Source organism: Camellia sinensis, chromosome 5, assembly GCF_055761805.1.
Source record: "Camellia sinensis isolate YWXY chromosome 5, ASM5576180v1, whole genome shotgun sequence".
Lineage (NCBI taxonomy): Eukaryota > Viridiplantae > Streptophyta > Magnoliopsida > Ericales > Theaceae > Camellia > Camellia sinensis.
The window spans coordinates 210578268-210722446 of NC_138965.1; the positions used below are offsets into that span (position 1 = coordinate 210578268).

Below are 144179 nucleotides of genomic sequence, written 5' to 3' on the forward strand. Positions count from 1 at the left end.
TGCCGCTAAATAGAGGTGGCCTATTAGATGCTTGTCCCTCGGGTAAGGAATAACTAGGGGTTGCCATGATCTACTCTAAGACGGTTAAGTCACAAAAACTAGAGTCTAGGCTCTGATACCAATTGTTATCCCAGATAGGCAACCCAAGAGGGGGGGTGAATTGGGTTATTAAAAATTTCACAATATTAAAAATAATACAATATTCAGAATTTTAATAAATAAATAAAAACATAATAATAATTATCAATATAAAAGTAGAAGAGATAGAGAGAGAAAATCAAACACTGCGATTTATAGTGGTTCGGCACGCCAGGCCTACGTCCACTCCCCAAGGAACCTCCTTGAGAATTTCTTTACTATCAATTGAATAAATACACCACCAAGCTTGTGGATTTGGCACAGGACATACTCTTATCTATTGAGCCTCACTCAACAATAAATGCCTTACCCTTACAAAATCTCTCACAAAAATAAGGAATAAGAATAAGTGGTAATTGAACCCACTTTTACAATAATTCTCTCACAAAGAGTAGATATGAAAGTGTAAGAACAAAAGCTAGACTTAGATCTGAAAGTGAAAGAGCAGAATACTCAGAATTTTGGAGCTCACAGAAATATTTTCTCTTCAAGTTCTTGATAATATTCTCCACACACAACACTTCTATTTATACACAAAATTATACCCGTTGGACGCTTCTTGCTGACGTCATGGCTTACATAAGCACGCTCCTGACGTCATGGCTTACATAAGCACGCTCCTGATGTCATGGCTTACATAAGCACACTCTTGATGTCATCGCTTACATAAGCACACTCCTTGATTTTGAATAGTCAGCAAAAGATAAAAAATAAGACTGATTTTTTCTTTTTGTTATTTCAAACATGGAGCCACCATTTTTGTAGACAATTTAATACAAAGTTCACAACTTTCAAACAAACAAATAATTTTCTCCATCTAGTTTATAATATATATATATACACACACATATATATATATATAACTCCATCTTTTTCTTCTTGTTTAATTATAATATGATATAATCAATGTAGTGTAGTGTGATATGATATAATCAATGTAATGTAAAAAATTTAATAGCGCACGTGATGTATTCTGCATATAATGTTATATAAGTTCTGATCAAAATTTTGCATACAGAAAAATCTCTATAAATTATATTTATGATGGATCTGAAAATATATGTCCTCTTTAAAATATTGTATATATTGTAGAGATTTTAAACTAAATATATTTTACCACTCCATATTTATTTTGTCAAAAAAACACAACCCATAAATATCAAATTTGTCAAAATAATACAACCAATCAATCATTTTTGTCAAAATAATATAATTAATCGATTTGTCAAAAGATGAATAGTAATTAACCCTATTTTTCAAAATAATATAATTAATCGATTTGTCAAAAGATGAATAGTAATTAACCCTATTTTTCAAAAAGTGAATAGTAAAGTTTTTGAAAATATTTAAAATAATATTTAACATAGATATTTTAAAAAGATAATATTATTTTATTTAAATAATATTTAACAAATATATATATTTTAAAAACATAATAATTTGTGTCAAATAATATGTATATTAACTAATATATTTTAGACATCATCAAAATTAAATAATATGATTAACAAGGAGTCTCGCTCGAGCGTGGCTTTCTACGCTCGAGCGGAAATACAGACAAAGGAGCTCCGCTCGAGCGTGACTTTCCTCGCTCGAGCGGACTGCAAAAGTACTGGATGCAAGAAATTCGCGCTCGACGGGCGCTCGACCCCCGCTCGAGTGTGAGACACAAGTCCTCGCTTGAGCGGACTGTAAACACACGCAAAGTGCTGGATACACACATTTCACGCTCGAGCGTCACTTTACTCGCTCGAGTGGACTACATGAACTCAAAGTGTACGCTCGAGCGTGAAGTTCTTCGCTCGAGCGTGGGTCCAAATTTTGGAATTTTCAGATTGAACCTCCAAGCTCAAATCAACATTTAAAGCATCAAATTCAATTCTTTGGGGCTAATTTTCTAGAAAACACTTCTAAACTCATAATATGACATGTTTCAAAGATCAATTTGCAAAATCAAAGCCCAAAGGTAGTTCAATTGAACCCAATTTCAAAGAAGTTTTCATGAACATGAAGAACATATGACATACATGAATTCTAGTGAATTCTAATGCCTCAAAACATGATCCAAAGCAAGATTAAACTCAAAACCATGATGAACTTATGGACTAGAACAAGAATGTAAACTTACATGCAAGATTTCATGAAAATCAACTTCAAAATGCAAGAATATGTACATGCATGCATGATTCAAGCTTCAATTCAACAATTTAAGCCATAACTTGGCTCTAAACTCCAACAATCCTCTAAACCATGCAAGAACCAACCCAAAATATGAACAAGAAGGTAAATTCTCTACCTTAAGTCTCCAATTTCAAATGTAGAAGCTCAATATGCAAGGAATCCTTCAATCTCCTAAGCCTCCAAGCCAATTTGGTTGAAATCAATCTATCTCCTATCTCTCTCTCTCTAGTCGGTTTGATATAAGGAAAAAGGCTGAGAATAAAGTGTCAAAAGCTCCTAATCAAGTCCCAAATATTGATGTAGAGAAAGGCCACTCAATGGCAACTAGGTAAATAAAGCCAACTTATGTAATTTAACATTATTAAATCTAATTTAATCATACCAAATCACCTTTCAATTAAATATACCATAAAATCACATAAATTCTAACAAGCATAAAACATTACTCGATTTCAGATTCGGCCACCGATAAGGCCTTCAATTTACAGTTTAAAGGGCAAAACATGAACAGATCATTCAACAATCAACAAATAGAAATGCACTTAAGCTATACACTTAATCAATCAGTTCAGGATTTCAGTCAATCAGTCATTTAACATGCTTTAATCATAGATTAGAACTAATTAGTGGTGAGGGTTGTCACACTCTAGGTAAGAGCTTTAGTCTTTGGCCTTGTAATCTAGTTGAATAATGTATGAAAACAAGTGAATTAGATGAATTCATATAAGGATTGAGTTAGAATTGAAGAAAGATAAGTCATTCCATACATGCATGCATATTTATAGCATTTTGAAGTTGTTTTCAAAGATTTTCTCCATGCATGTTGTAATTCTAGCATAAGTTGAAGAATTCATAACATTTCTCATCAATGGATCACATTTGAGCATGTTTTAGAAGCCATAAACTCAAGTGAACACATGCATGTCATGTTCATACCATGTTTTTACATTTCAAGTTGAATTGTTGCATGTTTGACATACTTTTGGGCCTTGATTTCATGAAATGATCTTTAAACTATGATATTTTACAAGTTCCTAGATGTTCTCCAGAATTTTGGCCCAAGAAGATGAGTTTTGGGGTGTAGAATTTGAGCCTGGAGCTGGGGAGTGCAATCTGAAAATTCTAAATTTTGCACTTCTGCTCGAGCGTCAAATTCTATGCTCGAGTGGCAACTCTATAATCTTGCACTTCCGCTCGAGTAACCAAAAGTACGCTCGAGTATGAAATGAATGCTCCTAGAAGTTCATATGTTTTTACAGATCGCTCAAGTGACGAAAGTCACGCTCGAGCGAAAGTCTGAGTCTCATGCTCGAACGAGGATCGAGCGTCCGTCGAGCGTGAAAATCAAACAACTAGTACTTTTTCAAAATTTGCAGACCGCTCGAGCGAAGGAAGTTACGCTCGAGCAGACTCTCACATTTTGCATGTCCGCTCGAGCGTGAACTCTGTTTTCAGCAAATTTTGAAAAATATTTTCAAATACATTTTAGCATCCTCATTCCATCTTAGGCATTCTTAGGCCAAGATTAAAATATTATAATGAGGATAAGGGTTAGAAACACACTAAGGACAAATGAAATAAGTCACGTATAATCTGAGCGTGTGCTTAAATGTATGTATCTGTCATGTTATGTCGGTCACGCACCTCAAGTTAAATGAATTGCCAGCTCCACTCGTCTATTCGGAGCAACCGATTATCAGTGAGTAATGACTTAGTAAAGCTATGTTCAAGTTAAATTATTTTCTGTATATGGAATAAGATTTGTCCTATGAATGCTATATTTATGCACTATGAATGATTGTTCATCTCTGATATATATATATATATGACGTTAATGTTATGATTCAAGTATGCTATCTGTACCCGGACCGGAGGTTCCTTAATGAAACTGACACGTTGTCTGTACCTGGCTGGAGGTTCCTTTATGAAACTGGCAAGTTATTCATACCCAGTCTGGAGGTTCCTTTATGGAACTGGAAAGTTATTCGTACCCGGCCAAAGGTTCCTCTATGGAACTGACAAGTATGATCTATGATGTTCTATATATGATCTGTTAGCGCTAACAGATGAACTATGAATGATCAAGCATGATTCCTGAATTATATATATGTATATATATATATATATGCATTGAATGAGATCACGAATACGAATTGGATCTATGCACAGACTTAATTACGGGACATCATTTATTTAACCCTTTACTCTGTTATTATTTACTAGGCTCTTGCTCACTATTTATTTTATATATGTAGGTGATTAGGCACGTGAACAGGCTCAGAGTTGAGGACCTGCCGACTCAATTTTTGGTCAGCCAGCCTTTGTGCCTCCCGAGGAGGTTCCCAGTCAAGTCATGTTTAGAGGCTTTTTTTTTTTTTGTGTGTGGATTTATAAGACTTAATTTCATTTGACTTACAAAATGGTCTTCTGTTGTATGTACATGAAATGGCATATACATACTGCATTTTAGTTTTAAGGTTTAAAATTATTTATCCCATGTACGTTTTCACAATTCAATGGACAATGTATATTTTAGATATTTGCTTCCGCAGCCCCTAACTATATGTTATTCTGTTAAGAGGCCTTTGGTAATCCAAGGATTACTAGCCGGTTATGACGCTAAACCTATAGGAGCGGGCTTGGATCGTGACACTGGTCATGTGCCTGATCACCTACATATATAATATAAATAGTGAACGGGAGCCTAGTGAATAATAACAGAGTAAAGGGTTAAATGAATGATGTCCCATGACTAAGCTAGTTCACATTCGTAGTCTTTTTCAAATCATATACAGAATTCAGAATTCAAGCTTGATCATACATAGTTTATCCGTTAGCGCTAATTGATCATATATAGAGCATCAGAGATTATACTTGTCATTTCCATAAAGGAACATCCGGTCGAGTACGGATAACTTGTCAGTTCCATAAAGGAACCTTCGAACTGGGAACGGATAACTTGTCAGTTCCATAAAGGAACCTCTAGCCGGGTACAGATAACTTGTCAATTCCATAAGGAACCTCTAGTCCGGGAACAAATACATACTTGTCATAAAATACTTATCGAAAATTGGACAATCATTCACAACATTGCATAAAACAGATCTTATTCATAGACAAAAAATAATTTAAATTGAACATAGCTTTACTGAGTTATTACTCACAGATAACCAGTGGCCCCAAATAGACAAGTAGAGTAGGTAATTCACTTAACTTGAGGTGCGTGACCCACGTAACATGACAGATACATACATTGAAATACACGTTTGGTTTGTACACAACTTATTTCATTTGTTCTTAGTGTGTTTCTAGCCTTTATCCTCATCATAGTGTCTTGATCTTGGCCTAGGAATGCCTAGAATGGAATGAGGATGCAAAAATTGTACTTGAAAATATTTTTCAAAACTTGCTGAAAATAGGGTCCACGCTCGAGCGTGGCTTTCCTCGCTCGAGTGGATATGCAAAATGTGAGGGTCTGCTTGAGTGCAACTTTCTTTACTTGAGCGGTCTGCAAACTTTGAAAAAGTACTGGTTGCTTGTTTTTCCCGTTCGATGCTCACTCGACACTCGCTTGAGCTTGAGAGACATGCCATCGTTCGAGCGCAACTATTGTCGCTCGAGCGTGCTGCAAAACGGAAGAACTTCTGAGAGCATGCATTCCACACTCGAGACAGCCCTTGGTCGCTCGAGCAGAAGTGTGAGACACAGAGTGGTCGCTCGAGCGTGGAATCCGTCGCCCGAGCATAGAAGCAGAATTCTAGAATTTCCATAATTGCTTCTAAGCTTCAAAACTCAATCTTAAAGCATCAAAGCTCAATTTTTCTGGGCCAAAACTTGAGGGAACATTTAGAAACTCATAAAACATCATGAATTAAGTATCATTTCAAGAAATCATGGCCTAATAGCTTGCCAATTGTGCAAAAATTCAACTTAAAATTTATGAATGTTCCATGAACATGATATGCATGAATTTCTTTGAACTTAATCTTCTCAAAACATAATCAAATACTACAAAACAACATGAACTTGATGATTTCCCAAAATCAAAACGAATTCAAGACATGCATGAGAGAATTCTTGGAAATTAAACTGAAAATATCAGAAAATATGCATGCATGCATGGTATGGCTTAATACTCTTCATTTCTAACCCAATTCTTACATTAATCAACTCAAATCTCTAGAGTTCATGTCTTACACTTCATAGTTGTTCAAACAAAGGGTTGGATTTTTACCTAAACTTGTCAAGATGAGAGGTAGAAGTTTGATCCTTAAGTTTCTACGTCCAAATTCACAAGTTCTCTAGCAATCTCAATAATTTAAGCTCAACTTCTCTTCTTTCTCTCTCTCTCATGTTGGTTGTGTGTGTGTGAGCTCAAAATGTGTTGACATGAGGGAAAAGAGTGAATAAGAGTACACAAGAAGCCTTACATAGGCTTGTCTAATGGTAGATAATTAAGACTAATTAAATGAATCATTAAATTAATCTAATTTAATCGTTCCGAACCGAATTCCAATTGGACCTACCATAAAATTCTAAAAATTCTAAATAACATGCAAATCAAGTCAACTTCTGAATCAGATGCCGATAAGGCCTCTAATTCGCAAACTGAATAAAAACATGACAGATTTTTCTACGTTAAACAGATATAAACACAAATATAGCAACACATGGTGCAAATTTTCACGTTAATTTCTTGTTAGGCATAATTAAGTATGGATTAATGTTAATCATGGGTCGGGGTTATTACAATTTGGCTGGAGAGGACTTGAACTCTCAAATCGGTGGTAATGGTAAACGCACCTCCACATATCTGCTTCTCTCTCTCTCTCTCTATATATATATATATATATACATATGTGTATATCTATAGTCGGAGCCCGGCGACAATCGCCGTCGTAGCCTTCGCGTAAAGCTCGCAAATTAATCTTTTCGCCTTCATCAAATCAACTTTGCACTTCTTCGCTTGACAATGCGGCGGCGATAACAACTCTCATCTACTACCACTACAAATGGTCCCCTTGTTCCCAAAACCATCATCGAAACCAAAGGAGTTCGACGGCAATCCAAGCTCGACGTCGCGATTGGCATTCCAGATTTGAGAAGACTGAAAAAGTAAGAGAGAGAGAGAAGAGATGAGGCTATGAGTCAATTAGACATACACGCACCACAGCCGCACCGTAACTGTATTGTCGACCTTCAGCGTCTACCTTCACCCCTACGATGACTCCGACAAGTAACCGATTGATCTACAGTACCATTCTTTTTTGGTTCTGGCTGGAGATGAAACTGATAAGAGAAAAACAAACAAACAAAGGGGGGCTAAGGTTAGATGAGAGAGAGAGAGAGTGAGAGAATTAAACTGGGTATCTATAGACGCGCCCCGAGGGCCTCATGCTACAGTTCGGACTCAAATGTCACGGTTCTGAATCTAATCTCGCAAAGTGCAATGCAAGACCGATAAATCACCAAGGAGTCAAAATCCGACAAATCGTTTTGGAAAACTGATTTTTAAGAAAGAAGTGCCAAACATGGACTACTTTTCCAGATACAGAGTCGCCACCTAAATATTTTATTTTGGGGGAATTTAGGAAACCCTGACTCGTTGCCTAAGGCCACGTGTCCGTCATCACCAAAGTTGCCTCGGCTCGGGAACTTGGGTACGATTGAGGAAGGTCATCTATGAGCACCTCCGCTCGCCCGATCAAAGATCGGCCTATATTAAGCATGATATCTTGTTTTTGAAAACATATGCGTTCTTATTTCGGTTATTAGCTAGAATTTACTATGTGATGCGCACAACACGCAAGTATAAACTAAATCTCCTAATTTGGAACAAAGCATTGCATTTTCATTTGTTTCAAAATGGTTTGAAGTTTGCTACTCGTGAGTAGGCTAAAATGCGGACTTCAATGAATTGTCCCAATTCAAGTAATCCAACCTTCACCCACAGGCATTCAGGCAGTTAATCACGTAAGCAAATAGCCTCATAGCAAGCATGCTGTTATGGCAACATTAATACACATGCAGTATGCTAAAGCGTAAACACTTACCTAGTACTTCGAGCCAAAACAATAGTTAATTAGTAATCAATGCATGATCCTAGCTATGTTAAGATGTCTAATGCAACACATGCAAAATGCAACCAGAATAGGCTCATCTATCTAAGAATGGCATGTGAAATGCGACAACTTGATACACGTATTCAAGTTGGAATTGAAATGCTACGCGGTTAGTATGATACGCCGAGCCCGGTGCATGCAATACAAATGAATGATGCATACATGCGAGCATAATGATGCTAATTAAAACATGACCTAAAACTAACCATTGAAAGCAGGTAAGTAAAAGAGAGAAAGACGTGGGGTTGGAAGACATTCACACACTCACGCACACTTATTACAAAATTGGCCCTCTCGACGGAGGGTCCGAATAAATAATACAAACCTAATAAATAATCAACTACCCTAGCTAATTGAACATTACAAACCCCTAATAATCAACTACCCTGTTTTGTAATTGAACATTACAAAACCCTTAACTAGTTCAACAAATTAATTAAGCTATGAAACTAAAGAGGCCGCCGCAGCTCCGCCTTGAAATGATTGAATGATGCATGCTTGATCGCTTCGCTCGGAAACCCATTGCCATGCCACATGTTGCCTCTGTTTGCACTGTTCTGCACCTCTGAAAACTGCACAAGTCCCAAAGATGCTTCCGAACCACTCCCTGAACACTGTGAGATGTCATCGGCCAAGATATAGGAACACCAGCCATGTGGAATTGGTCACCGACCATTTGTGAGGATCTCGGCCAACAATGTTTAGTCGATCCACACTGAAGATGGTCGGCCGGCCATATCTTCCTGCAAAATGCTGTTTTGCTGCAGCAGAGGACAAACAGAGCATGGCAATGCATTTTCAAAGCAATATGTGCACAAACACCCCTTATCATGTTTAAGGCTCAAAGGAGTGTAATGCTCGACCCTCGGGCCACCAATCACGCATTCCAATGCATGATGACCAAAAGAGCCAAGTGTGCAAATCAATATGGAATGAATGCACCAAAACACACATATGACTCACACTCTATTATGTTGGATCAAGAGTGCCAGCGACCGAGGATTAAAGCACATTTCGTCACTTCGAGTACGAAACGTCCCTTGTTCCTCGTGTTTGGTTTGACACCCCAAACCAAACACAATGCAATGCATGCAAGTATGCCAAATACAATGTAATGCATGCAAACAATGTAATGCAACATGAGCATACCAACTCAATGTAATGCAATGCAAACTAAGCATGCAAGCTAAGCTAATGTAACATGAGCATGCCAAGTATGCAACAATGTTTTGTAATGCAACTAGCTAAACATCATGCAATATACCAAATATGCAAACATGACACAATACAAGCATGCAAATATCATGAAAGCAAACATGCTCAAATGGACTTAAACCAAAACAGCAGGCCTCAGCCATGCCCAAATCAATGGCCAAAATGATGAAATGATGGCTTAAAAAGTAAGGAAATGCATGCTCAATGCATTGATCCATGGCTTAAGCATAATAGTACAACTCTCAAACATGATGAAGAAGTGACAAATGTGAGAGTGTAACAATGAAGAAAGCTCTGAAATTTCATTCCAAAGGATGCTAAATCATGCACATATGATAAGCAAAGCATGCTAGTGGGCTCAAAGCTCAAAGCTAGACAAGGGACTTCCACCATGGCCATATCAAGGAAGCCCCAAAGAGCCAAGATGACTGAAAACAGTCCCAAGGCAGGTCAAAATAAGGCCAAAACATGCATGGAATGAAGCCAAAACAAGCCAGTATGGTGAGCACAAAACATGGCACATACAAGGCCAATGAGGAGGATTACACTACACTTACCAAAACCAAGCATGAGATGACTATACCAACAAAAATCAGAGTTATGACATGTTAAATAATAACAAAAAACATGCTGGAATGGAGTCAACACATGCTAGAAAGATGAGCCAAAACCTTAGCATACAAGACTAGTTTGCAAGGATTACACTACAAGTACTAAGCATGCAAGAGACAATCAAACCAACCCAAAACAGAGTTATACCATGTTATAATAAGGCCCTAAACATGCTAAGATAGAGCCAAAACATGCTAGAAAGACATGCTCCTTTGCAAAGCTATAAGTAGAATTATACTACAAGTACAAGAAGCATGCAAGGAGTGACCAAGACAGCCAAAAACAGAGTTATGGCAGGTCTAGAAAGTCACAAAAATGAGCCTAAACAAAGCCTCCAAGAAGTAGAAACACATGCTCTTTGGGTTGGCCATCAACACATTCTAGCAAGACAAGAGGAAAGGGGGCCACCCTCTCCTATTTGGGCCCTCAAAACAGGGTTTTTACCACTGAAAATCCTCTGGATTTCAGTGGTTTTAAAGCCAAAAAGAATTTTCTTGAAAAGCTTGAAAGTTAGCTTACAAGGCCTTGCAAGCCAAGGAGTAAAAGGGAGGACAACCCCCTAGCCAACCAAGGCACAAACCAAGACTTTTAGGACTGAAAAACAGAGGACAAATAGAGGTTTTTGTATTTCAACACCACCCCAAAAAATAGCCCCAAAGTAGTTGAAAACTATGGCAAAGCTAGTATGCAAAACAAGCTGAAAAGGGTGAGTGATTACCTTTGGAGCACAACAGCAAAACAACCACTTTTTTGAGCCAAACAACCTTCAATCAGCCCAAAAATAGGTTCCAAGGGACCTCAAGCCAATGGTGATCAACTTTGATGAAGGATGCTTAGGCAAACTAGAAGTATTTCTTTACTTCCAAGCACTTCTATGCACAAAATGGGCAAGTGAGTGGAATATAGAGAGAGAGGCAGAGATTCAGCTCTGGAAGTTGTAGAGAGAGAGAGACTTTTTAGAGTGAGAAGCTCTCCAAGCTTGTCCAAGAAGGTTCTCCCCTTTGAAAATGAGAGATATAGCCTCATATATAGCAAAAATGAGCTCAAGGTCGAAAATATCTGATTATAGGACAGCTGGAGCTTGTTGGAAACAGTTGGAAGAGAAATATCTGTCAAAAACCTGAGTTTTGGACACTTCTGACCGACCGGCCATCTTTAGTGCTGACCGGCCACCATTTGTGGCCGATAAGGCTCACTTTTGGCCGACATATAGCTACTGAGGTCAAATTGTGGCCGATGGACCTCCATAGAGGTCGATGGAAAAAATTAGCCCTAGTCCCTGACTTGAAGCAAGCCTAATTCCTTCATATGGACTCCTTTTTAGGTCATTCTTGAGCCTAAACTGTAGCCCCAGAAGTCTTATTTCCAAATTTGGCAGCCTCACCTCAAAATTCCATGTGTGCTAAGAGATATCCCTCTTTTAGTGAAGGTTGCTTAGTTTCAGTCCAACCGGAATGATGCCCAACTTCAGCCAATCATATCTCCCCCGTCCGAACTTGGCTTTAGGAGATTCTCAAGTGAAAAATGAAGCCCCGGAAGTAAGATTTCCAACAGTAGTGGCCTCATAGCTGAAATCCAAGTATTCAAAAGGATATGCCTGATTTAGCGAGGGTTGCTCGACTCTCTCTTGGCGATTCATACCCAACTTCTTCCTCAACTTGGTTTCTTCCCTCTTCTCCTCTTTTCTTCAACCCAAACCCCTAAACAAGGTGTTTTGAAAGATTTTTCAAATATTTCATCTCTCTTTCATTCATTTCCACTTTGTCCTCGCTTGGTTTACCGAAAAGCGCAACATTTAACGAAATTCGAGCCTCGGAACATCGTAGGAACTTTATTTCAAAGATATTTTGAAAGAGAGGATTTTAAAGTCTAAAAACCATTCAAAATAGCTTTGGTCCAAAATGGGGTGTGAGGTTTGGATTTGACTCTCCTCTCGCCGAAGAAATCGAATCATTTGCCCTGCACATCTTTCATCACCAAGTAAACCATCAGTAGCGCCCAAGTCTTAAAGACGGTCAAAAATGGGGTGTTTACAGTATCCGATATATATGTAGGGATATTTTGGACATCTTGCACTAGCATGTCTTTATGGATAAAGGCTTTTTGCGTTTGGATCTTTAGAAGAAAAAAAAGTTTGATTTTGGCTCTTTGAACCGAAAGCCCAAAAAACAAAACACGTTAAACTTTTAGGCTCTGTTTGGTTGTGAATTCAAATCAATTTTCAACACGTGAGCTTGCGCATGACGTTTGGATACGACGTTCAAAAGTTGATTCCGCCTGTTAATTCAAATTACAATTTGAAAATCCATTTGGCATCTCGTAGTTCAGTTCTCCGCTTTCAACGTGTCTGTCTTCTTCCTCTTTTCCTCTTAATCTGGTAAATAAATTCTTCATCTATCATGTGCAAATGATTTCAAACGAATCGAAATCAGTTCTCAAATCTTTTGTGAGAAGTGTAGCCGACTATTTTTTTTGTTTCAGATGTTTTTCGATTTTCCCGAACTGTTTCAACCTTTTCCCCACTAATCTGGTAAAATCAATCTTCATCTGCTATGTATAAATGATTTCAGAGAAGTTGAAATCAGTTCCCAAATGATTTCTGAGAATTTGTAGACAAGTTTTTTTCATTTAAGATTTGTTGGTATTTTAAACTCTGAACTGTTCGAACCTTTGCAGGAAGAGAACCTGAGGCGCAGTACCTGGGACACCCGGCCGGTCGTCCCCCGGGTCATCCGGCCGGTCGTCCCCCAGGTCATCCCACCGGTCATCCCTTCTTGCCAACTTCTCTACTTTGAACTGTTTGATATTATGCACGTAGAGAACTGTTTGAACCTTTATTTTAAAATGGAAAAATTATTTGGAAAAAACAATTATTCAAAAAAATTACTAAAAAAAATTAATTGACAAAAAAATCAATTTTTAATTTCAGTATTTTAAAAATAGTTTGGTTATTATTGTTGATAAAAAAAATATGGATATCGATATATGAGTTGTGTGTTTGATGATAAATTATTGGTTGAATTAAGTTTTGAAAACTATTTTCAAAACACATCACCAAACAAATTTTCACCTTTCACATGTCACATCAAACTTTCAAACTTAATTCAAAATACATCTTCAAAACACAATTCAACATTGTATTTAAAAACTATAACCAAACAAATTTTCTACACTCAAATCATAATTCTACAACCCACAAACTCAAAATACAACTCATACTCTCAAATCACATTTACAAAACACAACCTTAGTTTTGAAAAGTGTGAAGTTAAGGCTAGTCCTATTTTTGGAGACTAAGGCAAAATAAAATAAAATAAAAAAAAGGCCTATATTCACAAATAAATAAATAACTTTGTTTGGTATTACTATCACTAATTGCTATTAAAATAAATATCAAAATGTATTCATTTTAAAGTACCAAAAAAAAAAAAAACGTTACCAAAAGGTATATTCAAATCAACAAAACAAACTAATTAATCAACAAAATCTAATTAATGAAATGTTCTAGCAATGTAAGCAAACATAAATGATTTCACATTGTGTTAAATTGAAGAGTGGAATAATAATTTTGCTTAACCAGTAGTGTGAAGCAAACATAAATGAAAAGGAAACATAACTATGAAATTAATTTTCCACACAATTCACTCACCATCTTCACTATCTGATATATGATAGCAAAGAAATTATAGAATACAATTTAATGAAACAAAATTAGGGTACAATTATTTATTCCATTAAAATCTGATAGTTTATGAGAGAGAAAAATTAGGACAAAATTACTGATTCCATTATTTGGGCCAACCATACTTGCATATGTTTTAATTCTTTTTTTTTTTTTTTTTTAATTTTGCCCAATCACATTTGTGATTAATTTTTTTTTTAATTGGACATAACAGAATTTTTTGTAACCTTTTAAACTGGCCCTAAATCAACAAAAACACATTAGGTCTATTTAAATTTTAAATATACTATTAATGAATTTGAAGAACCTATTTTAGACTAACTTTTAAGACCTAAGGCACAATCTTAGTGGCCTTATCCCAAGGCCGGCCCTTGTGTGAAGATGTGGTTCATGGCTAAACGAACCGAACCAACCACGGTCCACTCATTCAAAGCCCAAGTGAAGAAGGTGTCGTAAACCTTACTCTACACGTTTGGTGTAGGAGTAAATCTCGCATTCACGTTCCCATAGCTCATGGGCCACGCCAAGTAAACCTCTAACTCTTTTTGGGTTGGACCTAAATCTTAGGGCCAATGCATAGTTTTAAGGGGGTTTTTTTTTTAAAGTCCTTAGTATTAAGATTTTATAGTATAAAGGACACTCAATATTATCATAATGTTTAAGGCCCCTCAACATCGATCCAGAGAAAATTTAATCCAGAGAATTTCTCTGGACACATCACAGAGAAAATTTCAAATTTCTCTAGACATATCACATAGAAAATTCTAGAGAAAATTTTAAATTTCTCTGGACATATCACATAAAAAAATTCCAAATTTCTCTGGATAGTGCTTTGCTTCTTGAAGCAGTGGTTCCACTATAAAACGAATTGATTTTGCGGTGCTACTCCAGATCCAGATCAACTGTGGCACAAGTCTTTAAGTAGGAATGCTTCCATATATTAAAACTATGAAGCTTTTTATCAGATACCAAATCAAATTCACAGTCAACTAAAGCCTCAACTAACATCTCTTGCCAAATTACACAATAAAGTCAGGGGCAAAATTGTTCGATCCATCAACATTAACAATGCTAGAAAACCAAAGAATCAATTCATTCTTCTTCGCTTCCCTCGCCATAGCATCAGCGGCCTCTATTCCGCCACAATTTTTGGAATTTCTACTTTTTTTTGTCACCAACAACCTTCTAAGTCCATTGAACATGGATGACAAATGCCCCATATTAGGCCCTCTATCTTATTTCTTGGCAAGTTTGGTTGGAAAAGTGAGGTAATACTATGCGGGAAACTAAGAAGATAACTGGAAAATGGATGCTATGAACCATACAATGACTAAACTCTGATGAATCAAGCTGAGATTTCGAGGAATCGAAGTTACAGATCGATCACAATCCATTGTTTGGTGTTTGGGTCAGATTTTTCTCTAATTTGATATACGGGTGTGTTTAGGGACCTTAGACATCAATAAAAAATATTGTGGATCTCTTCCATTACTAAGAATATGAGAGGGATCTTAGACCAATTTTCCCTAGTTTTAATTTCCAAAAAATATTTTTCAAAAAATTCCAATTTTTTAGTTTTTGTATTTTTTGTTTTCAACAATTTTTTAATGTTTTAAGCAATTTTTTTAATATTTAGACACACCTAATATAAATACACTTAAAAAGTATAATATTTGTGAAAAAAGTCTTTAAAAAATTCACTAAATACCAAAACTATAAAAAAAAAATTATGAAAATTCAGTATAGTTTTTTGTATTTTTATGTATTTATTAATTTTTTAAAATATTTTTTTTACAAATATTTTTTCTATTTAGGTACATTTAAGTAAGTTGCATCTTAAAAAGTACAAAAATTGCTTATAATTTTAAAATTATTCACTAAAAAAAATGAAAAATAAAAAACTCAATTTTAAAAAAACTGAATTTAGAAAACTGAAACCAAACACACCATTTACTTTTTAGTTATTATTATTTTTTTATTTTCAATTTGGATCCTAATAGTTCAAGGTTGCAAAACGTAAGCTGAGGGGCTAGAGTGAAACTGAGTAATAATTTCAGGGGTAAAGTGTAGTTTAAAATTGTATTTTCATGATACAAGTCTGAATTGGAAAATATATGTATATATATATATATATTTTTGTACATGAAGGGGTTAAATGAAACATGACAATAATTAGGGGAAGCAAAATGGAGTTTATCTTTAAAAAACAAGCTAAGTCCTATGTATAAATTATCTAAAAAGATTATGTTCGTCTTAATTTTTTCTTTTTTAGATATAATTTAATGCATGAGAAAATCAAGAATTGAATGATGAATAAAGAGACAAAAGACTTGGTTTTATAATTAGTCAGTTGGTTGCATATTTTTAATTCTGAAGAAAAAAATAAAATATTTATCGTGGAGGGATAAAATATTGGCCCAAACCCAAATCTAGTTAAGCATAATGGCCCAATGAGAAAAGCCTAGATAACCAAAAGGCTCATCAAATAAGAAGACAATATCACGTGACCAAAGCTTCAGTAAAATTACCTTCTAGAAAAAGATCTATAGAATGTAGGAAAGCCCTTAAATCTATTCATAATCAATGGGGAGGACAATAATTGTTAGAGATAAGGACGTAGGCCCAACCTACCCAAACGACACAACCATCCGATGATCTTAATTGGACAGACGAAGCGTTTGGCAAGTTAGCCACTAACATCCGACATAACCTAAGCCGCCCACAGCAAGATGATCTAACGACAAAGGATTAAGACAACTTGACCACTTGCCCAACCAACATCCAAGGACAAGCAGAGCCTTTAGATCAAAATATTAATCCGGCAGTCGAGACCCAAGATAATAATACTATAAAATGAGAAATAAAAAAGAGCAAAGTAGGCAGAAGAGGAAAGGTAACTAAAACTCTCTCATTAACAAAATACTACATGGTTGATCAGATTTTTGATTTGATTGTTAGAGGGTCCTCCCGACTATCTTTGGTCGGGAATAATTACTGGCGAATTGGTTTCTCTTTGCAGAGTGAAGGAGAGGTATTTCATTTCGTTTTCTCTGTGAAGAAGATTTTTACCTTTCACATTTGTAATTACTAGTTCTTTTAAGTTGAGTAGATGATGTGTTATACAAGTTGTAATTTTTATCAAATTTTAATAAAAATTTTATGGATATATAATGAATTATATATTAAGTTATCAATTACTCAAAATGAAATATGAGACTCATATTCATATAGATGTGGGGCTCACTAATTAATTTTATTTTTTTTTGTATTTTTTTTTTAAATAATTTTATATGTCATGTAATAATAATAATAATAATAATAATAATAATAATAATAATAATAATAATAATAATAAATTGTTAATAATTGCAGTTGAGTCACTTTTTATTAAAATAAAATATTTTTCACTAAATTAAAAATTTTTATTTTTAAACGTTTTAAACTCAAATCTTAATATTAAACGATAGTTCATAAACACTCATACTAGCCTCTCAATAATAAAATTTAAAATTTTTTATTTTAATATAAATACTACTCAATTTTGTTTACCAATGAAATTTTGAGGGCAATGGCTACATTTGTTTTGTTCCATAGGATGGAGGGGACTAAGCCTACGTTTGGTAACTTGAGTTGTGTTAGGTTTGGGATTATTTTAGTCATAAAAAAATAAAATAGGCTTTTTAGCCTAATAAGATAAAACATCACATCCAACCTATAATCATTACATTCTTTTTCTAATAAAAAGTCAAAAACATCAAAAAATCTATTCCAAACGAGACTTTTTTGCCCCAAGTTAAAATAGCCAAAAAGCCTACTCACTTCCCAAATGAACTCTAAATTTACAGTAAGATTGAGTAAGAAAATTATTAGTGTAATGGTATTATGTTGGAGATATATGATAAAAAATAATTGTATGTATGTCACAGGATTAGTAATACTATATATAGTATTAACAAAAAATTAATATATATATTTTATTTTTAGTATTTTTTAAATATTATAATTTTTTTATACTTTTTAAATCCACTTAATTTAGAGACACTTAAAAAATATAAATTTTGATTAAAAATCATTGGAAAATTCATTAAATATAAAAATAATATCGATTATGAGCTCTAATCAGAGCTTTAATGATATGGCAACTCCAAAAAAAAAAAAAAAAGGCCAAAAAAATATATATTTTCTCGTAGTTATTAATTTTTTAAATATTTCTTTCACAAATAAATTATTTGAAACAAAAATAATATTAAAAATATTTTAATCCATTTTATTTAATAAACTAACCAATGCAATTTTTGAAAAAAAAAATTATATAAAATTTCAATAATACACTTTTTATATCCAAGAGATATAATGATCTTTCAACTATTGATCTATTCACTCAATTGTTAATGCCAAGCCATCTAGACTTTGTTAGTCTATCAATAAGGAATTACTGGACAAAAATAAATAAATAAAATAATAATTTCGCACTTATATTTCTAACCAAATACTTTTTAAATAAATCAGATGATTGTTAGTCCAATTTCTCCAAGAAAAAAAAAAAAAAAAAAAACAACAACAACAACAAACAAACAAACAAACTTGAGTTCACATGAAGGCCCATTTGTTTTGGGGTATAATGGATGGGAGGAGATTATGATGGAGGTGGAGTTATTTTAGGTGCCGTTTAGTAACACTTACGTTCACTGTGTTTGGTAACGTTTACGTTTTCAGTTTATATTTACAAAAATTTTATAAACTGGTTTTTGTTTATTTTTTGTTTATTTTTAGAAAAACATAAACTACAAACGCGTTTGGTAATTGACAAAATGTTTAAAAAAAATTTAAAAATATAAAAAAAAGTGAGAAATGGCAAGTGGTGGCAAGTAGCGGCGGAAGACGGTGGTGGGAAGTGGTGACGGTGGGTGGTGGGTAGCTGGTGGTGATGGGTGGTGGCGAGTGGGTGGTGGTGGTGGGTGGGTGGGTGACGGTGGCAGGTGGTGGGTGGTAGTGAGTGGGAGGTGGTGGTGGCTGGTGGTGGCTGGTGGTGGCAGGTGGGTGGCGGATAGCAGGTGGTGGTGGGTGGCAGGTGGCGAGTGGTGGGTGGTGAGTGGCCGATGGCGGGTGGTGGTGGATGGCGGGTAAGTGGCGGGTGGTGGTGGTGGTGGGTGGGTGGGTGACGGTGGTGGGTGGTGGTGGTGGTGGTGGCGGGTGGGTGGCGGATGGCGAGTGGTAGTGGGTGATGGCAGGTGGTAGTGGGTGGTAGTGGGTGGGTGGGTGACGGTAGCGGGTGATGGGTGGTGGTGGCGGTGGTGGTGGTGGTGGTGGTGGCGGGTGGTGGGTGGTGGTAGCAAGTGGGTGGCGGATGGCGGGTGGTAGGTGGTAGCGAGTAAGTAGTGATGGTGGTGGTGGGTGGTGGTGGCAGGTGGGTGGCGGGTGGAGGTGGTGGTGGTGGTGGATGGGTAGGTGACGGTGGCGGGTGGTAAGTGGTAGCGAGTGGGTGGTGGTGGTGGTGGTGAGTGATGGGTGGTGGTGGCAGGTGGGTGGCAGGGGGTGGTGGGTGATGGTGCTGGTGGTGGTGGTGGTGGGTGGTGGTGCTGGTGGTGGGTGGTGGTGGCGGGTGAGTGGCAGGTGGCTGGTGGTAGTGGGTGGCTGGTGGTGGCAGGTGGTGAATGGTGGTGGCAAATGGGTGGTGAGTGGTGGTGACAAGTAAGTGGCGGGTGGTGGTGGCGGGCAGTGAATGGTAATGGCAGGTGGTGGGTGGATGGATGACAGGTGGGTAGTGGTGGTGGTGGTGGTGGTGGCGGCGGCGAGGGGTGGGTGGTAGTGGCAAGTGGGCGGCAGGTGGCTGGTGGCTGGTGGTGGCAGGTGGGTGGTGAGTGGTGATGGCAGGTGGTGGTGGAGGGTGGGTGGTGGTGGCGGAAGACAGTGGTGGAAAATGGTGGCGGGTGGTGGCTAATGTTGGGTGATAAAAAAAAAACTAAAAACTCAAAATGGAAACACATTTTTTGTGTTTTCATTTTTTGGCCAAATTTATAAAGTGAGACCACTGATTTATAAATCAAAAATGTTATCAAACAAGTTTTTATTTGAGTTTTTAAAATTTTTGTAAATATAAATAGAAAACTGAAAACGTAAGTGTTACCAAACGGCACCTTACGTTTTTAGTTTTCTATTTATATTTACAAAAATTTTAAAAACTCAAATAAAAACTTTGGTAAAATTTTTGATTTATAAATCAGTGGTCTTAGTTTATAAATTTGGCAAAAAAATGAAAATACAGAAAATTTGTTTTCATTTTGAGTTTTCAGTTTTTTTTTTTTACCATCCAACACTAACTACCACCCGCCACCATTTTCCACTACCGTCTTCCGTCACCACCACCCACTCCCACCACCACCACTTGTCACCACCACTCACCACCCGCCTGCCACCACCACCCACCACCTACCTACCACCTACCCGCCGCCACCACCCACCCCTCGCCGCCGCCACCACCATCTCCACCACCTGCCACCACCAACCACCCACCACCACCATCACCAACCACCCACCCCCCACCTACCACCCAACTGCCACCACTACCTACCACCACCACCACCCACACGCTACTACCTACCACTCGCCATCGTCATCCACCCACCCACCCACCACCACCGCTGCCGCTACCACCCGCCATCCGCTACCCACCTGCCACCGCCATCCACCACCCGCTGCCACCACTACCACCACCACTCACTCGCTACCACCCACCACTGTCACCCATCACCCACCCGTCACGACCCACCACCACCCGCCACCCACCTACTACCGCCACCTACCACCCGCCGCCACCACCACTCACTCGCTATCACCGACCACCCGCCACCGTCACCCACCCACCCATGCACCACCACCACCCGTCACCTACCCGCTACCACCTACCACCACCCGCCACCACCTGCCACCACCACCACCCACCACCCGCCACCACCACCACCACCACCCACTCGCTACCACCCACCACCCGCCACCCGCCACCGTCACCCACCTACCCACCACCAGCCACCGTCACCACTTTCCACCACCGTCTTCCGCTGCCACTTGCCACTATTGCCATTTCTCACTTTTTTTTTTTATATTTTTAATTCTTTTAAATATTTTGTCAACTACTAAATGCGTTTGTAGTTTATGTTTTTTCAAAAATAAACAAAAACCAATTTATAAAATTTTTGTAAATATAAACTGAAAACGTAAACGTTACCAAACACACAGTGTTGTTTTTTTTTGTAGAGTTTGGGAAGAGATTATGATGGAGGAGAGGATATAGATAGAGGTTGGAAGGAGGATTGAGATGGAAGAGGTAGAGGTGATATTTGAAAAATAGTGAGGAGATTAGGCCTGTGTTTGGCTGTATTTTGTAAATGTGATTTGAGAGTATGAGTTTTATTTTGAGTTTGTGTGTTGTAGAATTATGATTTGAGTGTAGAAAATTTATTTGGTAAAGAGTTTTGAAAATAGTTTTGGAAAAAATGTTTGATTTGAGTGGGGAATTGTTGATGTGACATTTGATATGTGATACAAAAATTTACAACTCATAACTAAACATACAACTCAAAATTATTTTAAAACACATAAAAAATTTTAAAAAATTCAGAAAATATTTTTCCCGAGTATGTAAATCAATTGCCAAAAAAAAAAAAAAAAAAAAAATCTGGAATTCAGAGGACATCCGGGTGGACGTCCCCAAGGACATCCGGGTGGTCTTCCGGGTGGACTTCCTCAGGCAAAATTTTGACAAAAATGCGGCCTGTGCATCAGAGTTCTCTGCAGAGAGTGAAAAATTGATTTCAAAACCATAACCAAACATCATACTCAAATACACGTGTAGAAAATTGATTACAAATCACAACCAAACAGAGCCTAGAATTTTATTTATTTTTTATATATTGAAATTTTTTTTAGAATATTAATGTTTAATTTTTTATATTTTTTTATTTACTTTATATAAAAATAATTTAACAATTCCTACACTAATAACTATTATCAAAATAAATATAATCTTACTTAATTTTCTGACTGTTACCCTCAGTTAGGAATGGCAACGGGGCGGGGCGGGGCCGGGGATCACACTCCCCGTCCCCGATCCCCGAAGGTACGAATTTCCCCGGCCCCGGCCCCGATCCCCGACGGGGAGTCTCTTATCGCCCCCACCCCCGTCCCCTAACGGGGATCGGGTTTCCCCGACCCCGAAAATTCACCGATCAAAAAAAAAAAAAAAAAAAAAAACAACACATTCAATAACAGATTTTTCATCATATATCAACATATATATCGACAACAACAAGAATCAGGGAGAGATCTAAGCTATATTCAACATATATATCAACATATATATCGCTATATTCAACAGATCTAAGCCCAAATACATATTCAACACTAGATTTAACATATATACCACAGATCGAAACAGATCTGAGCTCAAAAAAAAAAAAAAAATTAACACATTCAGAGAGAGAGACGACTGTAATCGGCGACGATGGAGAGATGGCGGTGATGGAGAGGAGGGACAACGGCTATGGGGGAAGGACAGCGACGATCGGCGGTGATGAGAGGAGCTCGCTCGTCGCCGATGCCGTGAGACCACCTGCGTAGAGAGAGAGGGAGAGAGGCTGAGGTTGAGCCTCGTGAGACCAGTGACCACCTGTGTAGAGAGAGAGAAAGGGCTGAGGTTGAGACTCAGAGATGACATAAAATGAATTGAGAGAGTGAGAGAGGGCATCAGACTATAATATAATATAACATATATGTGATATTATAAATATAATATAATATTATATATCCTAAACAGCCACCAAACACACATATAATAATATTATATACATAGATATAATATAATATAGACATATGCACATACGGGGAAATTTCGGGGAAGTTGCGGGGCGGGGCTGGGCCGGGGCCGGGGAAGGGAAATTTATCACCGTCCCCGGCCCGAAATTAATCGGGGATTTAATTTTGAATACCATCCCCGTCCCCACGGGGGTATTTTTCGGGGAAAAACCATTCTAATCGGGGTCGGGGGTCGGGTCCCCGTCGGGCCGGGTTCAAATTGCCATCCCTACCCTCAGTATTCTACTTCCGAAAAGAAACGGAGGCGAAAAGTGTATCTTGTGCATCAAACCACGATCAGGTGTGAAGCTACAGGTCTGATGAGACATGTTGACACGTGTCAAAGGCAGAAAGGCATTATTTGTAGGTGCTGGCAAGTCGCAGCACGAGGAACAAGCGAAAAACATTATAATCTTAAATAATTTATTAAATTTTTTATATAAATATAAGGTTTACACAAAAAAATATATATATATATATTTATATAAATCTCACATTTATATAAAATTTTGATAAAAAATTTAATAAATAATTGAGGGTTTTAAGCATAATTCGGAACAAGCATCACAGCCTTCATATGCCGCACGCATCCCGGGCATCTGAAATCATCATATAATTTTTAACGGTAAAGAGAGCCTCCACGTGTACCCATTTTACATAAGTATGAAACTTACATTGTATAAAAAATATGTAAAAATATAAAAAATAATATGATTAAAAATAAATTAAAAATTATGAAATGACTTTTAACTAGGGGTATTAGCAAATCGATTTTGTGCGGTTTGCGGTTCGGTTTTGACCCGCCCGCATCTATGTGATTTGAGAAAAAGTCAATCCGCAACCGCCCGCAGTGCGGTTTGCGGTTTGTGAGGACGGTTGCAGGCAGTTTGCGGTTTACACTTTTTTCTTTAAAACTTAATCGAATTTAGACATTAGATTCATTTTGTATATTTGTGATCATTTGATAACAATTTTCTGATGAGTTTACAAATAAAAATTGAATATCAATCCATTAAATGAAAGTACCCAAAACAAAGAGACCCTACACTAGGGGTGAGCATGGTCCGGATTGGATTGGATTGGGGTAAAACCAGGACCAATCCGTTATCTACGGTTCCTAAAAAATTGGAACCAATCCAATCCGTTTAAATCATTGAACCAATCCGAACTAATCCATCTAAATACGGATTTGATCGGCTTAAGACCGCAGATTCACATAATTAAATAACAAATATATATATATATATAACACTTTAATTTCATAAAAATATAAACATAGCGCTATATTAGTTCCACAATAGCAATATGTTTTTCTATAATAGCGACATACTATTTTAGAATTTAAACAATTATAAAAAAACTGGTTTCACCATATTTAGACCATTACAAATTAAAACTAAAAACTAACAAACAAAAGTAATAAAAGAAGATATTATACGGTTTTAGGTTTGAGTTTATATTTTATATAGAATAAGAAAAGATATTATGGGGGATGATGTATAATAAAAATATAGACTATTTGTATACGGTCCGGATCGGTTTCAATCCGGAACCGTGGGGTTCAATCCGAAACCAATCCGTGGACTACAGATTTTTAATTCTTCAATCCGGAATCGAACCGCGGATTCAAAAAACAAATCCAAACCTATCGGATTGGACTAGACTGGATCGGATTACGAATTTCATGGGTTCCTTACTCAGCCCTACCCTGCACTAGCATTTTTGCCATGAAAAAAATATATATCAATGCATTAAAGGTTGTACTCAATTAGAATTGCCAGTTCAGTAATCAATAATCAAACTAGAAGCTTCATCGACAACCAGAAGGAAAATTTTATTAGGAAAAAGTAGATGAGTCATCAATGAAAATCATATATGAAACCAAGTTTAGAGCTTGATAATTCTACGACATTAAGAAAGTTGAGAAACACTTAAAAATAAGGATCCTAGTGTCATAGAGAACAAAATGATGCTCCTATTAAAGTTACAAAGTTAGTATATAAATAATAATAATAATAATAATAATAATAATAATAATAATTAAAGTGCGGGCGATTTTTACGGGTTGCGGGTTTAACTCGCGACCCGCCTGCAACCTGCAAATTCGTCATATTGCAAATCGTATCCACCCGCATTATGTTTGTGAAACCGTCCATTTATATGCGGGTTGAGCGGGTTGGGCGGTTTGGATAAACCGTTGCCCATCCCTTTTTAACTCATTTTTTAAAGAAGACCTTAGTCTAACTCGCTAGTAAATAAATAAATAAAATATAACAAATTAAAAAATATATATTTTTGTAAGAATCTAAATTTTATATTTATTAATTTTATTAAAATTTACATATAATTAAATTTATTTAATTTTTTAAAAATTTACAAACAAATTTTTTAAATTTATAATGATATTAATAAATTTATTTAAAAAATATAATTTATGATCAAATTTAATTATTGAATATTTTTTATAAAATAATATATAACTCAATAAATAAATTTAAGATTTTTAATTATCTTTCAATTAAAATTTGAACAAATATAGAGGTGCAACATTAAATAAACAAAATTTCTAATGTGGGGTCGGCCAGACAGACTTAGGCTTATTTTGGGAAGATAGTAAAAAGTGATTTTTTGACTTTTAATCAAATTTTTGATTTTTTAGACAAATAATTTGAAAAGTTGGTAAAAAGTGACTTTTGACTTTTTTCATTAATATTTGTTTATAATGTCAAATCATAATGAAATGACCAAAGTATCCCTAACCAATTGAAAAATTACACATTTTTACCCTTTCATTTTCCATCTATGGAGAGTAATTTCGTAATTTTTCTTTTGACTTATAACCAACATCCCAAATCAATTTATAACCCAAACAAAATCACTTTTGAAAAATGTTTGAGGGCCACAAAAACAGTGGCTCAAATGGCTCAAAATTGCCAAAACGACGTCGTTTTGACAGGTTTTAATTCTAAAACGACGTCGTTTTAACAGTTTTGAACCATTTGAACCACTATTTTTGTAACCCTATACCATTGCTCATCACTTTTTGCGTTTTAAAACGCTACTTATAACCAACATCTCAAATTGAGCCTGAGGCTATAATTAGAGCAACCCTTATGTAGAACCCCGTTTTCCGCAACGTGACAAAACTGCCCCTCAACGTACTCCCGTACATATACGACACGTTCAATCTAATGATGAGCGGCCCCCGATTACGAGCAATTATTCAGGGTTTGGGCAACATAGTAAAAAATTAATTTTTTAATTTTTTAAAATTATATTATCTTCCAATTTTTTTTATATAAAAAAATTATAAAATTATAAAAAAAAAAATTAAAGAGTTAATTTTTTTACCAATTTTTCAAAATAACACTCAATGTCCAAAGTATTTACGTGGGGATGCCACAAATCAATGGAATTAGAGATGCTGTTAATTTAAATCTTTTATATTATAAGATTTGCTGTGTGGGTTTCTCAGTAATTATACTGTGTTTGGTTTCATTTTTTTAAATTTAATTTTTTAAAAATTGAGTTTTTTATTTTTCGTATTTTTTTGTTTTAGTGAATATTTTTTAAATTTTAAGTAATTTTTTATTTTTTTAGATGCACTTTACTTAGATATATCTAAATAGTAAAATATTTGTGAAAAAATATTTTAAAAAATTAATAAATACACAAAAATATGAAAATGTACTAAATTTTTTGTTTTTTTTTTATATTTTTGATATTTAGTGCATTTTTTTTAAAAAAGATTTCACAAATATTATACTTTTTAAGTGTGGTTATGCTAGGTGTGTCAAAAAAAAAAATTGCTTAAAAATTAAAAAATTCATTGAAAACATTAAAATACAAAAAATAAAAAAAGTAAAACTTTCTGAAAACTATTTTATGAAAACTTGAACCAAACAAGCTTTATATATTTGTGTGTTTTTTTTTTCATTACAAAGTGTGCATAGCTTTATTTTTAGGAGATGTACCACTATTGTTGTTGATTAGGTCATTCATATAAAATATTAAATTAATTAAACATCTGTAATTACGTAATAAGAGAACATTAATTTTTTTAAAAAAATAGTTAACTTTATCTTTATAATATTTTTAAAATAATTAGTATTTAATCATGAAGTTATAGATTTTTGATTAATTTAATTTTTTATATGAATAATATATTCAATAAATCTTACAATATTAACAGTTTAGATTATCAAAAAAACTCAAAAAAAGCTTCCACTGGAGCACCACAGGAGATTGTTGTGATTTGCTCACAGTAGTATCCGTAATTTCCAAATCAATCTCAGTCATTCATTGGTGTGGGTCCCACGGCGGGTTTCACACCAATGAATGATTGAAATTAATTTGTAGCATTACCACATGGAACATGGAATAATTTTTCTTGAGAAATTATTGGTTTGTTTTGGGTTACCGCCAAGTGATGCCAAATGGTGTTATGACTAGGGAAGGAAGTGGGGTGTATGATTTTGTATAGATGATTGGAAAATAAGAGAGGGCATGATAGATTGTGATTGGTGAAGGACATCGTCATGCGGTGTCTTAGAAGCAGTAAATTTTTCTCGATTACAATAAACACTGGTGCCGTTTGGTAACACTTACGGTTTCAGTTTTCTGTTTATATTTACAAAAATTTAAAAAACTCAAATAAAAACTTGTTTGGTAAATTTTTTGATTTGTAAATCAGTGGTCTCAGTTTATAAATTTGGCCAAAAAATGTAAACTCAAAAAATGTGTTTCCGTTTTCAGTTTTCAGTTTTTTTTTTTTTACCACCCAACACTAACCATCACCTGCCACTATTTTCCACCACCGTCTTCCGCCACCACCACCCATCCGCCACCACCACCTGCCACCACCACCTGCCACCACCACTCACCACCCACCACCTACCACCCGCCGCCACCAGCCACCAGTCGCCACCACCATCCACCACCCACCTGCCACCCACTCGCCACCACCACCACCACCCACCCCTTGCTACCACCCACCTGGCATCCACCCGCCACTACCATCCACCGCCCGCCACCTACGTACCACCACCACTCACCACCCACTTGCCACCACCATCCACCACCAGCCACCTACCATCACTAGCCAGCCATCCATTACCACCACCACCACCACCACTGCCCACTACCCGCTACCACCCATCACCCGCCACCGTCACCCACCCACCCACCACCACCACCAGCCATCCACCACCCACCCACCTGCTACCACCACTGACCACCCGCCACCGCCACCACCACCACCACCACCACCACCACCCACTCCCTACCACCCACCACCCGCCACTGTCACCCACCTACCCACCATCACCACCCGCCTCCTACCCGCCACCACCCACCACCACCTGCCATCCGCCACCAACCTGCCACCACCACCCACCACCCGCTACCACCATTCACTCGCTACCATCCACTAACCACCACCGTCACCCACTCACCCACCATCACCACCTGCCACCACCACCCACCCCCCCACCATTCGCCACCACCACCCACCACCACCACCACCACTCACACATTACCATCCACTACCCGCCACCGTCACCCACCCACCAACCACCACCACCACCACCCTCCACCTACCCGCCACCACCCGCCGCCACCACCACCCACCCGCCACCACCCGCTACCCACCACCTACCGTCATCACTTTCCACCATCGTCTTCCGCCGCCACTTGCCATTTCTCACTCTTTTTTATATTTTTAATTTTTTTAAGCATTTTGTCAATTACTAAACGCGTTTGTAGTTTATGTTTTTCTAAAAATAAACATAAACCAGTTTATAAAATTTTTGTAAATATAAACTCAAAACGTAAACGTTACCAAACAGACCGATGATTTGAGAATTGATTATTTTAATTACTAATTTTTATATTTTTGATAAAAAAAAAATATATATATAGAAAAATAATGTGATAATTTATAGTACTTTTTTTTTTAATTATTATTTTCCCCTCAAACAATAAATAGATTTTAGTATATAAATAATAAATACCTATTTTTAGTTTATATATATTTTTGACTAAGATTTGAATTCATTAATCACCAGGGATAAGATAGGATAGGATAGATAATCATTTGTTAGATATAGAAAAAAAAAAAAATATATATATATATATATATATATATATATATAAATACTATATATGGTTTAAATTCTTTATTTAGCATCTCATAGATAAACGTATTTATTTGGGTCATATCAACTCTTTATTTTTTTGTACATCTTTTTATAAAAAATTAAAAAGTATACTTGATTAAATCATTTCAAATAACTCCTAAATAATGTGAGTTTTATCATACAAATAATTAAATCTGGACCCATACTATTTTTCTTGATATTTTTTTAACATTGCTTGTCTTTTATTTGTGTGATAAATAAAAGAAAAGAGTCAATCTTTTTATTTTATTTTATTTATTTATTTTTCGTTTACAAGGGGTAAGAGAAAAATATGGGAACCTACACTAAAGTTACAACTATAAAGATCAAATCTATAAAAAAAAATTTCATTGTAGTTTGGTTTGTTTATTAATTATTTTTTAATAAGCTTTTTTTTTTTATAAAAAAATAAATAAAAATTGAGTCAATATTTTTTACCTTTTAGGTTTGTCTATACTAGACGACTTTAACATTTAATATTGAAAAAAATACATTAAAACCAAAAATTCTAAATAAAAAAAGAAAAAAATAATTTAGAGTTGTGAGTTCGAATCCAAACTCTTAAATTTACAGATAATAATGTGAATTATTCCTTGCAATGGGTGACAAAATAATTGTTTTAAGGGTTATGATAATGACTGTGCTAAGAGTTGTTAATAAATCACAAAATTTTACAAAAAATATAATTTTAACTCAAATTTTACATATTCCATAATATTTCTACATTACTCTAATGCATTTTTTACATTTTTTTTAACACTATGGTACTATCATTAGCATTTTCTTTTGAGTAATGTCAGAGAGCTTAGAAAATTTATTAAAATTTTATCAAATATATAAATGTTTAATAGAAATTTTGATAAATTTTGTGAGATCTTAACATTTCATTTTCTTTCCTTTTTTGCTTTTCTAATTTTAGGAGAATCCTATTATACACATCTAATACCCCATATATATATATATATATTTAATTAATTCATTTTCTTTCTTAGTTATGATATAATTATAAAATTTTGCTTATAAATTTTTTGTATTTGATTATGATTTTTTAAAATTAAAATTCAAAATATATAAAATTATATTATTTTTTCAGATAATTATAAAATATATATATGATACACACTTTTACCATAGTCTTCCCCCTAATTCTAACAGTGAAGTACTCCCTCCGTGGGATCTATCTTTGCCTGTAAGTAGTAGAAACCTTTTCCAAACACTTCTCTCTCCGTCTCCAACAACGCCACGGCTTCTCCGAACCCACACAAGAAAAAAACCCTCCTTTGTTATCTCCAAATACCTTTCACTGTTCGGTGGCCTAAAACCAAAACTGTCTTTTTGGAATGGTCATGTTCGACACTTGTCTTCGTCGTCGTCATCATCATTAGCAATGGACTTGAAGAAACTCGCTTTTTCAGATCAGTTTCCGTACTGTTCATCGCCTGGAAGAAGGAAGATCGTTTCTGGGTTTGGTTTAGGGGTTGTGGTCTCTCTCATTGTTCTCAGTCTTGTACTCTTCAATGTCTCTGTTCATGCCCCTTTCTTCCCCCCAGTGTTTCAAGTCTCTTGGCCTTTCTCTTTTTCATCCACTGCAAGTTCTAGTTCTGCTTCTGGGGGATTGCAGAGCTCTGTGGATGATTTGAAACAGAGAGTTGGAGGGGGAAGGGTTGTAGATAAAACCCATGAAGCAAATTCATCTGTGATTACTGAAAATGGAAGTTTTGTGGGCTCCAATGGGGAAAGTGTAGGTTTGGAGGAGACCCATGTGTCTTCTTCTTCTGAAAGATTGCAGAATTCTGTGGATTTGAAACGAAGTGTTGGAGAAGGAAGGGTTGGAGATCAAACCCATCAAGCAGATGTGTCGGTGATTACACAAAATGGAAATAATGCGAGTTTGGAGAAGACCCATGTGGGGAATTTCTCTGAGAAGGTAAAAAATGGAAGCTTCAATGGAGATTTGGTTGCAGGGAAGAGTGTTATTGGAGAGAATGTAGGTTTTACAGATAATTCCAGTACTGGAAAGTTGATGTCATCTGAGAAAACTAATAGTATCAATGTCACTGGCTCTGTTTCTCAATCTATGGAAGGGCACAGTGGTTTTAAAGGAAAATGTGATTTGTTTGATGGAAGATGGGTGAGAGATGATGCAAAGCCATATTATCCTGGGGGTTCTTGCCCTTACATTGATAGGGATTTTGATTGTCATCTTAATAGGAGGCCTGATGATGGGTTTTTGAAATGGAAATGGCAACCATATGGTTGTGACATCCCAAGGTCAGATCTGTTTAAATGCTTTGGGTGGCTTTGTTGTATATGCATGTATGTTTAGTTATATAGAATTTTGAATTTCATTTGGATAAATTGAAAATTGAGTGTGATAGTATGGTTGGATGATCTTTTAACAACCATTTTGAGTTTCGCCTTGGCACAATGGTAAGGTTGCTTCATTGCGATTTGGACATCATGGGTTCAATCAAACCATGAATCAACCATTCCGCAAGTGTGATAAGGCTGCGTACATCTAATTATTCCTAACCCCGATGCTAGCGAGAGGCCCTAAATAGAATAGTTGAAGTGATTGTATATAGGGGACCTTTGTGGAGGTGTTATAGAAATTTAATTATATATCCTGCATGCTGAACTTGGTGAGGGAAAACTGACCATGCTTGTCCTCCTATAGGAAGTCAACCAAACCAAACCAAACCAAACCAAACCAAATTAACTCGTGTCCCAATTAAGTGGGTTGGGTTTTAAATTAAATAAATTCATATCTTTTTTACTCATCCATATCAGTTTAGGTCTTGTCCTCCCCCAAGCATTTTTATTTGTGGTAATCATATCACTCTTCTCACCATTGCATTTATAGATCAAATAGGAAGTCAATGTAACAACTAAAATTCTATATAAAGGTTATGCTCTAGAGGAACAGGAAAAAGACAAAATAAGTGTAGAATCCAACACACTTCATTAGTTTGATTGATAACATTTTTCACTCATTTTAAAACACTTTTTAACTTTTTCATCATTTCCAAAACACTTTTTACACTAATCTCAATATTAAACAATGCATAGGAGAACTTGTTAGCATTTGCCTTTATCTATTAGCTTTCCTCAATCACCACCATTGTTTAAAAATGAACTCTCCCTCTCTCTCTCTCTAAATAGGTGAGTATTAAAAAAAATTTCAACAAAAGTTTGGGTGGGTGGGTGGGTGGGTGGGTGGGTGGGGTGGGGGGTCATACCCAACTACAAGACACAATCTTAGATGAACAAAAAAACAAAGGATATTCCCTGAAAACAGAACACAAACAAAATTCATCCTCAAACAGAATTCCTACAGTTTACAAAACCTGGGACTACTTATGTGGCTAGCTTCCACTGGATTCATAAACCTCCAATTTCTGCTTGTGACATTGTTAGCATTGGAATTTGTCATGGCTTTGTTGACATGAATAGTATTTTCCACTTAATTGCCAGCCTTTGTGTGGATTTTTCTGAAGGTTTGAATTACCCAATGAGGATTTTTTTAATATTCCGTTGATGAACGATGTTATCCTCAGTTTGAACGCGACTGATTTTCTGGAAAGACTCAGAGGGAAGAAGCTGGTTTTTGTGGGCGATTCGCTTAATAGGAACATGTGGGAGTCTCTTGTTTGCATCCTCCGTCAGAGTATCCGTAACAAGAAGAGAGTTTACGAGATATCTGGAAGGCAAGACTTCAAAAAGAAGGGTTTCTATGCATTCAGATTCGAGGCAAGCTTCCCAAACTTGTTTTGACAATCATGTGAAAACATCTATTTTATATGTTCTCCAACTAAATACATTGCTTTTTCTGTATTTGTAGGATTATAACTGTACTGTGGATTTTGTTAGCGCTCCATTTCTTGTCAGAGAATCATCTTTTAATGGTAGAAATGGTTCTATTGAGACGCTACGATTGGATTTGATGGACAAGACAACTTTGATGTATCATGATGCTGATATTGTAGTCTTCAATACGGGCCATTGGTGGACTCATGAGAAAACCTCCAGAGGGTAATTTTTGTCATTTTGCTTAGTGAATACTTTTGTTTAGGGCTCTATAGGTCTTAGTCTTCGTTTGGTAAATATTTTGGGACTAAAAAAGCACAAAAAGACAAAATAGGTTGTATAAGCCAACAAGACAAAATGTCACATCCAAACCATAATCATTACACTTTTTCTCTCACAAAAGTCAAAAAAGCCCAAAAACAAAAACCAAACGAGGCTAAAAAAGTCTCAACACAAAAAAGTTAGCTACCGTAGCCAATGTCAAATGAAGCTTTAAGCCCTTGTGTTTTCTTAACTTGAATTCATTTATCTGTCACTATCTCATAACCTAATAGGGAAGTGAAAGAAAAAGAAGAAAGGAAACAAAATATAAGTTGGAAAAGAAACAGCTGTCCACTTGGTTCAAAAGTTTTAAATCTATTTGTTTTAAATTTTGTGCATCGGTGTTTTTACAGAGAAGATTATTACCAGGAAGGTAACCATATATACCCAAGACTCAAGGTCCTAGAAGCATACAAGAGGGCAATCACCACTTGGGCCAGATGGGTTGATAAGAATATAGACGGAAGCAGAACTCAGGTTATCTTTAGAGGATATTCCGTCACGCATTTCAGGTATAGCATTTATGTTTTGGCCTCTTGTTTTGCGTTTAGATGCTCTGCATATTCGTCTGTTCGTCATTCTTGAATCTCATGCTGTCTATGGAAATTTGGAGTATTTAATATATAAATATGTTGTGTTAAGATAGGCTGATTGAGTATACTTCCTTCAACTTTTATATTTCAAATCAAGTACCGCCTTTTTTCTAGTCATTCATTTCTGGTCAATGCAAGAAAAATCGTTGAAGTTATTCTAAGTGAACATATGTGAAATACAATAGTCAAACCTTCATAGTTTAAATTTTAAAGCCTGGCAGTATTCTAAATCAATTTTGCCTTATAAAACTGAAGAGAATTGTCATTCCAGCTACATCGACTCCACAGCACTAACTGATAAAAATCCAAAAACTGGGTCAGATTGTGAGAACCATGCCACTTAGAGAAACACACTATTGGGCTGTTTTTTGAGCCCATGCAATAGAGATCACCATCTAGAATTTTTGGCTGGTTCCCTGGTTAATTTTAAAGAACATTGACAATGTTTGTACACTAGTTTGTAGTTTTGACTTTAGTAGAATAAAAAATTAAATTGATTCCACTCTAAAATCCCAACAAAAGTAGAAAAATGAATATAATTGAAAAATGCCAATAGAACAACTCAAAATTTATTGAAGAAGAAAATAAAAAGGCTGATCCAAACAGGGAAATTAATTTTTGCAAAACGTTCATTAGATCATTTCAGTACGAATATCCCAAACAGAGTTTTTGATCTGTCATTGATGATATAAATGCTCTCAGATATATAATCTGTGTCTAGATTTTTTTATTCTCTTGGCACTCCTCCTCTGTCCCTTTTCTTGGATGCTCCATTATAGTTTCCCCTTGGATTTGTAATTTGGAAAGCTATTTGTTCTTTATAACATGAATCACAATTTGGAAAAATAGAAAGAGAGGCGTTTTGAAAGTGTTTTGATGTGGTTGCAGTGGAGGACAGTGGAACTCAGGAGGGCAGTGCCACAAAGAAACCGAGCCAATCTTCAACGAAACATACCTAGCGAAATACCCATCAAAGATGAGAGCTTTAGAGTATGTGATTCAAGAAATGAAAACTCCTGTAATATATCTCAACATAAGTAGGCTTACCGATTACAGAAAAGACGGCCACCCTTCAATTTACAGAAAAGAATACAAGACAGTTGAAGAACAGATTGCTGCTGCTCAGTCTCAAGATTGCAGCCATTGGTGTTTACCGGGAGTACCGGACACTTGGAATGAGTTGCTTTATGCTTCTCTCTTGCAAGCTGGTAAACGTTCTTGGAGAAGATGATTTGAAAATTCACAAAAAATCAAATGTGACAAAATAATAAGCTCTTTATTTTCATGTTCAAATTCCTTGTCTTTTTCTTCTGTCAGATGTGAGGTTGCACAAACGCAAGGGTAGTTGGTTGAGTTCTAGCTTATACAAATTCAGAATTTGTAGAGTCATGACATTGATGTGTATATTTTTACATTTTTGGTTGTTGTGGATGGAATAAGATTGAGTTAATTTACTAAAGCATGACAAAAATAAATAATTGTTTTAACTTCTAGATTGACAATGGTGGTGCGGCTGTCTGTGAACGCATACTAAAATCCTCCTTCACAATTCTTTGTTGAAGAAAATTGTATTTGATTTTAAGACACAAACTGGTTTGCCCCATGCATCAAAGGAATTGATTGGAATGGGTCCTATCATGTTTATTTCATCTCTCTTATGATTTTGCATTCGATAGGCTATCCGATAGTAAAGAGTGGGCAGCATAGGTGGTACTGACTTGGGCACCAATTTGGAGTTGGAGTTTATGGGCTCTAATTGGACTGACTTACTAATGAAACTGAGACACACACCTTTGGCTATGCTATCTACATTATTGTATCCACTCATAAGAGTATCTGGGTGAGAATAATTATTCATAGCTGTGAAATTTGCTACACGATTCATCTCTGAAATCAGAAACAAAAAAGGTATAGAACTAAATATTGCACGATTGGCAAGGCCCATTTGTCACAGAGGTGATTTGGTCAGTAGCAGTAACATAATAGGCATTGACATTGCTAATAACTCTCGAGCTTACCATACTAAGTGGGTAAATGTGTGAAACTTGCATAACATACCTAGTCGCCGCTTTGTGCAAGAAGGAACTTTTTCAAGACATACCTAACAATTGCCAATATTGCACGACACACAATAAATTAAGATTATAGAAACAAAAATTCAGAAATAAAATCACCTTTTAAGGACAAAATATTTTAGTTGCCAAAAATGACATTATTATATTTTTAACAATAAAATTTGACATTTAGTGACGAATTCTTAGACCAAAATTTTGGTCTCAAAAGGTAAATTTCTTTGACACTAAACTATTTTGTCCCTAAATATGCATTTATTAGCAATATTTTTAAATGTACATAATGTCAAAAAGAGGTGCATCATATGCCCAATTATAACATTTTTAAATGTATATAACTGTTTTTCTTATAAAACTTTAATTTAGAAAACATGCATCAAGATGTTAAATACCAACAGGTATATAACCACTAATAAGTGCACCAAGCATTCATTATCCAAATAGAATGTGAATTATCTTCCATTCTTATCATTATCATTATTATAGAACAACGACATATAAACAGAATTTTAATATAAATTGTTGTGGTTGTTTGTGATCCTTTTGCTTCTTATCAAAACACCCATCATTATAACATTTAATTTTATAATTGTCATTATCACATCATTTTAAATAAATTTGTTGTACAAAAATTATGTGTATAACTACTTTTTCTTTATGGGTTAATTAACTTTTTAGCCTCCAAATTGATCACCACTAAAGCAAGTGCCTGGCTGGTTGAACATAAATAACGCATAATAGCAAACATCCTTAGATTAATTTAAGAGGGCTACTATTAGCACATTCTTTTCTTCTTTGGACTCCCCCACTTCTTTGAACCCCCAACCAGCTAAATGAGGCCCTTCTATTTTCATTTTGAACCCCCACCTTAATTCCAACTATACCCTCACTCTAACCCACATTCCCAATCCAACCATTGCTAGCTCCAGCCACAACTTCCACTGTTGGCGCCACTCTCCGGTTAACTCCAAACCAAAGCCACTTTTTGGTCAACTTCATCATGACCCCCACAGTCGACCACTCCTAGCAGCTTCAGACAACCTCAATCTAGAGCCATCACCGTGAGCCATCGTCACGAGCCCTCTCTCACTCTCTCTCGCCACTATTGCCTTGCCATTATCGTCGGTCGCTGCTCATCCTAACTCAAATCGCGACGGCAACGAAGGCGACTAGGGTTTGAGGCCATAGATCGAGACGACAGCTAGGGTTTAAGGTCACAAATCGCGATGGCAGCTAGGGTTGAGATCTCAGATCGCGACGACAATAGAGGTAGCTAGGGTTTGAGGTCACAGATCATCGTCCCTGTCACCATCACGCCTCCAAACCCTATCTACCCAACCAAGCGCAGAGAGAGAGAGAGAGAGAGAGAGAGAGAGAGAGAGAGATTGCAATGGCGGTGGGGTTCGCGATTGGTAGGGGTGGAGATCGCGATTGCAGTGGAGATCGCAATTTCAAAAGAATAAGAAAAGGGAGACGGAGGTGGTGACTGGCGATGAGGGGCTAGCCGGTGGAGGTGGTAGCTGGAGTTGAGAGGGATTAGGGTTAGGGTTAGGGTTAGGGTTTGAAAAATTAGGATTAGAAGATGAGGGATGAGGGTAAAAGTGAAATTTTATGTTGGGATAAAATTGAAAATAAAAAAAAATGGCAGAAATGGGGGTCCAAAGGAAAAAGGTAAGTGCTCATAGCAGTGCTCTGATTTGACTTTTCAAAACAAACAACACAAAACACATTTATACCTTATTTAATAGAGCTAGTTTGGCATACGAGTTTTTAGGGTTTTTTTTTTATTAAAATAGTTACAAAATGCAAAATAAGTTAAAAAGTCAATAAGATAAAATTTTACATCTAAATCATAATTATTTTATTTTATTTTCTAAAGTCATCAAAGTCAAAAAGTCTATTCTAAACGAGACTTTTTAGTCACAAACTAAAATAACTAAAAAATTAAAAAATCAACTCACATCCCAAACGAAGCCTGATATTATCCATCTCATTATTTAAGCATATCTTAATTGGGTTGGGTCAAAAGATAATGGGAGAGGAATGTTGTTGCTCAACTAAATTAATAAGATAACAATTATATTATAATCAACACACCCTCCAAGTTGATTTCACTTTCCATTTTTGTCTCAAGAAAAAAATATTCTTTCTCCAAAATTGGCTATACAATTTCGTTTTGTGGGTCATTCTCAGTTGCATATAAAAATATACCTTAATACTAATTACAAGATTCTTTATATAATTGAGTACACTCCACTTAACTGGAAAATGGTTATAATTTTGAGTAAAATACAAAAGCTTTACTTCAAATTTGATAAAAATATTTTAAAAATCAGATGACTTAAAAAAAAAAACTAAAAATCACTTTAGGATTCGAGGTCAAATTACAATAAATCATAAATCATTAAAAAACCATCAAGATTAAGGACGGTTAATTTGACGTTAACAAATGCCAAACAAAAACCAATATATTTTTGTAAAAGAAAAATTGCATTTCAGTTGGACACACGAGAATGCTGCAGCTTACAGTAGTCACAGAACACAGTATCCTTTCTTGCAGAATGGGAAAAAGATAGTGACAAACCAATTCTATCTCGAGAAGGAGCAAAAATTAATGCTAAACAGTCTCCGGTAGCCGGTGGTAACATAGCAGAACGACAACTCTCCACACCTCACCCATCTTGGCTCTAAGCCTCAATTGTCTTGGCTCTTAAATTAGGGTCACCACAATCAACCCCCCCTAAAAGGCCACATGTCCCGATGTAAGACCTACTCAAGTGCGTCAAGCTCTTCAACCTTGTCCCCTGTGGAACCCACCTGCGCAGGCCAAACTGCCATGCTGGCTAGGACATGGGAATGCCACGCTACCTAGGCCGCTCGCAAGCTAGGCTGCTATGTTGCCAAGGCTACGGGCCTGACATGCTGCTAAGGCCGCACGCAAGCCAGGCAACCATGCTGGCTAGGCTGCGGGCATTCTATGTTGCCCAGGCCGCATGCAAGACATGCTGGCATGCTGCAGAGTGATCTTATTTTTATGATAGTGTAACTGTTTTTTGTGTGTCACGCTTCCACCAAAAAAAAATCCTACCTATAATGCAATTATTTTAGGACTGTCCAATTTATTAACAATTTCTATTTTTTTTCTCTTTTTATTTATTTTTTGTATGTACAACAAATGCCACAACTAATAAAACTATGGCATAAAACTACATTGAGTGCTCCTTTGCCTAACAATTTGAGACTAAACAAGTACAAAAAGACAAAATAAACTATGTAAGTCAATAAGACAAAATATCACTTTTTATCTATAATCATTATATTTTTTCTCTCACAAAAGTCAAAAAAAGTCCCAAAATAAAAATCAAAAGAGGCTAAAAAAGTCTCAGACTAAAAAAATTAACTATATTAACCAATACCAAACGACTTCGAATTGTGTATTAGACTAAACAAATTTTGTATAAATAGTAATGCGAAGGTATTTTAATTTGATGAATTTATTTTAGACTAGAATAATCAGCGTATCAATAATCTTGACCCTTTTGACTTATTGTAGATCTTTGTCAACTGAAGTCATCCAATTAGACTCTGCCACATAGTCCAATTTCATTCTCTTTTGGCTGCTTAAAGCCGAAGCCAGTAAACAAGCACTAGACTAGCATTTTTCTTTTTTTTTAAAAGAACATGATTAGCATTTTTCGTATTGTTCTTCTTTACTATGATTAGCATTTTTCTTATTGTTCTTCTTTACTAGGCACGTAATTATTTCTCCACAAATAAGAAATATAAGAAAGTCATGGACTCGAATCTGTAAGGACAAATAATTAAATTTCATTTATCACTCTCTTTGATTAGTGTATATATATAAAGGCATTGTTCGGGAAGTGGGTTTGGGGTTAAAATAACCATAAAAAATAAAATAGGCTTTTTAATTTTAACAAGACAAAATATCACATTCAACTCATAATCATTACATTCTTTTTTCTCACAAAAAAGTCAAAAAAGTCAAAAACTCTTCTCAAACCAGACTTTTTAATCCCAGACTAAAATAACTAAAAAAATTAAAAAGTCAAAAAACCAATCCACTTCCCAAACCAAGCCATAATGAGATATTAAGTACTCAAAGAATTAGTTGATGCAAAATTCTAAACATAATAATAATATTACATATAGTAGGTGTTTGGAAAGTTGTTATTTTAGTAGGCTATGCTAGTTTTTGGCTATTTTAGGAGGGTAAATTTTTTGTGTTTGGGAAGAAAATTGAATTTTTTTGTAGTTAGGTGTGATATTTGTGAGAGAAAAAATGAAATGATTATAAGTTTGATGTGACATTTTGTCTTATTAATTATTTTAGTCTATTTTATCTTTTAATACTATTTTTAGTCAAATTTTTGGCTTAGACAATTGCACCACATTCATTAGAAACATCTCCTCCTTATATTGACAACTACATATATGAAAGTTCAAGATACATATAACAAGGGTATTTTCTAAAAACAAATAATTAATGTGCATATTTCTAATAGTCTTTTTGAGACATCACACCAATCTCATTGAAATTTAAAACCATCCCAATAATTGATTGACATACATATTGTAATTGATTTCTATATTAGTAGATTTATTCACTTTTTCATACACAATATTATATTGAACAATAATATTATAAAGTTAGACTTGACTATTTATAAATTATTTAAAATTATCATCTTATAATCGATATTTATTTTATACATGAACTCTACACTTTCAGGATAATTTCGAAGAAGTTAAGGATAACTACCTAGAATTATTCAATACTAAACACACAATCCAATCACCACATGACATGTCAAATTATCATTGAGTTTTGTTACAAACTCTTTTTAATTGGAGTGTCAATTTCTTGAAGGGGGATTAACTCTTATCATCTTATCTGCATACAATTCAACTAGTAAATATTAAAATTTGTATAAAATGTGTTTCGAAAATGGTAGCAATTCAATATAATTTTTCTGTTGAGTTTTATGTATAAATTTTTTGGTAATAAAACATTTTCTTTTGACAATAGAGAAAAAAAATGTTGCAAATGCAACAAATGCAAAATTATATAAAATGTGTTTTGAAAATAGTAAAAAAAATTAATATCAATTAAAAGTGTTTTAAAATTAGTGAAAAGTTATTTATTTATTTCAAGTTTTGTTCTTTGCTTGTGTCGGAGATTCAAAAAATTTTAGAGTAATGATACAAAAATAAAAAATTTATACATAATTTTCACACATAATAATATATCTCATTATAAACCATTCACTTCAAAACAGAACAGCATTAAAGATACATTTACTTATAATAATAACATTGACATGCTATTCTTGTTAAGTATTTTTGTATAAATTTACGAATATAATTTTTTATCTAATAATACAAACATATTTTGTATACAAAATTTTTAATATAAAATGACATAATAATTTTTGTGATCTTTTCACTTTTAGCCAATTCATAATTCCAACCATATCATTTCTACATTGACATATATCTATAGCAATGATATAAAGCAATGATATATATCCATACTTTCATATCCACAATGGTATGCTAAGAAAAGATGGGTTCCAAGTATAACAAATCAAAAATCCATATATAAATTGGAAAATTTTATTTGTAAATACTTTTAGTTGCTTAAAAACATCACATAATTAGTGTCATTTTGGGAATATGGTAAAAAGCCACGTTTTTTGACAAAATGTCCAAAAACGTGGCTTCCAAAAATGCCAAAAAAGTCATTTGGCAAGTGCTAAAAACGCAGCCCTAAAATTACAAATTAGGGCTTATGAAAAATAAATAAAAAAATAACTCTCTTATGTTGGGTAAGGGTATTTTGGTCATTTTAATTTGATTTGACACCATAAATAAATATTAAACTAAAAAACAAAAAGCTAACTTTTTACCAACTTCCCAAATCACTTCTAAAAAAGCCAAAAAGCTTGGTAAAAAGCCAAAAATCAACTTTTTACCAACTTCTCAAAACAATGCTTGTATCTCTCCATGTATCTCTCCATGTGCATTCATACTTCTTTTGTAAGTCTAAATTCGAATTCATATAATTAATTCGAACGATTTATTTGTAAGTCCCATAATAAAGGTCATTCATGTAAAAAAATTAATTTTATCGAACATTTATAAATCATAAACTTAATTAATTCATTTTATAAAATAAAACTTGATTTATTTTTATATTTATAATTGTTTAATAAATTAATTTTTTTTTGTATAAATAACTTTTATTGTAAAATTTATAAAATAAATAATTTAAATTATCAAAATAAATTCAAATTGAGCTCATAATAAAAATATAAATAAATATGAAAAGATAAAATATGGAGGAGAACTTACCCGAATGTGAAGAACACAACTAGTAAGGGAAGAAGGAGGGGTGCCTTCAGCATCTCCTTATTTGTGCGCTGAAAACAATCTCGCATTTCCACTCCAATTCCTACTGCTGCTCTTCTGTCTCTCCTTACTCCACTTCAGTTCCAACCTAATCTCTCTCTCTCTCTCTCGATATATATATATATATATATATGTATATATTTGTAACTGTAATACAACTAACACAGATTGCAGTTGTTTGAGTCGGAGAATTTCCCGTAATTCTGTTGGATCTTTGTAGAAGAAGATACTGTCATCATGGACGAAATGTACGGTCTCAATCCGACGACGAATGACTTCGCGGACAAGGCCTTAATGTCGCCGGAGAATCTGTTGATCATACCGGCGGAGTATCAGCCTTTCCTCTCCTCCGGCGCCGATCACCACCGGATGATTCCGATGATGTTCGGATCGGACGAGTTGATCTCGGTGGCCTCAGCGATATCTGAAACCGCCTCGATCACGCCTGGATTCGGACGAAGCCATGATGATATGTCGAGCGCGATGATTAAGGCCAAAATCGCTTCTCATCCTTGTTATCCCAAGTTACTCCAAGCTTACATCGATTGCCAGAAGGTTGCTTTGAAATTCAAAGTCCTTTAATCGATCGCTTTGAAACTTTTAAGTGCTTTTAGTATTGTGTAGTGATTGAAGTGTTACTCGTGATTTTTATTTTTTTTTGTGGTGATTTATGCTTTGAATTCTGATGAAAACTAAGGTTTTGTTTTTGAAAATTTTGAGTTGCCTGTCAATATTTTGATTTTCCGGGAAATTGTTATAAGAGTTTCTATTTAAGTCACTTTTCCCAAGAAAATTTAGCTGTTTAAATACTGTAGATGTTTATTGGATTCTTTTTTCTCAGGTCGGAGCTCCTCCGGAGATAGCGTGGCTGTTAGACGAAATCCGGCTACAAAACGACTTTTCTCAGCGAAATTCAGTTTCCACGTGCTTAGCGGCTGATCCTGAGCTCGACGAGTTCATGGTCTGTGTGTGTGTGTGTGTGTGTCTACTTATATGAATTCCTTTGAATTCGTATGTTTTTTTTCTGACTCTCTTCGATCTTTCTCAGGAAACCTTCTGTGATATATTGGTGAAGTACAAGTCCGATCTCTCAAGGCCTTTTGATGAAGCAACTACTTTTTTGAACAAGATTGAAACGCAACTGAGCAATCTTTGCACAGGTCCGTTAATCTCTCTCTCTCTCTCTCTCTCTCTCTCTGATCATATGAATTATGCCGTTGTAGAATCAAAAAAAAATTTCTAATTTTTACATTCTGAAGATCATTATATGTCCTCTGCAAAACTGCATGGTAATGGATCCAGGAAATCTTTGTATATGGATCATGGTGCACGATAGCATAAATTGTGGCTCACGTTAGCATAAGAAAAATAATCATCGCTCTCTAGTCCTAGCATAGCAGTGTATGGTCGTGTCTCTTTTCTGTTTCTGAAAAGAAACCACTTATTGTAAACATCAACTACAGTAAGAATAATCAGAACTAGATCAAGAAGGGAAAATGAAAAGAGTTGTGGCGATAATAATAAAATAAAACATATTGAGAGCAAGCAACTGCAAAAACCCTAGAAATGAAAGGGACCTTTGTAGATAGCATTGTTGACCATTAACTCATAGCTTAAGTTGTTAGTGAGAAGAACAATTTTATTATATTATCAACACGACCCTTTAAATGTGGTTGGTGAGATTTGAGCACCATTTATTGCTTACTTTGATATCGTATTGAATTGTTGATCATCAATTCATATAAAAGTTCAACTTATTATAGTGAGGGTTAACTTTATTATTTATGTTATATTTTTAGCACCACAATTTTTTTGACACCCTAAAACTTACCATCAAAATGGGCCCTTATCTTATAAAATTTCTAAAAAATTCAACTCTTGAAAATAAGAATTTTTGATGTTTTTTTTATCGGTATACTTTTAGCTACTTAGAGATAAGTTAAGTGACTTAATGGTTAAGCGATCTTTGATTATAAGTGACTGGTTCCTCACTAACATTGTCTTTGGCTTGAGTTTGTAAATCTGCAAATATTGTGTATTTTGATGGTGTATGTATATATTTAATCCCTCTTCCTTATTTGTTCAAGAACCTGTAGAACCTTAAAAAGTAAAGGGGGCTGCAGTCATGGACCTTTCAACCGTTCTAAACGTTTATTTCTTTTCTTTTCTTTTCTTTTTTATGTTGTTTCCCTCCTCTTTTTTGTTGTGTTTGTTTCCTTTATTTTCATTTTCTTTCCTGTGTGTAGAGAAAATTGATACTTGAAAGTGATTCTGATTTTGACATTTCAGAGAGTTCAGATGACGTGAAATTGTACTTTCAAGGAAGTGGTTTTTATTTATTTATATTTTTTGAGTGATGGTATTGGCACCATATTTTTGACTTCTCAAACTCCATTTTTTTAACTTCTCAAATTTGTGAATTATTTTCCCATAAAACCCCTGCTAATACAGAAACCTAGTTAAAGCTTCTCAGAGTGTACGTCCTTGAACATTCCAGCTGATTATGCGTTGAGAAAATTTGATCAACACGCTGGGGAGAGTATGAAAAAGGCTGTGGATATAGAAATTCTTCTTTGATCTTTGCCAGGATCACCATCTTAACACCCTCTGTCGTGTGTTTTGATTGAATGAACTATTTGTTAGATCGGTACTACAATATTTTCGAACTGGCATTCGAAATTCTAGATGCCTCTCTATCCATCTAAGTTTTGAGTTTTAGATTATAAGGGGTACAATATATATCGTTAGGAGTATTTTACCAGATAGCTTCACCTTCTATCTGGCTGCCGAAGTGACATGGTTAGTCTCATTATTTTTTCCATCATCACATAATGAGAGAAATAGGGAAAACTAAATTGGGTTGCCAAAAACAAGTGTTAGTTAATGCTTTCTTGAATTCTGACTTCACTTAGAGGACTTGCCTATTGTCTTGCAATGTCATCTAGCATTCCAGTTTAGATGAATTTGATTTAAAAACTAACATGAAATTAAATGCTATATAGAGCGAACATGGCATTGGCTTGATATCATATTGTATAAAGTGAACGTGTGCCTGACTAATTGTTTAAATGCAATGGCAATGGACACTAATGGTTTGTAATGATGCCTAATTACTTTGAAGAGCTTCAAGTTCCAATAGAGCATGTATATGTATGCATGGGAATTTAAAACAGACATTGGGAAATGTCTGAGGGCTGACTGACTGGTCTGCATTTAAAGCAGTGCCTTCTCTCAAAGAAAAATTATTTTGAAAGATGTTTATGTAATTTCATAAAGAATGTACAATTATTTTAAATTTAATAACAAGTTCCCTAAACAAAATCTTTTCCAAATAAAAATGAGCCTCAACTGGAAAATACGGTTGAATTTTATCCTCAGGTCTCCTTGCCTAATAAAGCCTCAGCTGTAATTTTATTTTTATTTTTGTAAAATTTGTTAATTTGTATAGCATTTTCTTATCTGTATCTCACCACTGATCTCGCATCTGCTGCTATTTTGCTTAATTGACATTCATCAATGTCTACTTTTGCTGAATTCTGATAGGCTGTCATTGTCTACATTGTTCAACAATTTGCACTTGTTAATTCTGTTACTTTGTTCACTTTATTCCTTTTCAATCTACATATCTACAAATTCACTATAAAGCTGAGTCATCTTAAGCATCTCTATTGAATGGAAAAGCTGTTGTTGTCTCCATTGGTTTAGTAGCCTTAGATGTTCAAAGTTGCTGAATAAAATAATTTATTAATCGAAAAGTTTATTGATCATAGTTATCAGGTTTGGTTATGGCTGGCAACTATTGTTGTTTTTTTGCTTGGAAGTACAGGTTAACTTTTCTTTGATCTTACTATCATCTGTAGTTTTGCCCTTGTCTGTTCCCTTTGCTTTCTTTTATGATTATGCTAGTTCTTTCTAATCTCTTTTTCCCAGAACTTAGATTCTTTCGGTCACAGATGCATATGTCCACATAAACATAATATTAGCATAAATTCACGTGCTTGGATCATGTTAAGTTGCTTACATGTTTAATTGAATACTCTTCTCAGTTAGCTTTTTCTCTACTTCGTGGTATGTTGATGTTAAAAATATGTTAAAAAATGTATTTGTTGAGTCTTGTTGCTCTCTACATTAAAAAATGTATCTGTTACGAGTCTTGTTGCTCTCTATTTTTTTTACTGATAAAAAAAATGTTCAAAATATATTTAAAAAAAAAAAAAACAAGCTCATACAAAGAGATGTGATTGGCTAATTTGCAATTATAAACTATGGTGATGAGTTTTAGTGAGACACATAATTCTGTTTGACTTTTTAAATATAAACTACGTTTGTAAAGCATTGCCCTATTCAGAATGCCCATTTTGTCCTTTGCTTCTAGATCAGACTCTATGGGATATATAGTTTTAGATCAGCCTCAATGAGATTTTATTGTACATTTACGTCTACAATGATTTTATCTACTGCATGCATTGTTAGGAGGATTAGTGAAATTGTTATGTCTTGGGAGCATTTATGTAAATGATCTGTATGAGAAGCAAGCCTTGATATCTACAATATTTTGTCTTACATTTCATGCATAATGGAACTTCATGCCTTGTCTCTACATTTTCTAGTAGCAAACCTAATGTAAACTCATCTTTGTTTGTCTTCTACTTGGGGCAATAACTAATCTGTGTTATGAGAAAGTTTGGCCACACTTTCATAGATTTTGTTCAATGAATTCTATCACCTGCCTACCTACCTACCATGAAAAAAAGAAAAGAGAAACTTTGTATGTAGGGTATGTTAGTTAGACAAGGGTTTTTGGGGTACTGACAACGTGTAATGCTTTGTTTGTGATCAAAATCGAGTGGCTATGTGATGGTTTTGAATCAGGGAGAGAGAAACCAGAGTAGGAGAGAGAGAGAGGGAGGGAGAAATGTATGAAGAACATTATGGGTGGGTTTGGGGGGATAAAAGTGGGGTCCTGAAACCTTTTTTGGAAAGCCCGGGTCGAGCGGGTGGTCGGAGTTCACATGGACTCCCGCGGTTTTCGCTGCCTGTCCAAAGCAGCTTTTCATGCCTTCAATTCATCTCTCTCTCTCTCTCTCTCTCTCTCTAAGCGCACACTCTTCTGCTTCTCTGTTTAGTGCTTGTCATTTTCTCACCCAAATTATTCAGTGTTTTTTAGGTCTATTTTGAGAAGTCACTTTTTAATTAAAGAGTAAAAAAATTATTAAAAAAATTGTTATTTTTTACATTATTATTTTTTTAAATTTTAAAAATTATTAAAAAAATCAATTGATAAAACAATGCTTACATTTATATTAGGTTAAGAAAAATATAAATGCTTGTAGAAATTGTGTAAAATTTATAATAAGAATAATGTGACAGTGGCATTAATGCAAATACTAGTCATTTTGATTGACTTTTTATTTTAAATAAAATGATTTGTAGAAAAAAAAAAAGTATACAAAAATTTATTCTGAATGATATATCAATATGATCGTGGTCGAATCACATTGCGTAACTATGGGAATGATGGTGGATATAAACTTATCCCTGAAAATTATATTTGTGTGTCACTATCCTCGTTTTAAAGTAATAAAATTTGAATTTATCTTTTATTCTATATTAATTTTGTAATTATATAACACTATTCTTAATCTAAATAATAAGGTCTAACATGACAATTAATAAAGCAAGTATGGGTCCAAAAACACTTTAAAAAAATAAAAAAAAATTCGTATTTAGTTTTTTGTTTTTTTTAAGTTGTCCATTGTCCATGGGTTTTTGTGCCTCTATTTAACACGTGTCTATCTTCTAAGTGAGGGTTTTGGGCTGCAGTGCCCCCATAAGAGCACCTTCAAAGATAATATTTTTTTATTCAAAAAATAAATATAGAAGAGGTTGCTATTCATTTAAACTCTAACCATAAATCTTTATTTCCTTCATTCAAACTCTAATTAAAAAGTAATTTTTGTTTATTAATAAATATTTAATTTTAAAATTTTTGTAAAATATATTTAATATTATATTCATTTTAAAAGTATAATTTCATACTTTTTATTGATGTCAATTTTTTAAAAATTAAATTTACACTTTAAAAGTTATTCCGAATATAATAAGAAATATAGAGTGAATAATATTTTAGAGTCTCCTTCATTTTATTCATCCTCCCTTCATATTTAAAGGATCAATCTATCTTCCTTCATTTGGGAGGAAGAAATGAAGGATGGGTTAGAGTTTAAAATTAGGAAAAATTCTTCATATTTGAAGTTTTGAAGGATGGGTTGGAGATACTCTAAATCAAATTGCTCGAAACTTTCTTCACCCTACCCATTTTGATTTGGGGTATGCTTAGGCATGTCTTCTTAGCAGTGCGTTTGTTTGAAGGGATTATTAGAGAGGAATGGCTCGTGGGATTATCACTTCTTTCGGATTATCTTTTATTTATTATTTAATAGTCAATTTTTAAATTTAATTTTATCCAATATTTATTTCACTCCAACTAAAGAATCACATGGTTTGCGAAAATATTAATGGTGAGAATTTTTATTTAGAGAAAAGTTAGGGATCATAATTTTTTTTTCATGAAAATGATTATGAAAGACTTATGATTTTTAAATTATCTTGATTATTGTATGGTGCATTATTCTAAGTGTAATTCAAGGGTCACAAAGTTTTCATAATTATTTTCATAAAATGTTTTTCATGATACTTAACATTGCTGTTTTATTTACTTTCATGATTTGTCTTGGGAGAATGACATGTGACCCAAGGAATTTTATTATTGATTCACAGGAGTCTTTTAGAAAGTTGGTAAAAAGTTAATTTTCAGCTTTTTATGCATTTTGAGTCACATCACCTCTCACATAACTTACTCACAAAAAGACAAAAAATAAGCTTTTTATCAACTTCTCAAAACATTTCACAATAAATGTGAGCATGAAAAATTTATCAAAAAATAAAATAAAATAAATGTGAGTATGAACATATATTATCCGGTATTGTTATATGTATCAATTGATATACTAATATATGTTATGATATTATTATTTTAAAATTATCATCTCATCCATTATACTAATTATAAATATTTAAAATTTCTAAAATTATATCATATTATCTGTTAGTATATTAATTAATATATGCATTTGTGTATATGACATTATTATATATGGCCCAACATGGCCATCCGGTATCATGTTCATATATAATTTATTATTTTATTTATCATTATTATATTGATTGAATAAATTTTATTATTAATGTCTGTTATTATGTTATTAATACAATAATAATGTATTATATGATAAATTTAAATTTAATATATAATTGTTGTTATAAGATTAGAAGTCTAAATATATAGGGGTGATTTTTGCAACCAGACCTTAATAGCTAAAGCACTCGAGATAACACTTAAGTGGTGCAACATGACAGAGACATATGCAGTGTTAAGTCATGAATTAGCATAGCGGTAGGGATTTAAAATTAGGAGTGGTTTGGAATGATTTAAATAAGTGTATTTTTTAATTTTTTATAAAATATGGGTTGGGTATGAATTGGGTTTGAAATGATATGTTAGAGAGGTGATGTGATTTAAATAAAATGATATAATTTAAATAAGATAATAATTTTTTAATTTTTTTAAATCATTCCAAGCAAGGCCTTATTCTTGAGATTGGGTACGTTTTATCTTTGTGTGTTATTGCTTGCGGAGTTTGAACGTGGGTTGAAAGTTAAATTAGTTAATAAAGATAAAATTATTTTAATTAATAAAATAAAATATTATATATAAATTATAATTATTTTATTTTTTTCTTATAATTATCAAATTAATTATAAAAAAATAAAATTCAATCATCATTTCGATCATAATTTTTTTTTAATTAAATTAAAAAAATTAAAAAATTAAAAAATCAAACTAAAAAAAATCATCGCAAAGGAAAGGCTTAATCGTTTGACTACGCCAATTTTAGACTTGCTAGTATATGGGTGCGTGCGTTAAGGAGAATCTCTCTCTGATCATCTGCCATTTGATTTGATGGCATCAGACACACTCGCTGACTGAGAAACGACTATACGGGAATACTCGTGGATGCTTTATTGAAAATTGAATTTATTCCTTCAGATACTTCCACTTCCACACATTTGTAAATGTGTAAATAAAGCATGAAATTTTGGGTTAATTTTGAAACTTGCCTAAATGGTGGAAGCCAGTTTTTAACCAATTTTAAGCTTGGGTTTTTTTTTTTTTTTTTTTTAGATAGGTAAGGATTGGTTTGGCATGAATTATATAATCTATCTTTTTATTTTTTTTTTATCATATCATCTCTCTACTTTTCTGCACATCTTTTCATAAAAAGACAAAAAGTACATTTTTTTAGGACACCCCAAATCAACTCTAAGTCATATTATAATAAAAAAAGAAAGATATATGTTAGTAGGTATTTTAATATTATAATGTGTTATAAGTTGGTTTTTCTTTTCTTTCTCTCCAAGTCTCTTCGAGTCTTCATCAAGTCCATCAATTCTTATCCTCTCCAAGACTTCCAAGGTAAGTTTCCAAAGTCTTGATCTTGGTCCATCAAGACTTATCCTTTTCAAGTCCACCATGCTTATCTATCCAAGTCCTCATCCGTTTCATATCCACCAAGGCACCTCCAAGCCTTATCTCCTATATATTTAAGCTAATGTCCTATCTTGGTGCAAGAGTGAAGAAGTTTTGGTTGTGTTGTTATGTCTTGAGTGAGATTATCAGGTAAAAAAAAGGGCGTGTGTGATGAAGCTTTGAGTTTAACTAATTGTGTAGTATTGGTGAACCATACGACTTAGTCGGGCTGTTGTATCCTGGAGGGGACAAGTCAAGGTTTTTTTGCCGCACCGGTGTGAGGCTTTGCCTAACCGCAGAGGGCTTGAATCTCCTTAAAGAGAGCGATTTTTCCGCGCCTCAGCCCTTATATTAGTCATTGTAGTTTTTTTTTTTTTTTTTTGTAATTTCCGGTGTTTATTTGTAATTATCACCAACAATTTTAAGGAGATTCAAATAGCAAAAGTTCATGGAGCCAGTACTAGAGAAGCCCAACGAGAATACCGGCGATCTCAACAAGCCCTTCCGGATCAAGGGAGGTCATTTCAAGAGATGGAAAGGCAAGGTGCTTTTCTACCTCAGTCTCCTCAAGGTGGCGTATATCCTGACCGAGAAAAATCCGAACAAAGTCCCCACTGAAGAGATGACCGACGAAGAGTATGTTGCTCATCTTGAAAAAATCGAAAAATACAACACAGATGAGTATAAATGTCGATAATATCTTTTGAATTGTCTTTCAGATCAATTTTATGATTATTATGATACTACTTACACCACTGTCAAGAAAATTTGGAAAGCCTTGCAGAACAAATATGACACTGAAGAGGCAGGCACTAAAAAATATGCTGCAAGCCGTTTTTTCCGTTATCAGATAATAGATGGAAAATCAGTGATGGAGTAAGTTCAAGATTTTCAGATGTTAGTAGCTGAAGTTAGATCTGAAGGCATCAAAATTGGAGACAATCTTGTTGTAGCAGGTATTGTTGACAAACTGCCATCGTCTTGGAGGGAGTTCCAGAAGTCGATGCGTCATAAGCAAAAAGAGACGTCCTTGGAGACTCTAATCGCACGGATTCGGTGGAGGAAGAAGCACGAGGACAAGATGCGCTTATGACACAAGAGCATTCCATTGCAAAGGTAAATTTAACTTCTGGAAATACTTTACCTAAAGGTCGATTTCATAAAAATAGTCACTTGAAACCAGTTAAGAAAATTTGGAGAAATACTGGAAGGCTACAAAATAAAAATTATCCGAGGCAAAAGAAATGGAACCAAGAACCTCCTTCACAAGATCTGACAAATGTGACATGTTTTATGTGTGGCAAAAGTGGGCATATTGCTCGAACTTGCAAATTTCGGAAACAACAGTCTCAACCACAGGCTAATGTTACCGAGGAACTATTTGTGGCTATGATTACAGATATTTTTATAGTTCAATCTGTAGAAGGGTGGTGGGCAGACTCTGGTGCCAATAGGCATGTCTGCTATGATAAAGATTGGTTCAAAGATTTCACTCCTTTTAATGAGGAGAGAACTATTATGCTTGGTGATTCCAGTTTAACCAAGGTATTCGGGTATGGGGATGTTGAGCTGAATTTTACCTCTAGACGTGTGCATGTTTTAAAAGATGTATTATACACACCGTCCATGAGGAAAAATTTGATGTCAAGTTATTTGCTCAACAAAGCTGGTTGCAAGCAGACTATTGAATCTGACCAATATGTAATCACTAAAAAAAACATATTTGTGGGGAAAGGGTATGCCTGTGATGGAATGTTTAAATTAAATGTTGAGAATAAGAAAGCACATGTTTCTGTTTACATGCTGTCTTTTATGAATTTTTGGCATGCTCGTCTATGTCATATTAATAGCCGATATGTGGGAGTCATGAGTAGTTTATGATTAATTCCCAGACTAACAAATAAGTTTGAGAAATGTGAAGTTTGTAGTCAAGCAAAAATAACTAAAAGGCCTCATAAAAGTGTGGTGAGAAATACTGAATTGTTAGAATTAATTCACACTGATTTATGTGAATTTGAAGGAATTTTAACACGTGGTGGAAATAGATATTTTATCACTTTTATTGATAATTTTTCAAAATACACTTATGTATACTTGTTGAAAAATAAAAGTGATGCTTTTAAAAAATTTAAAGAATTCTTTCTTGAAGTTGAAAATCAATTCGGTAAAAAGATTAAAAGATATAGAAATGGTAGAGGCCGGGAGTATAAATCTTTTGGATTCATCTCGTTTACTCAGTCTTTGGGAATAATCCATGAAACTACTCCGCCATATTCACCTGCATCTAATGGTGTAACAGAAAGGAAAAATAGAACTTTAACTAGAACTTTAACTGATTTAACAAATGCTATGCTAATTGAAGCAAGTGCTCCTTCAAATTTGTGGGGAGAAGCAATCTTAATTGCATGTTATGTTATGAATAGAGTGCCACATAAAAAAAAAAAAAACAAAAGTTATACCTTTTGAGTTGTGGAAAGGGCATAAGCCCAATTTGAGATATTTGAGGGTTTGGGGTTGTCTAGCTTTGTTAGACTTGTGGACCCTAAAAGACCTAAATTAGGTGTGAAAGCTGCCACTTGTGCTTTTCTTGGATATGCAACAAATAGTACAGCCTATAGATTTTTTGATATTGAAAACAAAATAATTTTTAAATCAGGTAATGCAATTTTTCATGAAGAAAAATTTTCTTTTAAATCTAAAAACGGTGGGGGTCAAAATTATCAAGAAAATATTTTATTTGAAACCTTTTCCTCTACTCCTCTTTTACAAAACCAAGATATTGTAGTGTTTAAACCAAGAAGGAGTAAAAGCGCCAGATTAGAAAAAGATTTTGGCCCTAATTATCATGTTTTTAATGTGGAGGAAACTCCATTAACTTTACAAGAAGCTCTGGCATCTCCTGACTTTGTTTTTTGCAACGAGGCTGTAAATGATGAGATGTAATTATTATTATCCAATAAAACTTTGGTATTAGTAGATTTACCACCAGGTTGTAAAACTATTGGCTGTAAATGGGTTTTGAGAAAAAAATTTAAACCGGATGGAACTATTGATAAATATAAAGTAAGGCTTGTCGCAAAAGGTTTTAAACAATAAGCAGATCTGGACTTTTTTGATACATTTTTTCCGGTTACTAGAGTTACATCCATTAGATTATTAATTGCAGTGGCTGCAATTTATGATCTAAAAATTCATCAAATGGATGTTAAAACAGTTTTTTTAAATAGAGACCTGAGTGAAGAAATCTATATGGATCAAGTTGAGGGTTTTGTGGAACTCGGTCAAGAAAGCAAAGTGTGTAAGCTAGTTAAATCCCTATATGGCTTAAACAGGCCCCCTAAACAGTGGCATGAGAAATTTGATTCCTGCATAATTGAGAATGACTATAAAACGAATGAATGTGATAAATGCATTTATTATAAATCTGAAGAGAATAACCATGTCATTATTAGCCTCTATGTGGATGATCTACTTATATTTGGCTCTAATTTGCATATCATCGTGGAAACTAAAAATATGCTTAGTAGCCATTTTGATATGAAAGATCTTGGTGAGGCTAATTATATTTTGGGAATGAAAATTACCAAAACCTTTGGTGGTATATTTCTTGATCAGTCGTATTATGTTGAGAAAATTTTGAGAAAATATAATTTTTATAACTGCAAGCATGTTCTTACTCCTTTTGATCCTCATGTGTGTTTATTTTCTATTAAAAATGATGAGGATGTAATTAATCAAAAGGAATATGCTAGTATGATTGGTAGCTTGCGTTATGCGACTGACTGTACTAGACCTGACATTGCATATGTAGTTGGAGTACTTAGCAGGTTTACTAGCAAGCTTGGCAGTGATCACTGGCTAGCCATTGAGCGGATTATGAAATATTTATCTGGTACCACAAAATATGGCTTGTTTTATAATAAGTATCCTGCAGTACTTGAAGGTTACAGTGATGCCAATTGGAATACCTTGTCAGGTGATTCATTATCAACCACTGGTTACTTATTTACATTGGGAGGTGGTGCTATAAGTTGGAAATCGAAAAAACAAATTATTATTGCTAATTCAACAATAGAGGCTGAGCTTATTGCTTTAGCTACAGCTAGTGAAGAAGCAAATTGGTTAAGAGATTTGTTAAATGAAATCTCTTGTAGGGAAAAACCGATTCCACCTATATTGATTCATTGTGATAGCACCGCAGCAATTGGTCGAGTTAATAACCGTTATTATAACGGTAAATCCAGACCTATCAGAAGAAAACACAGTACTGTGAGATCTTATATGAATAATGACATTATAAATGTGGATTATATTAAATCTGGTGATAATTTTGCAGATCCATTAACTAAGGCCTTAGTAAGAGATAGAGTCTGGAATACATCGAGGGGGATGGGGTTGAAGCCCATTGAATATAGCAGGAGTCATGTATGAGGATACTCAACCCAGGGACCAGAGATCCTGTAACTGGGTTCAATGAGAAAAACGATCATATGATGGCTGTGAGAAATGCACTAAATTATCTTTTACCCATCCTTATGATGTAAGTGCATTTATCCTGTAACGTTGTAGAGGTTGAGTTATTAAAAAACTCTTAATGAATTTCTGTAGCTCTTATTGAGTGGGGTGTCATAGTTATAGGAGCACCCTTGACAGAATTCACCTATGTGAGTGTGGTAGTGGGGCCGCTACCTGTGAGATTTGGGCTAATTCTCAAACACACTCATGAATCCTGAGATCGCACAAGGCTGTAATGTGCTAGCTTTTAAAGCTTTTGTGAACACCTGGAATATTATGTGTGTGCAATAATTATTTATTTCCTTTAAGTAGTCATAGTTCAACGCTGAGCATACTATTGGTTCTGGAGTAGATATTATTGTTTCACTAATGGAGGTTCAATGCAGAGCACACCTACCATGATGCATAATATCTTTATTTGCCTAATAATCTCAGTTTTGTTACCTATAATATTAAAATAGGTGGGAGAATGTTAGCAGGTATTTTAATATTATAATGTGTTATAGGTTGGTTTTTCTTTTCTTTCTCTCCAAGTCTCTTCGAGTCTTCATCAAGTTCACCAATTCTTATCCGCTCCAAGACTTCCAAGGTAAGTTTCCAAAGTCTTGGTCTTGGTCCACCAAGACTTATCCTTTTCAAGTCCACCATGCTTATCCATCCAAGTCCTCATCTGTTTCATATCCACCAAGGCACTTCCAAGCCTTATCTCCTATATATTTGAGCTAATGTCCTATCTTGGTGCAAGGGTGAAGAAGTTTTGGTTGTGTTGTTATGTCTTGAGTGAGATTATCAGGCAAATAAAAAGGATGTGTTTGATAAAGCTTTGAGTTCAACTAATTGTGCAGTATTGGTGAATCATACGACTTAGTCGGGCTGTTGTATCTTGGAGGGGACAAGTCAAGGTTTTTCTGCTGCACCGGTGTGAGGCTTTGCCTAATCGCAGAGGGCTTAAATCTCTTTAAAGAGAGCGATTTTCCCGCACCTCAGCCCTTATATTAGTCATTGTAAATTTTATTTTTTGTAATTTCTGGTGTTTATTTGTAATTATCACCAACAATATATAATGGAGTTTAATACACATCTTTTGTAGGGAGAATAAACATAAACAAAAACAAACTACTCCCCTCAAAAGAAACAAACTAAGCCTATAGATGACAAATACAACATATACAACAAATGATTCAAAATTTCCCTCTAGCACTCTTTAAGTAATGAAGTTTCGCTTTGAGTTTTCTTCTATTATCTTCCTTTGTAGTCTCCCCATTAATGGGATCACTTGGAGATGGACTCCCTTTACTTTTTAGGCTCTTCGTTTGACATAGCAACTCTTGATTTAATTCTCCATTCCCCAACTCTCTTGATTTTAAGTTTGGGTTGAAATGCTTTAAATAAGTGTATTTTTTAATTTTTTATAAAAAAATATGTAGAAAAGTAGAAAAAATTGATAGAAAAGTAGAGATGAGATGCTGATTGATATGATGCAAATAAGTGTATATATACAAAAAAAATATTTTTTTAGTGCATGTCAAACATCTACTAAGTCAGATGACTTCTCTATTTTTTTTATACATATTTTTTTTATAAAAAAAAATCAAATTTTAACTAATTCCTCAAAACAACCCCAGTGAAGTACTTCAAAACAGTTAATCCTCTATTTTAATCTAGTTATAAACTCCACTACTTTACATGAATTTGTATTTCATTTATTATGCTCTGCCAATATAATGAAATTCTTTATTGTCATCTCCATCAGTAGTCCCAGCTCATATTCCCCTAACCCTCCACTGAAATTCTTTGTTTGCTAATTTATCCATAGTCAAATAGTTATAAATATTTTGAGATAAAAGAGAAAATGGGTTTTAAAAATAGAAGATCGGTAGAACACATAAAATTATTCATACAAAAATGAGACAATGGAGTGTTATTATTATTCGTTATAGCGGATAATGCAGGGATTAGTGTTTCTTTTTCGATGAATGCTATAAAAATAAAAATAGAAACATATTTAGGATTAGTGTGGATTATCTATGAACATGAATTTGGATATCTTATGGCAATAATGAATTTTTATCTGTGCCCAGATGATGGTGGTACTGTATCATCAGATGAGGAATTTAGTGGGGAGATGGAAGCACGAGAGGCACAAACGTGGAGCGAAGATCAAGAACTCAAAGATAGGCTCTTTCGTAAATATGGTAGTCATGTTAGCAGCTTGAAGCTGGAATTTTCAAAGAAGAAGAAGAAAGGAAAGCTGCCGAAAGAGGCTAGGCAAATGTTACTCCAGTGGTGGAATTTGCACTATAAATGGCCTTACCCAACTGTAAGTTTGCTTTCCACCAGGTAGTAGTCTATTATTAATTCATATATATAGAAAAAAAGGAAAAAGATATGCATGTTATTATTATTATTATTTTTTTTGATGTTTTGACTTTTGGCAACTTGGGCCAAGATTCTTGTGTTTTTGATGTTTTGACTTTTGGCAACCTAGGCCAAGATTCTTGTGTTTTTGATGTTTTGACTTTTGGCAAGCTGGGCATGCTATTATTTTAAAAGGAAAAGAAGTGAAAAAATTAAAATAGAACAAACACACAAATATAACAATTTTACAAGATTTGACTATAAATCTATCTGTACTAAACGGGTGAATAAGGATTAAAGAGTTTCACTATGAATGTAAAGAATGTTGAGTAGTGTGGATCGTGACTAGTATTGAAGACTAAAAATTTGAAGTACGGATATTTTTTATATTTATAGTTGAAGTAGCATATCTCTATATTGTATTGTAATTTTTTTTTGGAATCATAGTGATGAGTGTTGTCATATTATGACAGCATTTGTCTCCCATTGCATTGCCTATCAAATGACCAAATAAAAACTGAGAAAAAGTATACAATAATATCAATACGAAAGAACAAGAAATTCAAGAACGGGAAGGAAAATACTATAAATTGTGTTTTTATTTTTTGTTTACATAATCATATGGGTTTCACCTCTCAAACAAAATCAATTAGTTATATATTGATATTTGTGATTTTATATGTATATATAATTTAATTTTGTTGACATTTATTTCACTTAATTCATTATGCATGTATTTTTATATAGAATTTTATATTGTATTAATAAAGTGAAACTTATGAATCGTGATTTACAATCTTAAATAAACTGATATGCAATTTGATAATAATGATATTAGCTACTCATCGGTGGTTACCTTTTGCTGTCTACATGATTTTTTAACATGTGCTTTTATGGTTTTTGTGTTTTGATTAAATTTACAGTAATTGCATTGTTCCTCTTGTAACATCTGTATGTATCATTCGTTTTTTCTTCTAAATTTTTTTTTTCCGGTTCTCATAATCATCCAGGAAGCCGATAAAATTTTGCTAGCAGAATCAACTGGGCTCGATCAAAAGCAAATTAACAATTGGTTTATAAATCAACGAAAGCGGCATTGGAAACCGTCAGAAGACATGCAATTCGCCTTCATGGATAATCTTTCAGGACGATTCTTTACAGATATGACTGGTGATGGTGTGCGCGAATAATGTATTCTCAAATGTATTCCTAACTTGTTTATTGTGTTTGGTTTATGTATATTCTGACATGTTATTGTTGACGTTGATATATTTATATTCTCAATTAAAAAAAAATCCAGAAAAAAAAGAAAGACTTACATTTTAAATTACTCAATTCTCAGAGTTCCTAGGGTGGTTATTTCTTTGTTTTTCTCCTCGTCGGTTTGACTTCTACATTTCCATGGACGCTTTTACAATTCAAATGCATTCAAAATAATGTCATTTGAATAATAATATATGTATCAATTAATGTACTAATTAGTATACTAATTGATGATGTGGCGTAATTTAAGAGATTTTTGATATTTGTAATTTATTTAATGAATGAGTCAATAATAATATCATAATTAGTATTGGTACACTAATTAGTATTGGTACACTAATTAGTACATTAATTAATGCATATAACATCACCGATGTCATTTTTCTTATTGAATGCATGACTATCTCTGTTGATCAACGATTTTCTTTTCCCAAATCGGTATTATGAGAATGTCGAAGTAAATGAATGTTAATGTAAGATCCAATAATTTATGTTTTTTTTTTTTTTTTTTGGGTGAAAACTTATTCTGAAAACAAAAGAAATGATTTTTTGTTTTCAAAAGTTTTGAATATTTTGGAATTGATATCTAATTTTATTTATTAAAAAAAAATTAAGCAAAAATAGAAACAAAAATGATAAATCCTGTTTATTTTATTTATTTATTATTTTTTAGTATTTTGTGAGGACTTGTAATTGATTTTTTTGTCAGAAAACCAATTGCCCTTTTTCGGTATACATACCCGAGGAAGCTTCAAGAAGATTGGGTTGTTTTTAGGTATTGTTTATAAATTGACGTGTTTTTTAGTTTTATTATTATTATTATAAAATGATGTGTAAAAATATATAGGTAATATGATTCAAATAAATATATATATATATATATATATTTTAGATGTTTTCAGCCTTAAAACAATATATCTATGGACCCCCAGTTTGAACTTCAATCCCGGCCCAAACCAACAGTCCGTGATAAAAATCACCAGGGACATATCGGTCTGAGTCAGTACTAGCCCTTTAAGTAAAATTTATGGGGCCCCATTGGGCCTTAGACCAAGTAGACTGGGTTACAGCCCAAATCAATCTCGGCCCAATCGAAGAGAGAGTCATAAAATCATCATCTTCTGGATATTAGATCGAGAGAGAGAGAGAGAGCTGATACGATAATGGCTGCTTCGAGTCACCTCTGTATTCGCTCGTCACCAGGAATGAACCGTCCGATCTTCCGGTCTAGTCGGCGGCCGGTTCAGTGCTCTGTGGAACGCCAGGCGCTCTTTAACCGCATTGCTCCTGTCTACGATAACGTACGCCTCTTCTTTGCTCATCTACTTGTCTCAACTGCTTAGAGCCCCTCGTACTAGAAAAAAGTTCTATGAATTATGTGTGTTTATATGCGATTTTTCGATTTTGTTTTCTGTATTCTGAATTTGGGTTTTGTTTTGAAAAAAAAAAAAAAAAAAAGTTGAATGATTTGTTGAGCTTGGGGCAGCATCGAATTTGGAAACGTATGGCTGTATCGTGGAGTGGGTTAGTTCAATTCTTCTACATCATTCATTACTCTCTCTCTTTCTCTCTTTGTCTAAAGTTTTGAGTGATTTGATGAATGAGGAAAATGGAATGAATTTGAAAAGAGATTAGTAGTTAATTAGTAGATGTGGAGTTTTAAATTAATCAAACTAACAACCATGTGTGTGTGTGTGGAATGTTGAAGTTTATATTTGGTTTGCATAGGGCGAAAGAGGGAGACAATGTGTTAGATTTGTGTTGTGGAAGCGGGGATTTGGCGTTTCTTTTGTCTGAGAAAGTTGGTCCCAATGGCAAGGTTTGCTCTTCTTCCTATTCCTTATTTCATTTCATTTTTTTAATTTATTTTATGAATTTGTTCTAATGTCTGTTAAACAAGTTGGATGTAAATTATAGGGTGTTTTGTTTGTTTCAACAAATGTCATTGTTATATATGTATGTATTATCTATATGCGTATGCGGGGAACATGTAAAATTGCTTGCTTTTGTTGATTTATCAATAATTTGGATGTTTGAATATCACATTGGATACTGTATTTACCATTTCAAGCAATATGGAAAAAACTAATTCATTAGAAAGTGTTAGCTAAAAGGGAAGCTTGGCCCAACAAAGGCTTTCCGTTAGCATCCCTGGTGGCATGGGTTTGAGTCACATGAATGGGGAATAGGTTGCATACATCTTGTCTCCCTAGACTGTCTTTTAGTGAATCTCGTACATTGGGTCACTCTTTTTTATTAAAGAGGGTTAGATTCACTGTTGTCTACAACCGAGTTTGCAGTAGGTAGTTTGTTCGTTCCAGAGGTCTCTTGTATGCCTCGTTCAAGCCCTCTTCTCTAATCTATTCATTTTGACTATTGCCCTGATAAACTGATTTTAACTAAATTTTCAAGAATCATATCCAATTTACTCTCAAGTCTCTTAAATTTTCAAGAGCTCTGCACAGTGCTAGTTAAATTTCAGATTGACATGAATTGTGTCTCAGAAGGAACTGCCTACTGGCATCCCTATGTACAATTTTGTGGAAAAAACCTCCAAAATATTTAATTTCTATATTACACCTATATACTAGGTCCTTTTTTGGTCACATTTGCAGGTGATTGGTCTTGATTTCTCCAAGGAACAATTATCAGTTGCTTCATCTCGACAATATTTATGCTCAAAGGCCTGCTACGACAATATTAAGTGAGCATTGGTGAAACTAGCCACTGAGGAACCCCCCCACAGACGGACACAAAAAAAAAAAAACCACAAAAGTTCATTTTTATTTTTATTTTTTATTACAATGTAATCATAAAGCCTTAACAAAAATGATATTATGAATTGTATTAAGCTATTTATTATGTGCATCACTAACGGAAAATGCCATGGCGTTAATATTATTACATGATGAATCATAGGTGGGTTGAAGGAAATGCTCTTGATTTACCATTTTCTGGTTGTTACTTTGATGCTATCATCGTTGGGTATGGGTTACGTAATTTGGTTGATTTACATAAAGCTATGGAGGAGATGCATCGAGTTCTGAAACCAGGTTCAAATGCATCTATCCTTGACTTCAATAAAAGCGCCGACACATTTAGTGCCTCAATTCAGGTATCGTGACTAGATAAATTGTTGCATTCTTTGGTTCGACATTCAAATGCTATTTAATAAATGGTTTCTAAAAGAATTTGGTAATTTTTTAGTAGCTTTTTTATTTTTGTTTTTATTTTTTATCATTGACACTGGAATTGTATTTCTAGTAATGTGATTTCTATTCCCTCCACTTGAATCCTGCCATGCGAACATAGCCTAATGGTTGTGGCAGTGTTGTAATTTATCAACGATGTACTTTTGTTCACTACCTCAACTTGACAGTGCTATTATCGTTTCACAAATATGATATTTGAATGTAACTTTTGCAAATGAACAACAAAAAATTTAACTCCCATGAGCATTGTTTTTGCAAGGAATGGATGATTGATAATGTTGTTGTTCCGGTGGCAACTGGTTATGGTCTTGCAGAGGAGTACAAATATTTGAAAAGCTCAATTCAGGAATTTTTAACAGGTTTTCCCTTCTCATTAACCAATTCTATGTCTTTGTCTTTCATACATGACTTTCTGCCTTTTGTAGAATAACTGGTCCTCAAACCCAACCTGCTGCGTTGTTAAACCACTCGACTAATCATTTTGCTTTCATTGTTAAACACTGTATAAGGTTTCTATAGTAATGTGATTAGAAGTTAAAGCCATGGCTGTTAAGTTGACCTTCAGATTTCTGATTCATGTGGCTATTTTATTTTAAATTGCGTATTGTTTCTCTAACATTTTCTCTTTCTGTTTAAGCAATTTATTGTTTATTCCATTGCAGGGAAAGAGTTAGAGAAACTTGCTTTAGATGTGGGATTTGCAAATGCTGTGCATTACGAGATTGGTGGAGGACTCATGGGAAACTTAGTTGCCACGCGGTAGACCCATGTCCCTGTTTTGCGTTTGGAAGTTTCTGAAATTTATGTCACGAGGGAGCGACCCATGAAAGGACACAAAATTTTCACTCAGAATATGTATTTCAAGTTCCAAACTAACATTGCGCCTTCTTTTTTAAAAAAGGTGTGATAATTTTTTTTCTGAAGTATTGAAACTCATTAATATTATCATAAGATTCATAAAAACAGAGCAAAATTTACTGTTGATGAATCAAAATTTCCAATATGTTTGGTGTTGCATACCATATGAGATTTGAATATAACTGAAAGTGATCTAACTCTACTAGTACGCTCACTCTTTTACGAACTTCATTCCTTTGCCTTGATCTCTTTCTCTGCTCAAATTCAGTCACCAATAGCTGGAGATACAATCCGTAATTTTCCTTCTAAAATCTGAAATCCCCTGGTGCACACCAGCTGTAATGTTGCCAAAATCGTGCAGGTCAATCAAACCCTCACTGATCAAAGGTTTCTAAGCATTTCTTCCATGAAACGTCCCATTTGAGCCCACCTAGGTGTTACCTGGGGTGGAAAGAACTATGGGAGAGGTTGGCAATTGAGGCAGAATTGTCAACATTGAGGGGGTAAGTTTGGTTCTCCCTTGTGTCATTAAGTTCCATGGTCTTCTCGTCTATAAAAGGTGGATTAGTGGGAGGAGGGAGGTTTTCATCCTTGTTTGCCAGCATCCGTAATGCCGTAGACATCGATGGTCGTAACGACGGAGCCTCTTGGGTGCACAGAAGTCCTATATGCACCACTCTTAAAGCCTCATTTTTGATGTTGCTGTTATGGTTGTAGTTATGCAACATCAGGTTTGGGTCAAAAAGTTCCTCCACTGCTCCTTGCTGGAAATGCTCCCATGCCTGTTTCAGGAAAATGATATACATCACCAGATGAATTTCAAACCCCCCTCCCTGTTTTTTCCACATGCCTGCGTGAATTTATACAACAATTGACATGGGTACTACTTGGTGCTCATCGGATTTGAACTTACAATTGTGATTAAGCTGTCCGAGTATTCTGTGGTTTTGCTCCTGTTGTTTTGCCTTCCGGTAACTATTTCTAACAAAAGAACGCCAAAACTATAGACATCTGCCTTCTCTGTTAACTGGCCATGGGCTAGGTACTCTGGAGCCATATATCCTCTGCAAATAAGCAACAATAAAAGGATTGGTAATTCAAACAAATTTTAATATCCATGTTAATATTTGGGTTTTCACCCAACAGATCATTACTCAAAGAAGAAGATACTCACAGTGTTCCTGCAATGGCGGTGCTGATATGACTCTTATCGTCTTGGAAGGACCTGGCCAACCCAAAATCAGCAATTCTAGCGCGCAGCCTTGAATCCAACAAAATGTTACTTGCTTTTATATCTCTGTGAATGATTCGGGTGTTGGGATTTTCATGAAGATAGACCAAACCATCTGCTGTCCCAGTAATTATTTGGTATCTCTTCTCCCAGTTTAGTGTTTTACCTCTGTTTGAATCTGTCAAGCATTGATTACAGTCACCTTGATACAGATTCAGAATACTTCTACAATTCAAACTCTGAAGTAACCATTCTATTACTCACCAAAAATGAAGCGATCGAGGCTCTTATTAGGTAGATACTCGTAGACAAGAAGGCTTTCTGGTCCTGAACAACTGCAACCTAGCAATCTGACTAGATTTCTGTGCTCCACACTGCTGATTATGTTGACTTCATTGTAGAAGTCTCCGGCTCTGTGTCTGTTGTTGAAGAAAAGCCTCTTGACTGCAATCTCTCTTCCGTCAGGCAAAACTCCCTGCAATGGAATTAATTTGTAAAGCATTACAAACTCTAAAACAAAAATGTTGTCGATTTGGGTGCACTTGATATACTACCTTGTAAACCGTTCCGAATCCTCCTTGACCGAGCTTGTTTGCTTCATTGAAGGATCCTGTTGCTTTCTCGAGCGTGGAGTATTTGAAATTCAAGCTACTGTCATAAAGGGTCCTTACCAATTTTTCTGCATCATTTGATCCTGTGGAGGGGAGAAGGATGATAAGGAAAATTTAGAAATTTTATGACTCACCAATCTATATAAAAATTTAGTAAAATCTACTGACAATTATTAGCTTTTGTGAACTTGTTTGCTTGTAATTCAAATGTTTGTTCTATGTAGGATCAAACAAATTTTGCATTTTTTCATTAAAAGTGAACAATTGTTGTATGTTTGATAGGGCCAATTTTTTATGTACCTCTTCTTTTCTTCTGAATTTCTCTGCGCTTCCAGAAATAAACACCAATAATTCCCCCAACCACCAAAACCACAACTGAACTGACAACAGAAACTGCTATCACTATTATGGTTCCTGCAAAAATTGTCAACGAAAACCCCATAGATATGTTATTTTTTTCAGCCAACAATTGTACTAATTTTATTTGACAGATTTTCCATGTTACCAAACAAAGGAAGAAGGAAATAGTATTATGTTACCTCTTGAACTTCCATTTCCCTGCTCCGGGTTGAGGAAATTTGTATCGGAGTACCTCATGAAGCATCCAGTGTTCAATGCCCGCCCCTCGGACCAAGGCAAGCATCCCAACATTTCCTGAGACGCGTTCACCAAACAAGCCTTGCAATCGCTCACGCTCAAAGTTCTCCAACAATCAGCCAGGACATAAGCTGATTCATTTTTCGTCCCCGATACTGCCACCTCAGTGCGCGCATACCCATTATTATTTGGTGCACCTGCAACAGCTTCCGTCACGGCCTGCCTCGCTGACACTTCAAATGTTGAGTTCTTTCGTGTCGTGTTCCCACACAAGGCCTTGTCACCCGGCCCCATATACTCATGAAAGAAGCTGTAATTCTGAACTCTCATGAAGCATCCATCGAGGTAAATCCGACCCCCATTGAAGGGAAAACACCGGGGAAGAACAGTACGTGCCTCAGCGTAGCATAGAAAACAGTCGAGTAAAGGGAGATCGCCGTAGCATTGGGCTAGGCCGTAGCTAGTGTCGAGTCCTGAGCCTGTGACAGCTACTCCGAATCCAGATGTTCTCATCTGTACACTGATGTTTTCCATCGCTGAAACGAAGTTTGGGACGTAGATTTTGGGGTTGTGCTCGCGTTGGTTCCCACACTGGGTTTGAACCGTCTGGGCTCGCGGCTCGGCCATTGATGGATTAGGAAATAGGAGAGTGATTGTGAGAATGTAAAGAACAGATGGGATTGGTTTCTTCATTCTTGGGATGAACTGAGACTTGGTTTTAGTGGTTCTGATCTACAACTTCAGGCTGTGTAATACTGAAATTTAACAGAAAGGACATGTTAGAATTCAAATCACAAGAAATTTAGATTGAGAAACAAAAAGAAGTCGAGCATTGCCAAGTAATCAGAACTGAATCTTGGCTATGCTATGCTATGCAACTGGCACTCTGAAACAATATTATGTTTGGATCTTGAATTTGTAAAAACTTACTGTGTTTTTTGTTTGGTAGAGTTAGGAAAATGAGAAGAAAGTGAATAGATAAATATTTTCTTGATAAATACAAAATTTTAATAGCCTGAATGTTATGACCACGGTCATTGAATAAATGCTATGCCTTTTAGGTTGGTTTCTAGAAATCATCAGCCCAAAAAAGTAGTATTATTGACCTTTTAATAGAATTGCAGTAGCTGAAGAAACAGGACATTTTTTATTTAATTCTGGCTGAACTATAAAAATTTTATTGACCTGTTTCTTTGAACATTCTTGACTAGAGAAGCAAAATTGAAGATGAAGACAGTCATTTAATTGAATGCACAGCAGTACCCTATCTGAATAGAACATGGGGTGCAAAAGCTTTGACAGCCTTTGCTTCTTTGGCACTGTGCTTGAAATCGTTCATAATTCATATCCAGCAATACAAGTAAAAAGAAAAAAGAAAAAAGAAAAAAGAAAAAAAAAATCTCTGTTTTTTTTTTATTTTTTTTTATTTTCTAATACATTTGTAACCATTGAGATTTTCACATCTCAAACATGATCAAACGGTTGAGAGTGAACTCTGAAGAATATTATTTTGGAATTCAGGTGATGGAACCCACAGGCTTGGTGATTGATCAAACATCAGACAATTGCTAAAGCAACTCTTGCCGGATTTTTCTCTCAATGTGGGTCCGCGTCCGCCCACACAAATTGATTCTTCACCAAAAAATCTAGGAGACCCAATTACTCTTCAATGGGTCCAACTCAGAATTCATGAACCATGTCCTAATGTGTGTTATCCACATAACACGGTCGGCATTCAATGAATGCCTCCTCTCTTGAACTGTTCATAATCTACGGATTAGTTCGATTGATCAGAACATTTATAAATTTTGCATTTTATTAAGAGGTTAGAGATTCAAATGTCATAAATTACATGTGAATTTTATTTTTCATATATTTATTGAATTTCTTTATCTTATTTTGAATTTTTTTGTATTAATTTATGTGATATATTTAATTATTATTATTATTGCAATTTATTGAGTTTTTTTGTAATATTATATGCTAATAAATAAATAAATATCATCTGTTTGTTGTTGAGATTAGAACTAATTCAACTGTATAGTGTTCGTAACAGCAGTGGAAATTTTTTTATTAATTAATGATATTATCAAATGATATCATCAATATACATAGGGTTGGTTTGGCAGAGGCTCATTGGGCTTTTTTGGCTCAATGAGACATAAAAGACAGAATAGACTCATGAGCCACAACAGATAAAACATCCCATCCAACCCCATATCATTACACTCTTCTCTCACAAAAAAATCAAAAAAGTCAAAAAGTCAAAAGTCCTTCCCAAACTAAGCTTTTGAGCCCAGGCTCATATACTCAAAAAAGTCAAAAAATTAAAAAGTCAACCCACTTTTCAAACGGAGGAATAATATTTATTACAAAAATTCACATCGACTATGAAAGAAAACGAAATAAAAGAATCCAATAAAACAAAATAAATAAATAAATAAATAAAGAGAACAGAGCACAAGAAGAATATAGGCAATGGATAACAATACAAAAGTTGGTTGCATTGGGTCCCTGTTATGTCACGCCTTCAAGTGAGAAATTTTTTAGTGCATCATATGTGGTATCCGTAACCAACCACAACTCAACAACTGTAATTAAATAGTGTCAGACATTTACCACATCAGAAAAATACTGATCAAAATTAACGGTACTTACATTTTCTCTCTCTACTTGAATTTGCAGGACTTTTCTCTCTCCCCACATGGGTCCTCTGCCTATCTCCGATTTAACCCCTGTAAATAATAATTTTGCAATTGTTTCAAACTTCAGTTGCCATAAAAAAATCACCCATTGGTGACTTGTTTTGGCAGCTCAGTTAAAATTATTTTTTTAATTTTTTAATTTTTTATCACATTATCTTTTATATATATTGTGGGGTTATATTTTCTGAAATACCAACACGTGGTATGGTGACGCCGACGTGTCAGTCGAGATGCCACGTGTCCTGATAGTTATGCCGAGGTTACCTAGGCAAGGCCGAGGTGATCTCTGAAGATATCGGAATCCGAAATAAACGGATAAGGGACAAGAGTCCTAGAGAAAAGAGAAGACTTTGCTAAGATAAGGATAAAACTCTTAGGGAGTTTGTCTTTATCTCTTGAAGAGTCCAAAGTTGACATTGAATTGGAGTCCATAAAAGTCAGACTTCTAATGGGACTTGGATTTAGTAAACTATAAAAGAGAGGCACCCCGTAGGTCTAAAGTACGCAGTTTTATACTCAAGCTTATGAATTTAACACTTGATTATCTTTGAGAGATATACTGACTTGATCGTCGGAGTGCCCCCGGGTGGAAGAGCTACCGCCGGAGCCTTTTCTTTTTGTTACAGGTCTGTTGAAGCCATCTATTCTGCCGGTGCTCTCCAGTTGGTTACTAAGCGGGCAGTGTGGTCAGAAAATTACCCACACAATTTGACGTCGTCTGTGGGAATCTTAGAAGAATAGATGGCTAGTGACGGACAAAGGGAAAACATTGGGGGCGACACTCCTGCTAGGAATGGCAGACCAATTGATCTTAACGTTGAAGGAGACAATCACAGTGCAGAAAATCATGACCAGGGTCACGGAGAGAAAGACGTCGGCCAGGAGGGCGGTACTTCGAAGCGAACAGACCAAAGCATGTATTATAACGAAGATAACCTTCAGGTATGGAGGGATAGGTGCTTACGGAGAGATGAGGAAGTAAAAGACTTGGCAAACAAGTTGGCAGACCTACAGTCAGTGGTCAACTTCATGATGCAAAACAATGTTATGCAGCCACCATACCCGCTGCAAGATACGCCGATGCCAGCAATTAACACCCAGAAGGGAGGAAGGAAAGCAATCCCCGAAGCCCCTCAGCACACCAGGAGTGGAAGACACTCACACCGACCTTCCAGGGAAGTCGGACGAGAGGAGCCGAGGCAAGAAGAGTCCCGAATGACACATCGAATGAAGGATCCTGGGCCCAAAGAACATCGGCATGTTCAAGGGCAGGCACTCTGCTTTGACACAACCCATGGAGAAAGATCGAAACGGGCCCACCACGAGGCCGAAAGTAATGTGCCAAAAAGATTGAAGTCCAGAGATAGCCGAGCTCCAGGTAGGAGTAAGGAAGACTTGAGGGATTACCTCAAAAGGAGGCAGCAGAATGTTGAAGCCAAGGTGACATCCCCAGTTAAGCCGAGAACACCGTTCTCGGTGGAACTGGACAAATTTGAAGCACTAAAGAGATTCAGTATGCCAAGGTCCTAAATTTATGATGGTAAGTCAGATCCCAACTTTCATGTTGGACTATACCTGAACTCAATGGCGTTATACAGTGGGAACGAGCCGTTGCTCTGCAAAGTATTTCCCTCATCCTTTGGGGAAATTGCATCTGATTGGTTCCATAAACTACCGAAGGGAAGCGTAAAGACATGAGAAGACCTGGCCGAGATGTTTGTGGCTAGGTTTGTAACGAACAAATTACAGCCCTTGAGGGTCGACGCCCTGATGGCTTTAAGAATCACCAAGGAAGAAGGCCTTAGGCCCTACGCGAAAAGGTACTACGAGGTGTTCAATCGAATACCCGAATGCAACCAATAAGTGGCGGTCATGTCTTTCAAGAACGGCCTGAAAGATGACTGCCCACTACGGAAGTCTTTGGCAAAAACATTGCCAAAAAGCATGGAGGAACTCATGGCGAGAATCGAGAAGTACGCCAGAGCCGAAGAAGATACGTCGGGAAACAAAGAGATAAAGCAGGAGAAGGGAAACAGCTCGCCGAAGCGAGGACAAGGTACCAACGGGCCGACCAAACAAGAAACAGAATTGAAGGGTAAACAGGCAGTGACGACGGTATTCCGAATCCCTATCCATAAAGTCTTGGACCAAATACGAAATCAACCTTATTTCAGGGCACCGGCAAGAGCACCAGGGGAATTTATGGGAAGAAACGTTGGTAGGCGCTGTGATTACCATAATGAAGAAGGACACCCAACTCAGGACTGCAGAGCCTTAAAAGCACACTTAGAAGACCTAGTAAGGCAAGCCCATCTAAGGGACCTTGTTGATGAGGCCAGGACAAGAGAAGAACAGACAAGATTGCCTCAAGCACCAGCAGCACCGCCTCCCCCAGCACAACAACCACAAGCAGGAGGACCACGGGTGGTTAATGTAATCCACTCAAAGGTGAACGAAAGCGACATTCGGAGAGAAACCCAAAGAGTAAAACACCTGCAGCACATGAACCAGGTCGGATACAAAAAACCTCGGCCTGAAGAATGCCAATGACCGATGGTAACTTTCACTGAAGCCGACCTGGAGTTGGTCCAACATCCGCATAATGATGCCTTGGTAGTATCCCTCCAGGTTGGGGAATGCCAAGTGAAACGCATCCTGATAGATCAAGGCAACTCTTGTGACATCATGTACGTCAGATGTTACAAGGAGCTGGGCCTTCACCCTGACAACCTGGAACAATCCAGCAGCCCTATGGTCGGCTTCAATGGAACGCCAACATGGCCATTGGGCGCAGCAAGCATGGAAGTACAAGCTGGTACTAAAAAGATTAAGACAGAATTTATGGTGATTGACACACCCTCGCCATATAACATCATCTTGGGAAGACCATGGTTACATGCAATGGGGGCAGTTCCCTCAACACTGCATCAACTACTACGGTTCCCAATAGAGCATGGGATTGAAGAAGTCAGAGGAGATCAACTGCAGTCAAAAACTTGCTACATGGCAGCAATGAAGACTACTTGCAGCATTCGAAAGCCAAAAAAGGCAGAGATTGAAGACGAGGATATGGAGGTAATAGATGATGTCGGCAAGGAGCCAGCCAAAAGAGTGAAGAGACACTAAAGAAAATCCTTGTCCAGGAGGGCGACGAAGAACGCTTATTTCTTCTCGGCTCAGGCTTAGCCGAAGAAGAGGAAAGAGAACTGGAAGATTTTTTGAGAACCAACATTGGAGTGTTCGCCTGGACACCTTACGAGATGCCTGGCATTGACCCCGAGGTCACTTGCCACAGACTGAATGTCGACAGGTCGGCAAAACCTGTGATTCAACGAGCCAGAAGACTGACGTTGATGCACGTCGAAGCAGTAGAAGAAGAAGTAGATAGACTTCTGGAGGCTAGGGCCATCCGAGAAGTTCACTACCCAACTTGGCTATCCAACACAGTAGTGGTGAAGAAGAAGAACGGCAAATAGAGGGTTTGTGTAGACTTTACTAGCCTCAACAAAGCCTGCCCCAAAGACAGCTTTCCCCTACCCAAGATTGACTAGCTCGTAGACGCTACTTCAGGGCATGAAAGGATGAGTTTTCTGGATGCATACAGGGGGTACCACCAGATTGCCATGTACCCTCCAGACGAGGAGAAAACCGCATTCATCACCCCTAAAGGCCTATACTGTTACAAGGTAATGCCTTTTGGGTTGAAAAATGCCGGAGCAACTTACCAAAGGTTAGTAACAAAAATGTTCAAGCACCTGATTGGCAAAACGGTAGAAGTCTACATCGATGACATGGTTGTAAAGACCAAGTGTCACGGACTTAGACTTCGCAAGCCTACCGTGCGGCCTTAGATGCCTCTCAACCCTCTTGGTTGCACCTAAGTTAGCCTTACCCACTCAACCACACTAACACACGCAGTTTAGGTGGAAGAATGCCACTCACCCACACTAACACACACAGTTTAGGTGGAAGAATGCCTTCACTATACAAGTTAACATTTACAAGTATAGTCGTGTACAAAGCTTACAAGGCTCTCACACTCACACTCACAAGTGCCTCACTCTTAGAGCTCTCTTGGATCTCCAGGTCTCTAGGTTCCTAGCAAATGAGACCCCTCACCCTTAGATAGCCATCCCCCTCCTTAATGGATGGCTCAGATCATTTTGATCCAAGGGTTACAAACTCTCATCTAGAACATTCCATAGAACTATCTAGGACAACTACCCTATCTACTACAATCTAGAACTCTCTTACACTAGTGTAGTACATGGTAGGCTTCTCTAAGACAATCTAGGATGTTCCAGACCCATCCAGACTTTTCTGGACACTCCAAGGCTCTTCCACATTCCGGAATCTTCCAGGCCGCTCCGGACCCTTCTACCACATTCTAGAGTCTTCCAGCATACTCTAGGTTGGTCTCCCCCATTCCGGAACCTTCCAGCGCCTTCAGCATACCGCCCACGCTGCTCCTTGTGTCACATAAATTGTTGGGGCGTGACACTCTCCTCCACCCAATCCCGTGACGCCCTCGTCACGGAGAATCATACCAAGCTACCACGTCTTGATATGATCTGTGTCCGCTGCTGCTGGAGCTTGCCTCTTCGCCCTTGCTATGCAGCCCACTCTGTTGCGTCCCTGCAAGTGCTTTCTCTTTGCCCTTGCCAAGCAACCTACTCTGCTGCATTCCTGCAAGTGCCTTCCTCTCCGGGAAGTCCTTCACTATGTGCGGTCCGTTGCACAGGAAACACTCGAGCCACCCTTTCCAGTTCAAGCCCAGCCTGTTAGCCTCGTCAGTGCACTCAAACCTTAGAGTGGCACCTCTCTTCTCCTGCGCATGTGAAGTTTCCTCCTTGGCCTTCACCTCCGCGCACTACTCATCATTCTTTTGGATGTGCACCTCCCCACCCCTCTGGGATATCGACCCAAGAAGTTGGACGCTCCCCAGCTGAGCCACCTCCTCTGAAGGGTCTTCACTCTCGGAGTCCCTCGCCTCCTTCTTTCCCTTCCTTGCCGTGGCACTCAGCTGTTTCTTCTTCTTAGGGCAGTTTCTCACCATGTGCAGTCCGTTGCACAGGTAACACTCAAGCTGCCCCCTTCCTCGGAGATCCGGTGCGTTGCCCCTTCCTTCGGCGTTCCTGTCTCTTCTGGGCCTCGCCCTCGCTGTGCTCATCCTCGGTGGTCTGAGGAGACTGCCTCCCACCTTTGGCACAGCTCTCTCGGGCACCGCTTGCACCCTCATGGCTCTTAGGCGCACGAACCTTCTTCCTGGCTGGAGCCAAATTCCCTCCATTGCCAGTGACGATGGCCTTCTTGCACAACTCCAACTCTAACTCCAAGCTAGCTACTCTTGCTTCCAGGGCCTTCTGCTGGGTTACCTTTTCCTCCAGCATCTCCATCCTAGCAACCAAACTAGCAAAATTGGAGAAAAAGTCACTAATACGAGATGTGGTCTTACCAGGGCCAACTAGCGCATCCTCAAGCCTAGTGAACCGCTCTTCCACACTCTCCATCATCCCCTCGAGTCATGCCTCCAATGTCGCCATCGACTTCTTCGTTGAGAGCTTCCTCACCCTGGGGATGTTCCCTTCGTCGCCAGACGTAGCCATGTACAACTTTGCTCTGATACCAACTGTCACAGACTTAGACTTCGCAAGCCTACCGTGCGGCCTTAGATGCCTCTCAACCCTCTTGGTTGCACCTAAGTCAGCCTTACCCACTCAACCACACTAACACACGCAGTTTAGGTGGAAGAATGCCACTCACCCACACTAACACACACAGTTTAGGTGGAAGAATGCCTTCACTATACAAGTTAACATTTACAAGTATAGTCGTGTACAAAGCTTACAAGGCTCTCACACTCACACTCACAAGTGCCTCACTCTTAGAGCTCTCTTGGATCTCCAGGTCTCTAAGTTCCTAGCAAATAAGACCCCTCACCCTTATATAGCCATCCCCCTTCTTAATGGACGGCTCAGATCATTTTGATCCAAGGGTTACAAACTCTCATCTAGAACATTCCATAGAACTATCTAGGACAACTACCCTATCTACTACAATCTAGAACTCTCTTACACTAGTGTAGTACATGGTAGGCTTCTCCAAGACAATCTAGGATGTTCCAGACCCATCCAGACTCTTCTGGACACTCCAAGGCTCTTCCACATTCCGGAATCTTCCAGGCCGCTCCGGACCCTACTACCACATTCTAGAGTCTTCCAGCATACTCTAGGTTGGTCTCCCCCATTCCGGAACCTTCCAGCGCCTTCAGCATACCGCCCACGCTGCTCCTTGTGTCACATAAATTGTCGGGACGTGACACAAGGAATCTAAGGGTCATCTTGCCGACCTAAAAGAAGTCTTTGATGTACTCAAAACATACCGGCTCCGACTTAATGCATCAAAGTGTGCGTTTGGAGTTGGATCAGGTAAGTTTTTAGGGTATCTGGTAACGAGAAAGGGCATTGAGACTAGTCCAGACCAAATCAAGGCCATCCTAGAGCTGCAGAGCCCAACGTCAGCAAAACAGGTTCAGATGCTTACTGGAAGGGCCGCAGCCCTAAACAGATTCATCAGCAGAAGCTCAGATAAATGCAGACCCTTCTTCAACCTGGTGAAGAAAGCCACAGACTTTCTGTGGACAGAAGAATGCGAAGCCGCTTTAACCGACCTAAAGAAGTACTTAACCACAACTCCGGTTCTTTCCAATCCAGAACCAGGGGAAGAACTGTTTTTGTACTTGGCGATTTCAGAACACGCAGTAAGTGCAGTACTAATCCGAGAAGAAAAAAGGGAACAAAAGGCTGTTTATTATGTTAGTAAAATTTTGGCCGATGCAAAAACAAGGTATCTACCACTGGAGAAATTAATGCTAGCCTTAGTAATGGCTTCAAAGAAGTTGAACCATTACTTTCAGGCGCACAAGATTGTAGTCCTAACAGAGCACCCATTGAAGTCCTTGTTGCAACAAGGAGACTTAACAGGAAGGATAGCAAGATGAGCAGTAGCCCTGGGCCAGTATGACCTGGAGTTCAGGCCAAGAACAGCAATTAAAGGCCAAGTTTTGGCCGACTTCGTGGCAGAATTCACACCCGAAACCATCGAACATCGGGCTCCATTGAGCCAGGATGAGCATTGTCCCAGCAAGCAAAAAGAATCCCAGCCTAGGGCAAAAGAACAAAGGAAGAAAAAACTCAGACCCTGCAGCATCTACATCGGCGATTCATTCAGACTGTTCGTCGATAGAAGTTCAAACCGACAAGGAGCGGGGGCAGGAGTACTGCTGATATCTCCAGATGGAGAAATAATAGAACAGTCCATCCGTTTGGGGTTCAAGGCCTCAAACAATGAAGCGGAATACGAAGCATTAATTGCAGGGCTAAAACTAGCAGCAGCCGTAGAGGCAGATGAGGTAATAGTTTTTTGTGATTCACAACTTATTGTTAACCAGTCCACAGGTGAATTTGCAGCCAGGGACGAAAGGATGTCGGCATATGCAAAAGAGGTCATCAGATTGGCAGCCCTATTTCAGAACAGCCGACTACTCCAAGTTAGCCGAGATGACAACACCCACGCCGATGCGTTGGCTAACCTGGCAAGTTCAATGCAGACTGGAAAAACAAGGACAATTATGATAGACTATATGTCGGGCCCGAGCATAGAACCAGAGAACACAGAGCAGCAAGCAATGTGTGTGGATATGGGGCCAAGTTGGATGGATGCAATTGTTGCATTCCTGAAAGAAGGAAAGCTGCCAGAAGATCGTAAGGAGGCACACAAAGTCAGACTGAAATCGGCAAGATTCTGTCTGACAGAAGATGGACACTTCTACAGAAGGTCTTTCACTGGACCACTTTTAAGGTGCGTACACCCTTTACAGGTTGAAGATTTCCTGTATGAAATTCATGAAGGAATTTGTGGAAGCCATGCTGGGGACAGATCATTAGCCCACAGGGCCATTACCCAGGAGTATTGGTGGCCTTACATGCAGAAGGATGCCGAAGCCTACGTAAAGAAGTGTGAACAATGCCAAAAGTTTGCACCTTTGATACATCAGCCAACTGCTGACCTAAACCCAGTGTCTAGCCCTTGGCCGTTTGCCCAATGGGGCATGGATCTGGTTGGGAAACTTCCCCAGGCAACTGGACAGAGAAAATACTTGCTAGTGGCAACAGATTACTTTACAAAATAGATAGAGGCAGAACCTCTTGCCAAAATTCGAGATGTGGACGTCAAGAACTTTATATGGAGAAACATCATCACCAGATTTGGGATTCCAAGAGCAATAGTTGCCGACAACGGAACACAGTTTGACAGCAAACTCATCAAGAACTTTTGTGCGAAATTCAAGATCAAAAATTACTTCTCAACACCAAGTTTTCCCCAAAGTAATGGGCAAGCAGAAGCATCCACAAAGTAATTTTGGATGGAATAAAGAAGAGACTGCAGGCAGCAAAAGGAAAGTGGGTAGACGAGTTACCCAACGTGCTTTGGGCATATCGGACTACGCCAAGAAGATCAACAGGGGAATCCCCCTTTGCCATGGCTTATGGCACAGAAGCTGTCATCCCATTGGAGATCGGCATCCCAGGGATCAGGACCCAGGGAGTAGAGAATGGCACCAACAACATACTCTTAGCCCGAGAGCTGGATTTTTTGGAAGAACGAAGAGAGAAAGCTGCAATTCAACTCGCAGTATACCAGCAACAACTTGCCAGAGCTTACAACAAGAAGGTCAATCCAAGAGGTTTTCAAGTCGGCGACCTAGTCGTAAGAAAAGTCGTCGGCAACAAGAAGGATCCCAGAGAAGGCAAGCTTGGCCCAAACTGGGAAGGACCCTACAGAATTACTTCGGTATTAGGCAATGGAGCTTATCGGCTAGAAGATAACGAGGGCAAAGCACTGCCAAGGCCTTGGAACACTTGTAATTTGAAATTCTACTATCATTAGATGTGCAGTATTTTTGGCCGATGTCATCAATAAAATCTTTCCCCTTTTCTTAAAACACATATATTTAAAGTTACATATTGGTATTTTTGGAGACATGAATAATGAGAACCCAAGTAGAACTCAAGTTCACATTGGGGGCAGAGAGAAGACAGATTATTCCTTAATTCACTTGTTGAAATTTGTAGCAATTTACAAGTTGGAATTAAGCTGATTCCTTATCTTCACTTATTGAAATTTATAGCAATTTACAAGTTGAAGTTAAGCCGAGATCATTGGTTCTCTTCGCTTGTTGAAATTTGTAGCAATTTACAAGTCGAAGTGAAACCGAGGTTACAGCTTGCACACTTATAGCAATCTACAGGTTGGTCCAACCAAAGAAGATGCTTAACACTTGTTGAAATTTGTAGCAATTTACAAGATAATGTTCGGCCAACATGTGATCATCTGTTGAAATTTGCAGCAATTTACAGATTGAGGTAAAAGCTAAGTATATTGTTGAAATTTATAGCAATTTACAAGTAGGTTAGCCCAAGATCACTGTTTAAATACTTGTTGAAACTTGAGAAAAAGTTTGCAAAAGTTAAACATCGAATAAGTATATGTTTTATACTTGTTAAAATTTATGAAAAGATTGTAAGTCAGTATCTTGCCGAAGTAAGACTTGTAGTTATTACACCCGAGATATGTAACCCCGAGAAGATTGCACAAAGATGACAAAGTATGAAAGGCATACAAAATATTCCAAGTATAGAACTATGCAGAAGCAATTAAAGAAAAGACAAAGATTCAAGCAAAGCTCAGTTAACATTTACAAAATTGGGAGGCACGTCGGCCACGCAAAAGCTTACATTGTTCAGAAAAAGATAAAGGAAAAAACAAAATACAAGTAAGCAAAAGAAGAACATAAAGCTAAGGGTCTTCTCATCCAGATTGTTGGATTTGAAGATTAGATACGACCTCGGCCTCATTCCCTGCCGCTATTTCGGCGTCAATTTCCTGAAGAGTTTGTTCGACAGTCTTAACCTCGGAAGGGATGTCGGCTGAAACATTGTCAGGAACAGCTTCAGGGATAACCTCATCACCTTCTTCATCTTGAGTCAAGTCAAGGACTTGCTCATTCTGAGGAGGGGACTTAGCCCCATCAGCATCCTTTGGTTTTCTGACCAAAGCTTCATCCTCTTCCTCATCGGCATCCTCAGACTCAGATTCAGATTCTCCTCCAGGCTGACTTGATGGAGGAGAAGGGGGGAACGGCAGAGGAATAGCATCGGCATTGCGGAAGGGTGAGTCAGCAGGAAGATCAAGTTTCTTTATCAGTGACATCCAACCAAGGGAGAAGCCCCTGTTGCATGCCTGCCTGACTTGAAGTTTATACTCCTCAGTAACGTCGGCCATACCCTGGGCGTAGGCCTTTTCGTCGGCCGCCTTGATTTCGGCATCTTTGGTAGATAAAGCATCTTGAAGTTCCTTTTCCGCCTGGGCCTTTTTTTCCTCGGCTTCTCTCTTCTCGGCCTTAGCAACCTTTCTAATAGCCTCGGCAGATTCAGCCTTTTCCTCGGCAAGGGTTTGGGCTTTTGTGGCAGCCTCAGCCTGGTCTTCCAGTTTTTTCATCTTTAATTGAAGAGATTTGTTTTCCTTTGTAAGGGCAGAAACCTCTCTCTTCAGATCAACCAACTTTGTCCTGTTTTCAAAAGCTTGCATTGAAAACAAATGGGCATGCTGAATGGCCTGAAAGAAAACAGAAGTGTTAGAGAATATTTCAAGTATGAAATAGAAAGAAAGCAAAAAATTCCAAGCAGGAACACTTACTTGAACGGAGTGCTGGAGCATTAGAGCGTAATTCTCGTACTCACTGTACTCAGCATTTCGCTCGAGGTCACCCGGAAGAAGCAATGCCGTACTGAGGGCAACGCCGACATTTATGTCGTCGGCACTTTCATTGGACATAATTGGCCTATCTTCCAAAGTAATTTTGGGAGCCCAAGGGACATCCGGTTTCTTGGACCCCGAGGTAGTAGCTGAGGCCGACCTTGGTTTTTTTGTCTGTGTGGACTCAGAGGGTGGGTTTTCAGCAGACCTTTTTGCAGAAGCAGAAGAAGTCTTCTTACTCTCAGCCAGTTTAGAGATGGGCAGAGCATCCTCAGCCTCAACCTCAGTAGCTTTGGCCTTGGGCTGAGCTTTTTTGATTCTTTTTGGCTTTGGTGGGGGCATGGATTGGGTTGGAATAACATCAATGTCGGCCGGAAGGTCAGCTAGGAGATCTTGGGCAACAGGCTTCGGGCGACCCATCTCAACAGTTTTTACAAGTCGTCGCCGACGTTTTCTTTCTGGTATTGGGATTAAGTATGGGGCCGAGGTAGATGGTTGATTGATTGGGTCAGATATTGACTCTTGATCTGTTCGAGATGTAGAAGCAGTTTGAGTTGTGGTAGTCGGAAGAGAAAGGCTTTTCTTCTTTCGTTTGGGAACGTCGGGCAGAGTGGATTTGTACGTAGGAATAAAGTTTAGAAGCAGAGGTGCTTTTCTTTTGTGGACAGGCAAGTCCAGGAGCCTCTTCAGGTCCTTGCTAGGAACGTAGGATTGGCGAAAGTCTTTCGCTAGCTTGCGAACGTCTGCAAGAAGAAACGGACATTAGAAACAGATAAAATATTGAAAACTTGAAAAGAAACAACTAAACACTGGGCTCTTACCCTTGCCCTCTTTAACCGTTCGAGGAAGAGGGTATAGATGGACATCTTCGTCTGGGGCAAATTCCCAATTTTCAGAGACAATGAAGTAGTCATCTCCAGCTCCCTTGTTGAAGTCTGGGAGGTCGGCTACAATTTTGAATTCAATAGACCTCGGCTTGAGGTAGTAGACGTAACCTTTTTCCTTCAGGCTAAGGGGGCATATGGTGTAACAATATTGTATGTCGGCTAGGGTGATTCTAACGTTTTCTTGTCTGGCTAAGGCGATGATACCAAAAATCACTCGATAGGAGTTTATAGCAAGTTGCATAGGGTTCAGCTTATAATAATGCAAAATCTCGCGAAAAATAATGTTAAGTGGAAGCCGAAGTCCACATTCAGTAAAGGCTATAATAGAGAGAGGCATGGTGTTTTCGGTAGGCATGATGGAGTCATCATCCCCAGCTAGTTTCAGGTGAACATCGGCAGGGACGGAGAACTCCTGCCTAAAGTACTCAAGTTTGGACGGGGTATCAACCCTATGTCTCCACATACCCATAACGTCGGCCTAAAGACAGAAAGCTAGGTTTCAGAAAGAAGGTGTTCTTAAAGGGTTATTGGAACCTCGGCAAAAACCTAGGAGAGTATTGGTACGGCTTGTTTCAGTTTTCCTTAAATTAAAGGTTCTACAAACAAATCCCAAGCCTAAGAACTATGAAGATGAAGATCAAAGGCACAGATCTGGAAAGGAAAAACAGAAAACAAGAAACAAAGAATGACGTTTCAGAGACGAAGAACAGAGGTATGGTTCTCAAAAGAGAAAGAAATTCAGAAGTAAGAGGTCAAGAACAGTGGCAAGAAAAGTGTTAAAACAGTGCAAATGTTCAAGATATGAGTAAAATCATGGAATAGACGCATCCAGATGAATAGTTCAGCAAATCAAAGGTTTGAACAGCGCAATAATGGCAGTAAGTAAACGAAAGCACATAAAAGAAATTGGAAATAAGAGGAACAGAGGCTTACCAGAACAAATGAAGCCGGAATGAAAGTCGCCGAGGTAAGGCAACGGTTGCAGACAAGACGGAACGACGAAAGCTTCGCTGGAATGGAAGAATGAAGACAGTTGCAGAGCTTGGAGCTACAGTAATGGCGGGTTTGAGAAAATTTAGAGAGAGAGAGAGCTAGAAAATCGAATGCAAAAGTAAAGAAATGAAGATGGAGAGAAAAGTTTTATCAAAAACTTGAAACGGCGGCAAAAGCAGGGTATTTATTACGCCTGGAGCAACGCACACGTCAGACGGCGTAGATGGGTGAAATACAACTTTCAGGCGTGTCACAGACACGGGCCAATGAGGATAAAGCACATGAGGGGAACGGTTGAGAAAAGGTGCATGACAGCTCATGCGCGTGGAGGAGTTCGCTTGAGTTCTTGTTCTTTGATAAAGGCATGTCAGCCTAAAATGAATGATCTCGGCCGAAGAGTTCTCATGCCGAGGTACTGGAAGAAAATACAGATATAGGTTCCATCACCTTAGAATGCCGAGGTAATAAAACCTAGGGGGCAGTTGTGGGGATGTATTTTCTGAAATACCAACACGTGGTATGGTGACGCCGACGTGTCAGTCGAGATGTCACGTGTCCTGATAGTTATGCCGAGGTTACCTAGGCAAGGCCGAGGTGATCTCTGAAGATATCGGAATCCGAGATAAGCGGATAAGGGACAAGAGTCCTAGAGAAAAGAGAAGACTTTGCTAAGATAAGGATAAAGCTCTTAGGGAGTTTGTCTTTATCTCTTGAAGAGTCCAAAGTTGACATTGAATTGGAGTCTATAGAAGTCAGACTTCTAGTGAGACTTGGATTTAGTAAACTATAAAAGAGAGGCACCCCCATGGGTCTAAGGTACGCAGTTTTATACTCAAGCTTGTGAGTTTAGCACTTGATTATCTTTGAGAGATATACTGACTTGATCGTCGGAGTGCCCCCGGGTGGAAGAGCCACCGCCGGAGCCTTTTCTTTTTGTTACAGGTCTGTTGAAGCCATCTATTCTGCCGGTACTCTCCAGCTGGTTACTAAGCGGGCAGTGTGGTCGGAAAATCACCCACACACATATATATATTTTGTAAAAAAAATTAAAAAATGAAATTTTAATCTATTTTTCAAATCAGACCGGTGAGTAAAAAAGTTCTTCAATTAGAATATTAAAATCACCAGTAGTGATTAGGGGCCCGAAAACGGGATGTCCCGAATGCCTCTAATTTTTTTTTTTTTTTTTCAACAGGAGGAAGACGAAGAAGGGAATGAGGGGGTGGGGGAGGGGGAGGGGAGAGGAGGAAGGACTGGAGGGGGCTTAAAAAATGGAGGAGGAGGGGCTGAGGCGAGGCAGACGCGATCGGCGGAGGCCGACGCGATCGGCGGAGGCAACGCGATCGGCGGCGATCGGCGCACGGTGCAGGCGACGCAACCTCTCTCTCTCTTTCTCTCCCTCTCCCTCTCTTTCTCCCCCTCTTCCTCTGCATTGCAGAGGTCGAAAATGGCGGAAAAAAAGAAAAAAAAGAAAAAAAAAAACGGAATGCCCAAAACGACGTCGTTTTGGGCATTCGGGCCATTCGGGGCAAGCAGATTCGGGCCACCAAACATTTTCCTAAAATCACCCAACCGTATGGCCATCGGCCATCGCCACCGAATCAACAACGATGACAAAAGAATATTAGCAACAGGTTGACTTTTTACTTCAGACAAGCCATTGAGTAGGCACCATTTGGGAAGTGATTTTGTGGGCTTTTTGATTATTTTAGTCATAAAAAATAAAATAGGTTGTTTTAGTTACAACAAATAAAACATCACATCAAATCCATAATCATTACACTTTTTTCTCACAAAAAAAGTTAAAAAAGTCAAAAAAAACAAAAAATCCTTCTCAAACCAAACTTTTTTAGCACGAGTTAAAATAATCAAAAAAGTCAAAAAATCAAAAACCGACCTCCTTCTCTTACCAACCCTAATTGAAAAGGCTAAAACAGAAGGAAAGAACCCTTTCAAGAGGCTAAGAAGAAATTTTCGAAGAATCTGGTTTGAAGAAATCACAGTCCCAGCCCGCCCGCCCCCCCCCCCCCCCCCTCTCTGTGTGCTCTTCTTTCCATTTCAAGTGTGTTTTGTTTGAATTTTTTAAAAATTGCGTTCTTTATTTTTCGTATTTTTTTTATTTTTAGTAAATATTTTTAAAATTTTAAATATTTTTTTATTTTTTTAGATGTACCTTACATAAAAGTATTTAAAAAATAAAAAAAAATATTTTAAAAAATTAACAAATACATAAAAATATGAAAAATATATTAAATTTTTATATATTTTTTTATATTTTTGGTATTTATTGAATTTTTAAAAGACTTTTTTACAAATATTATACTTTTTATCTGTATTTATGTTAAGTGTGTCTAAAAATAAAAAAAAATTACTTAAAATATTAAAAAAAATTAGTAAAAACAAAAAAATACGAAAAATAATAAAGTATAATTTTCTGAAAACAGCGAAACCAAACAAGCTTAACCCTTGTGGATCTCATTACCCTTGTTTTTGAATTATGTTTAGTGCTGCAACTATATTTGTATGATCTTTTTTATGATGTAAGTTCTAAATTGAAGTAATGTCTTTGGAAAATGATTTTGTGGTGGTTTCTTCTATGGAAGCTGAGAAGAGAAATGAATTTGTAGAGGGAAATAGTACCAGTAGAACAAAAATGTTTTGGAGTTTTAATTTGTGAGTTCTAATAGCTCTAATGTGTATGTAGGGTTCATCTAATGTGATGTTTTGACTTGTTTTTTGTTTTTTTAAGAGGACTTTCTATCTCACTCTAGCTCAATTAGAGCTCTAGTTTTAAAAGGATATATCATTGTTGACCAGCAGAAATAAGAGGCAAGTATATGTGGGTTTATTTGGTGTATTGGGAAAGCTTATTTTGGATATTAAGTTAAATTTTTTTAACAAATATATAAAAAATAAAGAGATAATATGATTTAAAAAAAATTTAAAAAAATCAAAATATCAACTTTTAATCCAATGACAAAATTAGGAGTGTGCGTGGTGCGGTTCAGAAGGTTTGAGAGTAAAATTACAAATTGAATGACGGATTGACGGATTAACAGATTGACAAATCGCGGTTGGGCAGTTTTTGACGGATTAGCGAATTGAAGAATATTTTAACTAATTATCATACATTTACATAATATATAACATAAAGTAATTTTACATAATATGTGTCATATATATAATTACTAATTTGTAATAAATTTCGTATCTTAAATATCTCTTACACTAATTTTTTATATTGATATTTCATTAGAAATTAAAAAATATATATGTATTAACTATAGCGGAGTGGAATAGTTTGAAAGACGAATTATAAATTTTAAAGTTTAAATTGTAATTAGAGATAAAACGGTACAAATTAATATAATTTTAACGAATTTGATAATATTTTACACCATCATAATCAAAAATCAAAATAAGAGAGAGAGAGAGAAGTGTTGCTAGGTTTCATTTGAGGAAAGAGTGTAAAGAGAGAGAGAGAGAAGTGTTGCTAGGTTTCATTTGAGGAAAGAGTGTTTTTACGTTATGTAGTAATAGGGTAATGATAGAGACCATTAAAAGTGATGTTTTAAAGCAATTATTAATGATATGGTAATTATTATTTTTTTTAAAAAAGACACAACAACACTGTAATTAGTGCTTTTACTCATTTTCTATAGTAATAAATTTCGGAAAATGAGTGAGAGCACTAATTAGTGCTACCACTAATGATGTGGCAGTGGGTCTCACCATGAATGATTTGATGTTTTGGCCTTGGTGTTCTATTTTTTTTTTTTATTAAGTGCTATATCATTAGTGATCTTTTTAGAGCTCCAAAATTAGTAGTCTCTATCATTGTTGATAAATTTCTGACTTTCTCTGTCAAAGGGAGTTGTTGTCTGCTTATAATTCGCTAAAGGTACCACGTCTGAAAGCCGGTGTGGTACCCTACTTGCACTCAAAATTTTCTCCCTTCAAATGGGTCTGACTCAACGCTTAAATATATACTCTTTTTCCTTAAAAAAAAACAACAATGCTAGGTAGTTCAAAATTTTGTACCTTAAATGGCTCAAATCACTCAAAACGACGTCGTTTTAACAGATTTTGAGTGCAAAACGACGTCGTTTTGACAGATTTGAGCCATTTGAGCCACAAAATTTTGAGCTACCAAACATTTTGGAAAAAAAAATAAAATGTAGTAAACTCTTAGGTTCAGTTTATTTTCAGAGATAGAATGGATGGACTTGATAGTGAGAGGATTGTTAGTGAGAGAATTAATAGTGAGGGAATTAAGTAAAATTATGTTTGTTTTGGTGATAGTTGTTAGTACAGGGATTGTTAAATTATTTTTATATAAAATAAATATAAAATAATAAAACAAATACAAAAACATTAAACATTAAACATTAATGTTTTAAAAAAAATGCCCATCATGTAAAAAAATTTTAAAAAATAAAAATAAAATAAAATAAATTTAGAAAAAATAAAATAAATAAAATAATGATTTTTACTTAACAAAAAATACAAAAAATTAAACATTAATATTCAAAAAAAATTTCCGACATGTAAAAAATAAAATAAAAAATTTCTAGTCGCCGGACTATTTTTCTAATACCAAGTCCTGGAGGTCCATCCGAATCCCATCTACAAGGCCTATCTTAAGCCTTTCAGCTTATCAGTCCCTTCCTCAACTCTGTAAACAAACAACATATTAATTGGGGCTCACAGCTATCCTAATCCCAATCCCCCTCTTATACCCCTAATACAAACGGGGCCTTAAATCCACACCAAATATCTATATCTATATATATATATATATATATATATAATATTATGAAATTTGTTTACCACGTTTTTAAAATACATGCTAAGAAATTTTAAATATATATATATATATATATTTGTTTACCACGTTTTTAAAATACATGCCAAGAAATTTTAAATATATATATATATATATATATATATATATATATATATAAATTTTTTGCATAAAAAATTATTAAGACAAATTTCACTAGCAAGGCAATCTATGAGGTTGACAGCTAAATTACAAAATAGTGAAAAATCTATGTATTGAGTAGTTTAGAATTTTTTAAATAAATATATTTTTTGAATTTTTATAAAACAAAATTATATAAAAAAATAAAAAAAATAGAGAATAGATGTTGATAAATGTGACCCAAATAACTTATTTGTTAACTTATAAATTGTACCTATTGAAACTAGTTTAATTGCCCAAAACCCTTGTCCTAAGTGTCAAGGATTAAGACAATTATCCTCTCACCAATAAATAAACTGAAGCTTCGTACAAAAACATTTTTTTAATATAATTATTTTTAATTGTTCAAAAAAATATATGTAATTTAATTTTTTTTTCCTTCAAAAAATTGCAAGGAAAAGAAGAACAAGCTTTCAATCTTACACCAGATTACATATACTCCAATAAAACGTCCTGATTGCCGAAATCAAAATGGAAATGGTTAGAAACACAGAGCACTATGATCGACGAAACAGAGAGAATTCTCGAATTTCAATCAACGCAAAGCGACTCGGGCTTCAAAGTAAACAAGAGTTCATGATGACTATCAGATATGAATCAAAGAGTGTTTGTTTATCATCTCTATCAAGCTTCAAATAAGATTTCATAAGAAGAACCTATTGATGCGGAAAATTTTCGTAATCGTTTCCAAGAGGTAATCGTAGCAAAATCTACTAATTCTAAACAGATGATCAAGAACTAGAATTTAGATAAACAAGTGCAAGTCTCTGTAACAGAATCAATAAGAAAGCTCGATTTTAGGGAATAATGGAGATCTGAACTCGTACCTTTTCGCACATTGAATTGCCAAAATTCGAGTTCCAAGCAAGATCGGGAGAGAGATCTGTAAGTGATAGAGAGAGGAGATAGAGGAAGGAGCGAGAGAGATTTTGCTGCATCAATATCAAACGAAGACTCTAAAAAGAAAGAGAATTGACTTATGAAAAACTCTCATCTATTAGAGAAACAGAAATATGAGTGAAAAGAAAACGCAGTTGGCCATGGTTTGATATTTCAAGATTACTAATATTATGAACTTAGACTAGTGGTGTTTTGAAAAGTTGATAAAAAATTAATTTTTTGATTTTTTTAGTTTATTTTATTTTTTTGTGAGTAAAAAATGTGAGAGATGATGTGATCCAAAATAGGTAAAAGACTAAGGCCAAGTTTGGGAACACCCAAAAAAGTCAAAAAGTCAAAAAGTTACTCAAAAAGTTAAAAAGTTATCACTATTTATCAAAAGTCAACAATTACGGCTGCACAACTCCCAATTCTAATTTTCTCCTACAAATCAATTTTTACAATTTTTTATTACACATTTTTCCATAAAAAGTCAAAAAGTTAACCCAAACATTCATATTTTCAACCTCAACTTTTTAGTCTAAAAAGACAAAAAGTGCACTTATTTAGTCTTCCCAAACTTGGCCTAAAAGTTGGTTTTTTTTTTGACTTCCCAAAAGACTCCTTAATTATCAGAAATTATTTAGAATTATCATTTTATAATTTAAATTTATTTTATACATAAACCTCACACTATACAAATTTAATTTCAACCACACATTTCCATTGAAGATTACTTTGGGTACCATAAGTTTGGTCCATAGACTTAGGCTTTTGAGAAATACTCTAATCATAATTTTAAAATTTCAAATTTATTATATAAAAATATATATATTATTTAGTTCAAGTTTTTAATTTTTTTTCTTTAAATGACAAGGATATGCGTTAAGTGACAAGGATATGCGTTGAAAAGATATCAAAAAAATTGTCAGTGAACGATATTTGGTGGCGGCAATGTGTACATTTAAACAGATAAATGCACATTTGACATGTGCACATGTGGATATTTATGAAAGTCTTGAACAAATATGTGTACTTTTAAACAAATAATTGTTCTTTTGAACCAAAAGTTTCACAAATAGACCTATGGCTTGAGTGTTCTAAAATCAATACTTATCAAATTGAATTTTTTTTTAAGGGTCTCAAATAATTTTATTGAAATTTATTTTCTCTCATCTTATTTTTTTTATTATTTATTTTTAAATATATTTAAAAAGTAAAAAATTGATCAAAATATGAACCAAAAAAAATAAAATAATGAAAGACAAAAGAAAACTAAATTAAACTACATCTAAAAATTACAAATTCAATTAAAATATTAAAAAATCATAAAAAACAAAAAAAAAATGAAAAACAAGTCAAACTTTTTTTAAGAAAAATAAAAATAAATAAATAGACCAAGCATTAAAAATCCCACGTCCATGTTGCTTGTTTTTCCAATTTTACCAATACTTAAATGGACCTCATGGCCAATTATAACTTTGCCTTTTCGGATCGAGCTAGCTGTTCCAATTAACATTCGACAAGCGTGAAGGGCTCTATGTTGTTCTAGAAGTTTTGCAGTGACTTTACCAAACATATTTTTGTTCTCACAAGTATATGCATATGTCGTGTGTGGTTGTTTTAAAATGAAATGAAATTAGATGATTATTTTATTATAATATTTATTTTCACGTTTTTGTGTGGAGACAAAATTTGCTACACCCGTAAATGTGATGAGTTGAATTAATGCATTGAACTTGTTATGCGGATAGATTCTGATAAGTACTATTTACTTAAATATTGAGTCTAATGGGGGGTTTAGGGGGCCTGCCCTAAGGAGAGGGGTTTTTTTTTTGAATATTTTCGTAATTTTCATGTTGCTTCCGTGTAATTCTAATTCTATATTTATAAATAAATAAGGAGCACCTCTTTTAAATAAAGAGAGTTATATTTTTCTGATCATAGTAAAAATTACAGCAGCCATGGATATAACCTTATTCTGGGGTGAATCACGTAAATTCTTGTGTTATTGTGTAGGTGATTTGTTTGATTTATTTTTTCTTACTTATTTGTTATTTCGTGTCTCACTAATCTTAATTAAGAAGGATGAACTCCTAAGAGAACTTTCTCATTTTCTGTACCTATAATTAAAAATAATGAGTATTTTGGATTGTAGTAGGTAACTTGATGTTAGAGTTAATAAATTATAAGAACTCTCATTATAATAGTACAAATATTTAATTGTCGTTTGAAATACGAGTTGATTTTTTCATTTTTTAACTATTTTAGTTTGGGGTTAAAAGGTGGTTTGGGATAAGTTTTTTGATTTTTTTATTTTAGTGAGAGAAAAAATGAAATGATTATGGATTAGATCTAACATTTTATCTTATTTGGTTAAAATAGCCTATTTTATCTTATATGGTTATTTTAGCCCAAGTAATCTTCCCAAACTAACCCTTACTGTTTTGTTTATGCTCTTGACAAAATGTCCTACTTCTATTAGCTCAGTTAGTTTCTAAGATATAGATAGTGTCACATAATATTTATAAAATATATATTTAATAATATTTTTATAATATTTGAGTTTGAAATGGTGCAAGACCAGTTATGGATTTTGAACTCAAACCCAACTCATCAAGTAAGTGAAAGGATTCAAAATCATGATTGCGAACATGCTTTTTCTTCAATGCTTAGTGAAGGAGCCTATGGGCAGCTGGGGATGGATATTTGTTAATCCACATAAAATGAGCTGATTTTTATATTTGAAAAAAATGACTTTTTTTATGTCGACTTATTATATTCCAACACAAATCCTTGTATTGTTCCTCTGTTACCTTACATCGTATTAGACACACAATCTTTGTAATTTGTTTATTAAAATTGAATTTCTAGTAATAATATAGTACTTCATGGTTCATTTTCTATAGAATTCATGAAGTTGTTGGCATGACTTTATTTATATTTTCTTCATTTTTCTTGTTCATTTTCAAATTCCTACTCATCTAAGTACTTAAAGTTATTTACATGGCTCGTTTGTCTATTTTTTTTGAACAAAAATAATATATATATATATATATATATATATATATATGAAAATTATGAATGTTTTTGGTGTTGGTTCGAATCTAGCTATGAAGGTCCTTTTGATGGTCATATAATGTCTTAGCTCCTCTATTTTCTCCTTCGACCGGTGAATCTTTCATTTCATTTTTCTGGAGTAAGTTTCAATCGGATAGTGAATGAAATAACATTCGTTGAATGAGTTGAATTATTGGAGTCATTTTAGTTATCGTTGTGCTAGTCATTATTGTGGATCTTACTTTCTTATGAATTGCCTTATGAAATAGCAACAGAGCTGTTCCCAACGCTGAAATATGTGATCTAATTAGACAATATTATGTTTTGAACACGAGTTGCTACAATTTTTTTTGGGTGAATTAAGAGTTGCTACAATTTCCTAATTTTATTTATAAAAAAAAAATGAAAATAATATCAAACAAGCTGATTGTTTTTTATTTTGTAGCAATAGATTAGACTATATAACATATGAATTCTATTTTGGTAAAAAATTACACTACTTTTTTCAATAAATTTCAAAATTATTTTTTTCCCCAATGCTGTAAACAGGTGCTTAGACATTAATTAAACAAATATCTTAGGTAGCCGAGCATGAGTAAGCAACACGGAGATTGAAAAAATGCGCAATTCTTGTCTGAGCATGTGCACTTTGCTTACATTAAGCAAGCTAATAGCTGGTTATGTTTATTAAATACTTCCATGCTCCTAATTTAATGGATATGTTTTGACTTAAATGTGGTTTATCTTTTGGCTAAAGTCAAGCTGAAATCACTATTACAAAATCGATACACGGTTGATATGTTCCATTCCATTAATGTCAAATAATTTTAATTAACTTTGCATGTAATTTACAAAATTGAAAACACCAAAAACAAAAACAAAAACCAACTATGGTGGAATTGGACAACATCAAGAAAATCATCTAGGCTCAATGAAGCTCTCTGAAATGCCATTTCCAGAAGACTGTGTGTAAGACTGAGGCCGAGAGTGGTAAGTTTCAGACTGATCCCGAGAACTAATTTCTGCACTGACACCACTTGAATTGAGAAAGGGCGGTTGTGTTGGCTGAGGAATCTCATGATGTTCATCCTTGAGCATTTTCACGACATTCGACATGGATGGCCGCAATTCTGCAGAGGCTTGTACACAAAGTAGACCGACTTGAAGCAATCTATTGGCTTCCTCTTCTTCAAACTTACCCTCTAGGTTTGGATCAACCACTTCACATAATCTTCTCAATCTGTAGAGGTTCCAAACCTATCGAAATAGGAAAAAATAAAAATAAGGTGAATTACATTGATATTTTTCAGGTACCGAAGTTTTTGATAAAATTATATTGACATTTCCCATAATGACGGCGACTTTAATATAGACGAATAAAATTACTTTGATACCCTTAGATGTTTTGTATCTAAATATGTCCGGATGTCAAATAACATAATTACCTTTCATCTTGCTTAATGAATTTACCTAATTACTCTGGTTTTCCCAACAATGTGTAGTACTTTCACACGTATAATATGAGTGTTTGGATGTGAGTGATGTTTGAATATACAGATAATGAACGGTAAAATAAATACTTTAGCCTAAAAAATGATAATGTCAGTGCTTTTGAGAAAATGTGGAGAAAAAGAACATACCGTTTGTAGGATGGAGTATGCATTTTGAGAAAAAGAGTTGTTACTCCTTCCAGACACAACTTCAATCAAAAGAACTCCAAAACTATAAACATCTGCCTTTTCAGTCAACTTACCACGAACTATATACTCTGGAGCCATGTAACCTCTGCAGAAGTGAATTGGTTAAAATTTGACTTATAATTGTTGAGTGAAATATTAAACTGTGAATTCAAAGAGGGAAAGAGTGAACTTACAGTGTGCCAGCAATGGCGGTGCTGATATGAGTCTTATCTTCTGGAAGCAATCTAGCAAGCCCGAAATCAGCAATTTTTGGCTCAAAGTCCTCGTCAAGAAGGACATTGCTCAATTTTATATCTCTATGTATGATTCTCAATTTCGATTCCTCATGAAGATAGGCCAATCCCCCGGCTGTACCCAATATAATCTTATACCTCACTTCCCAATTTAGCGGTTGAAGAACATTCTTTTTAACTGAATCAAATCAATAAACTCATTTCTAAAACATTTGAAAAAAGAAAAAAGTAAAACAAAGAAAAAATGAAGTGAATATTGGGAATCATACCAAAGAGGTGGTCATTGAGGCTTTGATTCGCAACAAATTCATAAACAAGAAGGCTTTCGGGGCCTGTAATGCTACATCCCAAGAGTTTGGCAAGATTCTTGTGATGGATATCGCTTATCAGATTGACTTCATTGAAGAAATGATCGACCCATTGTGTTGTGTTAAAGAAAAGCCTCTTTATGGCGACAGTGTGCCCATCGGGTAAAATCCCCTGTTTGGAAGGAGAGAAAATTGGCATCAAGTTAACTTCACAGGAAAAGCAATATTACTTTGTGTTCTTGGATTGCATACGAAAAGGTTGGAATGTGAAATTACTTTGTAAACTGAACCAGATCCTCCTTGACCTAGCTTGTTGGATTGGTGAAAGTAGTTTGTGGCCTTTTCAAGAGTTTCATATGAAAAATTGAGTTTGGAGTTGTTGACAGTGAAGAGTAGAGCACCTAGTTGCTTCCTCTCTGCAACAAATACCAAGATCAATGTAAGTAACCAGTTGTGTTTTCGTTTTCTGTTTTTTGTTAAACTTGTCATTGAACTATTCCTAAAACTATTCTCAAGAAAATTTTCTGAAAGCAACCCAACTTTTTAAGAATCACTAAAAAGTCCCTTTCAAAAACTGTTTTCAGGCAAAAAAAAAAAAAAAACGAAGACCATACGAAAATGATGGATTTTTCGACCTTTTCATTGTTTAATTCCCAAAAACACAAAAAAGTGAAAACAAAACATAAACGAATAGAATAGATGTTTTGGAGCTTTTCATTATTTTTGTTCTTGAAAACACAACCAAAAAAAGAAAAACTAAAACGAAAACGAAGATGAATAAGTTTGATCCACTTCTTGGGAATGTTAGATACCTCTCCTCTTCTTGGCAAGTTTGATCCACACAAAGAAAGAAATTGCTGCAACAATCAGCAGAAAAGCCACAGCAGCAGCAGTTGAAGCCAGAATGACAGCTAAGTGATTGCCTTTTTTTGCAATTCAACATAGAATTGTGTCAATTCAGTGCAAAATAAAAGAATTTATTGGGAAATGGCGCAGAAAACAAAAATATTTTAATAAAAATTCAAGGCACTAAGAAGTTGTATTCTGCAGAATCAGTGTTCATTTCATAGTCCCTTCAAATTCCTGTTTGGTGTGGATTTCATTTTTCATGTTTTTTCAAAATAAAATTAATGAAAAAATAACCATCATTGTGCATATCAGTTCTAAAAACAATTTTGAAAACCGTTTGCCTAATTTTCCATATCAGTTCTCGGTTTTTTCTGTTTTGGAGAACAAAAAACCAAAAAAAAAAAAGAAAGAGAGACAACAATACCAAATGCGAAATCCAAACGGTGGGTATGTTTGATAACAATACCAAAAGCGAAAACCCATCGTATACAAAAATTACTAAATTCTTTTAAAAAAAAAAATAAAAAAATAAAATAGTTTGGCTTGTTTAAAAAAAATATTGTATGTAAGTCTAAAAATTAAACTTACTTTTCAAACTTAATGACGTGATAATCAATTAATATATTTAAGACAACACTTATTCTACCATCTTCTCTAATTATTAATTAATCATATTATTTACATATCATTCAATCTAAAAAATAAATATAAAATATGAAATTTTAATATCATATTCTTCCTCCGCCACCCCCACCCCCACCAACCCCCATCACTGCTCATCATCGCCATTGGCCACGTGATGACCTTCTTCAACAACCCCTCCAACAGTCATCACTGCTCATCATCACCACTGGCCACATGATGACCTTCTTCAACAAAGGAAAATGATACAACTTTAAATTTATAATTTTAATTTGAGAATTAAAAAAAAAAAAAAAAAAAACACAAACATCACATCACGAGTAAGATGAGCTCATTAAAACTCTCTAAGGTCCTATATTTAGAGCTTCCAATCTTTCTTTTTTGAAAATCACCTTTCGCCACCACCTCAAATCATCAGCTGATCAAAAACCACCTCAAGCCACCGATCACCCCTTTCACTAATTTTCAAACACAAATTTTTAAAACAGGTCTGTACCAAATATTTATTTATTTATTTTAACGTTACAAAAAAAAAAGAAAGAAGACACTCACCGCCATGTCCAGGTTGTCCACCACTAGTAGAATTGTAATAGAACTTCTGGGTTGAATACCTCATATAACACCCTGAATTCAAAACTCTCCCTTCTTGCTCCGCCAAACACGACCCAATCTTCACCTCTGCGTCTCCCAAACACTTTTCACAATCACTCCCATTCACAAATTCCCAACACTGAGCCAACCCATAAACAGTTAAATTCCCTCTACTCACAGACCCAACAGCGAATCTACCATTGTTAACACCTTCCAAGCTCAAATTCCTCACCAAATCACCAACATTTTCTCGAAACAGAGTCTCATTCCCACCCACAAACCCACTCGACCCACACACAGTTCGATCCAATCCACTCAAACTTTCGTTGAAGAACATGTAATCGTCGTACCTCAAGTAACACCCATCGTAGAACAATCGACCACCGCGAATCAGACGTTGGAAAGGGAGGCAACGAAGGATCTGGGTTTTGATTTGGGCGAAACAGAGGTCGCAATCGGAGCGAGAAAGGTCTTTCATGCACTCTCCAAAGGCGTAGACTGTGGCGTTGCCGGAGCCGTTGATAGCGCCGCCGTAGTATTGGGCGGAGACGAGGGGGGTCACGGCGTCGATGGCGGCGAGGAAGTTGGCGACGAAGACTTGGCGATCGGACGGTTGTGCGCTGGTGTTGGTGCATATGAGAGCTGCCTGTGTAGCCCTTGGATCCGAGAGAGATGGGGTTGTACTGAAAGTTAGGAATATGAATATACAGAGGATTGAAAAAGCCATTAGTGGAAGTTGAAGTGGGGAGAGGATTTTGGGGTGTATCTGTTTGGGAGAAGAGAAAATTTGATGATGGGATGGGATGGGATGGGAGGGAGGGAAAGAGAGAAGGGAATGAATGATAGTAGTTGATAATACATCTGTCAGAAACTCAGAGTCAACGCCGCGGGGTTTAGTTTAGGAAAAAGATAAGAGACCTTGAAAGAAAAATGACGAGTATTGCCGCGTCCAGTCCACACATGCATAATTGCGTAATATATATAAAATTTTATTTTTTGCTTATTTTTAAGTTCTTAAATTCTTTCATTTTTCATATTTATTGTCTTTTAGTGATTTTTTTTTTAATTTTTTTAAATACACTTAATTTAAATGAATTTAAAAGGTAAAATATTTGTGAAGTAATTTAAAAAAGAGTATTGCTATATTTATTGAATTTGGGCTCGTTCGAATTGTTTGAATTTGTGCATGCCAATTGTTCGGCCAATCAACAGAGCGGATGCCAGTTGACATACTAGTAGACAAGAGAAACAATCGTGATTGATAGGGGTTACAACTACAGTTAACAAGGGTGATGTCGGCCATTCGACCAAACATCCTGCTTATGTAATTCGGACAATTTGGACGAGTTTAAATTCGATGGATCAATTATTTAAATTTTTTTTTAATAAATATAAAAAAAAATATGCTGAAATTTTATATTTTTATGTTTAATGAATTTTTTTTCCCCACAAATTCTATATTTTGAATGAATTTTGTATTTTTCACAAAAAAAAAAAAAAATATTTTTCATATTTTGTTGTCTTTAAAATGAATTTTTATATTTTGTATATAATAGAACATGGGACAGTGGGGAATAATTGCTTGCTACCATACCATTGAATAAAGTGATGTGGCCAATTTTATGGTGGAGGGGTTAACAATTGGTATTCATAATTTCACCATTTTGAAAGATTAATAATATCATAATACTATCAATCTGGTTCATTTTCCAATCAAACATGTTATTAGTGGACAAAAAATTTTAAAAGGCATATAGATCCACAATATTATCAAATTTTAACTACCCCTAAACGGTCTAGAAAAAATTAAGAAATTACCAAAAAAAATCTAAAAAGTAGTTAAAATTAAGTATATGTTATAGATTTAAATTTATCTAATGTAAATCATATTTGGAATAAAATTAAAAGTCTTGTTAATAAGTATTCTTAGCTATAAGTAAAAGATAATTCCACAATATTATTATGGGTGATGATGACTGGTCACATTATGGCTTCATTTGAGAAGTTGATTAGTAGAAATTGACTATTTTAGTAAGTTATTTTAGTTTTTAATTATTTTAGTAAGTTAAAATAGTTGTATTTTGGGAGAGGGTTATATTTTTTTGTAATTAGATATGATATTTGTAAGAGAAAAAATAAAATGATTATGAGTTTAGTGTAACATTTTGTCTTGATTATTTTAACCAATTTTATCTTTTTTGTGAATTTTGACAAAAAAAATCTCCCAAACCCAACTTGCCAAACACCGTCGATATCTAATTTTTGGATAATTAAATTTGGTCACACAACGTTATTTTTATTGCTAATTATGTATTTATGTGATTAAGAAAGGTATGAGATTTTTATTTTTTTTATTATAATTTTTTTGGATGTAAATAGCAGATGGGTGTGAATTGAAGGAGGGGCTTGAGGATTTTTCAATGGGAAAACCCGAATTAGGAAATAGTAGGATCCACCAAAAGAAGAACTGGGGACGCTACATCGAGCCACCAACCAGCGCGTGTGGGAGGTGATAGAGAGATAGAGTTTAAGATAGGCTACAAAAATTTTTATTAAATAAATGAGTAAATATTTTATACAGATGTGAGTTATATTTATTTGAGACATTTGATGATTTATTTAATAAAAAATTTAGAACTTATAACATTTTTTTAAAGGTAGGAATAGATATGGAGTTTTGTTCGACATGTGTGGATTAGTGATAGGGTGATTATTCGTTAGAAAAAACGTTAAAGATAAGGTTTGATTTAGGATGTGAGTTAATTATTTTGAATTATTTTAATTTGAGATTAAAAAATCTCGTTTGAAATAAATTTTTTCATTTTTTTTTATTTTTATAAAAAAAAAAAATAATTATAATTTAAATATGATATTTTACATTATTAATTTTTTAACATATTTTTATTTATTTTTAACTAAAATAACTTTTTAGTCCAAAAATCCTCCAGCCAAAACGAGGGCGTAGCATTGCGTGGATTTTTTGGGCTGCATTGTGAAAAAAAGTCAAATAAAAAAAAGATCGTTGCAAAATTCGAGACCAGATTGCCTACGCGGCGCTGTGAGTCATGTCTGAAAAGGATATGAAGCGTCGGTTTCATTGATGTTGAATGTTCGACCAATCAGAGATTGTTTGTAACTTGAAAGTTAGTAAGGCCTGTTACGTTGACTTTTGCCATCACTTGTTGTGCACTTGGTTTCAAAGAAGCTGTTTCGAGTGAGCCAAAAAAATCCATTTTTATTTTTATTTTTTTAAAAAATTATGTTTTATTTATTTTTTTTATCGGTCTTGTGTAGCTAAATTTTGGATTTAAAAAAAAAAGTGTACAAGATTATTTTTGTTTTCTTGTTTTTTTTTTAATTTTTCGATTCATCTTGTTGAGTTAAATTTATAAACTTAATTTTTTTTAAAAAAATAGTCTCATAAAAAAAAAAAATTTACATGACAGTGTATACTTGAAAGGAAAATGAGTGATAGCACTTAGTGCTATCACTAATGATGTGGCAGTGAGCCCTACCAAGAATGATTTGATGTTTTGACCTTGGTGTTGTATTTTTTTTCTTTTTTTATTGAGTGCCATGTCATTAGTGGTCGTTTTAGAGCTCCAAAATTAGTGGTCTCTATCATTGTTGTACTTGAAAAATATTTACATATTAATGATAAATTTTACAAGTTTTAAAGTATAAAATGATAAACTTTTTAATCAATCAATAATTAATTTTAACAAATCCACTGTGTTGTAGTTTTCCTATATAAAAAAAAAGGTCATCAAATAAGCAAATCCAAACACCTACTAAGAAAAACTCATACATAATTTTTTATACAGAATAATGTAATTTAATATTTATTTTTTATTTTAGAAAAATGCTAAAAATAAGTTTTAGGATTGTTGTTAGTGTTAAAAAAATATTAAAATGTGTAATTATTTTATGATATGTAAAAAGTATATTAAAATTATAAATAATTTAGCATTCTGTGTTCTTAAAAGGGTTGCGACCTTCTAAAGCAAAACATTCATAAAAATTAATTTAGTTCTAATAATGACATTTCGTCATTTTTCTGGTATATTTTTTTGTATGAAATATCTAAATAATTTTTAAAATTTTTATTTTGTAGAAGTTATTCGGATGTTTTAAAGTACTGCTCTATGTTATTTATCTTGGGATATTTCAAAAACAAATAACATAATTATCTAAAATTAAATTAAATTAAAATGCCACATATATTTTGACACAGCAGACTACAGAATTTTCGGTTCATTTATTGAGTACAAATAGCATACCTACCGACAAGGTTGTCATAATCCAATCTAAAAAAAAACAAGATTGTCCTAGTCGGCGAGTCAGTTGCACCAAAAATTATTGAAATTGATGTAAGATTTTTATTTTTTCTTTAAGACTACCCTAAGCAGTTCCAATGGGGTTGTTTATTAATATGTCATGGTAGTTGGGCGCTTTGATATGTTTTCATTGAAATTACAAAATTTTTCTACAAATCTGAATCTAAAAACTCACATTTGTTTTGGTGCATGGTGCACCAAAAATACCCATAGAAAAGTCATATAGAGACGACAATTTAACTTGTCTTCATCAGAATTTCAATAATTTCTGTCAAGGCCGGAAAGAACCACGAGAAGCATTGGAAGCAAAGGAATCGCAATGGAAAAACAACAAATTGACCGACCAAGAGAAAGAAAAAGAAAATATTCAACCTACAAGTTGGTTTGATCAAAAAAGACAGAACAAACAAACAATAAAAAGAGAGCCTAAACACCAGACAATGAAAAAATCAAAAGATTTTTAATGTATTCAAAATGTTGAAAATGTTAGTCATACATAATTGGAAGATCTAAAAAGTCCGGGCAGACAATTCTTGTCGCAGCTTCTTAGCACTGATGTTAGATTTTCAAGGGAAAAAAAAGAAGAGAAAAAGGTAAAAAAGAAGGGTAACTCACCCCATAATCTGATGAAGATGCTGGATACAACATGAACTTCCCACTGGAACAGTAGAATAAAATTGGAATATTTTGCAAGGAGAAAGACAAGGGACACTGCGGGAGAGGGTAGAGAAGGAAAAGTATCCCGGGTTAACCTGACTACTAAGATCTCAGAATCTGTAGCTGGGTTCAACGTCCATTGCCCATGTAAACTTTGCCAGAAGAGACTTGTTGAAAATCTGCATAGCATAGTATGATAAGCAGCAAATCCACTAGTACAAAAAATTACCTCCACTCAAGAGAAAATTGTCCCAAAAATATAAAATAAAATGGGGTAAAACTACACTTTCTACCCCCACCCTTGACATCAAATTCTAACTTTAGTCCCTCGTTTTTGAATTGCTTGCCCCTTACATGTTTGATCAAATTGCAATGTGGTCATTCCCTTAGTTTAGTGTTGAATTGCCTACTAGAAATTGTCATGTGACCATCACATGAGGTATTTTTAGGGCAAACATATAATTTATTTCTCTTTTATATTTGTTCTACATTTTTTGATAGCATTTTCTCTTTGTATAATATTTTCTAAACCTACTAGGGAAGGGGTGATGGGTGGTGGTGGTGGCGGTGGTCAGTTAGAAAATATAGTAGAGAAAATACTATGAAAAAATATACAATAATTAGTAAAGAGAACAAAATTACATTTTTGCCTTCAAAAATTTTGTGTGCGGGTCACATGACAATTTCTGCTATGAAATTTATAACACCAAACTAACAGAGTGGCTACATTGCAACTTTACCGAAAGTGCGAGGGTTGACCATTACAATTGAAAAACGAGGGGACCAGAATAGGATTTGGTATAAAATGCAAAGGTGCAATGTGTAATTTACCACCCAAAAAAAATGCCCAGTATATGCAAAGCAATTCACCTTCTCAATTGGAACTTCATGTCGCTTGCACCAAGCAACTGTGATTCTAGGATCAAGGTAGTTGATCTTTGATGTACCCAATGCCACAGTTTTCAAATCTTCTTTGGTCTCCTTGTCCCGCTCCATTTTCTCAATCTTTGCAGTGGTTTGAGCAATCTTCCTCTCCAACCTACAAAATACATTTACCACTAGCTCCAGTGAGGCAGCCTCACATAGAAGGTGTACCTTATATACACAAGCAAGGTCTAGTGCTTACGCTTCAGGGTTCAGGTTTTTCTTTGGCTTCCCATCGGCACCCTTCAACGGGGGCTTCCCTTTCTTTGCCCGAGCCAAATCTGTTTTAAACTCATCTAGCATGCCCTACAGCCAATATAACAGAATAGGTGTAAGAACCAACCACCACGATAATGCCACATGGCTCAAAAGGTAATAAGGAAATTCCCCAAAGCACAAATGCTAGAGACCCATAATTTAAATCCCCAAATTCACCCATAATGACATGGCAAGGAGTTGGGAGTTACATGGGAGTTTGTGACAAATCAAAAGTCGACACGTAACCTGCCATGTCATTGGGGGTAAAACTAGGGGAGGTTTTTAGGGGTCTCAATCATTTTCTTTTAAGAAAATCCTCCTAGCAAGTGTGTGTGAGCAAATACAAATACAACCCTCAGAGACAATGCAAGCACACGCAGGGCCCTGCAGGGAGGGAGAGAGAGACAATGGTGACATGCAAATTGTCAATATTCTAATTAGATGGTAGCTTGAACTCCCTTAAATTTTAAACATTCCTTCACACTCAAGCCCAAGGTAGAGTATTGTTCTCCCACATGAGCAGTTGAGCTTTTCATTCCTAGAGTCCAGAAATAATCACTACCTTTAATTCATCGATCTTCTCATTTAACCTTGACATTTGTGCAGAGTGGGACTTTGAGACTGTACGTTGATGATTACAAATGATAGCAACCTACAAAAAAAGCAGCAAAATTAAAATTTCCACAAACTCAATAAAAAAAACTATGATTTGCTCGTGAAAACTTATTAGCAATAGACTGCCTTTACCTCCTTGTTTGCATGCTGATAAACAACAACTTTCTCGGCAAGATCTCCACCCTTAGTTTCCCTATTCAACTATAATCACCCAGAACAAATGTCAGAAAATAACACATCTCAGAAGAAAATTGAACAGAAACATCCCAAGCGAAAAGCAGAGGACTATATGAGGGATTCAGAATTCAAAGAAAGCAAAGGAATCCTCTCATTAAAAAAAAAAAAAACCTTTTACACATGAAATATAAAAATACAAAGTGATAATAGATTAATTTACATGTCAAAACATAAAAATATTCACATACTATACTATATTGAGTTTTAAAATCCATAACTCATGACAGCTCTTTTTTCTTGACTAACCATAAGCTTATTACAACTGTTAATGTCATAAATCTCACGGACTGCTCTACTGTTCATATTAACTATATCTACACACTAAAAGCCTCTATCATCATGAAATACAATCAACCTGCTTTAGCCATAATATCAAAATGCCACCTTGGGATTAAGGGTCGGTAAGTTTGATTTGAGTTCCCATGCCACCACATATAAAGTCCTGAAATTAAATTCGCTGCTTCTGATGCCACAAAAAGTGAGATCTCTCTAATGACAGAATAAAAGAAGTAATAGTAACTTCAATGGAATAAATTTTAGAAAAGAACTCTCTCTTATGGGACAGAATAGAATTAAAAAGAGCTGACAAGGGATCAAGGATTCACTGGAGTGGCAACACATGTCAAGGAACGAGAGACCAATGGAGTGACTGGGTGAGAGACTGAAGTCCAACACGCAGAGAGAGAGAGAGATTCTGAAGAGCCAAATACAGGGCTTAGAATCCAGAGAGTACAGGGATACTATTCACTGTCCTCAAAAAGCTTCTTAGAGTGTAGATATTCTTGGGTTACTATTCACTGTCCTCAAAAAGTGCACTTTTCATTCTCAAAACCCTATCCAACCAAACCAACCCTAATCCATTTCCCTAGTTATGGCCACCAATTTAACCATTAAAACGCTAAATTACTTTCTGTTTAGGCCCTTAAATAACATCTGTTATGAAAATCCAGCAAGCTGCCCTCCATCGATGTGTTAGAACAGTTCAGCTTGTTAGGATTTGTTTCGATCCTCAAAAATTTGTACAAAATTCAACGGCACAATCTCTGTCCCGCAGGGCATCAAGCTGAGGGAAACCTCCATCTCTTGCCGCCAAGCCACAAGACATCACTAGAGTCCAATGGTGCATGCTAAAAACTTCAGTATACCTAAGCCCCACCTCTTAGCTTGGGTCTAAGAAAGTGGCATGGTACAACCACAGTAATGGGATAAGATCAAATGAAGTTGGCACGGTAAACGGTCACGATAGTGCAATAAGGTTACCTGCCTCAATCAAGTGCTGAAGCATGCAATATAACCATTGCAGTACAACTTAGGCGCATACAAGCTGCTAGCAAGTCCTCCAATATCACCTGGACCACGAATGGGTGCTTATGCTACGCATCATCCATGTGTATACAACACACAGTGGTTCAGTAGATATCTGCAACTTTCAACTCCCATATTTTACAATTTGATGGCCAAACAAACGAGGACATCAAGACAGACTCACATAAGGTGTACCCAACGTTGGTTAACCCATTACATATATTTCACGGGAAAAAAATTACTTAGTTGTGGAAACACCAAGCTTGCATCTTACCATATCATCCAAAGTGATAGATGCATTATATGTACGGAAAACTTTAGCTGTGAGGCCAGGCATGAGCTCCTTCAGATGAGCATTCAGTTTACTGGTATCCAGCTTGTCAAAAAGATCATCACCGCCTTTTTTTCCTGTAGAAAAATATGAAGAACGTACTCACATTTCCCAATCATGAGATGCAAAAAGAGACATTTTGAAACAAAAGGACATCCACTAACCAGTTCGGAACTGCTGAATTGCCCTAAACACAGGAAGTTCAACTTCAACCTCATTTTGGTATCTAATTGAATCTTTACCGAGGAAGTCAAACTGGAAAATCAGAAAATTGATTTTTTATCAATTGCAATTAAAGAACAACTTGTACTGTTATATGCTTGTAGAAGCTTCAAAATATTACAGGAACTGATTCTACTTTCATAGCATAAAGTCCACCTCAAGTCTTTTAAAACTTCAAAATCTCAAAATAATAACCCATCAAACTTGTAAAAATTAGTTTCATTTGTGCCACAACTAAATCCAATCCCAATTTAGAATTAAATCCTTGCTATCTGAGACAGAAAATCCATAATACCTTCAAAATATTTGGGGGTACTGGTTCTACATTTTCTACTTTCAATGTGCAGCAACCAACAGTATCAGCTTCATCGTCATCCTGCGAGACACCAATCAATTTTTAGAAAGAGTCTGCATAACATGTTTTTTCTTTTCTTTATTTTATTTTGTTTTTTTTATGTTTCTACTTGCAAGATCGTGGATGACTATACATGCACACATGCACACTATATATATAAAGCAAATATAGCACTGTTAGCATAGGTAAAATGGCCTGCATCGCTAAGTTTCCTACACGGTAAAAGGTTTCCACTCTACTCAACAGAGCCTTAACCGATTACCTGGTGTAGGCTTCTCAACTATGCTGCTCCATCAGGAGGAAAAAGAATATGTGTCTTCCATGAATGAGAAAATAAAATTTAAGTATAAATAGGACAAAGATATTTATGCACATCATACCTTCTCATTGCCTGCCCTGAGAGCTAGTTTATCAATAAGATAGGTAGCAACAGCTATTTGCCGCCTTGTGATATCTTTATTGGTAAAATCTTTAGTATAAGCTGTTCTGATGCCTTGTATGTAGTCCTAAAATCAGATAATGAGTTACAGTTAGAGGATGAGAAATTACTATAAGAAAATGCCACATTGGATGTTAGGTGCAATTTTATATAAAGTACCTTCAAAAGCCTTGCTTTCTCATATTTCTCCTTATCACTTTGCCCTTTCAAAGAACTGCTAGCTGCCAAGAACACGTATTTGAATTCTTTTGGATTGATTGGATCATTCCAAAAAGCTAGCCATGTAACCGTATTGTCATGCCTTATCTCTTTCCAGCTGCAAAGATCAGATATCTGTGAAGTTAATTATTACACACAAAATATCTTATATAGAGATATAAATTTGTTAGTTTTTGAATTAAATTGTGGCAGAAACAACCACCTTTCACCAGCAATAGGGCATTCTGGAATTGGGGCATCCTTTCCAATATTTATAGTAATGTCACTAGGCCGAATGCGTTTTTTCAGCTTACCCATCTGAACAACATAAATAAAAAAATCAACAGTAAGTTTTGAATGAAAACTTGAGACTATTGCAAAGTCTTCTAGATACAGCTACAACACATCACATATTCCATCTTGGACTATTTAAATTCTTCATCGCTGGTAGAAAGCTATCAATAGAACCTTTGGGTGCTCCCCACGGCCTCGAAACAACCCAGGCGGTTCGACTCTAAAGTTTCCAACCTGCAGTTTGAGATTTGATCAGACTCTATATGAATGCTTTGAGAATGATGAGAAAATGCATCCAAAGCAACTATACTATGTCAGTATGTCATAGCTAGCAAATTGATATATTTCAGAAGGATGTGGACCCCAATGTATCTTAGAATAGTCTTGGATGGCAGGAATTAAAGATAAGGAATTGGAATCCCACTACCAAGAACCCCATCCCTAATAACAAAATGAAACTTTCCAATCAAATATATAAGTGATAATCAGAGCCGAGAGTTCGTATCCAAGTGATATATACTGAGAAAAAGTTGCTCCATGTGAACAGCTCACTTGAGTAGTTCTTTCAAATTTCTTTTTGTACAATATCCAACTTCGGAAATGATAAAAGGAGAAAGAGAGAGAGAGAGAGAGAGAGAGAGAGAGAGAGAGAGAGAGGGAGGGTGGGGGGTGGAAGGGGTGCCATTACAGAAAACAAGTTATTACTCTTAGTTAGAATGCTCAAGCCTTCTCTATAAATGGAGTTGACTAAAACGAATTGATGTTGGGGCAGAATATCTATTATAGCTTTTCTGTTTTTAACAGGTAAATAGTAAATTTCGTATTCACAAAGCAGAGCAAGGCATGACACCCAAATTCCAAAGCATGATACATAAATCAAAGCTAGCAGAAACCTTCTCTTTGACACCATCAAGGCTAACCCACATGTACTTTTCCTCTTGTTTCAGTTTTTCTTCTCTCAAGGCCTTCTTCTCCTGCATGAACAGAAACTCTCAGTTTGATAAATTTTAGAAGTACATAAATATCACTCAAAATATTTTCTGAATGAATCAGGCAATTATAGACAAATCACTGTACAAATACAAATAATAGTTATCCTGTGAAACTGTTGGATCAGAAACTGAATCTACCTCAAAGCAGTGGTAGATTAGGGAGTAAGTATTGCCACAGATGTCATTATATTATATTGAGCAAAACTCATAGCAAATAAATATTTTGAGAGTAAAATCAGATTGGATCTTGAAAATAAGGATTAGATTAATAGGATCTTTGAAGTAGTTATCTTTATTTTATGGTGTAGATGACCTTAGAGAATTTTCTTGTTTATGGTAGATGACATATGCTTAAATGCAAATTTATTACTCAAATTGTGTTAAAACACTTGAGGATGCACTCAAACCCTCTTTAGTGGTAGACTATCAGTCCAGGTTGCCTCTGAACAGTCAATTTCATCCCTCCGTTCTTGTTCTAGCAACATTTTTCTAGTACTTTTGGGTCAAACGATTGTAACTTTTGGTTAAAGAACATCAAGACTAAGTAATGGAATTAGAGGCTACATAGAGATTTGGATGTCAAAGAACTAGATATTTTGATGGAGATGAATGAGTTACTGAAAAGTTGGGTAATTCAATATACTGTTTAAAGGCACCAATGAGGTGCACAACCCGCATACAAGGACAAATGTATAGCTTGAGAGCCTCGCTACACCAAAAACCTATTTTAAGTCCTCTACAAAATCCAAAAATTGATGCAAGGATGGAGAAACATAGAAACACTGTTATCATAAGTCTAAGAACAAGTACATAGACGGCACCCCCTTGATGCCTTTTTAATATATACAAGTTACTTACAAAAACTAATAAAAATATAACTATAAGTCGAAGAACTTCATAGAATCCAAGGCCAGTAGGTAAAGAGGTGCCACAATGTAAAATGGATAATAGCACCTCGTCATTGCAAGAATCAAACCAAAGAGAAGTTTAACTTTAGTCAGGGATCAAGTTCATTAGCAAGTGTTGTTCAATAAAAAGTTCATTAGAAAGTAAAATCTTAATTTTTCCAAGCATAGCACACTACAGAAACTAAACAGAATTGGTTAATGGTAACTTTTGGAAACAAAAACAGAGTAAAAGTACGAGAATATTGTTTGGTTAAAGATTTATAAACTCATCAAGCCTCTAGAGTTCCAGTATCCATTTGCAACACAAAGCCAGAAAGTTTGTAGGCAATAAACTTACTTCTGAACTCATTTGCTTCTTCTTCTCCTTTTCCCTTTGATGCCATTCATATATTGGGGTGAAATTGCAATCTTCCAACCTCTGAATTACATGGTTTTTCCCAAGTATTTTTCTCCAGTCATTCATAAAATTCTCTTTGAATGTAGGTTTGTTCATATAATCAGTATCTAACATCACTGCATACATTGTTGCAACCTGCAAAATAATTCATAAATAAAACAGACAATGTGGATGACTATGAGGAAGAGAACTTCCAAAATGAATGCAATAACAGTGAAAACTGAATTAATGAATAGAAACAAATAAGCTATACATTACGATTAAGAATCAGAAAAGATTAAGAAAGAGAGAAACCTCCTCTTGTTCAGGAGTCAAATCAACCGGCTTCCCCTTGTAGAGCATCTTAACCCCATGAGGCTTATATGGAGGTGGGAAAATGACACCATTGTGAACCAAGGTAGTCCATTTCTGCCCTTCGCCGGAGCTGGGGAGCATCTTGGATGACTTAGAGTACATTGATTTTTTCACCTGTTTCTTATTCTTACTTGATTTTTTGAACGAAGACGAAACAACTTTTGTTGCTTTTTGTTTTGTAGCCAATGATTTATTACCTGATGAAATTGGCTTCTTCAATCTCTCGGAAATAGGAACGTGATCATAATCATCGGCTTCCTTTTCTGCTTTCACAGATACTTGTTTACCAGTGATTGGCAAGGATCCATCACCAATCTTTGGCTTTTTAAATGAAGAATGACTTGAAGATTTGACCTCACCTAAAGGTCTCTTATTCAACACTGTAGAAGATTTCTTAAGTTGGTTATCTTTCATGGTATAACCATTTTGCTGAAGTTTCAATGCCATAGGTTTATTGTCATCAAACTCGTGGGATTTGTTAGTAGATGGTCCTGCATTTGACTTTACCTGAAACTTTGATGATAAAGGAATTTCATCATCCGAGTCTTCAGTTTTGACTCTGGGTTTTTGAAGCAGTGGTGAACCTGGACTAGAAGTGCTTGGCCCTTTGTTGGCGTGATTCAAGTTTCCCTTTGGTAATCCAGCAAAAAGCCTAGCGCTCAGTGGTTTATCATCTTCGGAATCATCAGAATCACAATGTGGTTCACCAGCAGAATTAATCGACTGCTTCTCCTCCTTAATAATAGCAGAGGTTGTATTCTGTTGTGACGAATGTTTTAATTGACCCGTTGCTGAAGTTGACATTTTTGAATTTGGCACTGGCAATTTCACGGGCGATGCCTTAGAAGATGAAGTTGAGGCTTTTGGGCTAGCCAAAGGAGATTTTACAGCAGACAGTTTGGCAGATGAAGTTGAAGCTTGCGGGCTTCCTATTGGAGATTTCACCGGGGATGCCTTGGAGGACATAACCGGCTTACCCTTTTGAGAAATCGAGTTCTGACTACTGTGAGAACGTACTTCAGAGGACACAACCGGCTTACCCTTCTGGGAAACGGGGTTATGCCCGCTCGAAGAACGTACTTCGGATACTTGTTTCCCTGACTGCCCATCATGCCTTTGAGAAGATGACTTATTTTTTTCCAAGTTCAATTTCGTGTTATTTTTTTCCAAGTTCAATTGATTTTGCTTTGATCCTGTGTTACTTCTCTTGAAAATTAAAGGTGCATCATCGTCATCATCATCATCAAAAGCATTCATCATTTTTGGTTTCGCACAAGTCTGAACAGCCATTGTCCAATTGGCATATATATATATATATCACCTCAATTTCTGCAACCATTATCATTATGTTTTAAAATTTTATAACCAATTCAAATTATAAACAAATTTCACATGAATCAAAACCTGAGAATCTTCATTTATTCTATGAATTAAAAATGAAATTGATAACATCGATCAAGTAAGAAAACAAACATATTGAATCGAACGAATTTGAGGAGCTGAACCACGAAATAAACACAGAATCAAAAATTGAATTGGATAGATCTAAGAAAAACGAGAATCGAAGGATGGATCTGAAAAGAACGTACCTTGGTGGTGAAGTGAAAGCTGGGATTGATTGGCGCGAGTCACGCGATCGGTGACTATCGGAGACCTTGGAATTTTTTTCTCAGTGAACGCCGTCGTCAAGATATGGCTCGGTATTTGTGTTTTAAGGGTGGGCATTCACCGAAATCTGGGTCGGGTTCGGGTTGGAGACAGGTTACATAGAGCACTTATCGGATCTTGTCGGGTTCGAATAAATTTCGTGTCCACGGCCTCCGGGCCAGCAGCATTCCTAAAACCTTCTGTCCAAATTAATTTTGAATTTTTTACTTTTCGTGCTTTGTTAATTCTTTCATATTTTTTATTTTTTATATTTTTTTAAATGTACTTAAATTAGATTCACTTAAAATGTTATAATCTTTTTGGGGAAATTGCTAAAATAAAAAATTCAATAAATATAAAAAAAATTAATATGTAGTTTTTTTTGGTATTTTTTTTGTAATTTTTGTATTTACTAATTTTTTTTATAAAAATTCTCAAATATTTTTACTTTTTAAGTACATCTAAACAACCCCTTAAAAAAAAAAAGTAGTACATCTAAAAAGTAAAAAAATAATAATTGAAAAAACCTTAAAATTTCATTAAAGACACAAAAATATGAAGAAAAAAAACAGAATTTTTAAATTCGTTTAATAAAAACTTCAACTAAACCATCAATTTGGATCGCATGATTTAATTAAAGTGGCTAAGTTACTGATTTAAACTATTTGATTTTATTAAAATGTTTAAATTGTTGATTTAGTTTGTTTGCTTTGATTAAAATGATAAAACTGTTCAAAATACTCATTTAAATTGACTAAAATTGCTGATTGGTTATTTGAAAGGGTAAATTATAAATACACCCTCTGAGATTTGCTTAAAATACGAATTACCTCATGTGGTTTGGAAAATTACAAATAACTCATTATCAGAATTTTTCATTTAACAGAATTAATTGAAAAGGTAAAATTTCTAACTGTTTACCTATACAATAATAAAATTATTTGAATTATTAATTCAAATAAAATTTTAACATTATTAAAAACTGTTAACTAACTTGATGATTTATTAATAAAATGACCTATTTGTTATGAAATTAGAAACCTTAGGGGGTATAATGTAATTTCTAGAACTACAGAGGGTAAATTGTAATTTAAGTAAACCTCAGGGGTGTGTTTGTAATTTATCCTATTTTAAACCATTTCATTTTATTAAAATCACAAAATGGTTATTTTTTTTAAAAAAAAAAAAAAAAAACTTGCTTTCAATAAAATGGCAAAAGGGAATTTAAACCACTTGATTTGAATAAAATAAAATAAATAAAAAAATATTTTAAATCACTAGATTTGAATAAAATAAAATAAATAAAAAAATATTTAAAAAAAACATATTTTAAACCACTTGATCTGAATAAAATGTCAAGCCAAACCTGATTGCCTCTACTATAAAATTTTGGTAATACTGAAAAACCAAAGGAAAAATGAAAGCAAAGTCCTATTTCTGTTATTAAATTTTCATTACTCAATGAAAATTTATCATGAGAAAAGTAAAACTTATTTTAGGAGCGGAACCAAAGATTTGAACTCAAGGGACCAACCTTCGGGTCTTCTTTTTTACCTATTATTTTGAAAAATACATTTTCACAGCCAAATGTTTCATCCTCAATCATCTTAAGTCTGATTTCAAAGTCACAATTGATGATTAAATATTTATTGCATTGGCTATATTTTATTTTTTATTTTTTTATTTTTTTGGGTAATATATTTTTACTTGGGTCTAAATTTTTATAGAATTCATGTGTGCATTTACTTGTTACATTGGGCTACATTAAAGTTTAATTGCAAATCATTTTAGAATCAAGTTGATGACCATTAATGACTAAATATTGTCAACAAAAAGTTTGAATTTTAATACACATTTGACATATTACCATATATTTACATATTTTTCATATAAGTCAATACATTTTATACATTTTTCACATAATTCTATACATTTTATAAAACTTATTTTATACATATATAAAGTGAAACATGTATTACTACTTATTATTACTATAAATTTAGGGTCTCTCCACATTTTGGTATAGAACCTGGTGTGCAGAGACTTTCGCCAAAAATTATAATAAAAATAAAAATAAAAAATCAGAGAATTACTTTGAAAATGAGGTCATGGATTGTCTCCCTCAAAAAAAATTTATATTTTATGTACCAATTACTCATAGTTATTGAAGCATGCCTTGAGATTTCAGTAATTTAAAATTTTCATATAATTCAACAATTGTAAGCAAATTATAATAAAGGAGTATCAAGTTTTTTGAGATTGAAAATGCTCAACCTAAGAATAAAATGTATTAACCAGAGTTATTGTCTAAGAATAAAATGTATTAACCAGAATTATTATTTTGAACGTGATCTATACCGCATCAGGTTTAAATCTACATATACAAACACTTTACCTTTTGAGGTATTTTTTTCAGAATGAATAATTTTACCAGAAAGCTATAAAGAGTAGTCAGATAGAAAATATCAAGTGGTGCTTCGAAAGTATCTGAATAATTATCAAGTGGTGCTTCGAAAGTATCTCAATAATTACCCAATAATCAAACATGTATAGGTGTCTCATCAGTGGGTGTGGGAGCAGAGCCTACCCTTGTACCTCTTTCACTCCTACTGTTATCAGCAAACTTCAAGCTTGCCTGGTGAAAACTTTTCTCTTTCTCTGCTAAATTCCATTCAGACATGTAATAGTCTTCTTCTGTGGCTCCTTTAGAGGATGGACCACAAAACATGCCACCCCATTGTGGAAAGTATATCAAAACCATTGGCAGTGTGCAACATATCATCATAATGCCCATGAGAGTTATGCCTGTCTCTGTTTTGTACCTGGATCCTCTAAAGAAAATCACTTGTGTTAGAACTGCGCCGACGTTTCCACCGCCTCCTGTCATGCCAGAGATTATGCCCAGTGACCTGAAGAATGAGAGATACGTAGAGGAATAATATGAGTACATAAAATTATGAGGAGAACTACAAGCTTGCAAAAGCTTATATTTTTTGTCCATATACATACATCATAATTCATACATCAATTTAATAAAATGTTTTTTGAAAAACAAAAAGACTAAAGTTTCATAATATTTGGGTGTGGTTGGGTTTAACATGATGACAATTACTTAAATTCTTAAATTAAACTAAGCGCATAGAGTAATAAAATAATCACTACATAGACATCATTAATATAAGAAAACATGTGTTTGTAGCTCAAGGTAGATAAAAGAATATATATTTATTTGTATTCTTGATGTTATTTTTCGTTGTTGATGTTTGTAGAAATTGATATTCTAATTCTTTTTTTTTTAATTTTTTGTAAGTGTATATGTTCACCCATTAAGTTAAAATTATAAGTCCGTCTTTAATTATCGATGCACATTTTTATGCTTATTTTTATATATTTTTTTGTCTTTTTGACAATTCAAGATATTTTTCCCACCCTGTTCAATTTAATTGGGCCAAATTGTTGTATATATATTGAGATGATGTCTAGGTATTTGATAATCTGATTCAGCACTTAAAACTAAATATATTAAGTGATAGTCAATTAAGTCCGTTTAATAATCACAATTGATATCACTTAAAAATTTAAATACCTCTTAAAATGTAATCTAAAACTTAAAAAAAAATTAAATTATATGAAACTTACTTATTTTGATTGAATTTATAAATTCTATACTCAGTATTATAAACTCATTACCACTACCAACACCACCATCGCTACCGCTACTACCACCACCACCACCACCACTACCATGTCATTGCCACCACTACTACTATCGATGATGCCGCCATCATGCCACTGCTACCACCACCACCATCACCATCATTACTATCGCTATTGCTGCTACCACCACCACTACCTTCATCGCCATTATCATTGTTGCCATGTACTACAATCATTTTACTATCATTAACATTGCAACCGCTACCATTATCACTATCATCACCATTATCAATGCTACTGCTACCACCACCACTACCATGCTACTGCCACCATCATCATCACGCCATCACCACCATTATAATATAAAAATTGAAATATACAATTTAAAAATAGTAAATTTTAAATTTGATCTCATACATATCAAATAATTTTTTTTTTTTAATTCAACACTTAAATTTTTATCAAATAATTTATTAATTTTTAATTTTTAATTTTCAGTTTTATTAAATATCACTTAACCAAATAAACGGAAGTTGAATGGTAGGAGGAGGGTAGATAGTTGTCAATAGTGAATCTGCATCGTAGATTTAATAATTACCGGGTTGGTGATTAGTATGTGTTTGCTCGACCAAAAGATTAGCAGGTGGCTAACATTTTGGAATTAAATAATCACAAAAATATAAAATAGATTATATAAACTAATAAGATAAAATATTATTTTTTATCTATAATCATTAATTTTTTGTCACAAAAGTAAAAAAAAACTCCAAAATAAAAATCAAACAAGGCTAAAAAAGTTAAGCTAAAAAAGTACTAACACAAAAAAGTTGATTAAAAAAACTAATGCCAAACGAACCCTAATTGTGTTCATTCTTACTAAGCATTTTTAAGCACTATTGAAAAATAATCTAAATTCATATATAAAGTGAGGTATAAGCAATAGTAGATTTTTCTTGAGAGAAATGGCAACGAAATGCACTAAAACAGTTGTACGATGAAAAACCCTATGAACACAAAAGTAAATTGTATAATTGATAACTTGACAATTATGTGATCAATTTATGTATTTGTAGAAGTATGCGAAACTAACCTCCGGGAGACAAACGGAACAACCCCAAATGTAAGGCCACAAGCAGCTTGAACAAACACAGAAAACATAACCATCACAGCAATGGACGCACCCAAAGACCCAACTCTCCCCAGAACAATGCATAACAACCCTCCCACAGTCTGAACCACCCACAAAGTCCACAACCTCCCTCTCATCCCGAACTTCTTCGCCACTATGTCCGATAAAATCCCCCCTGCAGGCCTCGAAAATATATTCGCCAATCCAAAGCTCGCCGCAATGATCCCAGCAGTGTGTAGATTCACATTGAACCTGTTGCATGATTTTAAATAACAGTATTAGAGAATTGGTCAATATATTAATGAGTAATTGCTGATAATAATATGTAATAGTCAATATTTAAATTTCTGACCTATCGTAAAAGTATTGCGCTATAATGTTGTCGATTGTCAGTTCGACACCGAAACAATACCCGTATGTCAGAGCTAGGATCCACCCTCTGTAGTTTGTGACTGCATGGCGGACAACTTGTGGAAGGTTTTCTTTGTGTTTGTCTCCGGATTTCTTTAGTTGTGAGAAATTTCCTGGTAGAAACATATTATGCAATAATATGATTTAATCAATACGAATGAGTAAGAGTAAGAGTAAGAGATAATTTGTAACAATTCAAAGTATATGAGAAATTAAAACTAGTGAAACAGAAGAGTATACTAAAATAACAGAAGATAGGCAAGAGTTATTTGTGAACTGAGAAGTATTAGTTATTTTTTTAAAATTGTTATTCCTACCAATATAAGATTGTATTTAGATCATAAATTTAAGTAGTAATTCACAAAGAAAACAAAAAAAAGATAGAATATAAATGAAATATAATTACATTTTGTATTACTTCATTTTTTTTGGGGGGTCAAATTCCTATCCAAATTCTAGATATTAAAAGTTTAACTAAAATACAACCCAACTGAAGTAAAACCTTCCTTATTTGTGTTCACTCTCACGTGCAGGAGATAAGCATGTCAGCTAGTAATAAGTACAAATTAAGTCGGATAGCATATAACTTGCAATTTGACAATTGCTTTTTAAAAGTTTCTTGTTGTCATTTTTCATCTTTAATTAAAAAAAAATTAAAAGTTTTGTACTTTTAGGTTTTATTAAACTAAATCAACCTATAATGTAAAAAAAAAAAAAAAAAAAAAAAAAAAAAGAAAGAAAGAAAGAAAGAAGAAGAAGAAGAAGTCTATTAAAGACACGCAAAAAATAAAAATAAAAAAATAATTTTTAGATCATTTTAGACTAAACAAGCCTAAATTTTTTTAAATCATGACACAAATCTTTAAAAACGAGAAAAAAAAAAAAAAAATTTAACTAAACAGTATTGTGGTAGAAAAAAAGAGCAAGATAAAAGTTACTCTAATGATAATTATTTTATAAAATTAAAAGTATTTAAAAAAATAAATTGAACAGTTATTAATTTTAAAATAATTTCATTTTGATTAAAATGTCCAATATTAATTTGCAATACCGTTATATTTACGGAATTTATTTAGTTCGAATTCATCCGAACTCACGCACGGAAATCTCTTTCTGAAAAGCGACTTATTCGGACTTAACAAATTGGGTGGACAAATTAATTTATTACCATCAGGCAAGTCCTGGCTAAGGAAAAAAACCGCAATGGCGGAGACGGTTTGCATGAGAGCAGGAATGAAGAAGGCGATCCTCCACGCCGTGAACTTCACAGCACCCGTATCCCTTATCAAAGAAAACACCAGAGGCATGATCAGCTGCGTCGCACCTCCACCTAGGTTCCCCCACCCGCCGGAGACTCCATTGGCGGTGCCGACCACCGGCGCCGAGAACATCGAGCTCATCCAAAACTGCGTCGACACGAAGGTCGCCAGCGAGAATCCTGTGAAGAATCTGAGGAGGAGGAAGGAGGTGGCAGAGTTGGCGACGGAGAAGCAGTAGACCGCCGGAGAAGTGAGGAGGATGAGGGAGGCGGAGGCGAGGCGGGGCCCGAAGAGGTCGCAGGCGGTGCCCATGGCGACTCGGGCGAAGACGGCGCCGGAGACCGAGGCGATTCCAGCGTTGCCGATGTCGGTGGCGGTGAGGTTGAGATTGTCACGGATGATGGGGAGGAGAGGAGGGGCGGCGAAGGTGGAGACGAAGCAGCAGAAGAAGGAGATCCAGGAGAGGTGGAAGGCTCGCATGTGCGGCTGCGCCGCCGTGAAGAGGCGGAAGACGGTGGCCTTGTGTTCGGAGTCTACCGGGAGAGCGAACTTTGGACGGTCTGGATTGGCTTCTTCTGTGTGATCTGGTTTCTCCATTTTTGTGGTTTTTGGAATTTGAGAGATTGTTGGAGAAACCAGACTACACACTGATATGCAATATCAATAAATGATAAAAAATACAACAATGATTCATCCCTCTTTTCCCTCACCCCTTTGACCCCCTCTCTCTCATTGGTTACATTTTCTTTTTCTTTTTTTTCCTGCTCCTCCAATCACCACCCGCCACGTGGCAGGGGGTGAGGGGGTGACTCCCAAAAGGGGGTCCCAAGCATTATTGTAAAATATATATATATATATATATATATGGATATGGTTTCTGTTCAGTCCGGGGTCAGACTGGACCGTGTTGTTGGACCCGTAGGAGCCCACCACGGGTCCTGTTTTGATAATCTGAACCGTTCAATGTGTAGAAATCGTCGAGTACTATATGCCTGTAAAAAATCACATTGATCGGATATCGATTGTTATGTGATCAAAACAGTTTTTTGTCAATCGTTAATTTTTTCATCGTCTAATTTTTTTAATACGAAACTGATTTGATCATATAGCTATCGATATCCGATCAACGTGATTTTTTACATGCATATAGTACTCGACGAGTTCTACACATTAAACGGTTCAGATTATCAAAACGAGACCCGTAGTGGGCCCCACGGACCCAACAGCACAGTCCAGTCCGATCACGGACTGGACAGAAGCCATACACTATATGTATTATTTAAGTGATAAGAGTTTTTTAGTATAGGTATAGCTTATCATGAAAATATGTACAGAAAAATAAAGAAAATGATATAATAAAAATAAATTAATAAACAACTCATTTATCATATTACTAATTAAATGCAAGAATTTTGATTTAAATCTTATATATTCCTCCATATAACTTTTTTTAAAAAAATAAAATTTATCACATGACAAGAAGAAAAACAAAACTAAATTGAGCACAAATAATGTGAAGAGAGTGAAATTTCACAAAGTGGAGGAGAGAGAGATTGGAATTCAAACATTTTGAATGTGAAAGAGATTTTTGTGTTTGGAGGAGTTTGTTTTATGAATTATTATTTTTGTTTGACTTTGGTACATAAAAAAAGTTAGAATGGGATCAGTAATGTTGACTCGGAATAAAAGATCCATGAGAATCGGGACAGATACTTCGTATTTAAAAAATTATGGAAAATTTTACACAAAATTAAAATATATAAATAAGATTCATTCTAACTATCTGTAACACATTAATTTACTTTTCATGATAACTAGAATTATTATTGATTTTTAGAGAAGAAAAGTTTCTTGTATTTCTGGACGTAGTTCATCTCTTATTCATTCACTTTCACATTTCAAATCATTTGATTTGTAAAATTCATTTAGAAAATTGTTAATATAAAAAATTAAATTAATAATTATATAATTAAATCATAAACACTTATTATTAAAAAAAATAATAATAATTGAATTATATATAAATAATTTATTCAATAAATATTATAAAATAAACTACTCAAATCATAAAAGAATGACCTCAGTGAAAGGCACAATGCACCTTGTGCATTAGGACACAACATTGCCTAGTGGCTATGAATGAACTTCAAGCCTTCCTGTGTAGAAGGGTATTGTTAATGAGCAACTTGTTCCCAATAATTGACTTTGGCAGTTTGGAGAGATTGCCTAAAATCCAAGGGGAAGTAACATCTTGACTTGGGCAAAATATTCGCTTACTTCTCTCTCTTAGATTAAAATGACACGTATATTCTCCTTGATCTTTATTTATCTAGTAATTTCTAATATATATTTTTTCATAAAGTAAGTTATTTAGTACAATTAATTTGAATTGTTTATAATTTTTTATAAAAAAAATTAGTGTAAGATTATTTGATATAATTTCAACTTACAACTTGTTAGGAAAAAATAACATAAAAAGCCATAACCCTTTAAATAGACTAATTGGTTTTACATTAGTATACTATTAAAGCAAAGTTTTTGTGCTTGGCATTCACATTTTTTGCTTAGAACGGGTCAAATGTCCCATATCCTGATTACTTAATGAAATTGAAAGCGATTAAAATAAAATATGATCAATTTCTATATGAAAGAGCTCAGCATTGGTTTATGATTAATAATTGGTAAACACTTTGACTAACCTTATTTTTTGTCATATTGAAATCATAAAATTTATAACCTATGTTTACGTTTTGTTTTTTGTTTTTAAGTAACTTAGTTCCCTAGCTAGAAAGAATCTGATTTCCAATGAGCTCTCCATACACATATATAAATTGCAAATAATTGTTCTACATGTATAAAATTTGATTGAATTTTTTTGTTTTTTTTTTTTTGAACGAGAAAAAAAGGGGCATTAAGGTATCATAGTATCCGTGGGCCCTGGGTCTGGAATAACCGGTTGCCGACCAGATTTAACCCAATCTATAGGAAGTGACCCACTATTGAGGCATCCAATACACCTCATCACGTTCTACAAAAGAGGCCAAGTTTCGATTAGAGTACAACACAGAGTCTTCGCAAAAAGAGCATGCCCCCCAGGATTCGAACCTAACTCACCCATGTGGAATCGCAATGTGTTGTCTACGAGACCACCACTCCAATGGTGATTACAAAATTAAGCATGTAAAAAAGTTACATCCGATTTTATGATCGAATTTTATGCAGTTACAATTTTTCAATTGTAAATTTATTTTAAAACAATGTAATTTAGTTATTTTAATGAGAGGATCAATTGGTAGGAATATTCAGTATCAACGAAAGAATCATTCTGAATCTTATTAAAGCATTTTCAATTCTTTACATTTTCTTTTATTAATTAAATTTAAATTTGATAAAAAAGTGTTCAAAAATTATCTTCAATCCCCTTTCATTAAATGTTTATCAAAGAAAGGAATTGTCATTTTTTTTTCATCAAATTTGAATTTGATGAAAATTTAAAAATGTGAAACGGTAAAAGTGTTTTTTTTTCCATCAAATTTGATGAAAACTGAAATTTGGAATGAGGTCATTTTTTTATTTTTTCAGATTTTGATGAAAATTTAATGAAAGGATTATAGTAGTTTATATCAAATCAAACTTTTTACTCAAATTTAAAATTAAATTAAATGAAAATTTTGATGAATGATAGCAGATGGTCTTAACAATTAATTTTGAGATTATTCCGATCAAAGCCTTGTGAATCTCTGCCACGTGGCTTACCATGACTTGTTCTAGTTAGTCAAACAAACTTACTTTAGACTTTTACAAGTAACTTGCTTGTTTGTTCACATATCGATGACTTGCTGTATTAATCAACTTGCAGTTCTCAGCACGTTGCTTAATTTAGACTATTACAAGTAACTTGCTTGTTTTATTACATATATTTATGTGGCTTGTTCAGCCGAAAGCTTTTCTTGCGTTTGAATTTTGAATTCATGTGGTAATTTATTAAGAAAATAAAATATATAAAAAAAAAATGCAAAACTGTAGCAAATTTAATTAATTTATATATATATATATATATATATTTTTTGCAACACAAATTCCTATAAAAATTCAAAATTGAAACACTTTAAAAAGTTGAAAACGAGTCCTAGGATTTAACCTTATTCGGCACCTCTTCCAATCTTTCAAGACAAAGTAAACTCTTAATGCAATCAATCGTCTAGATCTTGACAACCAGTGAAGCTACACATTAATTATTGAGAAGGTAATTTATGTAGATAAATTAGGCTGAGCTAAATCTATCATTCTTAGACATTGGGCGCACTTTGGACTGAGGTGAGAGCTTGGGTAGCCCAATCACGTTACAAAAGGTTGCTGGGCCGATCAATGGGCCTTGAGATGGTTGTGTGCACCATTGGTGGACAAACCAGAATAGAGTGTTGCAAAAGGCCGGACTAGGGTTATCTTGGCGAGGTGACTCGTGGTGGTTAGTGATTGCATAGCCCAGTCAGAATATTTGCACCAGATAGCTCGTTAGGCGTAGTGAGCCGAGTAAGGTGATAACCATCTCATTTGGTTGGCAGTAAGTAGGGTATTATTAGGATAGACATTATCCTTGAGAATGTGATTTCTAAGAGGACTCTGCTAAGGAGAGTTAGAGTCCTCCTAGTTTTCTGTACCAGGGTAGGCATTATCATTGGGAATGTGATTCATAGGAGGACTCTGCTAAGAAGAATTAGAATCCTACTAGGATTATGTCAGGCAGAATCTATAAAAGCTCATGACAGGACCTATGCATAAGTATTGCAATTCTTATTCTCAAAAACACAGAGCTTATTGTCTATTGTCTACTGGCTGACTTAGGCATCGCAGGGGTTTCTGGCACACATCCGCCTGCTAGCTCATGTTTGTGTTTTCAGGTAGCAAAGCAATGACGTTTAGAGGAATGTAAACTTGGTCAACAGGATTATATGAGAAGATTATTCTATGCTCGTACAATTGGCGCTGTCTGTGGGAAAGATCACAGGTACAAACCTTTTGATTGAGTTTTTCTTCAACTGATTTCAATGGCGCACAATGAAGACTTGCCTCAGTCTATTATTGATGGACAAACTTTGAAAGGAGACAGGATGAGAGGATCTTCCTTTTGTTAGAGAGAGAGGGTCAAGATTTAGGTTTTTGGAAAGTTTTAGAAAGAGAGAAGAATGAAAAAGTGATATAAAATGTCACTTTCGCGATCTGATATACGCACAGTCCGCTTGAGCGGAAGAGTTGACGCTCGAGCGTTAGATACAAAAAGTTGTTTTGCTCGAGCGTAGAACACACGCATCCAGCGCTTTTGCAGACAACAGACAAACCGCTCGAGCGCCCACCCGTTTGAGTATAGGAAACGCCGCTCGAGCCTGAAAAATACCCCTTCAGTACTTTTGCAGATGTGCGAAGTACTGAGAGTTTGTAAATCCCGCTCAAGCACAAGAAGTGTCGCTCAAACGGAGGAGAAAAAATTGTAAAGCCCGCTCGAGCGAGGGAGCAAAAATTTGGGCAACAAAGGTTTGGAAAAACAAGCAACCAACCTGTTCCAAATGCACAACTACAATTCAATAACCAAAATAGAGGGGAGACAAGAGAAACAAGATATGAATCACCATTCAAAACCATACAAATCCGAGTCCGGAATACAACAAGTGACGGGTCAAAACCGGAATCGCTATAACCTTCCCCCCTTAAAGAATTTCATCTCCAAAGTTACAAACCAAATTCAAAATTAACATTAGACCATTCACAACAATGTTATTCTCACAAATTCAATACCATGGCCCGTTCCCTGGTCATCCATTCTTACCGACTTGATACACAAGTCCCAATCTAAAATGAAATTTACAATTTCCCAAAACATTTACAATGTTTAATTGAAGTCCGAGTTTTCAAAATTTACACAGCATAGACAATGCTTCCAAAAATAATACAACATCATCAATATTCCATATTCTCAAAACATGTGCGATGTTTATATAAAATTCATGCTCCCAAAATACTCATAACATATACAATGTATTCACATTTCATTTACATAATGAAAATCTCAATATAAAATTTAAACATCCACGAGTAAGTCCGGATATTTCTCTGAGTCTTCTAATTCATGTTCCCAAGTTGCTTCCTCAACTCTATGATGTTTCCACAATACCTTAACCAAGGGAATTGTCTTGCCTTGCAAAACTTGATCCCGTCTATCTAAGACTCTCACTGGTCTCTCCTCGTACGAGGCATCATCATCCACCTCTAAGTCAGTCCAATCCAACATGTGCGATGGATCTGGCTCATACTTCCGAAGCATACTAATATGAAACGCGTCATGGACCCTGGAAAGTTGTAGCGGTAATGCCAAACGGTAAGCAACCTCCCCAATCTGCTCAAGGATCTTAAAAGGACCAATAAACCGAGGGGACAACTTTCCACTCTTCCTAAATCTCATCAAACCTCGCTTAGGTGATATTTTCAGGAACACATGGTCTCCTACCTCAAAAGATAAGGGTCTTCTCCTACGGTCGGCATAACTTTTCTAAGGACTCTGGGCCGTAACCAACCTCTTACGAATAAGTGCCATCTTCTCCGTCATTTCTCGAACCAAGCCCGGACCCAACAAAGGTGCATCACGCACCTCGGCCCAACACACCGAAGATTTATACGGTTGGCCATACAAGGCCTCAAATGGTGCCATGCCAATACTCGATTAGAAACTGTTATTATAAGCAAACTCTACTAAGGGCAAGTGCCTCTCCCACGACCCCTTAAAATCAAGGACAGAGCCTCGAACCACATCCTTAAGGATCTGGATGGTACGCTCAGACTGTCTGTCAGTCTAAGGGTGATACGCAGTACTAAAGGTCAATCTAGTGCGCAAGGCACTCTTCAAGCTTTGCCACAACCAAGCTGTGAAACGGGGATCTCTATCCAAAACAATCGTCACAGAGACTCCGTGCAACCTTATTATGTCCCTAATGTACAGGTCGATTAGATAGTCTACCGAATCGTTCATACGCATAGCTTTAAAGTGTGCCGACTTGGTCAACCGGTCAACTACCGTCCAAAGGGCATCACTACCTCGTTGAGTCCTCGGAAGGCCCACAACAAAATCCATCGTGACATGCTCCCACTTCCACTCGGCTATAGGCAATGGTTGCAACAAACCCGCTGGCCTGTGATGCTCGGCCTTCACTTGTTGACAAGTAAGGCATTTCGATACAAACACAGCTACATCCTTCTTCATACCTCTCCACCAAAACTGGCGACTAAGGTCATACATATCTATGCCTCTCGAATGTTCCGCAAGGCGAGAATAGTAAAATTCTTGAAGTACTTTCTTTCGACAAGACTCCGGCATGAACAAACGATCATGGTATCTCACACTCTGGTCAGGATACACATCCAATCCTTTCTCTGCCTTCCCATTGGAGATCTTCTCCTTGAGATATTCCACCTCAAGGTCACCCCTTTGCGCTTCTAATACTCGGTTCACAAGTGTAGGTTGAGTAACCACTGAAAACAAGGCTGCAGACTCAACAGACTCGCCCAGGTACAAGTCAAACTCATTAAGAGTACCTAACATCTCCTATTCTCGGACGGCGATACAAGCTACATTGCTAATTGATTTACTACTCAAGGCGTCAGCCATAACATTGGCCTTTCCCGGATGATAATGCAACTCAAAATTATAATCCTCTATGAATTTAATCCACCTCCTCTATCTCAAGTTCAAGTCTTTCTGTGTAAACAGATATTTCAGACTCTTATGGTCGGAAAACACCTCAAATTTCTCCCCATACAGATAGTGCCTTCAAATCTTCAAGGCAAATATTACTGCTGCTAACTCTAGGTCATGAGTAAGGTAATTCCTCTCATGTATTTTCAACTATCGTGAGCCATAGGCTACTAACTTCCCTTCTTACATCAATACACAACTAAACCTTCCCGTGAGGCATCACAATATACTGAATAGCCCAAACCCCTCTCTGAAATAATCAAAACTGGGGCAGTGGTCAGTTTAACTTTAAGTTCGTGGAACGACTTCTCACAAGTCTCATCCCACACAAATTTGACTCCCTTCCTCGTTAGCCTAGTTAAAGGTGAAGCTAGTCTAGAGAAATCCTTCACAAATCTCCGATAATACCCGGCCAACCCTAGAAAACTACGGATCTCAAAAGCATTCTTAGGCTGTGCCCAATCTTGTATTGCCTCTATCTTGGATGAATCTATAGTCACCCCTTCTTTGGATATTACATGGCCTTGAAATTTAACCTCTTTTAGCCGAAATTCACACTTCCCAAATATAGCATACAACTTATGGGCTCTAAGCAATTCAAGCACCACTTGCAAGTGTTCCTCGTGTTCCTCCTCAGAAGGCGAGTAAATCAAAATGTCGTCCACAAAACGATCTAGGAACTTACAGAAGATCCAATTCATTAAATCCATAAACATAGCTGGTGCATTGGTCAGCCCAAAAGGCATTATTAGAAACTCGTAATGGCCATACCGCGTAGGGAATGCTGTTTTCAGGATATCTTCCTCCCTTACTTTCAACTGGTGATAACCCGATCTTAGGTTTGTCTCAGAAAAATAGCAAGACTCTTTTAGCTGATCAAACAGATCATCTATACGAGGCATTAGATACTTGTTCTTAATCGTAACTCGGTTCAACTTCTGGTAATCAATACGAAGTCGCAAGGCTCCATCTTTCTTTTCAGCAAAGAAAGTTGGCGCTCCCTAAGGCAATGTACTAAGGCGGATGAAACCCTTATCTAACAACTCCTGGAGTTGAACCTTCAACTTACTCAACTCAGCGGGTGCAAACCGTTACGGTGCCATCGAAATCGGTGCCATGCCAGACACTAAATCAATAGAGAACTCAATCTCCCGGTGAGGTGGTAAACTAGTAAGGTCCTCGAGAAAGACGTCTGGGCATTCACAAACCACTCTTGGCAACTCAGCTCGGCCTTCATTACACTCACTACTCAAAAAGCCAGCAAGAAGACAACTAAGTTCACTCTGCCCACGTGGATCATACACTGGTGATAAGACTCTATCCACCCAGTCCTCCAAGAAATAAAAGCAGTCACCGCTCAAGGTACATACAGTAATCCTCTAACGGTAGAAATCTATAACAGCTCGGTATGATGATAACCAGTCCATACCCAAAATAACATCAAAGCTAGACATGTCCAGCAATACAAATGCAAAAGGTAAACGACGACTGGTAACCTCAATGTCGCAAACCCGATATCCTTGTTTCAAGATAACCTCACTACTAATAAGTGACTCTACATAAATAAGAGATGCTAATTGTGCCAACTCCAATCCCAAAACTGATGCAAATGTAGATGAGATAAATGAATGGGAAGCACCCGTATCAATCAACACATTAGCAATTGAATTGCAAAAGAAAAAGATACCTTTCACTATCGAAGGTGTTAGTACAAGATCTTGCGCGGTAACAGCATACACACGCCCGATGGGTCTCTGCTCAACCTGCTCACCCCTCGGAGCATAAGCTTGATGCACTGATTGAGCCGAAGAGGCTCCCTGATTGGCCCTCGAGGCTTGTGCTGACTCTACTAGCTGGTGACTCTGTGTCTGTCTCGAACCAGACACACTAGACGTGCCACCCGACTGCTAGCAAAATCTCTTCAGATGCCCCGCCTGCCCACATTGATGACAAGTGGGCGACTGTCCTCTCCTTTGGCTCTGGCCCTGAGAACGAGCCAAAGACGGTGCAGATTGCTGCCCTCATTCTCTCTGCAGGCAAGTTGGAGATTTGTGACCCAACTAGCCACATTTGAAACAGGTCACATCTCCTTGACCACCTCTCCCAGAACCTGAACTCGGTACTGGAAATATGGACCTCGACTGAGCTCCCTGGGATGACTGGGGATTAGAACCCCTCTGTCTCTTACCGTCCTCTTGACTATCCTGACTCCTTCTTGAGCCCCTCATCTATTCCTCCTCAGCCTGTATAATATTCTCAAGATGGGCCGGCGCCTCCACAAGGCGCCTATAGTCTCTAATCATGGATCCGGTCACTCTAAACATGAGCCAGGTCCTCAATCGCTTCTCAAACTCTAAACAATGGCGTTCCTCAATCGCCACTAACTCAAGTACAAACCAAGAGAGACTAGTGAATGTGGCTTCAAACTCAGCCACTGGTGTGTTCAACTACACCAGCTTGGAAAACTGGTCTCTCAACTTCTCTTTAACCGTGGGAGGTAAAAACTTGTCCTGGAAGGTGCTGACGAAAGCCTCTTAAGTCACCCCAATGCGCCCACGTGCATACTTCTACCATTTACCCGCATCCCTCTCCAGTTGGAAAACGCCAAGGTCACCCTCAACTAGTCGTTATGCCAAGCATCTCGAACGACTTCACTATCTACTCTAGCCACTCATCTACCTTCAGTGGCTCCTTTGGGTCACCCAAAAACTCATCTGGATTAGACTGGAAAAACTCTCTCTTCAGAAAAGAAGGCCATGCCTCAGCTACTTGGGCCTGGACTTGATTCTCAGCCCAGAGAACATCCATAGATTTCCGCAACGCTCCCTCCATTTCCCAGGCTAAAGTGCCCATGGCCTGTTAACCAATTGGTTCGGCCACATTGGTCGGACCAAATCCCTCCTCCTGTGTCGGAATATTATCCGGTAGAGGCATCTCGTGCCTTCTAGGCCTGCCACACCTACCACCACGTCCACGTCCACGTCCACGTCTTGACATCCTAATAAAGGTAACACAAGAAATTAGCACATTAACAAATATGCCGAAGCTAACTTACTCGTGTCTTAATACGTTGGACAACAGTAATTCACTCCACATAAGCATATAATCACGTAAACACATACGAATTTGCTTCCTAGATAATGACTGTCCCGCGACGTTCCTAGAGTTCCAATTAGAAACAGGAGTGATCAAGTGCTTTTCTAATAAGACTTCTAGGAACCCATAGACCTTATCAGTATCTTAGGAACTAAATCTCGCACCCATATAATTATATAAGCATGTTATCACATAAGCATGTAATACATACTAACGTCTAAACTAAGCGAGACAAACCCATTGTGGTAAGAACCACTTCCCACGGACCCAAAGTATTCAAACCCAGTACGCTTTGATACCAAGTTGTCACACCCTCAAAAATACACAATAAATACAATTCAAAAATGGAAGAATAATAGAAATAAAATACTTTCATTCATCAAAGTTCGATTACAAAAGTCAACACATGCGTTATACATTCATAAATTTTCATCCTGAATCTACCGCATGTGTTATAATGTTAAGAGAAAAGAAATTAAACATATAGTCAAATGACCTACAGGCTTACATCTTCCCAAGTTATTACTTGGTTACACAAAAGTGAGCCTCGCTCATTACATCTAAGCCTTTGGCTTTACAAAAAAATATACAGTCAAAATAAAGAAGCTCTTGCTCCCAAATGTCCCTCCAAGCTATTGCCTTGGCAGAGGCACGTCACCAACACCTAAAAATAGTTTTCCCAAATAAGGTGAGCCACAGCCCAGTAGGAATCATCTAACACAATATATGAGGTTTAACAAAGATATAAGTACAAAATGCATATACAATGCCTATGGTAAATCTTTCACAAATTCGTGTACTCATAAGATGTCAAATTCGAATCTTAATCCATTTTCTTTCAATTCATATTCAGTTCACTTATCTTTCTCAATCCATGAGTCAATTTCATTATTTCTCAACAACCAAATTGAGACTACAACTCAATGCTTTTCCAATCATATAATACACACATATAAACACTTCAAATTGCCATTTTACGGATATTTCGTCCGCGGGATAGGCACCCATGTATAAATTTCGAGATTTTCACCTAGGGCACTCTGGCCAACTGAATTATTATGGAATCCATCCATTTTTCCTCCCAAACAATGGAGTACATCCACTTTCTCATTCAAACAAACATACATAGACAATGTATATAAAACGTGATCATATTCAATGACAACCAACAATGGATTAGTTTTAATTCACCTAATCCTCATACAATTTCTACAACAATCATAGCTATCCTCCACTGATAGCCCAATACAGTTATTTCTAAACAGATATTCAATCTTTATAACAGATAAATCATCAAATTTCCCTAGGTAAGTGATTAAATAAATCTAACAACACCATTCATTTATACATCCTCCCAATTTCGCATTTTCCATACCAATTTCATTATTTGAACAAAATGGTTATTCAAGACATTTTTAGGGCAAAGCTCCCCCATTCTCCAAATACTAACCCAAGGGCCAAATTCTGCTATTTTAACGAAGAAAGGTCTCACATCCAAACCCCATAATCATTTATATACACCTACATGGAAACCCCTCTTTTCAAACTTGAAACCCAAACCCTAGGTTTGCTCAAATCATCCCCAAATCCCATTATTGTTACACAATGACAAATAACTAAGCTAAAAGTCATATGAAGATGTAGAAAAATTCCTACCCCAAGTTAGAAGACCAAGCAAAGCAAAGGTGAAACTTCAACAACGCCGAAACCAACTTCCAATCGGATGAAAATGGAGTTTTCAAGATACTCTACCCTTTTTCCAAAGACACTAGGGTGAAGAGATCAAAGGATCTAGGCCAAAATGTAGAGAGAGGGAGTGTTTTAGAGAAAGAGGGTTAAGATTTAGGCTTTTGGAAAGTTTTAGAGAGAGAGAAGAATGAAAAAGTGATATAAAATGTCACTTTTGCGATCTGATATACGCACAGTCCACTCGAGCGGAAGAGCTGACGCTCGAGCGCCAGACACAAAAAGTTGTTCCGCTCGAGCGCAAGATACTACCCGTTCGAGCATAGAACACACACATCCAGTACTTTTGCAGGCAATAGACAAACCGCTCAAGCGCCCACCCGCTCGAGCATAGGAAACGCTGTTCGAGCGTGAAAAACACCCCTCTAGTACTTTTACAGACGTGCGAAGTATTGAGAGTTTGTAAATCCCACTCGAGCACAAGAAGTGTCGCTTAAGCGGAGGAGCAAAAATTGTAAAGCCCGTTCGAGCGGATGAGCAAAAATCTGGGCAACAAAGGTTTGGAAAAACAAGCAACCAACCTGTTCCAAATGCATAACTACAATTCAATAACCAAAATAGAGGGGAGACAAGAGAAACAAGATATGAATCATCATTCAAAACCATACAAACCTCGAGTCTAGAATACAAAAAGTAACGGGTCAAAACAAGAATCGCTATATCTTCTGTCCATCTCCTTTTTCTTCCTCTTTTCTCTCTCTAAAAACTACCAAATCATACCCACTATAAAAATAAACCCAAATTCAAACCCAAAAAGAAAAATTACAAACCTACAAGCTTCTCAAATATAGATTCAATATCGATGCAATCTCAAATCTGCAACAAATCACATAAAGATCCACATATCTAATAAAATCTCAAACCAAATTAAATAATTTTCCGTATAATCTGGTTATTTTTTAGTCCGATCGACTTGCACAGGTATCAATTTGGTTGCCCTTTCCTTCTAATAATTTTTCGGTGTTGCCTCTTCCTTTATTTTTCTCTCTGCATTTTTGCCTCTGCTTCTAATTTTTTCTTTCTAAATATTTTCATTTTCTTTTTTCCTTCTTTTTTCCCTTCTAAGTGCTAGATCACGGTTGAATGTGCCGTCCGGGGGCCAAAGCATGTTGTAAGCTAGCTTGAAGTTTGATATGAGAATCCATGTATTTAGTGGAACCACTCTCTGTAAAGAACAACCAAAGATTTTGAAAATAATGATGAGAAAAACCAATCAATTAAACAGGGGCTAAAAAGCAACCAAAAAAAAAAAGACACCCAAAACGACGTCATTTTTGCGAGTGTGACAGGGAGGGCCGCAAGGAAGTGCAGCCGACGATCCGAACTTTGTTTTGTGGTCCATCATCTAAAGAATGAAGTGAAAGTACAGAAGAAGAGTACTACATGAATGAATGGAGTTCAACAAATAAAGATAAAGGTTTTCACGAAGGAAGTTTGAAATTTGCTAATAATAATAGAAGTGAAAGGGGTAAAAGGGTAGAGTCTGCTCCCACACCCCCCCCCCCCAGATAACACCCACATATCTCTGAAGAATTATGATCCTTTCTATTTCATGCTGTAATGTTGTAACATATCGTCAAAATTGTAAATAGTTTTTAATTACTAGGTCATTTTAAATTTGAAAATTTTATGTTTTTTTTTTAAATTTAAATAAAAAATATGCTGATATAAACTATTTTGAGTCATTGATTATAGAATGGAAATCTCCATCCCAGAGAATCTCAATCCATATTTAACTACAACCTATAGCATTTAAAAATAAAAAATAAATAAATAAAAGAAAAAACTATGTACTTGAATAAGATATTTGAAGAAGTATTTTGAAGGTGAAGTATTTTTGGAGTGAAAAATTTGTTACAAAATATATTAGGAGACCAATTTATATTGTCATGAGACATATCAATAAAAATTCGCTCCAAAAAATTAAAAAAGAACTTTTAATGAGAAAAAAATTATAAATATTTTAAAAAAACATGCTTTTAGAGATAAATGATTTTGTGGCCCATAGTTCTAAAGTCCAGATGAAATTAGACAAGGAGCACAAAAAATTGGTGCTTGGTGATTGATTTGTGTTTTGGAAGTGAACTTAGTTATTATCAAGCTTTGTTGACTTTTAAATGCATCAATAACTCCTCAACTATTCATATTACCCTCATTAAATATCTTCTCTTCTTTTTCTAATATTGCCCAAATCTTTTAGCACGATCATCTCTATCTCTCTCTCTCTCTCTCTCAATCATTTCTAAAGCTCACACCATCACTACACATCGTTGCCGCCACTACACTTACTGCCATCATCCACCACTGGCCACCGCTACCATTGCCACCAACCACCTTCATTATCGTGGCTCTACACTTTATCATTGTCGATCTACCACCACCATCATTGTTTTACACTCTATCTTCTCCAACTATGCTTTATATATCCGATCTACACTTCAACTTCTTTGATTTACACTCTACCGTCACTGATTTATACTCTATCATCAAAGATCATCTGAAAAAACTTTGACAATCATGTCAAAATCTGAAAAGCTTGCCAATTAGAGATGTTTTTACTTTTTAATCTGGTTTTGTGTGGGTTTAATTTTTAGCATTTTTTTTTTGGGGTTTTGTTTTGAATTTGTTTTCATATCACACCTCTATTTCTTATTTTCTCTGTCAATTGCTTGTAAACTCATGTTTGGAGAAATTTGTGTTAGTGATAAATTTATCATTGAGAAAACCATTTTTTGTATGTAAGTATGTAAATGTGTTTTTTAGAATGAACAAGGGAGTATGCAAGTACGCAAGTGTGATAGTGAAAGAGAGTAAGCAATTAATTGGTTTGATAAATATTGATACAATGATAAATATGGATAAATCTATTACAATGATAAATTTACCAATTTTACCCATTTTTTATATGTAAGTGTGTAAATGTGTTTCTTTGAATAAATAAGGGAGGAATGGTGTATGTGTATAAGTGTGAGTATAATATAATAAAAGAGAGTAAGTGATTAACTGATTTGATAAATTTATTACTGTTAAATACTTTTACTCTTTTTTTTTTTTTTTTTTTTTTTGGTTACCACTAAATCCGAAGACGTATAAGAGAGTGATGTGGTGGAGATGGATGTTGATTTTTCTTAAAAAATTGCAAAAACATTATCAAAAATTACTACCAAAAAAATATTTTCAAGGATGGTTGCCGGTGGTTGGAGACGATGGCTGGAGGTGATCACCGGTGACTGGATATGATGGCCAAAGGTGACCTCCAGTAGGAGAAGGTTCAATCATGGCAATGTCAATAATGGGGATGAAAAAGGCGAGGAGAGAACATTTTAGATATATTGATATGTAAAAAATAAAATAAGACTTACAGATAGATAAATCTTCTCAATAGAACTGGCCTATAAATTCCCTTTGCATTTTTATATTATGACATAAGCTATCCAAAACTGGAAGAAGTCAAACTAGTTAGGATATTCCAAATATAGGAACGCAAACCCAACTACTTAAAAAATTCAAATTAATGGTCATCAGTAACATGGGTTTAAACCTATGACTTGTTTAGAACTTGTTAAATTGCGTTTCGATTTTAAATTTTTATAAGAATTTGTGATGAAAAATAAATGATAAAATATAAAATTATTAAATTTAAATTTTTATATTGTCAAATATGAATATTTATATTATCAAATTGTTAAGAGTTCAAAAAATATTTTTAAATGACTCAATAGAGAGAAAATAAACATGCAACTCTAAATTATCCAACACACCCAGTTCTGGATTGGCAAATATGTTTTCGAGGCAGACGGGGGATTATATTGGATGCTATGGCGAAGAGGTTCGGGATGAGAGGGAGGCTGGGCGTTGTGGGTAGAGCAGAGTTTGAGAGGGTTGTTATGCATTGTTTTGGGAATAGTTGGGTCTTTGGGTACTTCCATTGCTGTGTTGATTGCGTTCTCTGTGTGTTCAAGCTTCTTGTGGACTTACATTTGGGATTGTTCCCTTTGTCTCCCGAAGGTAAGTTTTCTTGCAATCGTTCATAAAGTAGTAATATTTAGACCAAACATTTTAAATTAATTTTTTAGATTCAAATGGTGTGACAATATTAAAGGAAAACCATATATAAATAATTTTTTTATACTTAATGATATGTAAAAAATATATATATTTAACGTATGATTAAAAAAATTACTCTTTTTGTCTTAAAATATTAGTCTGTTTTGGATAACTTAATTTTTTTTGATAGTACAATTATTACAATTTTGTATGAGATGATTCAAGAACGTTGTTGAAAAATTAGAAGATCTTCAAAAATCTTTGAAGAAAATTCTAATTCTCTAGAAATGATGAGAGGCTTTGATTCTTCAATAGTCACAATTAAGAACACAAAAGCAAAGAGATGATGGAGATAAGAGATTGGGTGAAGAATAAGGCGAAGTAGTTAGAGAGAGAATAATGGCAAGGCTCTCCTATGGATCTCCCACTTTCACTCTCAAGGTTGATAATGGAGAAGGGAAATTAGTTATTTTCCAAGAATTGTCTCTCCAAAATCCGTCCCTTGTAAAGTTATAGGTGGGTGCACTACAACAAAATACACATTTGGCGACTAAAATTAAAAATTTAGTCGCCAAAAGTTGGGGAATTGGCGACTAATAATTTTTTTAGTCGGCAAAAGTAAAATATTTAGCTACTAATTTTTTTTAGTCGGTGTATACTGATTATTGGCGACTAAAAAAAAATTTAGTCGCCGTATATTGAGTTTTGGCTACTAAAAGCATTTAGTCGCTGAATTGAAAGTAAATTTTTTTTTTTTTTATCTTTGGTTTGGTCGCCAAAAATATATTTTCAGTGACAAAATTTTTTTTTAGTTGCTGTAGAGTTTGTTTTCGCTACTAAAATGATTTCGTCGCCAAATTGAAAAAAAAAAATTATTTTTATCTTTGCCGACCAAATTTTTGGTCGCCAAAAATTTATTTTCAGCGATAAATTTTTTTTTTAGTCGCTATAAAGTTTGTTTTGGCTACTAAAATGATTTCGTCGCCGAATTGAAAAAAAAAAGTACTTTTATCTTTGGCGACCAAAACATACTTTTGTCGCCAAAGATGATATATTTTATAAACCTTTCAAATTTTGAATGGATTAAAAAAATTAATTGGCGCCCATTAGGTATTTTAGTCGTCAATTGTATAAAATGATATATATATATATATTTTGTACCAAACCAAACCCTAAAATAATCTGCGCCTCTCTCTCTCTCTCTCTCTATTTTCGGTGTCCCTCTTCCTCTTCCTCTCCCTCCCTGTCTTTGCTACTCTTCTCACCTCCCTCTGTCACTGCCGCCCTTCTTCGCCTTCGATGGAAACCGGAGCACCTCCTCCTCCTCCTCCGCCATTGCCATCGCCATTGCCATCGCCATCGTCATCGTGAGTACCGTCGATCTTTTCACGTCGCCGCCTCCTCCGCCGATCTTCACAAATCCACCGCCTCCTCGTCATCGGCTTGAGATGGGTGAAGTTGTCTCCACAATTCCAAGTTGGTACTCTTTCTTGGTTTCTTTTTTGTTTGCATAATCTTTCTTTGTTTGCCAAAAAGATCAGGGGATTGGAGACCATCGGATTCATGATTTACAAATTGATAAAATTTTTAATTTGAAATTATGGTGCTGATTTACTGCATTTTTTTTTTCAGAAGTGGAAAGTTTGATACTTCACTCTAAAGTGTCATATTTTCTTATTTTGGAACTTGTGGATTAATTTCTGTGTGTATATATTTGATGTAGCAATTGGGTTTAATGTGGAAACAGTTCAATATAACAACATAAAGTTTTAAGTTTGGGATTTGGGTATGCCAACTTATTAGTTTTGACTATCTGTGTTATCTTATCTGTTGCCAGATCGTTACTGTAAATATATCATTGTTTGTCCCAAAATAATTATTGTGCATTATGTCCTAAGTTCTTTGTGTTGGGTTTTAATAATTAATTGCAATTTGTAATAATCAATTTAAGTGGATGAAAATGGGTTGAAATTCATGTATGTTAGTACATTGGATGCTTGATGGGTGGGCAAGTGGATGCATTTCATATGCATATGACTCTGGTGTTGGGTTATTAATATTTTCTTAAGCATTAGCAGATCCTGACTTATCTGAACCTTGGAGTTGCTATTCACATGCATTAGCTATATTTTCATGTTTTCATATGCACTTGGCCATTGTGATCAAATCTGGGAATATTTGCTTAAAAGAAGAGACACTATGTAGGTACTGCTAATAAAAAATGTGAATAATACGCTTGAGAAATTAGTTACCCAACTTGTTTAAGAATATGTTATGTTCTGGGGGTTGCCATTGTTTGTTGGAGGATAGTTGTTTTGTAGATGCCTTAAGGAACTATAACCCTTAATGGAAAGCACATGAGTCACTATGTTTTTGGGTGCACAATGGTTGAAATTTTTTCTAGAATCTAGTAACCCTTGCTTCATTGAAACTTTGTTATCTATCCATTATTACTACATATTAAACCTAGACAACTTTAACTTGTCCAAAAAAAAAAAAAAAAAAACATGGACAACTTTTGGTGTCCACTCGGTCTCCACTAAAAATGATCAAAATGGCCCAATGGTTATCCTTCAAACAAAGGGACTTATTGTAAATGTAAAAGAATCATTTAAGGTTTGCTTTTGTCTATGTTACATGGACTTGATTATGGGTGTTAAGTGCGAGTTTGTGTCTAAATGTCTCAAAACTTGAAGAAGGGTATCGAATATGTATCCAACGTATGTAATTGGACATTCACCCATCAAGCATATTTAGTAATTTGAGTTCACCATAAAACTATACATAAAACTCCTATATTATGCAGGAAATGCTCTAAAAATATTATGCAGGAAATGCTCAAAATCATTGGGTAGTTTATGGGGATCTGTTATCGAATGATCCAAGCATAGGGCATTTAATGGATGATAATCCTTTTTTGTTAATTAAATACATGATAAGTCTGAATTTGTAAATATATATGGGTCCTGGTATCAGCACTACATTAGCTAACCTTCAGTCTTGAACTACTGTGTTACCAACATTTGCAGTGTGGTTTTTACCGCAATTGAGTTGGTTTTTTTATTCTTTAAATGCTATTTTCTTTTTTCTTATTTAATTTTTGTTTCACTATCTTTTAATTTTGACATAGTTAACTGTCTTGATTATGCAGGCATGGCTCCTTGCTCTAGTTATTTTACCAGCAAGGTCAAATATGATGATATGTGTTGGATTAATCACCTACTTGGCTCTAGTATCTGTCTTAATCACCTAAATTAAATATACATATGGGTAAAATTTTTATACCTATGTTTTAATTCTTCAAGCATGTTCGAAACTGCCAATAGTTTCCCAGAAGATTAACTCATTATGCACTATATACATATGGATTTATGCAAGAGAATGTAAATGGTGAAACTTATTGATTATGCAATATATTTTTTGAATGGTCATTACTTTGGTATGCCTTCTCATTTTTGCTCTATATAATTATTTTGTACTCGGTTTGAGAATAAAATGAGAAAAGTTGATTAGTAAATTGATGATGGATAAAAATTATGTATCTGTTTGTGCTATCTTTTGTTAGCAACTGTTTGTGATCTATGTTACTGATCTATATTAATTTATGTATGCAGCTTTCGGCTTTGCTTCAGTAATTGCTTTGAGGGTTGGACTGCAGCTGGCTTCATCACTAGTTTTTATTTTATTTTATTTTACTTTTTATGTTTTTGGTGTTTTTGTTAGTTGGTTTCTTGCCAAATAAACAATTAGATATTAATTTTGTTTAATCCTCTGTTATGTATGGAATTATATTTTTGAGATTGGATTATACTTGACTTGTATAGAATTTTTTTTGGAAATATTAATTTGATGTTAAATATGATTTTTTTTTTTTTTTTATGGTTGAAAGTGAAATGTGTGTGTGTTGTGGAATGGTTGCTAATTTTATCAGTATGTAGATAATTTTATTTATAAAATGGAAAAAAACTTTTGAATACTAAATATTTTGTAGCTAAAAATAAAAATAAAATGGAGAAAAACTTTTAGCTACTAAATATTTAGTAGCTAAAATAAAAGCAGACTTTAGGCGACTAAGAATTTAGTAGCTAAAAAAAATAAAATGAAAAAAATAAAAAAATAAAAAGATGAAAAAACCCTTTGGTGACTAAAACTTTGGTCACCATAGATACTTCAAGTTTTGGCGACCAAAGTTTTGGTAGCGGAAAATAAGATTTTTGGTGACTAAAATATTATTTTAGACGACTAAAAATATTAGTCGCCATTTATAGGACTTTTGGCAACTAAACTTAGTCGCCAATACCTTCCCCGACAAGTTTTCTGCGACCAGTCTAGCGACCAAAATATTTAGTCGAGCAAAGCATTTGGCGACTATAAATTGTACTTTTGGTGACTAAAAATTTAGTCGCCCAATGTGCATTTTGTTGTAGTGGTGCTATTTATAGGCACCTCATGATGTAGGATGGAGCCCATGTGTAAGGCACATGAGAAATATTCTCTCTAACCACCTTGTCTGAGGAGGTGACCTCTCCAATGATGAGGAAAATCTCGAAGAGGAGATCGACCTCTCGGTGAACCTTTCTTCTTAGCCACACCTAACGAATGATCCACAATCTTTCCAAAGGGCCGAGATACTCCTAAAGGACCCCTCGTCGCTAAATATTGCCGAGTCTCACTACAAGAATTAACACTTTTGGCAACAAAAAAATTGGTTGCTAAAAGTCAATTTTTGGTTGGCAAAAGTTATCTGCGACCAATTTTTTTTGTCGCTACTTTGGTCGCCAATTGAGGGTCGGCAAAAGTAATTCGCGACCGAAATTTTGGTTGGTCGGCAAAAGTTGGATTTACCGACTAAATTTTTGGTCGCTAAATATTTAATTACCGCGACTAATTCATTTTGTCGCTAAACACTTTGGTCACGAAAAGTGTTATTTTTTTGACCAAATATCTTAGTCGCCAATTGACACATTTCGCGACCAAAAAGTTTGGTCGCCAATTATCACATTCAACGACCAAAAAATTTGGTCGCTAATTGTGACATTCCACGACCAAAAAATTAGGTCGCCATTTTTTACTTTTCGCGACCACAACTTTTGGTTGGCAAAAGTGAGTTTCCACGACCAAGAGCTGTTTTGGTCGGCAATAGATGTATTTTTTGCGACCAAAACTCTTGGTCGGCAATTGTCATTTTTTGCAAAAAAAAATTATTTATTTGTCGCGACTAATAAATTGGTCGCCAGAGCAGGAAAACAATACACCTGTAATTCCTAATAATTCATTCAATCCATAATAAACCTATAATTTTAAAGCATCATTCAAATTAACTGAATCATTAACATTCGACACAATACATAATTCATTAACATTCGATACAATACAACTATTCTAAGTTTTCATTCACAAGTCACATCCATCTAGCATAACAAATTGAAACAATACATAATTCAGATTTACAGCATCAGGAAAATTGCTTAATCCACTAAGTTGCCTTGATAGCCAATCAAAAAGATGCTTGCGCCCTTCCGTGCCAAGCTTCGCATCCATTAAAGCAGTAGTGATGTAAGGCACCTAATAACACTTTCAGAATTGGAAAATTTATCAGAGAAGCATGATAAATATATAAATTAATTAATGCATAAACGAAATAGAGAAATTGGAACCCAACCATTTTGTCGAGATGAATAGCAACAAGCCAAGCATCTAAAGTAGTCAGAGTGCTTTCTCTCATATGTTTTTTATTGTCACCAAGGCATTTCAAAACATTTGACAGTATACACTTATTGGTTTTTCCTGTATCCCCTCCACCTGACAAGTTGATTTCTTGTATCCCCTCCACCTGCTCTTTAAGTGAGACAATGGCTGCAACAACAATAGTCGGTGGACAATGCTCTTTACGTATGTGAATGTTTTATAAATTTCTCACCTTTATTGGTTTTTCAAAACAATAGTCGAGGCAGGTTTTCTGGTACAGTACAGAACTCTTTGTGTCCATTTGGACTACCAGATGAGGTTCTACTGGTTCTGATCGATTCCCCTCTCCACCTTGATCAACAAAAGAGAGATAATACCGGGCGCTGTTTGGTCTCACACAACCTTTTTTAACGTCTCTGCAACAACTTTTAAAGACTTCCACGGGTGGACAATACCGCTGACCAAGAACCTATTTAAAATGAATGTGAGGAAACTCCAATCAAATTACATAAACCAAAGCAGATAACCAAGCTTAAATTCAAAAATATTATGATTGACTCATGAACACTATTAAATGATCTCAGGTATCACACGTCAATTCAAGCTATCCCACTTGAAATTAATAAGAAAATGGCAAGAGCACAAAAGTTGTGCCACTTTCAGTATAATGCATTCTCCAAGTCAATTTTTACAATATAGAAAACCATAAATAAAGAGCTGAAAACCCAAGCCGTGGTTAACTCTCAATAAAAAATTAGAAAATCTGGAGAATCAAGATTTTTTTTATAAGCACTACCAGTAACATTTTAACATATATACATACATATATAAACAACAAACCCAAGGAACATGGTGAAGTCTTTATGTTGACCATCTTCATTGAGTTATTTTTGGGATTTCCAGACAACACGAATCAGACTTCATTGGCAACTTCAATTAAATTCCAAGTGCTAAAGACTTGTAGGGAAAAGCTGGTTAGAAGGATCACTGCCATTTGAGTACGAACAAGTCACCCAATTGCATGCACTAAGAAAATGGTAAATCAGTGATGATCATCCTTGTGCCAACTGTCTCTGCATGTGGGTCAGCAAGTTGGGACAGAAACATACAATTGTGTAAAATCTATTTTTCAACATGTCATTTGGGAATATTCATACCCCTCAACAAAATCATAAAAGCTCTCGAGTATGACTTGGTATGATATTTCATCTAGCCCCACCATTTCCCAGATCAACCCTACTCAAATCAATGGAAATTCAAGGCCAAAAATATGAGAAACATAAGAAAGCAAAAATAAATTGGATAAGAATAGTTCCTTTGTTAACTATTGCTTCTAATTTACAAAGGCAAAAGAAAAAAAATAATAACAAAAAGAAAAGAACTAATCCATGCTGCTATAACCAGCGTCCACAAAATAAAGTTCAAGCTAATGCGGAAGCCTAGAGTCATGGACATGTGTAGAAGCTACATTGTGAAACTGTGTTGATGCCACATTATGAAACATGGTTGGCACTACATTATGCAAATGTGCTGGCACAAGATCATGTAACATACTATGAACGTATTCCTTACTATATGCATTGGATGAGTTTCAGTCTCGGCTCCAAGAATTGCAAAAGGAAAAGATAATTTATTTCATATTGTTCGATTAACATCAATTTGACTAACTTTCATACCCACTGAGTCAATGAATTTTGGTTGATTATTTGATCTGGTGGCAGAGTGAGAGGTTGCACAAGGTCCTTGAATTTGTATCAAATACCTGCTGTTTAAATATTGACTTGTTTTTTGTTGTCAAGGCTGAGGTGGAAGTTGAAAGGCTTGATCAACTAAAAGCTAGCAGGATGAAGGAAATTGCTTTAAAGAGGCAAACTGAGCTTGAGGAGATTTTTGCTCATGCTCATTGTGAGATTGATTTAGAGGCTGCTCAAGAAAAAATTATGGCTCTAATTGATTCTAGGAATGTCGATCCTTCTGAGTTACTTGCTGACATGGATAACCAGATAATAAAATCAAAGGAAGAGACTCTCAGCAGGAAAGAAATATTGGATAAGGTTGAGAAATGGATGTTTTGAGGACATAAGATAGTCCATGGAAATCATATAAAAAAAGAAAGTAAAGCATAGTACTCGAATTGAAAACAATAACTACATGAATACACTGCAATTGAAACAAAAGCTTGTTGACTGGTGAAGGGCAAAAAAAAAGCTAGCACAACACATGTTGAATGGAAAAGAAAAGACTTCCTAGGAGAATCTTCGTTTTAATATACATTCACAATGGATAGTGGAAAAGTATTCAAATGGGCCATACATCTATATATACCAATTTGATAGTGTAAAGAAGTTCCATTTCTTTTATGAGATGCCATAGATATTGAGCCAACTTTGAATAGCATGTAAAATGTGTGACAGGATGACAACATGCACACTGTCTAATACCTTTGATTCTCAATGGCATACATGCAAAATATGTGTGGTAGCAATGTAGGAGAGATGTGTTACTGTGTTTCCCTTTGGGGTTGTGCCCGAGGTTTAGTGTACATTCTGTTTTTTAAGTAATAAAAGCTTTCAAATAAATATAAATAAATGAAAGGTGCAGTCTAATTAAACCCCAAAAACTGCTTGAAGCATATGTGATTCATTTAAAAGGTGCTCTCTCTCAACAAAAACAGAAAGAAAAAAAAAAATAGGAAAAAAAAAAATAAAATTCAAAGAAGACAATGTGCAGTGTAATTAACCTTGGATCCCAGATTTGAATGCCCTCAGGTAATGGGTCCAATATTTAATATAATAGCTAGTGATAGTACTCCTTCTACAATATCAGGCCTGTATTGAGCATCCTTCTCATCCTATCCAATAGTCTAAATGACCTTCCAAATATTCTCTCTTTTTTTTAAGTCTTTAGTCAAGTTTTACACACATCACATAAATGAAAAGTAATGGCCATTGTGCGTTCATAGGCATCCATCAAACACAAGCCTCTTTGTTTCTCCAAATTTTAAAAAAAAAAAAAAATACCCCGACTCCAAATTTAAATGGTTAGTATGTAGGAGTTACGAGTATCTATATGTGACAGTGATGTATGTCAAGTGAGGGTGTCAAGCATTACTTGTTCCTTTGAGTGGATGAGAGAGAGAGAGAGAGAGAGAGAGAGAGAGAGAGAGAGAGAGAGAGTGTGTGTGTGTGTGTGTGAGTGGTAGCACATTCACAGCCAAGCATAAGAGAAAAGATAGTAAAGTCTATCTTGGATGAGGTATCTGGGTTGTGGATTGCTGCTGCCTGGCTGCTTCTCATCTATTTACCCAACTGGATAATATTATATAATACATATGCACACACTCATAGTCCATGATTCTTGTGGGGTAGTGTGTGTGGGACTCAAGACATTTTGGCTATCCAACTGCCCTCTTGTTGACCTCACCATCCCACATGTACTACTCTTAACCCATATGCCCTAACTCACCCCTATAGTCCCATCCCAGATTTGAATGCCCTCAAGTCATGGGTCCAATATTTAATATAACAGCTAGTGATAGTACTTCTCCTACAACATTACCTTGAGCGTCCTTCCCATCCAATCCAATAGTCTAAATGACCTTCCAAATGTTTTCTCTTTTTTTTTTGAAGTCTTTAGTCAAGTTGTACACGCACATCACATAAATGAAAAGTTGTGGCCATTGTGATTTCACAGGCATCATCAAACACACGCCTCTCTCTCTCTCTCTCTATATATATATATATATATATATATCTTTGTGTGAGAGTGGAAATTTTTGGGTAAAGTAGACCAACAAGGTTCCACTTGATGTTTGCAAAGTCAAGTCAATTAACTGTTTTTAATAAATCCTAGGCCATTCAAGAGCAGGCCTAATTTCCCATTGAAGTGCAATACATCCATAAGGATTATTTAAGCCACTGGAATAATGAAAAATTTTCGGCTCATTTTTCAATGTTCATTACTAAAATGCAACATATTGCTAAATAGAATTTGAGTATCATCTAAACTTTCACAGACACTTTTAAATTAGATTCATAGCCTCGACTCGACTCGACTCAATGAAGCATCAGACTTGATATAAGATTTAAGCAAATAAGAATGAAGAATGCATACCAAGTTGTTTCAGAATGTCAGTGAACGTAGCCTGCAAAACATAGGAAGAAAAGAAGAAAACACTTGTTATCCCTGGTACAATATGAAATGAAAAAAAAAAAAAAAAAAAAAAAATCTAACTAACTAATTTTCTAACCACAACAAGAAGCAGGAACAAGAAATAAACATGAAAATAGTTGCTGTTCTTCATAAAGAAAATGCTCGTTTCGATTTGCTCTTTTATGCCTTCATGCTAAAAACAAGAAGTATAGCAAAAAGCTCAGCATCAGTTTAGTTACAAGTAAATTATAGTAGTGCAACTTGTCCCTCAGTAATTGCATAAGAACATTGGTATGGTATTGACAACATTTTTAGATTTCTTTAGAAAAGACTCCATGTCATAATTTTGCTATTATGCCATTTTTTATGGCAAAGAGGCTGCTGTATATGAGCTCACCATTAGGTGCAAGGGGGTATATCTAGAAGATATATGGTAGTTCAGCCATAAAAACAAACAACAAATGTGGAGGTAGCTTATTTGGTTGCTTTTAAGAAATTCTTTCACTACAATTAGAAAAAGATGAAATTCTTGCCGTGTTGAAGTCAACAATTATAAAGAGATCAAAGCATACTAATCCTTCCCTTCATTTTCTCTCTTTTTTATTCTGCACTCTCTTATTCAGCAATGGACTATTGTTAATATTATTTAAGGTTATCCCTTACTTCACTAGGAACACAGCTTCATGTACAACTTTTCCTTTTGCTAACAGTAATTGTAACAAAGCCAAAGGTGGCTCATATCATGCAAGAGCAGAATCAATGTTTGAATTGATTTTTCTAGACATAGTTCTTTGGAAAATAACTGAACACTTAAAGGAAATGTTAATTTTTTTTTTTTTGGGCTTTTTAAATAGATTTCAAGTCAGTATGAATGTTTTCTTATTACTAATAAGAGAAAACTGAAAAGAAAGTACAACGAGATTGACGAAGTGGATGATTATTGGGCAAACCAAGAAAAAAGCCTAAACAATGACAATAGCAGGGGAATGGTCAGAGATACTAGAAGGCAGAAACATAGTAGTAGAGGCAGGGAAATGGTTGAGCTAAGATTCATTGACCAAGACTCTATCAATTTTTGTCGCTATGTAGTCACCACCATTCCTTTTGTTAGCCCAAGTAAACTGACAACCACCATAAGACAAGTCAACAAGATCAGAATCAAGGATATAAGAGTTAAATTCCTCTTTCTCACAATTCCAGTTCAAACACCCCCCAAATTTCTTGAAGCTATATCTGATGACAACCGCATAACATAGGCCCATCTCATTGAGGAGGCAATGTATTATCATAAAAGCAATGACAATAACAATTTTCCAATCACATTATTAAGCCAAGAAAACATTATAAACTGTGCATTAAATTCATTGACAACACTTTTCTCAAAAGAAAAAAAAATAAAAAAATAAAAAACAAAACAGAACAAACAGAACAAAAATAAACAAAAAGGTAGGGACTATTACTTCATTGTGGCATTTTATCAAATATCTAGCATACATAATGGTTCCTCAAGCATGGGATTTTATTGTGTAGTATCAACAACAATCCATTCACTTCACTAATCACATTGGTTAAAATATGAATATCATAGATGATCAAATATGTGTGTGTGTGTGTGAATATCATAATCAGAATGCAAAACGTGTTAAAATATCTATTTTACAAATTATTTTCCCAAATCAAAATCATTCAAGATGTTCATGAAATCCTTCAAAGTAGAGAAGTTTTGGAGATCTTAACAATGAATTCCATGGACCCAAACTTGTCCAAAGATGCTTTATGTTTTTATGGGATTCTTCATCTTCATGATTGTTTCATGGTTATAGTGTTTGGGAAATGACAGTAGATAACTGACCTAAATCGAACAAAGCAAAGTGAAAGGGTTTTGCTAATTGGTATGGAAGGAGTAGAGAACATGAAGTGGGGTGTAATTTGAAACAGATGATGAGGGAGGAAGAAGACAGTGAGGGAGAAAGAAAAACAGAGACAGTAGAAAAAAGAGAGAGGGGTAAAGAGAGAAATTGAGAGACAGAAGAAAGATGGGGATAGAGAAAGAGAAATATAGAGAGTAGACTAACCTTGAAATCACAGTAGTAGCTTGCCGTCGTCAACACGCCGCGGTGGAGGATGAACGAAGGCTCTGGTACTTCGCAAAAGAAGTGTTGATAGACTAGGGCACATGTAATCAAGGAGGAGTAGAACGGTTTTGTTTTTTTTTTTTTTTGGACTGAAATTCTGATATGTTTAAAAGAAAAAAAAGAAAAAAAATTGATTTCGCGCGAAATCAGAAATCAATTTGGCGGGCCTTTTCCTTGGCTTTTTGTAACGTTTGAGGTCAAACGTCACTATAAAAAAATATATGTCAGCGTTTTAGAGAAAAAATGCTGCTAAAAATTTTATTTTTAGTTGCAGTCAATAACCGCTACAATAGCCCATCTATAGCAGCATTTTTCAAGCCGATACAATAAAAAACGCTGCTAAATCTTGATTTTCTTGTAGTGTGTGGAATGCACTTACCTCTTGTAACTCTGAGACCACAAAAAAGACAGAGCTAGTGTTAATCGTGTCATAAAGTCGAATTCGAACCAATTCTCTGCTACATGGTTCAGGTGAGTTCACAGATGGAGGGCCATGATCAACTCCCTTAGGAATAGAAAGTGTATTCTCCCAATACCCTACATTCAAGATATTGATCAAATAC

The 144179-nt window shown here is 35.5% G+C and overlaps 8 protein-coding genes and 1 non-coding gene across 17 annotated transcripts; 3 read left to right on the forward strand and 6 right to left on the reverse strand.

Moving 5' to 3' along the window:
• The first annotated feature begins 30132 nt into the window (after positions 1 to 30132).
• Positions 30133 to 35156, forward strand: LOC114313635 (protein trichome birefringence-like 2). Of its 2 annotated transcripts, none has more exons than XM_028260038.2 (5): positions 30133 to 31247; positions 32474 to 32726; positions 32818 to 33008; positions 33458 to 33616; positions 34586 to 35156. In XM_028260038.2, exons 1-5 carry the CDS (start codon positions 30364 to 30366, stop codon positions 34926 to 34928), a joined length of 1830 nt encoding a protein of 609 aa, XP_028115839.2. In that variant the 5' UTR covers positions 30133 to 30363; the 3' UTR covers positions 34929 to 35156. The 2 variants fall into 2 exon arrangements, with proteins under 2 accessions (XP_028115839.2, XP_028115840.2); XM_028260039.2 differs by having other exon boundaries at positions 30136 to 31247; positions 32534 to 32726.
• Positions 35157 to 42126: 6970 nt separating this feature from the next.
• LOC114313634 (homeobox protein knotted-1-like 6) lies at positions 42127 to 58996 on the forward strand. The gene is made up of 5 exons (XM_028260037.2): positions 42127 to 42753; positions 43040 to 43159; positions 43247 to 43358; positions 57385 to 57623; positions 58672 to 58996. Exons 1-5 carry the CDS (start codon positions 42436 to 42438, stop codon positions 58849 to 58851), a joined length of 969 nt encoding a protein of 322 aa, XP_028115838.2. The 5' UTR covers positions 42127 to 42435; the 3' UTR covers positions 58852 to 58996.
• A 1047-nt stretch (positions 58997 to 60043) lies between these two features.
• MENG (S-adenosyl-L-methionine-dependent methyltransferases superfamily protein) lies at positions 60044 to 63139 on the forward strand. Its single transcript, XM_082871389.1, has 7 exons — positions 60044 to 60225; positions 60384 to 60448; positions 60653 to 60743; positions 61540 to 61628; positions 61844 to 62039; positions 62396 to 62495; positions 62799 to 63139. The coding sequence occupies exons 1-7, from the start codon at positions 60088 to 60090 to the stop codon at positions 62897 to 62899; spliced, it is 780 nt and encodes a 259-aa protein (XP_082727515.1). The 5' UTR covers positions 60044 to 60087; the 3' UTR covers positions 62900 to 63139.
• Positions 62961 to 86862, reverse strand: LOC114313632 (cysteine-rich receptor-like protein kinase 2). Of its 6 annotated transcripts, none has more exons than XM_028260031.2 (8): positions 86648 to 86862; positions 65376 to 66188; positions 65137 to 65250; positions 64780 to 64919; positions 64490 to 64700; positions 64169 to 64403; positions 63908 to 64058; positions 62961 to 63776 (listed from the first exon to the last, which is right to left on the reverse strand). In XM_028260031.2, exons 2-8 carry the CDS (start codon positions 66124 to 66126, stop codon positions 63432 to 63434), a joined length of 1947 nt encoding a protein of 648 aa, XP_028115832.2. In that variant the 5' UTR covers positions 66127 to 66188; positions 86648 to 86862; the 3' UTR covers positions 62961 to 63431. The 6 variants fall into 6 exon arrangements, with proteins under 6 accessions (XP_028115832.2, XP_082727514.1, XP_028115836.2 ...); XM_082871388.1 differs by lacking the exon at positions 86648 to 86862 and adding an exon at positions 68092 to 74388; XM_028260035.2 differs by lacking the exon at positions 86648 to 86862 and adding an exon at positions 66697 to 66909.
• LOC114313668 (uncharacterized) lies at positions 77873 to 82309 on the reverse strand. Its single transcript, XM_028260073.2, has 2 exons — positions 78897 to 82309; positions 77873 to 78815 (listed from the first exon to the last, which is right to left on the reverse strand). Exons 1-2 carry the CDS (start codon positions 79374 to 79376, stop codon positions 78009 to 78011), a joined length of 1287 nt encoding a protein of 428 aa, XP_028115874.2. The 5' UTR covers positions 79377 to 82309; the 3' UTR covers positions 77873 to 78008.
• A 3696-nt stretch (positions 86863 to 90558) lies between the features above and the next one.
• On the reverse strand, positions 90559 to 95234 carry LOC114313631 (cysteine-rich receptor-like protein kinase 3). Of its 2 annotated transcripts, XM_082871391.1 has the most exons (7): positions 94044 to 95234; positions 92813 to 92923; positions 92277 to 92416; positions 91962 to 92172; positions 91633 to 91870; positions 91400 to 91544; positions 90559 to 91016 (listed from the first exon to the last, which is right to left on the reverse strand). In XM_082871391.1, exons 1-7 carry the CDS (start codon positions 94807 to 94809, stop codon positions 90678 to 90680), a joined length of 1950 nt encoding a protein of 649 aa, XP_082727517.1. In that variant the 5' UTR covers positions 94810 to 95234; the 3' UTR covers positions 90559 to 90677. The 2 variants fall into 2 exon arrangements, with proteins under 2 accessions (XP_082727517.1, XP_082727518.1); XM_082871392.1 differs by lacking the exon at positions 92813 to 92923.
• Positions 95235 to 98860: 3626 nt separating this feature from the next.
• On the reverse strand, positions 98861 to 108736 carry LOC114313630 (DNA topoisomerase 1). 2 transcript variants are annotated; one of them, XM_082871393.1, is made up of 17 exons: positions 108495 to 108736; positions 106846 to 108234; positions 106492 to 106686; positions 105148 to 105228; positions 104429 to 104488; positions 104184 to 104278; positions 103922 to 104078; positions 103704 to 103829; positions 103264 to 103344; positions 102911 to 103001; positions 102690 to 102823; positions 101006 to 101074; positions 100821 to 100910; positions 100203 to 100306; positions 99947 to 100115; positions 99172 to 99255; positions 98861 to 99077 (listed from the first exon to the last, which is right to left on the reverse strand). In XM_082871393.1, exons 2-16 carry the CDS (start codon positions 108193 to 108195, stop codon positions 99187 to 99189), a joined length of 2871 nt encoding a protein of 956 aa, XP_082727519.1. In that variant the 5' UTR covers positions 108196 to 108234; positions 108495 to 108736; the 3' UTR covers positions 98861 to 99077; positions 99172 to 99186. The 2 variants fall into 2 exon arrangements, with proteins under 2 accessions (XP_082727519.1, XP_028115829.1); XM_028260028.2 differs by having other exon boundaries at positions 98861 to 99255.
• Positions 108737 to 110855: 2119 nt separating this feature from the next.
• Positions 110856 to 115722, reverse strand: LOC114313629 (high affinity nitrate transporter 2.5-like). The gene is made up of 4 exons (XM_082871390.1): positions 114918 to 115722; positions 113691 to 113862; positions 113300 to 113590; positions 110856 to 111461 (listed from the first exon to the last, which is right to left on the reverse strand). Exons 1-4 carry the CDS (start codon positions 115603 to 115605, stop codon positions 111092 to 111094), a joined length of 1521 nt encoding a protein of 506 aa, XP_082727516.1. The 5' UTR covers positions 115606 to 115722; the 3' UTR covers positions 110856 to 111091.
• A 21236-nt stretch (positions 115723 to 136958) lies between these two features.
• Positions 136959 to 143710, reverse strand: LOC114313628 (uncharacterized). Its single transcript, XR_003647244.2, has 4 exons — positions 143557 to 143710; positions 141443 to 141473; positions 137304 to 137798; positions 136959 to 137215 (listed from the first exon to the last, which is right to left on the reverse strand). It is a non-coding gene; the product is annotated as an uncharacterized LOC114313628 (transcript).
• Between the last annotated feature and the right edge of the window lie 469 nt (positions 143711 to 144179).

Excerpts from the sequence above, each read along its gene's own strand:
- LOC114313635 (XM_028260038.2), top strand. The coding sequence starts at position 30,364 with ATGGACTTGAAGAAACTCGCTTTTTCAGATCAGTTTCCGTACTGTTCA. Across the intron at positions 31,248-32,473 it reads TATGGTTGTGACATCCCAAG|GTTTGAATTACCCAATGAGG; the intron begins GTCAGATCTGTT and ends ATTTTTCTGAAG. Across the intron at positions 32,727-32,817 it reads TCTATGCATTCAGATTCGAG|GATTATAACTGTACTGTGGA; the intron begins GCAAGCTTCCCA and ends CTGTATTTGTAG.
- LOC114313634 (XM_028260037.2), top strand. The coding sequence starts at position 42,436 with ATGGACGAAATGTACGGTCTCAATCCGACGACGAATGACTTCGCGGAC. Across the intron at positions 42,754-43,039 it reads CTTACATCGATTGCCAGAAG|GTCGGAGCTCCTCCGGAGAT; the intron begins GTTGCTTTGAAA and ends CTTTTTTCTCAG. Across the intron at positions 43,359-57,384 it reads ACTGAGCAATCTTTGCACAG|ATGATGGTGGTACTGTATCA; the intron begins GTCCGTTAATCT and ends ATCTGTGCCCAG.
- MENG (XM_082871389.1), top strand. The coding sequence starts at position 60,088 with ATGGCTGCTTCGAGTCACCTCTGTATTCGCTCGTCACCAGGAATGAAC. Across the intron at positions 60,449-60,652 it reads ATGGCTGTATCGTGGAGTGG|GGCGAAAGAGGGAGACAATG; the intron begins GTTAGTTCAATT and ends TGGTTTGCATAG. Across the intron at positions 60,744-61,539 it reads AAGTTGGTCCCAATGGCAAG|GTGATTGGTCTTGATTTCTC; the intron begins GTTTGCTCTTCT and ends TCACATTTGCAG.
- LOC114313632 (XM_028260031.2), bottom strand. The coding sequence starts at position 66,126 with ATGAAGAAACCAATCCCATCTGTTCTTTACATTCTCACAATCACTCTC. Across the intron at positions 64,701-64,779 it reads GATTCGGAACGGTTTACAAG|GGAGTTTTGCCTGACGGAAG; the intron begins GTAGTATATCAA and ends ATTCCATTGCAG. Across the intron at positions 63,777-63,907 it reads CGGACAGCTTAATCACAATT|GCATGGGAGCATTTCCAGCA; the intron begins GTAAGTTCAAAT and ends TTCCTGAAACAG.
- LOC114313668 (XM_028260073.2), bottom strand. The coding sequence starts at position 79,376 with ATGGGTCGCCCGAAGCCTGTTGCCCAAGATCTCCTAGCTGACCTTCCG. Across the intron at positions 78,816-78,896 it reads TGCTCCAGCACTCCGTTCAA|GCCATTCAGCATGCCCATTT; the intron begins GTAAGTGTTCCT and ends GTTTTCTTTCAG.
- LOC114313631 (XM_082871391.1), bottom strand. The coding sequence starts at position 94,809 with ATGGCTTTTTCAATCCTCTGTATATTCATATTCCTAACTTTCAGTACA. Across the intron at positions 91,871-91,961 it reads CCTCAATGACCACCTCTTTG|TTAAAAAGAATGTTCTTCAA; the intron begins GTATGATTCCCA and ends GATTTGATTCAG. Across the intron at positions 91,017-91,399 it reads CATACTCCATCCTACAAACG|GTTTGGAACCTCTACAGATT; the intron begins GTATGTTCTTTT and ends CTATTTCGATAG.
- LOC114313630 (XM_082871393.1), bottom strand. The coding sequence starts at position 108,195 with ATGGCTGTTCAGACTTGTGCGAAACCAAAAATGATGAATGCTTTTGAT. Across the intron at positions 106,687-106,845 it reads TGACTCCTGAACAAGAGGAG|GTTGCAACAATGTATGCAGT; the intron begins GTTTCTCTCTTT and ends ATTATTTTGCAG. Across the intron at positions 103,002-103,263 it reads TACCCCCAAATATTTTGAAG|TTTGACTTCCTCGGTAAAGA; the intron begins GTATTATGGATT and ends CTGATTTTCCAG.
- LOC114313629 (XM_082871390.1), bottom strand. The coding sequence starts at position 115,605 with ATGGAGAAACCAGATCACACAGAAGAAGCCAATCCAGACCGTCCAAAG. Across the intron at positions 113,591-113,690 it reads GCGCAATACTTTTACGATAG|GTTCAATGTGAATCTACACA; the intron begins GTCAGAAATTTA and ends ATCATGCAACAG. Across the intron at positions 111,462-113,299 it reads GTTCCGTTTGTCTCCCGGAG|GTCACTGGGCATAATCTCTG; the intron begins GTTAGTTTCGCA and ends CTCATTCTTCAG.